The sequence below is a fragment of the Furipterus horrens genome, unplaced genomic scaffold, assembly GCF_987537825.1.
Source record: "Furipterus horrens unplaced genomic scaffold, mFurHor1.1.pri manual_scaffold_4, whole genome shotgun sequence".
Classification (NCBI taxonomy): domain Eukaryota; kingdom Metazoa; phylum Chordata; class Mammalia; order Chiroptera; family Furipteridae; genus Furipterus; species Furipterus horrens.
In genome coordinates, this window is record NW_028327174.1 from 40,619,139 (window position 1) to 40,763,317 (window position 144,179).

Below are 144,179 nucleotides of genomic sequence, written 5' to 3' on the forward strand. Positions count from 1 at the left end.
CAGTGGAGCCATAGACTCTAAGAAAGGTGAGCTCCCTCAGGACAGGGTTGCTTTTATCTTGTTCATCACGTCCTTAGTGCCAAGCACTGTGTCTGACACAGGGCAGGCGGAGGTATCTGTTGAATGAGTGAAGAATGGTGTTGAAAGGATTTAGGAGTGCTCAAAGATGGCAGAGCCTTAACATAATCCGAGGGAAAGTGGGTAAGCATTTTGGGGAGACACTGGCTTTCTTTTGTTGTTGATACTGAGATAACAACTGTCACACTATACCATTAAATACTCCTTAGGAGAGTCCCTGAGCAGATGAAGCTCTCAGGAATTCCAGGTGGGCAGGTTTGTAGGGTTCACATATGAACGGACATTGTTACACAGAAAGACTTAAGGAAGGAATCAAAATGATAGGGAGGTTTTACATTCCTCCTTTAGCATGAAAGGCAGAGGCCTTCAGGTCATTTCTGTACTCTTTTCCATGGTCAGCCAAATTTTTTTTTTTTTTTTTTTTTGCCTTTCTCAAAATTCCCCATCTGTTGCATAATTTAGAAGGCCCACTCAGAGCTTGCCTTGTTGTTAAGCAGAACCCACTAAAGGGTGATGTTTTCTATTTAAGGCGGAGCTTGGAAGTCACCAACTGATTTTCAAACAAGAGTGAAAGGCAAATCCTGGTTTCATTCCTTGCCTCAGCCCTTAAACAGCAGCCTGGTGATAACTGAGGTGGGATCATTTGCATTGGTAATATTTCTTTAGAAGGCAAAATTTAGCCTTTTATATTTTGTTGTTACTACATTTAAGAAAGAATGTCTCACATCCACATAAACTAATAAAACTGGAAATCCCATGTTACAGAACTTTTGTCACTATAAGAGGTCTCTGATGAAAAATGTCCCTGCAAGTGTAAGAGACTCTGAACAGTATGCAATTTTGATAACCTATTATTTTAAGAGCAGTATCTGTTTTCAGTGATGTTTTACTGGCACTTTTTCTAATATGTTGCATAATGATTTAGAGCATGTTTATGTCATCATATTTAAATCTTATGAGAGGCAAAGGGACTTGACGTTTATAATCTCATTTAATCAGTCTGTGGATATGGGCTTTCCCTGGGAAGGGGGATGACCTTGGGTTTATGGCTGTTTTCAGCTAAAGGCAAGTCCCAGAGAAGGACTCAGCTGAGATGATGGTTGTCAACACTTCCAGAAGCTGGGGCTGTGTGCTTCAACCTGGGGTAGGGGATCTGGGGGGTGCACCATGGCCTCGATTAGATATGGGGGTGGGGCAAGTGTGTGTGACTGCTCAGAGCTCTTGGCCTCTTCTCTTTTTAATTATATCGGTTCATCTTTAATTTTTAAATTAGTTTCAAACTTTTAAATCATGACATATACCATACTAGAGAGCTCATGAACTATGTATAACAAACACACCATTTCCAAAATCTTAGAAGCCCCCAGAAAAATCTCCCTAATTGTATCCTTCTGTCCAGAGGTACCTGCTGACCTGTTTTGGTGTTTATCATTTGCTGACTATTCTTTATAGTATTTTTTAAAATAAGGACAGCAGTCAGATTGGGTTAGGGGACACAATTCAGCCTATAAGATTTTTTTCCCCTTACAGACACCTTTCTTACAAGTGTTCCTCAGCACTTCTCCACGTGCATTACATGGTGTCTGCAACATCCATTCACTGGTATAGCACTGTTCTCAACATGGCAAGCAAGTTATACTTGTACAAACATCTTTTGTACACATGTTCTTAAACACTTCTCTACATGCATTGTTATAGCTTGTTAAAGCCACATAAACACCTATTCCCAATCACTATGTTTTTTATTTTAGTTTTGTTTTTGAACTTGATTTAAATGGAATCACTCCACTTTATATTGTCTTTATATAATTGTTTCTGCTCAATAAGATATAATTTAAGTTTCCTTTCATGGATGCTTGTAGCTGTATAGCTCATTTTCTTTACTATTATTCCATTGTATGATGATTTATTATGAAATGCCCCTGATTTGTTTTATATGGTGTTTTGCAGTTGATTGGACCTTTGGTGTTAACTTGTACATGAGAATCTGTATTTAAAAAGAGGTTTTATATTTAACTAGAGTCTTAATCTCTAATTGTTGAATTCCAGGTACTGTGACAAAGCAGATATAAATATCTTATTCAAGTAGGAAAATTTTTTAATACAAATGTTTTCCTTATACCCCTTAATCAGGCTCCACTGACCCACAAAAAGATCATTAGTTTTTGTCAGATCATAATTAATGCTTTAGAAATTAACATTTTATAATTGTTTGTTAAACTATGATTCTAGAGCTGAAAGACTAAGTGCAGGAATACTATCTTTAAAAAAAAAATGAGGTCAAAAGGATAAGAAAGAATCAATGAATAACTATGATATACAGAAACAAATCCTGTGAATAACCCTGACCATCATTTCTGAGTTTCACTGCTGCGATTGCCAGACATGAGGTTTCAGACCAGAACACACCTTTTCAAAATAATCTGTTGAACTTCAGTCCACAACTCTAACCATGAAGTATTTGGCTTCTTGCTTGGGCTTTTATGTTGTACTTATGCTGTGAATAGTCTTACAAAAAATATTAATTTGCAAAGCATAGCATTGTAGGAAATGGACTTTCTCTAATGGTTTTCCTGATGCAGAAGAAATTCCTACAAGAAACCTCAGCTTTTAGTATAATTTCCACAGAACAAATCAACGGCTTTAACTACCTGCTTACCAAAATTTAACTAAAACTCTGGAAAGCAAAAGCCCCAGTAGGGGTTTGTTCAAAAATGATTTTAAGACATCTAAAACTGCTAAGCATTCTTGATCCAGGGAAATTTCTTTGAAGCAGGATATAAATTGAAGACCTGGAAGTGTCTTTCATGTCCCATGAACTCAACTCTGTTAAGCTCTCTTGCTCCCCAAGAGATTACAAGCAAAAAGATTTTTCTTTTTCTTTTCAAAGGAATACTGTTTTCTAATTTTTAATTATTTCAGACTTTTTGTATTAGGGCCCAAAGTCAGCAATATCCACATAATGTTTTTTTAAATGACGACTGATGAGATAATAGAGCAAAGCATTAAAACATTACTTACTTCGTGTATGTGCGCTTGCAGAATTCAATGATCTCTAATCAGGCAGCAAAGAGATTAACTGCAACCTTGCTTGGTGTGTGTGACTGTGTGTGTGCATATGGAGACTAGGTAGCAAGAAAAAGCCTATGCTTCAAAGTTCTATTCCTCTAAGAAGTGTACTCTGTGAGAAAGAGCAGAGAAAGGGTAGAATCAAACGGAACCCAGAACACCTGTCCAGCTCTGGAATCTGATGGTAACTGGATTGAGAGAGCATTTTGGGCCTAGATTTCACATCAAATGGGCTCAGCCATTGTGAGATGGTAACTCTGCTTTCCTTAGCTGCACCAGTGATTTTATAACCCCACAGACTGAGCAACTACTACAGAAATGATGACAAAAATCAAAACAATAATATTAATACTTCCAAGAACACCTCGAGGTAAGTTTTAAAATTATTATCATTTGCCTATATTTGTTATTTAATACATTTAAGAGAATTTAACATTTTGAACTTGTGATTTTAATTTGAAATGTTTAATACTAGTCTTGTGATTTTTATGAGAAAGGTATTTGATTTATTTAGTTTGTAAATAACATTTAAATGTTTAAAGGAATCAGACATTTAAAATCTCTCTGCTCAGGTTTCTCAGCACTTTTTGCCTTCTAGCCCTTAGGATACAACAGGTGGGAATATACAACAGGTGAGACTGGGTACTGAGTGCCCAAACACAAGACCCATGAAGCAAAAATTCCACAAATCCTTAGAGGGCTATTTATTATGACTTGGTAATGTTTCTGGGACACCACAATAGGCAGGGTGCCTCTTTGTCGAACAGAGCCCTGTGGATATTTTATGTTAGGCAACTGTAGGAGGTTTTTCAGTAGACCTTTAACAAACGTCTGTGACCTAAGTTAGCAGTCTTTTCATCGTATAGAAACGATTTCCTCTTGACATTTGTGAGCAAATACATTGCAGAAAACAGGCTTTGCTGGTCACATAGTTTTATGGATTGTATTTCAGATACTACTTTTTTTTCTCCCCCCTAGGCAATATGGCTCATAGTATGATTCTCAGAGGAAACCTGATACCATTAGATCAAGCCTGCATCTTCCAGTTCCTTGTTGGGATTGTATTTATTTTTCAACTGAGTAGAATTAATTTCACAACATGGCTGAAGATTGCTTTGTAAAGAGCTTTAGCAAAAGGATAAAGGTATATAAAGTCTAAAATTAACTACTGAATTCACTTCTCCTTCTCTGTATTCTTATTAACAATTTAATGTTGTAGTTGGCATTTCAATCTAGGACAGAGGATTAGAATTTTTTTCTTTTAATTTGATTTTGCTCTAGATAAGGGTGTCAAAAAGTAACAATCAGACTTGTTTAATTTTGAGTTAAAAAAATAATAATAGTTTAAACCCCATAAAATTTTATTTTTCTCATGTGTGCAATGTCTGAAGGTAAGTGGTCCAGAGCCAGTGTGATGAGGCCCTCTCAGGTCACTGCCCTGCCACACAACATTGTGGCCTTTATTTTTGTGGTCCAGGTAGGTAGCATCAGCATTCTAGGTAGATCAATAACAAGGACAAAAAGGGGGCAAAATGCACTTGCCCACCTGTATCTTAAGGAAAGTTTTGAGAAGATATTGGATTATACTTCACATACATCTCACTGGTCCACATGTAATTATATGCCATCACTCAGCTGCAAGTAAGACAGAGAAATGTAGTCTTTATTCTGGACACATGTCCTGTTAAAATTTCTACTGTGTTGGAAAAAGGTAAGAAAGGGTATAGTTGGGGTGATGCGTAGCCCACACCATGACCAACTTTCATACAAACATAAAATATTTACAGGTTCAGAATATTCTTTAAAAAATTTTTTTTTCAGAAAGAAACTTATCTTTACAGTATAGCTGACTTGACACAGTATTTACCCTTACTTTTAGTTTTTTTTTTTATTTTTAAATCCTCACCTGAGGATGTTTTTTATTGATTTATTTTTAGAGAGGAAGGGGATTGGTTGCCTCTTGCACACGGCCGGACTGGGGGTGGAACCTGCAACCTAGGTATGTGCCCTGACCCAGAATCAAACCCACACAACCTTTTGGTGTATGTGACAATGCTCCAACCAACAGAGCTATCCAGCCATGGCTTTACCCTTACTTTATAAATAGAATTACATATTTAGTACTGCCACCTGTGTTAAAAAGGTACCTCTAAGCCCAGCACAGGTAGGTACCAAATAGAGATCATTTTGTAGCTCCCACCAGGAAGTCTGAAGCCAGGTCCAAATGGCAGTTGACCGTGGCCTGCATCAGAGCCCTTCTCAAGAGGCTCCATAACCAACACACCCGGTGGCCAGCTTCAGATCACACCAGAGCACCACACAACCAGTTTCACAAATGAATTTCCCATAGGGCAGAGTTAGATAGCGCCAGAGCCCTGCTAAAGCAACTCCCATTCTGTGGGGTCAGTCCCCGCACAACGGCATGTCTGCTGTAGTCATGACCAGTCCTCGAAGCTAGTCAGCCTGAGGGTCAATCCTACCCACTGATGTGCCAACAGCAATTAAGGCTCAATAGAACAGGAGGGCACACACAACCCACATAAAGGACACTCTTGGAGCACCTGGCTCTGGTGAACAGGGAAACGGTGCTACTGGGCCTTATGACACCTAATACATAAAGTCACTTCGCCACAGAAGATATAAAAGATCTACCTAATACATAGAAACAAACACAGGAATCAACCAAAATGAGGAGACAAAGAAACATGTCTCAAATGAAATAACAGGACAAAGTGTCAGAAAAAGAACTTAATGAAATGGAGACAAGCTGATATAGAGTTCAAAACACTGTTTGTAAGAATGCTGAATGAACTTAGGGGAAGAATAGATAAACTCAGTGAAAATCTCAATAAAGATATAGAAACCATAAAACAGAATCAGTCACAACTGAAGAATACAATAACTGAAATGAAAAATGCATTAGAGAGAATCAATAGCACATTAGATGAAGTGGAGGAACATATCAGCAATCTGGAAGTAAAGGTAGTAGAAAACACTCAGACAGGCAGCAAAAAGACAAAAAGCATTGAAGATAATTTAAAGAACCTCTGGGACAACATCGAGTGTACCACGTTTGCATCATAGGGGTACCAGAAGGAGAAGAGGAACAAGAGATTTAAAAACTATTTAAAGAAATAATGACTGCAAACTTCCCTAAACAGACAAAGAAATAGATATACAAATCCAGGATGTGCAGAGAATACCAAATAAAATTGAATTAGTAATTAAAAAACTCCCAACAAACAAATGCCCTGGATCAGATGGCTTCAGTGTTAAATTTTACCAAATATTCAAAAAAATTAATACCTGTCTTTCTCAAACTAGTCTAAAAAACTGAAGAGGAGAGAGGCTCTTAAACTCATTTTATAAAGCCAGCATTACACTGACACCAGAACCAGACAAAGACACTACAAAAAAAAAAAAAAAAAAAAAAATTATAGGACATATTCCTGATGAACACAGATACAAAAATTCTCAACAGAATAGTAGCAAACCAAATTCAGCAATACATGAAAAAGATCATACACCATGGTCATTTAGGATTTACTCCCAGGATGCAAATCTTGTTTAATACCTATAAATCAACTGACATGACACAACACATAAACACAATGAAGATGAAAATTGTGAGATCATATTGATAGGTGCAGAACAAGCATGTGACAAAATTCAACACCCATTCATGATAACAACTTTCAGAAAAGTGGGAAGAGAGGGAACCTAGCTTAATATGATAAAGACCATATAGGATAAACCCATAGCTAACATCATACACAATGGTGAAAAGCTGAAATTTCTTTTCTTAAGATCCCCAACAGACAAGGATGCCTACTTTCACCACTTTTATTCAACATAGTATTAGAAATCCTAGCCTCAGCAATCAGACAAGAAAAAAAAAATTAGAAGGTATCTAAATTGAAAAGAAAGAAGTAAAACTGTCATTATTTGCAGATAACATCATACTGTATAGAGATAACCCTAAAGAATCCACAAAGAAACTATTAGAATAAATGAATTCATTAAAGTAGCAGGATATATTCAGAAATTGGTTGCATTTTTATAAACCAATTATGAGCTATCAGAGAAATTAAGAAAACAAACCCATTTACAATTGCATCAAAAAGAATAAAATACCTAGGGATAAATTTAAACAAGGAAGTAGAAGACCTGCACTGGGAAATCTATTAAGACATTAAAGAAAAAAATTGAAAATGATACAAATAAATTAAAGGCTATACCACGCTCAAGGAATTGACATTGTTAAAAATGTCCATATTACCCCCCAAAATCTACTTATTCAAATCAGTTCCTAACAAATACCGATGGTGTTTTTCACAGAATTAGAACCAACAATCCAAAAATGTATATGAAACCACAAAAGAACCTAAATAGCCAAAGCAATCTTGAGAAAGAAGAACAAAGTTGGAGGAATCATGCATAAAAACAGACACATAGGTCAATGGAACAGAACAGCGAGCCCAGAAATAAACCCACACCTGTATGGTCAATTAGTATATGACAGAGGAGGCAACGGGATAAAAACAGTTAAGTTTCTTAGATAAAGGGAGAGCTGGATAAATACATGCAAGTGAATGAAACTGGTCACTTTCTTACACCACATACAAGAATAAATTTAAAGTGGATTAGACTTAAATGTAAGACCTGAAACCGTAAATGTCCTAGATGAAAACATAGGCAGTAAACTCTTTGACATTGTTCTTAGTAAAATTGTTTTGGATCTGTCTCCTCAGGCAAGGGAAACAACAACAAATAAAAAATGGTACCACATCAAACTGAAGTTTTTGCACAACAAAGGAAACAATGAACAAAATGAAAAGACAACCTACTGAATGGGAGAAGATATTAGCCAGTGATACATCCAGTAAGGGGTTAATATACAAAATATATAAGGAACTCATAATACAACTTAACACAATGTTCCCCCCAAACAATCCAATTAAAAAATGGGTAGAGGACCTGAACAGATATTTCTCCAAAATGGGTATACAAATGGCCAACAGACATATGAAAAGATGCTCACTAACACTAATCATTATGTAAATGCAAATCAGAAGCACAATGAGATATTACCTCACACCTTTCAGAATGGCTGTCATCAATAAATCAACAAGTGTTGGTGAGTGTGTGGAGAAAGGGGAGCCCTTGTGTACTGTTAGTGGGAATGTAAGTTGGTGTGGTCACTATGGAAAAGAGTAAGGAAGTTCCTAAAAAAATTAAAACTAGAACTACTGTATGACACAGCAATCCCACATCTGGGTATTTATCTGAAGAAACCCAAAACACTTAATTTGAAAAGACATACACCCTGTGTTCATTGCAGTATTATTTATAGTAGCCAAGATATGAAAGCAGCCCAAGTGTCCACCAGTAGACAAATGGATAAAGAAGTAGTACATATATACAATAGTGTTAGTAATAAAAAAAAGAATGAAATCTTGCCATTTGTGACAACATGGATGGACCTAGAATTTTCTAAGTAAATTAAGTCAGAGAAAGACAAATACTATATGGTTCACTTACACGTGGAATCTGAAAAACAACATAAATGAACAAACAAAACAGAAACAAACATAGATACAGAGAACAAACTGATGGTTGCCAGATCAGAGAGAGTTGGAGGAAGCGCTGAAAAAGGTGGACGGATTAAGAAGGACAGACTGGCAGTTACAAAATAGTCACGGGGATGTACAGTATAGCACAGGGAACATGATCATTGATAATGTAACAATCGTGCATAGTGTCACAGAGGCCCTAGACTTATGGAGGTGATCCCTTCTTAAATTATATGTGTAATCACTATGCTGTACACCTGAAACTAATATAATATTGTATGTCAACTGCAATCTAAAATTAAAAAAAATTTTTTTTAAAGAAAAAGGGCACCTTTTACTAACCCTTAAAACTATGAGGCCAATGATTCCTGAATAAAAAAAAAGTCAGACTCCAAACTCAAGTTCTCTGTACTCAGCTACATTAATGTGTCATTGAGGAAAGTGAAGGTTTTTCCCACCATCTCAGGTTCAGGTCAACTTTCTTTCAAGACGATGTGGTCAATGAAGGTCTAACCTGGATTCCATCATTTGTAGTAAGAGTGAAAAATGGTAGATATCAAGGAAAGGAGAGAATGGGAAAGGGGCATAGGAGCTTCTGTAAGGGTTTTCTTTCACCCTTGTTATTCAGTTAAATTCCAGTTTTGCCATCTTCTTTTTTATTATTCTCCTTGAAATCATGAGTATTGGTTTAACTGCAGTTCCTTGCTCTCCTGTCGTTACGCTATAGGCCAGAGGAAATCCGTTTGCTAAAAAATGAATTCTTTCTTTGAGTGCCCCTGCATAGGGCAGTTAAGGCTGGTTGACTCTCTGCAGCCCCTTTTCCTTGGTCAATAAAAGCCTGGCTTTAAGTGTTCACCATCAATGAGCCTCAGGGGAGGCAGGCCCAGTCTTGAGTGAAATGTGACTGGTTTTAAGAAACACTAGTTTCATTTTTCTCACCAGAAATGGATTTTAAGAATGGACATGTGATGTAATTCCAGGCAATCTGAAATGAGAGATGTCTGATGGAGGCTTCTGGGAAAAAGTTCTTTACTTAGTTAAAAACAGAGGCAAGAAAGGAATGTTCCTCTCTGGCCTGTGGAGATGGCTCTGTGAAGATGGAATGTTTGGAGCTGCTGCTACCATTTTGTCATTGTGAAAAAAATCAACCAGGACACAAAAGGTTAACAGGTTGAGGATGGCAGAGCAGAAACACTGAAGGAATCTGGGTTCTAGACAACTTTACTGAGTTGATGCAATACCCTAGCCCGTGCCTGGACCTGTTTTTCCAGATGCAAGAAGACCTTTAGGTCTTTGTTACAGTAAAAACATTTATTATTGCTTAAGCCATTTTGAGTTGAACTTTTTTGATATTCAAATGAAAATAAAGCATGCTAAGTGATAAACTAAAGTAGGAGAAATAAAACATGAGATGACATACTACTATGTTCACACATAATCCTTTCAAAAAGCTACTTCTGCAATACCACAAAAATAATTATTTCTATTTTTTTTTAAATTAAGAACTTAAAAAATATCCAATTAGGGCAAGGGGTAAAAGAAACAAATCATTGAGAAAATTTTTTAAATCAATTTTCTAAATATTAGAATTTTCATGTACTCTTAAGTTATCAATTCTGACAACTCCTGGCTAAAAATGAAGATACCTTCTTAATGATTCTGTGCCGTTCACTCTAACCATTTCTCATTTCAAGAGAGAGACATACTCCAAATTCTTAGGCATCTAGAGCTCCTTAACCAGAGTTAATGACTTTTCATTTCCCAGGTGAAGCAAAGCAAACTGTAAATTGTGACTCTCCATCAAAACGAAGCCAGTTTCACTAAGATCCATGAGCAACTTCTCATAAAAGTGCCTCTCACTGGTCTTCAGCTCCAGCAGTAAGTTTTCTATACAGGTATGTTGAAAGATATAATTAAAAATGGAAGCTCCTCCACTCTTTTTTTTTTTTTTAAACAAACACCTAATAGATTAGTTGTTACTGGGAAGAACATCCTATTATAGTTGTAAGAAAATCTGCAACAGTTGGGACTTGTTTTGCATTCCTTGCCAGATGTGTTGTGGGTTAGCAGCAAACAGGTGAAAATCAGGCTTCTTAGAGATTTAACTGCTTCTTCATGTGAGATTTATGAGGTCTGATCAACCAGTTGTAGGGATGTCTGTTGCTGCCTCAACCTCTGAGCTCATGACTACCTTTGAGTCATTGTCCTGTCTGCACATTAGCAGTCCTCCAGGCGGGAATGAAACACAACGTTTAGGAACTGCCTAGTCCTCAATCTATTGAAGTCACTGATTTTCCTATAAGGCTGATCACGACTAACTCCAGCTGTAGCAAGATGAACTGGACTAGACTGTGAACCAGATACATAATTTTGTGCTCTTGTTTATGGCTCTAATCACTGCTGGGTCAAAGTGATTACTACAGAAGCACAGCTTCTTCAAGAGTCCTCTAAGGAAAAAGGGTTTATTGAGTCTTAACAAAAGGTTTGTGACATGCAGCATACTTCTCTCTCCCTTTCTGGAGATTTCACAATGCTCACCATGTATCAGGGACCCTGAGAAGTCTTATAATCAAGATCTTTTCAGTCTTTGTGTAACTTAGCCCTTCTCAAATTTCAAATTTAAGTATGGGATATTTCTTTTCACATAAGGACTTGTATTCTGAGGAAGAGACATTCAAAATCACTTCCCTGGGCCATATTTGATTTCCTCATTTCTGCCTGGCTTTCTAAGGGATGAGTCGTGTGTGTGTGTGTGTGTGTGTGTGTGTGTGTGTGTGTGTCTGTGCGTGCGCGCACGTGCGTAAAATGGGTTAATGAGGGGAAGGTTGGGGCATTTAACTAAATCAAATAAAAAGAGAAATTAAAAAAAAAAGGATGGACAGCCCTGGCTGGCGTGGCTCAGTGGACTAAGCGCCAGCCTGCAAACCAAAGGGTCGCTGGTTTGATTCCCAGTTAGGGCACATGCCTGGGATTGGGCCAGGTCCCCAGGTTGGGGTGCGCCACAGGCAACCACACAGTGATGTTTCTCTCCCTCTCTTCCTTCCTTCCCCTCTCTCTAAAAATAAATATATAAAATCTTAAAGAAAAAAAAAAATAAAAAAAGAAGAGGGATTAAAAAATAAAAGACTCCCTCCCACCCAAACCAGAGAACTTCACAAAATTTAGTTCACATTTATTGAGGACATACTGTCAGGTACTGTTTTAAGTGATTTATAATTATGAAAACATTTAATCCTCAAAACAACCCAATGAGGTAACTACTGCTTACATTCATATGTAAGATAAAGCAAGCTGAGGATCAGAGAGGGTAAGAAAGTCACCCCAGCTAGTAAGTGGAGAAATCACAAACTGAACTAGGATGGCTGGCTCAAGAATCAGTCCTCTTCAACATTTTCAGACTGCCCTTTGAACTCTCCAGAGGGAGACAAGCCAAAGAGAGCCCTCATTTCCCCAGCATGGAGACATGAGTCTGTCATTCTTGGTTCCCATAGAACCCTCAGTCACCCCCACCCCCCTTGATATAGCCACTATGCAGTTTCTAGCTATGTGACTTTGGAATGTGACTTAACCTCCATCTGTTTCAGGTCATTTTATGTATAAAATCTTTATTAAAAAGAAAAAATATATACACACTTTCTGAGGCTGCTCTGTCATGCTCCTTATGTCCACTATTGTTGAGCCAGTCTCACAAGTCTCGACCTGTTGACCCTGGTGTGTCCACTACTGTTGGCATAACACTGTCTACCTTTAAAGAGAGGCAACATAGCACCGTCCTCCAGGCTAAATATTGCCTAATTCTTTAACTGTGTCTCCCAAACTATGGCTTTCAGAATGCTTTCCTTTCTGCTCATATTTTAAACAGCTCTTACGCCAATGTGTGGCACTTTGAGCTCTCTTCCTGGAATACATCATAAAAAGAGAGAGCATTTCTTTTTCTTATAGTCCTTAAAAAGTTGAAGTTAACTTCATAAGAGATGAAATGGTCAGTGCCAGTAGAAACTAAAATGTTAAACCTACGACAGAATTTTCTTTTGAAGTTTGTTTCCTTTTTTATCTATTTCCCTTCCCACAACGAACACGTTAATGCAACAGTTACTGAGTCTTAAGATGGGCCAGCTCCAGGGTCGTGTTGGGTGTTAGTTGAATGAATGATTGCATATTTTTCTTCTTTGTCACTTAAGTAAGAACTGAGTCTTCTGGTTCAAGAAGATTCTTTAAGGAGGACTGGACCAGATGACCTCTAAATTCCCTCTTAATCCTTAGATTCTGTGACTCAAGGTTTCTGCAATTTTGCTCAAGGTACTGAAAATAAACCGAAGTTCTCCTCATTCCAAAGCAGTAAGTTCATTACACATGTTATTTAAAGGAAATTTCATTTATAACTATAGTGTATATAAATTATAAATATAAACATATATTTCCCATTTCCCTTTTCTTCTCAGGGATTGTTTCTTCAGAGGGTGATTACATTGGGTTTAAAGTGGTTTATCTACTCATGCTATTTATTTTCCAATGTGACATGTTAATTCCCTCTATTTTGTCAGATAATCCTTTAGTTATTTCCATTGGGTATAAACAAATGCTTCCAGCTATAGAAATTCAGGGCAGCAATATTCCAGAATTCCTGATAAGGCAGCAGCCCTTTGGAACTTTTAGCACAAACTTATGCAAAGGTCCAGCTCAGCTTGTCAGCTCCTTTGATGACACGGCCATGGTCTGGGATACACAGGAAATAGAAGAGAAGAGCTTTGTGTGCAGATCTGTGTTCAAAACTGATAATCAAATCACACAAGGACCTCCCTCAGATATGTTCACAGATAGCAAAGTAGTGAGGTTTTTGTAAACAGAGTGACAAAAAACAAAACAGGAAAGCAAACATAGTCTATCTTATGTGGTCATAGACTCACTCTATTTACTAAAGTCTAACAACAGTTAACTCATTTGTATGTCTTTCTGTTATTAAATGTTTTAGTCACTAGTTAGTTCCATTTTCTTACGGAAGTGTTTCTTGGTAAAGAATTTAGGACTTTAATTAGGGAAGAAATAGAAGCAGTTAGAAAGCATTCAGTACTAGCAATTATAGTTCATAAGGTCAAATCCTCAAATGTCATGTCCATCGTACCATATATACGAAGATAGACAAATCAGATACACAGATACCAATGAAGGCATTATTTTTGCCTCATTTTGTGTTGAACTTTATTGAAGGTTCCACTAGTTCCTTGAAAAATACAGAAACTTCTTAAGCATATATCAGTTATCTGGAGCAATAAAGGTACTTCAATGCTTATCATCAAAACTCTGGAAAATGAGAATTTCTCTCTCCAGTATTTAAAAAGTTGGTATCTAAATAAGTTCAGTTTAAACTAGGTTAGTAACTTCAGTCTTCTTCACTGGGCTATTAAAATTGAAAAAGCAATTCAAGTTCTAAATGTATAATAATAAAAAGACTTATGTTCAAATTGAAAATGGAAATGTATTTCTTATTACACTTTTCTGGCCAACAGAAGGGGAAGAATTTTTTCTTTCTTGTTGTGCTTTCTTATAACAAACACTGTCAATTTTTTTTTAAGCAAAATATAACAGAACTGTAGTTGAGAAGGCCAACATTAGTACTTCTCATATCTTCAGGGTGGCCTAGACACACTTCTCCCCAAAATTACTTCTTCATTTTTCTTCCCTAGAGTTTTGACTTAATGGCTTGAGGAAGATCACATGAGACTTACTGGCTCTGTGCTATTTTTTAAATGTGAGGCAAAGCTGGGCTGGTTGATAACATAACTCATTAAAATTAGTTGTGTTTTCAGAGCCCAGGGATGGCCCAGCAGTTTGTACCTAAATATAGTCCATTCTTTCACCAGCCCATTGCAGTGGCTGAAAATGTCCAGGAAACAGATTATATTAAATGCCACTGTTCAGAAGAGATTTGCATTTAAATGCTGTTGTTATAGGTAAAGTATTTCCTTGAGCAAAAATCTCATTTACTCAGTGTTTAGAGGAAATACTAAATTTCATAGCCGTGGTTACCCTTCTCTGTGGAAAAGATTTTAAACCTGCTACAACTACTACCTTTCAATTCTTTTTCTTACAGTCAAGCATGCTCTGTGATCTAAACATAAGTTCATTTAAAATTAGAGAAAAATTTCAAGAGGATAAAAACAAGCACAAAGTATAAAAACAAACAGTTTTGCCATTAAATTGTCTCCCGGATAACTTGGGAAATATTTCTCATTTCCATTCTGTTTCAACACTGCAGAACCATATACGCAGGGCTCAACAGTGAAGCAGTGTGCATATGAGTGACAAAACATGGGAACCAGAAAATACAAATATAAATGATACTTTCAAAATCCTGGTACTATTACAATAGCTTCTGTCCATATGTATTCTGTTAATGTCCATTCCACATGAAGTCACATTTTGATTCCAGGAGGCCATGCACTGCAAGCCCTGATCACAAAGACCACTATGTATAGGCAGCAAACAGCTTGTTGCCAGTATCTTCTGGTGGCAAACTTCTGAAAATCTTCTGGAAGACTAATAAAATCATATTCTGGTTATTTGTTTTCTGGATTCCGGGGACATGGAAATAGAAAAGGATAAAAACAAGGCATTCTGTCCTTGAGGTTTCTTGAATGGGGAAGTAGAAAAATAGGTGTTTTCCTCTGGGGTTTTTTCGTGGCTGAGAGCGGTGAGGTCGGTATTTGGAGAACACTTTTTCACTTTCCTCAGTCTTTAATGGAGTGGTAGGCTTTGGCAGTCCGGCTGTTGACAAAATCTGTCTTCTTAAACTGAGCCTTCGGAATAAGCAAACAAAAATGTGAACGGTAACCACATTTTCATAAAAATGCAGTTGTTAGTGATTTCTCACCGGGGTGAGGGAAGCAGGCCACTAGGACCTGGCTCTGTCAACTATGACACACGCCTTTTGGGCACTCTTACCTTTTTGTACGTGTTATGAAGCTCCGTGTGCGTCCATAGAGAATATAAGAGAACGGAGGCCGCTTTACTTGCTTTGTTGGAGGCATAGCTGAAAGGAGAAAGGGGCAACCTGAGATCAGTGAGACTGTGCATCGGGCTTCTGGGGTGGCCTCTGGTCGTTCTGTAAATCTTCTTGAATTGCTGTTGCTCAGTAACCATCCACTAAGTCAGGCTACTCACAATGATAGGAGAATAAAATGGTAAGATTCGGAAGCCAGGGACCACTTTTAAGAATTATTTTAAAAAAGAAAAAATCTTTTAGTTCTGGTTGGTGTGGCTCAATTGGTTAGAGCATCATCCTATAACCAAAAGGTTGTGAATCTGGTCCCTGGTCTGGGCACGTGCGATCCTTGTTCCAAGTGTGTTTGGGAGGCAACCAATCAATGTTTCTCTCCCTTTCTTTATCTCTATCTCTAAAAGCAACAAAATAAATGTCCTTGAGCAAGGAGAAAAAATTCTTTTAAAACCACTAACAGTGCTAACAAATAAATAATTTATAGAGCAAATTCTTGATATTTATAAGGAATATATCCTTAGACATGTTACAAATCCTTGAATTTATTTACAGAATACAACTTATATTTGTATATTTATATCGTCATTTATAGAATATAAATATATTTGTATGTTTATAATGTGTATTTTTATATATTTTATATTCTACATATGTACAATTCAAATGCAGGAAAGAATGATCGAAAAATATACATCCCTCTCTTAGACTGAGTGACTCTATAAAGATTGGAGTAATTTTTTCAAGTTAATAAAATTCTTTTTGGAGCATTTGTTAAATTATTATAGTTTCAAAATGTCGTTGCTTTTGTATATAGCAAATGTAAAATATGTTCCAGTTCTAAATCCAAGTCACCACTACATAAGACATTGTATTTCGTTTTTGATATTCTGCTTTTAAATTTGTCCTAAATTTCCTGTTTCTGGCTGAGGAAAAAAATGCTTTCTTTGATCTCTTTCTCTTCTATCACCTAAACTACCATGTGACTGAATTTTTTCTTTTAACAAAGAAACATATCTTTTATTTTCCCTATCACAGGAGGTCGTAAACATGCAACCAAGCCCCGAGAACGCAAAGCTATATAAAGAAGCGCATGCTGCCTGGGTCATTCCTCAGCTGAAAGCCTTCCTCTTCCCTACCACCCCGGCAGACGGGGTGAGACAAATCAGTGCCTGACAGATTGATTACCTCATGGACTTCTCAGAGTAGCTTGCTTAGAACTGAGATACTAACTAATCCATAAAAGCTATGGTTCTCTAATATTGAAAACTGGAAAAAGTTTTTAAACAGCAAGTGAAAAGGAACAGAATATACTGCCCCCAATATGCTTCTCTGGCATAAAGATTATTTTGCTTTTATATACTTATTTTTTAAAAACATTTTAAAGAGGGGGGAAGAGAGAGAGAAAGAGTGGGAGAGACACAATGATGTGAGAGAGAAACAGCAATTGGTTGCTTCCCGTATGCACCCTGCCCGGGGACTGCACCCGCAGCCCAGCCATGTGCTCTAACTGGGAATCAAACTGGTGACCTTTCGCTTTGTGGGATGACACCCAACTGAGTCACACTGGTCAGGGCTGGCATAAGGATTATTTTAGGCTAATTACTTTTAAAAAAGCACAAAGGAAAAGCTCTGAAAACTGAACAGAAGTTACCCGTTTGTAAGAGATATTTACATTTATAAGAGAAATATCTTAGTAAGTGAAAGATGACTAAATCTCTAGAAACTTTTATCAATGGAGAAGGCAAAGACTTAAATCTGCATAGGCCTTGTTTACTGTGCTTTTCTTGGTAAACTGGCCTGCCCCTATGCCCAACATCTTTTGTGTTGGGTCATTTCTAAGAGTTACTGGGTCTCTCCTGGGTATACAGGTCTACATGTTATCAAACTTCTGTTTTTCTCCTGTTAACCCATCTTTTTAATTGCAGGATTGTCTCAGCTAAGTACCTAGAAGGGTAGAAAAAAAAATATTTTTCCTCCCCTTCACAAAGGTGTTATATTTTTAAAGTTTGTTTATAAGTTGGTTGTTGGTACTTGGGAACTCATGTATTCAGAGATAAAATGCTATAAATGATCATTGGTCCCCAGACTAGCCCAAATGACAGGATTTCAACTTAGAATGAAACCAGAGGATATGAAATAGAGAATGCCATGTATGCCCCCTCAGCAGAACAAAACCTAAGAACTGAGAGCCCAATTCCCTGTAAATTTCTGATTAAAGAAGACTGAGACTCCCCGGCAGCTTGCTACAGCATGGGTTGCCAGAACTGCCATTCCTCTGCTATTCCCACATGAACTCAAAATCTGGTCATTTGAGCTTGCCTCAGTTACCTCTTCATTTAGGCTGACACCCATAAATTACAGGTCCGCTCTACAACACTCTAGCAAGGAAGAAGCACCAGACACAGCCAACAGAAGTTCCTTGTTGATTTTTTTTCTTTTTTAGACCAGGCATGTAAAGACTGGCTTACAAATGGACACTCAGGGTAACAAAGAAGTAGCATCCATATGTTGCTAAGCTATAAGAAGTTTCCAAAAGTGATGGTGTATTTCAATATGCTTGTTATGTCTGAATACTCAAATATTAAAATCATATAGTGTCTATGACGATTTGCTTTGAAGTTTAGATGACTACTCTGAATAGTCATTTCTGCCTTGCAGCAATGATTGTTTCAACAAAGACTTAGCGACTGCTATCTGCCAGGCTCTGAGGACAGGTAAGTAGTCCCTGCGTTTGGTCAACTGACCTTCTAACCAGTGCTTCATTTACTTACGTGACTCTGAATGTGGTCTTCCCATGAGCTTTGCCTGTGGGGGGCTGTACAGCACAAGGGGTTTTCACTGGGTGGGGCTATTGTGGAGGACAGGTGTGATCATTTCAGGATACCACAGATCCCTACACTCACGCTTCTGTGGCCAAACACATGTTTGTCCATTAGAAGTGAAGTCCCTTTGCTTTGCAACTCATTAGAACTGGGCTATAACAAATTTTGTTTTCTTTTCTGGTTATTTACAACAGTAATTTGTATTTAACATGTCAAACAATTCAGAATTGTATAAAGAGAAAGAGATAATCTTCATGCCCCATTCAGATCCCATCACTCTAAATTAGGTAATACTAATAATTTGGTTACACAAGGTTTTTCATCCTCTCCCTCCCTTTTTAAATGGGGAAAATTCAAAGACCGAAACTGGGATGTGGAATGATGTATATGCATTAGGCTTTCTGTTCTCCAACGTGAACAAGCGGTGGAAAGAGACGGGAGAACTGAGAAAGCAAGAATTTATTATGCTGCCTCTCACTTCTTGTGTTACCACTACTTCTTAGCCGCCTGGCGTGACACTGGCTCTACAGATGTCAGTGAGGAAAGGGTGTTCCCCTTCCATGGGACTCCCACTCTGCCTACTCTGCTGTTCTTAAATCACAGCTGTAGTTCTGAGAAACAAATTAATTCATTAGGTCAATGAAATGCTGGAGGTATGAAGTATGACTCTCTCTGAATATTGCCCATGGTCCTCAATGACTGACTGAATGCTCACAACTAGATTTACATATGGGAGTGGGGGTGGGGAAGGGAGAGACAGCTGATGGGCAGATGCTAAAGGACTTACCTATCGCCTGCGCTGATGGTCATAATTTTGGGCAGGCCCCCAGTATTTAGAAGATCCCGGGCATTCTGGTAACTATTCTGGATTATGTTGTTCAATGTGTAACAGGCAGACGCTGTGGTTTCAATGAGAAGATCAGTATTTGGGACCGTGTCGGGAATTATGGAAACCAAATCAGGTAGAGTTTCTTTGGCTACAAAATGAAAGAAGAAAAAAAGAAAACACCTGATTTAAAAGATTATTTCTTAAACCCAAGATCCAATATTTTTAAAAACTGGTTAACAAGCATATGGAAAGATGTTAACCTCTCTAATACTTGAGTTTTAATAGGATTTTAAAAAGGATATTTTGTGCTCAATACACAGAAAATCTTTTCAGAAAACAATGTTATACAAATGTCAAGAATTTAAAAATTTTTCACATTCTTTGATTCAGAAATTCTACTTCTGGGAATTCATCTAAAGACATCACTTTAAAAATGGAAAAAGCTTTATACAGAAATCTTCATTACAGTATTACATATAAATAAAAAATTATAATAAGCCTGAATATCACAATATAATTAACTAAAATACATCTGTAAAGAATTTTATGCATCACAAAATATACACATGATGTGTGTAAATCACAAGAAAATATTAGTATCAATATTCTACATGAAAAACTCATATACTTATCTATATAAAAATATATAATATAACATTAGGAAAGAAAATACACATAAGCAACTATAGAAGAAACACATTAAAGTACTAATAGTTGTTTTCTTTAACAGTATTGATGGTGACCTAAAACATATGTAAAAAGAATTATCTGGACTGCCCAAAGTTTCTTTAATGCACAAATAATATTATTTTTAAAAGACAAGATTATTTTAAATTCACTTTTTCACTAGATATGTAAGTTCTTGGTAATAGAGTTTTAGTTTGGCCTCTTTTGTAGTAATAGGAGAGCTTTTAACAGTTGATGATTTCATCATAACTTGCCCTATGACATCTTTTTGGGGCAGTATGAGTTTGTACTTGATTTTTTGCAATAATTCTTTTCATGTGTGTTTTCTTCTTTTTCTCTAACTACTTTGAACTCTCCTTAAAAGATATGGAGCATGTTTCTCTTGCTTTTGCTGCTCCTCACAGCAATTTAATACAGTGATGTATTTATCACAGTAGTACAACAAATACTTCTGCTTAACTTTGTTGTTTTCTCATCTGAGTTTATGTGACACCATGAACTGTACTTCTCTCTCTCTGATACTGGATTGTAATTAGTTATGTGTCTATCTGAATTCCAAATGTGGCTACAGGTCCCTTGAAGACAATTAGCATATTCATCTCTGGATTTCCAGCGCTGACCACTGTGCCTGTGACAGTGAGGTACTCAATAAAAGGAACTGAACAATATGTCATCCTTTGCTATACCTGGATCTGACTGCCAGGAAAGACATACCTTCTGCTCAAAGGCTGGAACACTTTATTTGTTTATGTTTACACTGTTTAAGCATCACAGCATAGTGTGAAGAGCTTAGACCCCAACCTCTGAAGCCACATGTCTTTAGTTTCAGTCTTGTCTCTGCCATTTAATGGTTGTGTGGTCTAGGCAAGCTACTTAACCTCTCTGGGCATGGTTTTTGCTAATTTGTAAAATGGGGCAATAATACTATCTAGTTTACAGGGTTGTTCTGAGGCAATGAATGAGTTAATATGTGTTACTCTATCATCGCACCCTGTGCATAGTAAGCTCTCAATAGAGATGACTTATTATCAGAAGGCTTCCTCTTTTTAATAAGTTAAACCACAGAATTAAAGGTCTTAAGAACATGAATTTTCCTTCCAGTGAATTGAGGCTGAAAACATAAATGTAAGAGCAACAAGCACAACAGAAAATGCCCAGTCGATCTCTCTGCAGGTGCAGTCATGGCTGCTGAGGTCCAGGCTGCCCACGCTGAGAACAACTTCCGATGAGAGACCTGCACCTTTCCTGCCTCACCCCAATCAGCAAGACATCCACTGCTGATCAGTTTCAAGGTTGACACATAGGGTGATGTCTGAGGAGGAGTGAGAATTAGAGAAGACAGTCTTTAACATTGTGTATCGTTTGCCTTTCTTAGAAGAGTAGTATAACTGTTCATCAACAGAGCTTAACACTACAGTATAGGAAGAGTCTCAGTACTTCTCTCTCTCTCTGCATACACACACACACACACACACACACACACACACACACACACACACACACACACACACTGGGCCTCCCAAATACATTCACTCACTTTGGGACAATTAAAATGGAATGTTTAATAGTGAATTATAAAATCAAATTCCTCATCATGATATTGGAATGTTATAGCTCAATGCCAGATTGTTCAGGGAGATTATACTGAATGGCTAAAAAATGCCTTAAAAAGACAAGACAGTAGCTGGATGTTGGAGAACATCTAACAATGAATAAATGTGAACTGAGATTCTAGAGATGTATCCAAATACTTCCTGTTGCTTGCACATACTGTCCATTATATTATCGGATCCTGGGGAAAACAGTCAGGTAACGATTACTCATGTCCCTGTTTGGAGCAGTTAAATGATTAGCCAAGGTGACCTGGGTGGCAAATGAACACACTATGGGATGCAGGGCCATGTCTTCTGCAGATCTATTCCTCTGTCACCATACTAAGTTGCCTATCTTCACATTTTAAAGAAACTATAATTTTTAAGCTTATTTTTGTAAATCTAAGTAAAATGCAATGACTATTCTGGGTCAGCATGTGGAGGGTTTTACCTGGCCTGAAAGTCTCTCCTGCATTTCAAACTGACTTTCATTTTTATTCCTGGATAGTAATACTCTGAAGCAAGATGGGTCCTTTTATTCAAATTACATATTTGACATAAAGCCAATTAAAAATTTTAAACCTGTATTTATTTTGCTGAAGCCTCTTCTCTCTCTTGTCCTTCAAATGAGGGAGATTTATCAGTAAAATCATCTTACATAAACTGTGGGGCTACAGCTTTATCTCCCCAACAGTTAGGGACTGAACCTGAGACTGGGCAGCATTTCTTCCCTGAAGGCACATGCATAGTGTGTGGAGTGCAGTTATTTTCATCCGCAAGGTTTTAAAGGTGGAGTCAACATTTTATGTGGAAAAAGAAAAAAAAGTCAAAGGATAATACATCTGACTGAAGTGGAGCACAAAAGTCCACAGAAGACAATGAGGAGAACACTTTCATAACTCTGAGAGTGCCGAGGGCAAGGTTCCCTTCTGTTAGATCCACTGAAAAATTTCCAGGCTCTCTTTATATTTATAATGGGCATGAAATCACCTGTGCAGTGTTGTGCTGCTGGCTGTCTTTGGAAATGACATTATTAAAACATAACCACAGACTTCAATATCTTTGATGCTGTGTGTGTGTGTGTGTGAATTTCAGAATAATGCAATCCATTAAAAAATAAACAAAAAACAAGCAAAAAATTGTTTATAATTTCAGTGAAGTGACTAATTTATGGAACATTGGGAAGCACAATTAATTTTAACATTATCTTCCTATTCTCGTTTTACAGATTTTGACTTGATTCACAGTTATCAGATATTTCTAGGTACAAAGCAAATGAATAAAAATGGTTATGTAAGAGTGTAACAGAGTTATCATCTCTGTCAATAATATAGACTCTCAAAAAAAGGAGCAAATATGTTTCATTATATTTATGCTAAAACCATCTGTGCTGAGTCTGCATATTCAGTGACTTTTTTTTTTCATGATTATCTACCCATCTATATGTTTCTAGTCCAACAATGGCCATGTTTTTCAGGTGACCACCATGTGTTATTTTTTAACGTTTCAGAAGAGTGGTGCTTAAGTAGACCACACAAAGAACATTCTGAAAGACAGCTACATGGATTATTAAAAAGACTTCTCTGGATGGTACACTGAGGGTTGAAATATATCAAATGTATTACTTATCTTGTTAATTATTAGTATGGTCTAACATTTACCTTCTGCAGTCATAAAATAAACAAACAAAAAATGCTGGATATAAAGAAAAATCCTATTTGAGACCCAGTGGGAAAGCTTACCCTTGATGCCTGGGTGCACAAAAGTCAGGACTAGTTATCATATTCTGCTTTTTATTCACATTTTTAGTCCACCATCGTAAAAAGAATGTGTTAAGGACAATGTTTTATTGCATTTGTATTCTCAGTATAGTCACATTACATCTAGACTTACTGACTCACCGATTTCATTGCGCAGGGGGAGATTCCGAGACAAATTCCTCAGCAGGGAGACTGCAGTCTTTTTCACATTTGGATCACCAACATGCAGCATCTTCCGGGTGTGCTGAAGGCCGTTTTCCTTCTGGACCACTGCCTGTGCTACCGACATCGGCATCTGTTTTGTAAACACATTCTATAAATACTATTGCATTTACTTCATGCTCAGAGTGAGTTTCTGTAGATTACTAGAGACTGAGCAAGATTTTTAAAAACTATAGAGCTGTGATGAAATCAGTCTAAATATATTGTTTTAAAATTCTAATTAGTTTTTTCAATTGAATCACTGGACAAAAACAGTTTATGCAGTATTTCTGAATACAACATTGGACTTGGTTAGCTCCTATATTTTTTTGCATCTGTTTATAAATAAAATGGGCCTGTCTTTTCTTTCTTTTCTATTGATCAGTCTGCCCTTTCTTCACATTTCCACTTTATCACCATGACAAGAATATGATAAAGACAATGTTTTAGAATCAAAGTTGTAGACTCAAAGTTACACTATATTTATTGGCTGTTAGCTTATTCATCTTTTGTTTCTTCTTGTTCAAATTTTGGTATTTTACATATTTTACTAAACTTATTCATTTCTAAAAAGCCAGTTTATTCCAAAAGAGACACTGGGCTTTTAAATAAGGAAATGTATTGCTAGTTATATTATCTGTAATTCCATGCTCTGTGTCAAAGGCTGCATGTCCACTAGAGGCAAATCTTATTTGGAATTAGGCTCGTCACCTACTTTCAGGGTGTCTGAGTTTCGACTAGACTCTTCCCAGCACCAACAAACCTCCAACAATACCGAGGCCTTAGCTTTGTGTCAGTAACTTTATAGATTTCTATTTGATGCATATTTGAGGTCATGATGCCGGAAATATAAACACTGCTTACTGCCTACAGATTGCTGTCCTTCTAACATCCTCCACTGTACCTCTTAGAATAGGGGCTCTTAATATAGGTTTCAATACAGGTTTCAGGGAGGGGACAGGAGGTCCTTAAAACTACTTTTGTGGCTCTGGCTGGTGTGGCTCAGTGGATTGAGCACTGGCCTGCGAACACAAAGGTCACTGGTTCGATCCCCAGTCAGGGCACATTCCTGGATTGCAGGCCAGGTCCCCAAATGGGTGCTTCTCTCCCTCTCTTTCTCCCTCCCTGAAAATAAATAAATGAAACCTTAAAAATATAACAAAACTACTTTTGTGTTTATAATAAACTTTCTCAGGAAAAGGGTTCATAACTTTTATTAGATACTCAAAGTCCCCTCGACTTGAAAAAGTTTAATAACCACTATTTTAGAATGTTTGTTTTATTGTAAACAAGTTATATTTTGTCTTTTACTAATTTGCAAAACATTCCATTAGACTATTTGCTCTCCTCTGAGAAGAATTCCTCCCCTGGAGCCATCTAGAGAGGCAGCTATTTACTCTTTACAACCCCTGTATCTTGGGCACAAGGTAGGTTCAGCATTCCTCTCTCTTCCCAATGGCTCATCTAGATGCTTATGTCTTCCCTTATATGCAAAACTGCTCTTCTGCTTCACTGCCATCCAGGTATTATCACCCCCATAGCATTTTCTTTGTTATCTGAAGACCTACTGGTCCTTTCCCAAAATCTACTGGGGGCTTCAGAGCCTGGCTCAGAGCCTTCTCCACCTCCTATCCATTGTAGATGACCACCTCAATTACCTCACAGTTCCTAGACTTCCTGAATGTCATTGACCTTCATCTCCTCTATACATAAGCCATTCATTTTCATGGTCACACAGCATCTGTATTCACCCAGACATAGCTTGACTTTGAAAACATAAACTCCACTGTTCGACTCTGAACACAACTTACTGTTCTCCAGCTCTCTCCCCCTCACTCCTTCCATATTCTTCCTCAGGCTCATCAAAAACTCCTGCCCCTTAAGCTCAGCCTTTACTCCCCACACCTCACGTTATCAATTCTCTCCTGCCTTAAAGTTCTTTCTTATCTAGATTAGGGTACATGAACAGGCAAACACTATCTTTCCAAAGCCCTTTAATCTTTTATCATTCTACCTTTTTTCCCACCCACACACTAAAACTGCAAAACTGATTTTATACTTGGTCACAAATTATTGTTTAATAGTACATTTGCAGATTGCTACTTTTGCAAATGTATGGTCTCCAATCTCCACTAGGAATCAAATATTGCTAGTCAACTAGGTGTTTCTTAGATACCAGCGGGGATTCCTAAGCCTTACACTGGAAGGATCCGTCTAAAATTTAATCTTATTATATTCCACCTCAAGTTTAAACCCTGCAATGACTCCCAATGGCCTTCAGAATGATGCTGAAATGCCTTAGTATGGCATATACAGTCCTTCATAGCTTGGCATCTTCTTTCCTCTCTTTCCTTACCATTACTTCCTAATTCTTTAGGTTACAACTATACTAGCCTGCATATCTCTTCTATTAGAACAAAAACTTCTTGAAAGGAGGAAATGTAACTTATCCATCTTTTTGTTTCCTCAGTTCCTTTATAAGTGTTTATTGAAATGAACTATATGTTGCTATCAAGTTTTCCTGAAGATTTACTATCATCTCAGAGAACTGAGACAGATTAAAAAGTCACAGATAATTATCTCCTAAAATTTTTGTTTTCTTTTAAAACATAAGATGCTTTTAAAATTAAAATCTTGCTTTATATGTATAATATACTATACCATTTAATGACATATAATAAAGAGCTTTGATGTTAGTATAGAAAAATAATCATTGGAAACACACAAGTCTAGATAAACTCTGGATCCTCAAATGATGTTTGTTCAATTAGGGAAAAGCATAGCCTAGTCTTACTAATTCTGATTCACTGAGGGAAAAGGGCAGTCTGAAGTGGGAAGTCTTCAGAATCTGTTCAGTAAGGAAAATAAACAATCAGATATACCAAATAGAGATTCTGTATTTCAGCTTTAGAGTATGTGAGAATGACTGTCACCTAGTTGGTCAACCATTTGCAAATGGCACTTCTAGTTCATATTGTCCTGATTACTAACAAGGTTGAACACTTTTCAAATGATTATCAGCCAGTTCTGTATTATTTTTTGTAAAGTTCCTGCTACGTCTCTTGTCCATTTTCCTACTGTGTTGTCTATCCTTTTACTGTTAACTTGATGAGTTTAATATTTTCTTGATACCAGCGTTAACTTACGTGTGTTACAAAAAATCTTTTTCTACTCTGTGGTTTGCCTTTTTACTGTCTTAAAAATATCTTTTGATAGCATAATGGCATAAGTTATTAATTTTAATTTAGTCAATTTATAAAATATTTTATGGTTAGTGCTTTTTCGTATCCATTTATAAGAAATATTTCCCTGTTCTAGGTCACGAAGATATTTTCCCATGTAAGCATTTAGAAGCTTTATTGTTTTGTCTTTCACCTTTAAATGCTGTTGGAACTGATTTCTGGGTAAGGTATGATATGGTAGGGAATACGTTTTGTTTTTTTCAATAGATATCAAATGAAGTGGTTTTAACGTATTTTAGATATTTGAAAAACTGTTTATTTCAATGACCTTTACAATGAGATGTTTAATCCATATATTTATTTTATTGAATTGTAACTGACATATAACATTGTATTAGTTTTAGCGTGCAATGTAATGATTTGATATATGTACATATTATGAAATGATTACCACAATAAGTTTAGTTAACATCCATTACCACACATAGTTAAGTTTTTTTTTCTTCTTGTGATGAGAACTTCTAAGATCTACTCTCTTAGCAACTTGCATGTATACAATATAGAATTGTTAACTATAGTCATCATGCTATACATTAGATCCCCAGGACTTAAATTTATCTTATAACTAAAAGCTTGTACCTTAATTGTTAAATTTATATTGTATTTTAAATTTATACTGTAATTTATACTGTACTTATAAATTTATACTTTATACTTAGTTTGCTAAATGGGTAAATTTTATGGATCCTTCTCCTTTTCTTACTTATTATTGGAATGACCATTATATCTGAACTAATAATATTTATGTATTTATGTACTTATTTATTATTGTTGTTTATTCTATTACAGTTGTCCGAATTCTTCCCCCTTTGCCTCCCTCTGCCCAGCTCACCCCCCACTCCCACAGTCATTCCCCACCCTGTTGTCCATGTCCCTGGGTCATTCATACATGTTCTTTGACTAGACCCTTCCCTTCTTTCCACCATTCCCCCACCTCCCACCTCTCTAGCAGCTGTCAGTTTTCAGCTAATAAAGTTTATATTAATGTGGTTTTACTGATGAGAAATTATGTCACGATTTTATACTCAAATTCTATTATCTATTTTTTAGGAGGCAATTCATTTCAGTTTAGGATCTTTGCCATTTGAGGCACATGGCCATTAATTGTTCAGCACTATCTCAGTTATGAAACACAAGGTTTATGAGTTGGGTATTTACAGACTGGATATTTTCTGGAACTATGTGAATAGCCTGCTTTTCATGTTTTTCTATTCAATGATTCCTTTTAGAAATCACAAAACCAAGTATTTTTTTAAATCACACCATCTAATCATAACAAAATTAGGAAAAGTAATAATTAGAAAAGATATTTATAGAAGTCAAATTTTTAATAAAAAGCATCTCAGCTTGCAAGAACAAAATGTCCTTATAACACTGTTTCATGTTGCTAATGATTTCTCCTATAAATCTCCAGGCAAATTCAATCCTACAACCTTGAGTATGGATTAATACCAGTTTAGTGCAGGCCTCCTTTCAGGGGACTGGACTGTTCTAAGGTTAGGGATGATTTTAAATGCATTGACACATTGTACATAACTGCAATGGTAGTTATAAAGATATCTCTGTGGCTTGGCTTCCATGAGAGATCTTGGAATGTGAGAGGCTAAAATCCAAGTTTAAAGGGTTTGCTGAGTAAGCCATACTCAGAGCATAATAGGCTTAAACACACACACACACACACACACACACACACACACAGACAATTTAATTTCTGACATTTTCTTGTAAGTTGGCCGGTACTTAATTAAGAGGGCTTCTGTGGTTTAAGAAGGTGACAGAAATGCTTTTGGAAAACTTAGCATGGGAAAATGAGAAGGTAAGATGACAAATGAATGTCCCTGTGTCTTTCAGGTTTCTTTGGTAGTTTCCCATTTCTGTTTCTGCAAAAGAACATTTTGCAGAAAATCAAACATTAAAAGTTTGTTCGTATTCTTAACCACAGTGAAAGATAAATGTTGAGTTTAGTACTTCACAATATTATCCAAAACAGAGCATGCTTCCATGTAAACACATTAAAGAATGAATATGCTTTCTCGAATAATGAATAAAACATATTTTTTGTTATCTACAAGAGTGCTTTTTCTCTATGAGGATGGATACTTGGACACTGGCCATACAATTAACTCTTTTGGGAGAATATAATCATTTTATGATCAAGGCAAAGAATATAAGTTTAGTTCAAATAGTTAAATATTTATAGATCCCCTATGTGTAGCAAGATGCAAAATACACGGGGAAGGGAATAAGCTTTTACTGTTTTTTACATTTTGACTATGCTAATATAAAGTAAGTGAGAAGCAGCTCTTGATTGTGTAGTTGAAGTTCTTGGACCCAAAAGCACAGATGGCCCTTCCAACTCTATTCTGCAGTGGACATCTGTTGTGTTTGCCTGCCCAGAATTCATTATTCCTTTTGGTAATAACACTCCTTTACCATTTCAGTCCACTTCAGTGGTACACGTGGCAGTGACCCTCTCCTGATCAAACTCATGCCTCTGAAATTCACGTGTGGGCACATTCCACAGACCTGACCAATCAGGACATCACAGGCTCCTGGCCACAGGGACTGGTTCAGATATGGGTAAGGAAGACTAATTAGGTGCTCTAATTCGTAATAGAGAAACTGGTGAAAAGTAATTCCCTTCCTATGGGAGCACTGGGCTGGATAAAATGTAAGCCTGAAATCATTAGTGGCTCTTGTTGCTACAACATGAAGAGACCCATGAAGGATGAAGCCAACAGAGGAAAACAGAGCCCAGAGAGTGTCATGATTACAATTGCTGGGGCACCTACATCCCACCATGACAGAAGGAGGAACCACCCTGGACTTTTCAGTCATAGAAGTCAGAAACTATTTTCTTTTCTTTTTTAACCTAAGCCAGTTTAAATAGGATTCTGAGAGAGCTCTGACTCGTATCAGTATCTATGAGTCTTTCACTTGCAGTGACTTGGCTTGGCAGATGATGAGGCTGAAAGTTCTGAAATCCTGCAACTCTCTCGTAGTTCCTGAGAACTCTCTTAAGTGAGAAAACTTTTGTTCTTACCTCACTGTCTCCATCTCTAAACCTAATGGAGGTACAGTTATAATGTCATTACTTTAAAAAGTAGAAAAACAGGCATGATACTCACTGGCCCATTTCCTGCTGTGAGATTCTGGAGAGCTCCCAGAGATGCTTCCTGGGTGTAGCTTCGGACACTTTTGGCGATCAATGATAAATACATCCGTATTACGATGGAGTGCCACAGCCACTCCACACCCTTGGGGTTGCTCTTTTCCTCTAGCATAGGCATGTCCTGGTATTGCTAATCACACATGACAAAAGCTAGAATTAGTGCCTCCCAGTGATTTCTACAACTCCATACCCAAACCAAGAGACCAGAAATAGTCTATAGAGACTAATAATTTGTATAATAAGAAACAGAAATGAAAAAGCAAATACGTATGATCTCCAATAACATAACTTTTAGCCATGGACGATGATTTCTCCCTAGCAACATCCCACACCCTCCACTTTTACATTTCACAGTGAGAAAGAACTCAGAGATTAGAGCACAGGCTGCCCTAGAATAGTTTTCAGGCTGCTGTTAAAGTAAAAGCTAAATTAGGCACACTCTGAAGATAAGAAAAACAGGCATCTTCCCTCAGAGTCCAGTGAAGTGGTCCAGGATCACATCAGGATTCTAAATTTACCAAGTTCTCCAAGTTCACGAACACCATGACACTCTGAGGAGTAGGAGAGGCCACATTCTTTCAGTTTTCATGAAATGCCAGTATGGTCAGCCTTCCTTCCTATGGGTTTTGCTTTTAGGATGTCCAAAGTTTGTTTTTAGGATGTCCAAATCTGAGTATCAGGGCTGTTTTTCATGTTAAAACAATTCAGATACCATTGGCTATGGTGCATTAAGCCTACTTCCTAATCTATAGGGAGTAAAGCAGTATGATTTAATGGCTAACTATGCAAATCCAGAGCTGGATTGTCTGGAATTAAATCAATCCCATCCTCTCTATTAATTTGCTGAATTATTCTGGGAAAAATGATTAACCTTTCTGTAGCTCTGTTTCCTTTTCAGTAAATGAAGGTATTAAGAGTACACACCTTCTAGCATTGATGTAAGAATTAAAATAACTCAAAATAATACCTGACATACAGGGTGAGCAAAAGCAGGCTTACAGTTGTTCATATGGATAAGAATATAACAATTAATAAATGAAAATACAAGAATAAACCCCATGTTTCATATACTCACAACTGTAGATCTACTTTTGCCCAGCCCTGTATACTAAGTACTCAGAAATATACACACATAAACACTTTTTCTTTCAAAGCCCTCTCAAGATACCTCTTTCACTTTCCTGCTTCGATTGCCAAAACACCCAATACTTTTGTTGTTGTCAGTCTGGATATTCCGGTTTTGCATATAGACACTCTGGGAGTATTTCTCTGGGAGCTCTGCCTCCAGCTGATAGGAGAGGTTATGGAGAATGCACACACAGTTCTCTGTGGCCTGATAAAACAAGACAGGAATATTGATCATATATATACACATTCCCTTTGCAAGTGTGGTATCACAGGACTTAGTAGGCTTTCAATCTTACAAAGTTTACTGGGTGCTTGGGCTGCATGCAGCCTGGGAGAGTGGAATGAGCATGGCTAGAAAGGCTAAGGCTAGATCATGAATGGTTGTGAGCACAAAGCTAAGGAGCAGAGGCTGAATTTCTTAAAACACTGAAGAGCCTTTCTAGTTTCCTTTTTTAGAGTCTGTTCAGAATGATTCTATATTTTAAGTATATAACTTAGCAGTCATGTGGAGTTGGGAAACTGGAAGAGAGATTTGTAGGAACCAGTCAGGAGTTGATTGCAATAATCGGCATGCAAGTTGCACAAATCAGGACCGCAGAGGTAGCATTAGAGAGGAGTAGATAAACCAAAGGGCATTTCAGAGGTAGAACGGACATGATTTGTGGCTCAGTAGATGTGGATGTGAGGGAAGATGTCCAAGATTATTCAGATTTCTATTTTTATTTGGTGTATGGTGGTAATTATTAACAAATATTATAAGAGAAGAAGCAAGTTTGGGGATGAAGCAAGAAATGAATTTAATAAAGTTCATTGCTGAACATGTAGCATTTGGGCTCCTTTCAAATATCTGCATAGAGTTGTTAAACAAATACTTGGAAATTTAGGTCTGGAAAGTAGACAAATGGGGCTTAATTAAAGGTTTTATTATTTCTAAGCATATATGGGAAATCTTAAGCTCAGTAAATGAGTTAATAAACAAAGCTAAACCGAAACAGCTACTTCAAGAACACTCTGAAGAGTCATAGTAAGATAAAATAATTCACTATGTAAACCATTTAACTATTGCATCACCTTGTCATCTGGCTGGTAATCTGCAATGGTTCCTCGGACATAATGGACCAGGGAGTCAATGAGTCCATCACAGCTTCTCATCACTTTCCTCCCATCAGGGCCAGCTGAGCTCATGTTTCTATTAGGCAAAATAAACAAAAACAAACAAACAAACATAGGACTTAGGCCATGCAACCAACAGGCCTTTGTTTCAAAGCTTTACTTGATGCTTCTTCCAAGGGTTTGGAAAACTGGCAAATTTATCAAGGTGTGACAGACTTGTCCTGGGGTCCATATCAATTGCTCAATGGTCATTAAATTTTGACACATCTTCTAAATATATTCATATAATGTGCCACCATTAATAAAAAGTCTTCTATCTCATTCCAAGCACCCAGGTCATAGCATTATTTACTTAATCTTCTCCCCATTTTGCGAGGGCATACATATGAGGTGAAGGTTTTGCAATAAACAGAAAAATGACACAACACACACTGTGTACTAGATAGCCAAGTCCCAACTTGTTCTGTGACTTAATTGTAATGTACAAAAGTTATTTACATTCATCGGGCCTCAGTTTCCTCATTTATAAAGATAAGGTGTTGGACTATATTATTTGGGTGTTTTGTAGGTTTCAGTATAAACTGTTATTGACAAATATTAAACTAGATGCTCTAAAATATGATGATTCTATACTTAAAATGGCAGAGGTGTCAAGAAAAATGTAGGATTTCATAGTGTGTTAGACCTAAGTCAAAAACATGACCTATAAATATCTTTGTACTTAGTCTATTTCTAATTTTGCTAACCTATAACACCTTTCTATAAACAGTAACTAAATCTACAATGGAGGTTGTTTCCTTATAGAGAATGGAAGTTTACTGAATAAAGTAATGCATTTGGAAATCATGCTTCAGATTCAGATCACACTTATAGTCAGGTATTATTATTACCATGTTCCTTTGGATTAAGTTTCTTTTTGTTAGCATCAGCCATTTAAAAATATCTCCCCCTGAAATGTTAACATCTTTGTCAACAAGAATGGCAAACAAACAAACAAAAATCAAACACACAAAAACAATGGCTTTTGCTAACTTCAATTGCTAAAAACTATTCCTATAATATTTATCAGACTCGTTCCTCTTACTGGTAGGTAGAATGTGCAAAGCTCATTAAAGACATGTTTATAATGTCTCAGTGTCATTCTAAACATCAAATGAACTATAATTATGCTAACTCTTGAGGTCTTATTTTTTTCATTTAAAAAATAATATATCACACTAAGTGATTTCAAAAAGACTCTCTGCTCCACCCATATACTACTTTCAATATATACTGCCAAAGAACAAATGTGCCCAGCATTACAGCAAGAACAAGGGAAAAGAACACAGCACACTGTATTCTGCTCCCACTCATGTCTATAGGTAGAAACTGACAATACTTGACTGTTTTTAACCCACAAGTACACAATTTCATGATTCAACCTAATAGTTGAAAAGATAAGATTAATGCACCTAAAACTAAGGATATTCTAATAATTTAAATGTTGTTGAATTGATACAACCAATTTTTTATTTTAACAAAATCCCTTCTGTGACTTTGGTTCTTTTTTGACACTTCTATTAAAGATTAACTTCCTTATTTAATTTTTACTGTACCTGAAAAACTTTGACACTTTGTACATTAAAAAACAAGATAATGAATGGGTTCATAAACTGTTAATAAAACCATTTTTAGTATAGTTCTTTTTCTCAGGAAGTGATCATATGAACCAAGATCCTCTATCTACTCTCTGACTCCATCTCCTTATTTTACACATGGAAAAACTGAGGTCCAAAGACTCTAAGTTATTTGTCCAGGTGACAGCAAGTTAGTGGTAAAGTCAGGACAGGAGAGCTGCTCCTTATTCTGTGCCTTGGGCGGCCCCAGAGTGGAGCGAAATTCAGCTAACATTCACTCAGTGTGCCATTCGTTTAGCAAATGCTGTATGTCCCCAATTGCAAGACAATGTTATCATGTTTTCAAGCTTCCCTTTGACCTTTTCAACCTCTGGCTTGGAAAAATGACAGTGGTTTAAGATTGCTCTGACAAATCAAAGGTTGGTCTTTCTCACTAGCTAAACCCTCTACATTCCTTCCAGGAGGGCGACTTAGCTTTGTTTAACTTCAGGGTGTTTATTTTGGGTGAGAATGGTGATTCAGTTTGGCAGTAATGACAGTTCACATGCGCTGTGTCTGGTAGTTTGGTATTATCCAGACTCTGCTTGCTTGAAATGGGACTTATCAGGGGTTTCTGGCAGTTGATACCTTTGCTGACAGAAAGCACATGAAGCCCCACTGCTCCAGTATTTGCTCCTGCATATCAAAGATAGCTGATATCTCAACCACCCAGAAATATGAATGATAAGGGTGTATCTATCACCTTATAGTACCACATCCATTAATAGGAAAGTCACTAGTCAGAAAGGAATTTGTTATTGTAGCATCCAATAGTTATTAGAAAATAATATATGCATCTTAAACTATTTTTTCAACAGCTAATACTTCAGTTTGTGGGAATCAGAGAATTAACATGGCTAATCTCAGGCAGAATTGATCCTTTTACAATATATCTCCTGAATCCTGATAAATATTTACATATAGCTGTTTCCTATGTATAGTCCAATAGAAGTTTAATATGGAAAAATGTCTCAAAACTATAAACAAAATATATCAAAACTATCATCTTGTTGAAATGTAAAAGAGAATAAGCATACACAGTAGTTACTTAATAAATATTATTAGAGTTACCAATGAATATACCAGGAATGTTTAATTTAGTGTCTGTTGTTTTAATTAGATTAAACGATGAGTTTATTTTTGGCTGGTATAAGCCTACAGAAGTCTGAGTAAATATGTGGGTACCATTTAGGAAACTAAAACTGTATACTATTGCATACTAAGGTTTAAATTTAAAAACCAGGTCCACCCACTGCCACCCCCCACCCCCGTCTCAGGAGGGGGAAGTGGAGAAGATAAAACGACTCTTCACATAAAGGCAGAATTATTTTGGAGCTCTTCACCTCCACTGGGACCGAATGAGAGGACACCAGCTGTAACTGTAACTTGTGTTTGATATTAAAGAGAACTTTTCTGGTAATATGACTTGTAAGGGGTGGGAAAAATAGACCCCGAACAAAACATCATGTACTTAGGAGGATTTAGGTGTTTTATCTGAAAGCAAATCAGCGATTCATCACTCTTCCCAGGACCTCTAATCTTCTCAATTCTCGAGTGACACAATGAAAAGGAGAAAAAATAAATAAATAAATAAATAAAATAAAAAATCACATACTCTGGACCTTACTAGAATTAAAAGAAAGAATGGTATGTGTGTTGAGATTAAGGACAGTGTGACTAAACCTTAAATTCATATGGCACACCAAAGAATGGACAATGTCGAATGATAAAAGTAGCTGCCATTTAAGTGTGTACTAGACATTATCATAGGTATTTTACAAATACCATGACATGTAATTTTCACAAAATTCCTGATATTAAGGTTTGTTAAAATTTTATTCAGGATCCTGACCTGTGACTCTTGTTTAAAATCAGCATTATCTGCTTCAAACAGGATTTTTACTGGTGCTTCCATAAAAGGGCTGTGGGAGCGTGGCTGCAGGCAGGTGTGCTGTCAATTAGCCAGTTTGCCAGCACTGCAAGTCCAAACTCAGTGGATGGCCAACTGGCCTGGGGAAACAATGTGCTGATATGAAATGTTTAAAGTAGAAGGATATAATTATTTCTGGGACATGAAAATAGCAGACAATAATAGGGTTGGAGTGAATCTTTTCAAGACACTTTCCCAACGAAATAAGTAAGAAAGAGATTTTTTTTTTTTTAATGGGACCATTTTTACTGGTAATAGGTACAGTTTCTTAGTAATGCACAACACTTGTATGTGTGCATAGTATGCAAGACCTGCTACCTAGGGGGCCAGTCTTCAAGTTCTAACCAGGACACTGAGATCATGATCACCTCAATAGTTTTTTTAAAATTGTGGGTGCATCTTCCTGTTCACCAATGATTATAGGCTTCCTAATATCTTGTATTGTAAACTGTGCAGTAGTACCAATTAAGTACTTGGTCAGAGTCCATTCTAAGACCCCATAGGCACTTGACAGACACTGGCTGATAAGGAGGCATCCTTCTTCCTCTTGTTATTTGAGATTTAGGTCTGGGCTTTTGTTTAACTCTCAGATGATACATCTCAGACAGTTGGGTCTTGTCTGTGATTAACCCAGAGAAAGCAGCAGTGGTTGCACAGAACAAAAGAGGAGCCTCATTTGAACTGGCAGAGCAATAAAAGTCTTTGCCCAAAGAAGGGCTCGTCTGTTACTCTGAAGTCAACATCAGATCCTGAAGGTATCCGCAAACATCAGCCAAAGTCAATTGTTATATCTACAAACAGAAGCAACACTGGGAGATAGAACAAAGCTCTACAACCTACACGTTTTGTTCCTTCCAGGACAAGGAACATTAACTGAACAACGATATGTCAGCATCTATTACACATCAAGAAACCAGAATGTGGAGGAGAAAATTTATCCTTCAAATCCTTTAGTTTTGCTTTCCTGCATTTTTGGGTCTTCCAAAAGTATTCTGAGTAGTCGATATAGCCAGTAATCATTTGGTTGGCAGGCAACAATCATTTCCCCTAGATTTAGCAGGCTGTTCAGGATAGAATGCCAAATTCCACTTAAAATCAATTACAAACAGCAAATGAATTTCTAAAATACGCCCAGAAGCCACTGGAACTTGAGTAGTCATTCCTGACACCTGAAGCAGATGTCTAGTTACTAGACTAGAATTTAAAAAGATGCTCAAGACCTACAGTAGAAAAGTATGATGCTTTGATGGCCTGGACCTCCAAGACAGGGACAGATTCTAACCACAGGATAGCAAGAAAGTCATCAGTGCCTTTATCTGAATATATCAAATCACTCACTTTTTATAATGATAAGTTAAAAATTTTTAATAGTTCTATGATGATAGTCTTCAGGGTCTTTTTATTTTTTTTTTAAAGACTTTTAGTGTCATAAGATATAGTTAATAAAATACTATCTTAAATTGTAAGCTATATGCATATTTTCTTTTACACATGAAAAAGCTTTTAAAAAATCTCTGACAAAGACATTCTTGGGAGTTTCTCTTTCTGTTCAAGACAACTCATAAAATTACTAATGAATTAAGATAAGCAAATACTGTCTTCTTGATATAATAAAAATATTCTTCTGTCTCATTTGCTGATTCTTCTTCTTCCATTGTTCATGTATTTTCTTTAATAATTATCCCTGGTCTAGGCCAAAACTAGGTAGTTAATATTTATGGACTGATAGATAACAATAAAGACTTTCTCTGGCAAAAGGAAACGTCATGTATTTTCTACTAAGGCCACGAATAGGATAGTGGAAAATTTAGTCAAAAGAGTGAGGATCTTTGCAAGGGGGGTGGTTGTAGTTGTGCTGCTTGACGATTCCAGTGAGACACATAGTCTTAGAAACAGTGGGTTCAGGGGGACCAGAGAGAGGCTACCACGTAAGCATGGCCATAGTTGTTTCAATTATTTGATTTGTTTTATTTTTTATGATTTTATTTATTTTAGAGAGAGGGGAAGGTAAGGAGAAAGAGAGGGAGAAACATCTATTGGTTGCCTCCTGCACATGCCCCAACCAGGGACCAGGCCCGAAACCCTGGCATGTGCCCTGACCTGGAATCGAACTGGTGACCTTCGGCTTTGTAGGACAACACTCAACCACCTGAGACACGCCAGCCAGGGCTGATTATTTGATTTGTTTGCTTCACTAATTTAATTATTGTTGAGATATTTCAAAATAATGACCTAAAATCCTTGAGACTTGGCTTATACAAAAATCATTTTAAAAATCAAGATATTCTTTACCCATTTAAATACTACTTACACCTTTTAAATTTACAAAATAATCTAATTCATTAAACAATGTTTGCTTATATATCTAAAGTACCCAACTTATAAAATGAGATTATGACTCACAGTGTAACATTACTAGAAACATTGCAATTCCATTATTTATGTTTATATATCAAATTTAGGAGTTTAAATAACCATGTAACTGAGGTTGAAGTTGATGATTCAACTGTCTTTATATGTATACTTCTATCAGGTTTATACTGTCTCAGCTTAGTTTTATGTTACATTATTTTCCAGAAGTAAGTAACTACAATTAAATTATTTTAGAAAGTAAATTCTAGATTTTAGGTCTATATTGTTAAAGAAAGAAAAATAGTTCTTTGATATCAGATGAATTAGACCTTCATTTAATTTTCTTCTTAATTAGCTAAATAATAATTTGGGATTATGCACAGGGCTAAACCAAATAAATCCTTTTCTGTCACAAGTATTCAGAATAACAGGTGAATGAGCAAAGGTAAATAGAATAAAAATGGATAACTAAGAAAATGCAGGTTCAGTAAAGTTCTGAAGTTTGCTATCCAGATAAGCATAAAAAAGTGAAATTCAGTATAACAACAACATTTGTGTGTGCTGGAGCAAAGAGAAGTAATTGAATACATTAAAATTTTACATGGAGAAATTCCTTTAACCTCAAGGCTAATTAGGAACAAGATCAATAGGTATAGCTTTTCATTACCCACTCCAGCTACATTTATAGTGATGGATGATAATGAAAATTTCTTTTAAGACAATTAAAATTTTTAGTCTATATAACTATGTCACACATTTATCAAAAGACATTTACTACACCAGGACACATGTGGGGAAAAGTGAAGGTTAAGTCAGTTGTAGGAAAAACGTTTTACCAATCACATTTCCTCTTTAACTGGCATATATAGGCATATAATACAATTAAGAAAAATGAATATGTTTTATAATGTACTATAGTAATGTTTTATCATTTTGTCCTATCACCCTAAACATAATGGTAAATTCTGGGGTGGTTCTTACAATGCAGAAATAGTTGTTAGACTGTGGTGACAAGATTAAGGCAGCAATTTAATAATTCTTTCTCAATATGACTTATTCAAAAATGAAAGGGCTGATTACTAACTGAATGATGAGCTAAAGATTGAGAGAAACATTCATATACCTACTCATTCTCTAACAGCTCTGTAAATATGACTCTAGTCAACATTTTTCCCCCAACCCCCCGGCAACTTGAGTTAAGCAACTCAGTGCTTCCGTAACTCCTTCCATACTTCTTTTATGTTATCAAATGTAATGTGATTATCTCTTCAGGTGTCTGTCTCTCCCACCAACCCTAGAGTTCCTTCAGGGCAAAGATAGATTCCATTCCCCTTTGAAATTTTAAACACTTAAAAAGTGCTTTGGATATAACAGGCACTCAAGAAATAATGAGAGGCTGGGATAAGAGCAAGAGGAAAAACAGACCAAGTAGTAAAATCCCAAGAAGGCTGGACTAGTTGCCTTTCTCAGATCTCTGTAAGTGTGGAAGAATCACTGGCACTTGATTTCTTCAACTGAAGAATGAGACTATTCTCATAGGCTGCCTAGATGTATTTGTGTTTGGCCTGTTTTTCAGAACCTTGAATCTCTCTGTTCTTTGGGGTAAGCATTTTTCCCCCTTGTCTAGTCTGAAAGCCCCCACTATTCCCCATGGTCTTACACCTGTCCACTTAAGTGCCTGCCTGGCCCCTGGAGGTACATTAATTTCTGACCTCTGAATTGTTTCCACTTCCCTTTTTCTTTTTATAATCCTCACCAGAAGATATAGTTATTGATTTTTAGAGAGAGAAAGAGGGAGAGAGGGGGAGTACTGGGTAGGGGGAGAGACAGACAGACAGACAGACAGAGAAACATCCATGTGAGAAACATGGATTGGCTGTCTCCAGTACACACCCTGACCTAAGTATGTGCCCTCACCAAGGATGGAACCCACAACCTTTGGGTGCATGGGACAATGCTCCAACCAACTGAGCTGCCTGGCCAGGGTGTTTCTACCTCTTCTGTAAGAGAATAAAGACTCAGGGAAGACAGGGAAAGAAGGAAGGACAGAAAGGGGAAGAAAGAAGGCATGAGAATGGTACAAATGTTTGGTAGAAATTTTGGACATACCCCAACGGTTATTACCGTTGGTTTTATTTATGTCACATCCAAAGGTTTTCCAGGTGTGACAATCAGTGAGATAGAACACATGGATCTGACAGCCATGTCACACCAATTCCCAAGCAGTTACCCATAAGAAACAGAAAAGCAGGAGCTCACAATGAGAGTGTGTAGGAGAGGTGTATATTCAAATGAAGCAGCTGATGCTTTTTTGGTAATTTACAATTCTATGATTGTCACATAAGTCCTTTGAAATTTGAAATATCTGGAAGAGTATCCTACTGACTGCAAAAAAATATCAAATTATTTTAACTGTTACACTTCTTGCCCCAAGTAAATAAAATTTTTTTTTAAAAAATGAGGTATTTTAGGCTTTCTCTACCCAGAAAAGAAAAAGAGGAAAATGCTGAAGATTTATAATATCTTCCAAGAAAACAGAGAAATTGTTTCTTCTCTGAAAAAGGATTTGTATGGAGAAATGTGCCTATATCCTTAATAATCCACATTTTGCTGTTAAAGTAATCAACTAATGGAAATCCAGTGCCCATAGTTTGCTGGAAAATATTTAACAACCAGCTTTCTGGGGAACAGGGGAGCAGGGAGATCTCTGATTTGCAGTGTTTGCCAATTTCTGTGGTATAATTACTGTACCATGGCTGATTTCAAGCTTCCAACATGATGACACGCATGTAGAATTATGAAGAGATTTTACGTTCTCAATATACCTTCTCTGTTGATATAATTATTCTTCTTCGCCCTGAACTTATCCTATTCCTATTCCACCCACACTAGCTAATATTGCTTACAGAAGACTATAACATGAACTCCTAAACATGAACTTCAGGGCCCCCACAGTCTGGCCTCAGCCTACGTTTCCAACTTCTGTTTACTTTCTTTATATTTGCTTACTCTATGCCAGAAACTTTGCTAGGAGTTAGGAATTAAAGATTTTGAAAATGCATATGCTTGCCTGCATCTGTCAAGAGTGAGCCCAACATGCAGAAGAAGAGCAAGCAGAGATACGATTAAAAAAAAAAAAAAAAAATCCCAACTTGGCATTAGTGAGTTTGAGTTGAGCATCTGTCATTTTCAATTGAAATAATCCTGGCCTGTCACATTAAGAACTCTACGGTACGTGGTAAGGCAATGGGAGCTAGAGAAATTTTAAAATGCAAAATGCTTTTAAATGAATCAAAAATTTTAAAAGCTCAAAAGTGTATTCAGAAAGCAGTTCCAGTGGACTGTACAGAAGATGAATTCAAGGGAGGACATTTAGGCACCTCTTACGCTGTTCAAGAATTCAGTCCTTCGTCCTTACAGAATTTGTGACTACTGAAATAGTCCACCAAGGCCCAGCTCACCTGGCGCCTCTTTCTCCAGTGTCTTCTGATCTCACTCAGATGGCATGAATGGCCCTTTGTTCTGCATTCCTGCAGCATTGCTCTTGGACTCTGATACCAGCAGTGCATTTGAATCACCTGGGGACTTGTTAAAAGTGAATTGCTGGGCCCCACCCTGAGAGCTTCTGATTCAGTAGCTCTGGGGTAGGACCCACGAATTCCAAGTTCCAGGTGATGCAGATGCTACTGCTCTGGGGGCCCCCTCTTTGAGAACCGCTGTTCTAACACATTTCACTGCACCGGTATTCTAGATGTTGTCTCACAGAATCCCCTGCTAGATTAAATGTTCCTGAAGGATTTTCTAATTTATCTTTGTGACTCTTTCAGAAGCTTACACAATGTATTACACAAAAGTGGTATCTGATATGCATTACCGTGTGACGACTAACTATGGAGATACGAGAAACATCTTACCATGATAAGTTCCCTCAGTTAACACCCAGGTCCCCTCAAGCAAAAAAGAAAAAAAAAAAAAAAAGAACTGAGTAGAGAAAAGATCAAAAGGCAGAATACTTGACTTCTTTGGGGCTGCCTAATTTTGATTATATATTCTACTTGAGTACTTTTAGTCCTTGGACATAAAGGACAATGATTATTTTCAAATATGAGAAAGCTTGATACACATGATCCCAGAGAAGTTAAGACTATCATTTTTTCTTTTTCCTGCATGTCCTGTATCTTCTTGGTTTAGTTGGCATTTGACAGCCCACAGGGGAAAAAATATTTAAAGCATTTTTCATCTAAACAATTCAAAATGCTGATCAAACTAACTTCTTTGTAGCTGTTCTTATAGCAAGATATTCTGTCACGTTAGGCAATGTTGCTTTATGGCTATTTAAATCCACCTAGGAATAAATTTAAATGAAGAAGCGAAAGCTATAAGACATTGAATAAGACACATAAAAATCAGCTGTGGATTGGAACAACTAACATTGTTAAGAAGTTCACACTACCTAAAGCAACCTATAGGTTCAATGAAATCCATATCAAAATTCCAATGTATCAGTTGGTTGGGCACCATCCTGCAAAGGAGAAGGTCGCCAGTTCAATTCCCAGGCAGGGCACATGCCTAGGTTGCGGGTTTGACCCTGGTCAGGGTGCTAGGAGAGGCAACCAATCAATGTTTCTCTCTCTCATTGATGTTTCTCTCCCTCTCGTTCTCCTTAACCTCTCTAAAAAGAAATAAAACCTTTCTAAAAATTCCAATCGTATTTTTCACAGAAATAAAAGAAAAAATTCTATAATTTGTATGGAACCACAAAAAACTCCAAATAGTCAAAGCAGTCTTAAGAAAGAAGAACAAAACTAGAGGTATCACGTTTCCTGCTTTCAAACCATGTAATAAAGCTATATTAATTAAAATAGTATGATATTAAAAAACAGTATGGGTATTGGCATAAAAAGACACACAGATCAATGGAATAGAATAGAGAGCCTAGAAGTAAAGGCACCCATATATGTTCAATTACTTTACAACAAGGAGTCAAGAATATATAATGGGGAAAGGAAAGCCTCTTCAATAGCTGGTGTTGGGAAAAGTTGACAGCCACATGCAAAAGAACAAAACTGACCAACATTTTACACCATACACAAAAATGAATCCATAGTGAATTAAAGACTTGAAACCATAAAACTCCTAGAAGAAAATACAGGCAGTAAGCTCTCTGACATTGGTCTTGGAGATAATTTTTTTGGTTTTGACATCAAAATAAAAGACAACTACAAAAATAAACAAAGGAAACTACATCAAATTAAAAAGCTTCTGCACAGCAAAGGAAACAATCAACAAAATGAAAAAGCAACTTACTCAATGGAAGAAAAATTTGTAAGTCATATATCTGATAAAGGGTTAATCTAGAAAATATATTAGAAACTCATACAACTCAATAGCAAAAAACAATCCAATTAAAAAAGGGACAGAAAATCTCAATAGGCATTTTCCCAAAGACATACAGATGGCTAACATGTACATGAAAAGATGCTCAACATCATTAATCAGGGAAATGAAAATCAAAACCACAATGAGATATCACCTCACAGCTGTCAGAATGGCTTCATCAAAATGTGAACAGACAAGTGTTGGGAGGATGTGGAGAAAAAGGAACCCTTGTGATCTGCTGGTGGAAATGTAAGTTGGTGCAGCCACTACAGAAAACAGCATGGAGGTTCCTCAGAAAATTAAAATTAGAACTACCATATGACACAGCAATTCCATTTCTGGGTATTTATCTGAAGAAAATGAAAACACTTACTCAAAAAGAAAATATGAACCCCATGTTCACTGCAGCATTATTCACAATAGCCAAGATATAGAAATGATCTAAGTGTCCATTGATGGATAAATGGATAAAGAAAATGTGGTACATACACATATGCTGGAATATTATTCAGCCATAAAAAAAAAAAAAAAAAAAAAGAAAGAAAATTCTGTCTTTTGTGACAATATGGATGAAACTTGAGGGCACTATGCTAAGTGAAATAAGTCAAGCAGAGGAAGGTAAATATCATATGATCTCACTTACATGTGGAATCTAAAAAAACAAACAAATAAACAAAACTGAAATCACAGATACAGAAAACAGACTGGTGATCATCAAAGGTGAGAGGGGGGTGGGGGGATGGGGACTGTTGGCAAAGTTGTTGAAGAGAGTTAAAAGGTGCAAATACAAACTTCCAGTTATAAAAGAAATAAGTCCTGGGGATGTTAAGGTACAGTATGGCAACTATAATTATAACTGTAGTGTATATTCTAAAGTTATTGAGAGAGTAAATCTTAAAAGTTCTCATCACAAGAAAAAGAATTCTATAACTGATGGATGCTAACCAGAGTTATTGTGGTCATTTTACAATATATACAATAAGGAATCATTATGTTACATACTTGAAACTAGTATGTCAATTATACCTCAATTAAAAAAATAAAAACACTGGGTTCAAAACAAATTTTAAGCACATCATTAAATTGATTTTTGTAAATTAAAGACAGCATGAAGCCTGCCTTAAACCCTGTGAGATGGGGAAGGGCAGTCTGCACGGTCTTCTAGGTGTTCAGATCAGATATCTGTTTTCTCTACTGAAATTGACATCCTCTCTCTCATGAGCTATTATGGTAGCTTCTAAAACCAAACATGTCTGGAAATTATACCTTTCTCATTGTCTCTACATTGTAGTTCTAGTAGTTATAATGATCTTCACAATTTATAGCATCTCAAGGTAATGAGGTGCAGTTTTAGACAGACATGAGGCAGTATTTAAGCAGGGGGGTGGGGTTGCAGCATGGAATTACCTTAGGCATCCTGTGACATTGTAGAATATATCATAATCGAGCACACCATTCGCTTTGGGGTAGTCTCCTTCTGGCCACCCCGAAAAGGGGATGATGATATTTTCAGTCAGGATAAGCAAGGCTTCTGTTATCATGAGATTCTTGAGTTTGTCACTAGAGGACAAATTCCACAGCAAACCTAGAATTAAAACAGTGCAGGGCTGGGTCAAAAGGACTGCTGAAAAGGGCTATGGCTAATTATTCAAAAAAGGGTGGGGTGGGGAGACAGACCCTTTTCCAATTGAAAAAACTTGCTTATAGCTAATTAGATGGCATTGGAAGCTGATCCATAAGAACAATTAAAAAATTGACAAGGGGGAGGGGAAGCGAGCTTACCATATAATACTATGCAGGTTTAAATTCATCAGGAATGTCAGTGAAAGCCAGAAATCCTTAAACATTTATTGCTGTTTCCCTTAAGCTCCTGACATAAAGCTGAGCTCACTGAGATAGTCAAGTCTGAGATGACCAGCAAGGAGGCTTGAAATGACCCTATTGTAGCTAAGACTCAACGTTTTTAAAGGGTGCTATTTTCTTCCCTTTAGACACAAAAGAATATCTCCCTCTGCCTCCTGCTCCCCACTACCTGCAACTTCCACCAACATTTGCCTCCTAATAATCGCAGAAAGGGCTTGCAGAAAGCCTCCAACTATGCTTCTGCCTGTCAACAGGCCTGTCACCAATTACTATTTATTGACTCCTGCCTAATGATAAACTTTTTATGTCCTCTTAGAATTTATGCTGGCTACCTCATGTGTTTCTTATAGCCTGGCGGTGAAGGAGAGACAAAGTATTTTATCTATCTGCTAACTTGTATGGCCAAAGCATTCGTCTAAAACTGGAACCACATTTATTCATTTAACTTTTCATTTCCTTTTGAACTCTGGCCCCCGCCTGCAACTCAGAAAAAAATTAAGATAATAGGATATTGTACTTCCCAGGGCATTTGTGAGACAGTCTGAAGCTGGGTACTGAGAAAGAATACAAAATGGTACAAAAATTTAAGATTTGTTATTCTTACCATTTTTTTGCTCAAATACTTCTGATTCAGTGGAAGGACTACACACCTATTACTTGCTATTTTCCAGCGACTCTGAGTAGTATAGTTGCCTCGCCAGCTTTCATACCTCAGTGAGTTTCTCTAACTCACTAGCACCCAGGAAAGGAGAGTGAAAACAGAAAGAAGGGATCTTCATGTTCTTCCTGTTCACTCTCCTGCCGCCCAGTCAATAACTCCTACTGGTTCAAATTTACTGCTTTCTCTGTATGACGGAAAGAGGAAGCACAGGTATACAGGACAGTCTACTTAATGAGAAAAAGCAAATAAGGCAATCATGGCTGAATTATGCGGTGTTACCATCTGCCCCGACTTTAATGACTCAAATAATAGTCTGTACAGTCAAACCTTGGTAATTATTCAACCATACTTGTATTTGGCTCATCAATTAGACCACTCTAGGCCTAATGCAGTCTTTTGTGTTTAAACGATTTACTTTGGCTGTGTACAAGTAACAAATTTCTAAAACAATAAGCAAATTTCCTCTGCAGCCTCACACTTAGCTTCCATTAGACACAGAGACACTGGGTCTTATGTCTTGTAAGGACTAGAATTCTGGCTAAGGAGGAAGTCTTTTCCTGATCAAACTAGCGTTTTGGGTTAGTCATCAGCAGCGGCCCTCAGCCACAGGGTTAGCAACACAATGACTTCATTCCTCCCACTTCATCTTAAGAGGCTCTGGGAGTGGGAGAGACAGAATAAAACTCCTAAGGTGGTTTAAAACAATTAAAGGCAGGTCTGAGTTGAGTTTTGGTTACTAAGATACAAAAGAAAGTTAAAGAGAAAAGAGAGAAAAGGGGATAAAAAGCTTCCTGTTCTACGTGAGCAAACAAGAGTCTGCCGGTGATGGAAGGAGACTTGACTTGGGGTGGTGAACACACTATCCAGCTGGTGTCTTGTAGAATTGTACACCTGAAACCTGTATAATTTTATTAATAAATGTTATCCCAATAAATTAAAAATAAAAAGAGCTTCTGCCTGCCACAGGCTTAAAAGTGTGAAGCATAATGACACTTCCTTTTTTACAGAGGACCACAGAGGGCACTCAAAGGAAAAGTACACCATACAATAAAAACCAGAGATTAATTTGAACAAAGGGAGTGGAATTTTCCTTCAGCAATCAATGTTCTTTATAGCTTGACATGCAATTATTATTTCTACATTATTTCTATGGTTTGCAGTGTTTTAGTATACATAATTTTTGAATATTTAATGTAGAATGTTATATAGAAATGTCATGCCTGCCAAATTTCTGTATGGCACAAGCTAGGAATGTTCAGTAGAGATTTGAGATTATCGTCGGCAGCCGTCCGTCTCGAGAGAGGATGGTGTAGCTTCTTAAGAGTCTATCTGCACCGCCGAGAATGGCTGTGCAGTCCGACTCGGGAGTGACACGGTATCTGTCTCCTCCCGTGTTGAATCGACATCTTGCGATGACGCTGGAGTGTCCTCTCCAGTGAAGCTGAAGCTACAGAGCCTGGGCAGGGTGATATGGAGGGTCTGCTGTTGCCCATGCAGCAGACCCCCCCTCTCTTCGCAGCTGAAGGGTCCAAGGGAAAGACGAGTCAATACAGCTTGGCTTCAGGTGCGCCGCAGGAGTTGCCGGTGTTGACTACAACGTCAAACCGCCTTAGGGACTCCGGCTCCGGATTTTCTGTCGGGGTTTACTCCCTTAGCCTTTCCCCTGAAGAGGTATGCCGCAAGGCAGCGGAGGTTTTTTGGAGTCAGAGTTTTCCTTCTCTGATGTGCCCTGACTGGAAGATCGAACCAGCGACACTTAGCTCGCAGGCCGATGCTCAATCCACTGAGCCTTTGAGATTATACACACTTATATATACACTCCCTCATATATATATATATATATATATATATATATATATATATATATATATACACACAAAATCAATAAATGACCAATTACAAAGGGGGAAAATATGTATGGTAATATAAGACACAGAGTTAATACTCTCAATATACAGAATTCTTATAAATTATTAAAAATTCAATGACTAGTAGAAAAATTAACCCAAAGCTAAAAGATATTGAGTCTAATATACTTAGGAATGCATGTTCTCCAGTAACTAAAGAAATGCAAATTTAACAACTAGATATCATTTTCTGAGACCATAGGAGGCAACACCAGAACCAATGAGCGGAAATTTTCAGGAAGGAGATTTTGGCTCACTGAAAGTATAAACTCCTAAAAGAGCAATGAAGAAAACAGAAAGATCTACTTGTAAGATCCAGCTCTATCACTGGAGCTGATAAAAATGAGCTCATCTTTTACCAAAATATTGACAAGAGGGTTTTATTCCGAAACCAGAATTTTAGACTAGACTAGCAGTTTCCAAATAAAATTAGCTCAGCGGCAAATGAGAATCACATATTCCTGGGCTACATCCCAAATTGACTGAGTCAGAACTTCAGGATGAATTCCTCATGAATTCCCAACCCAGCAAGGTAGCTGAGATGGATAGAGGGCTGTCCTGATATACCAAGGTTGAGGGTTTGATTCCCAGTCAGGGCACATACAAGAACCAACCAATGAATGCATGAATAAGTGGAACAACAGATCAATGTCTCTCTCTCTTTCTCTCTCTCTCTCTCTCTGTCTCTCTCTCTCTCTCTCTCTCTCTCTCTCTTTCTCTTCCCCCTGTTACTATCTCGAAAAACACAGCAATTAAAAAAAAAAGATTTCTATTTCTGGTATTGCAAAAGTACTGGACTACATGGCCCTGAATAGATGTCCCTTTCAATGATATGATTCTAGAATCCCTGATAAAATATTTAGAGTTTAGGTTTTCATTGATCTCACTTTTAACTTCTGGTCAATTTATTCACAGTACTTAAATTTCAATTATTATAGTTCTTTGTTACTGCTGGTCTGCCTATAATTTTCTATCACTAAGCTCTCATTCTAGTCAAAAAGAGAGGGAACTGAATTCTAGCAAGAGATACACTTTGAATATTTAGTAGTAATGTTAATTGCATTATCCAGAAATTTATTGCCAATTGTGCTATTTGCAAAAAATAGCTAACTAGTAAAGGGACCCTATAAATATTAAAACCAATGTTTTGTTAATATTGCCCTCTAGGATTGGAAGTATAGTTATTTAACTAAGCCTGCATGACACTTAGGTAGCAAAATGTGCAAATTTTATGATTAAATGAATCCTTATCTTTAGTGCAGGAGAAGGGGCAGTGGGAGAAGGAGAACTTGGTTTTTTAACCTTGTTCTCCAAAGTAATCACAAAGCATGAGGATTTTTTCAAAAACAATCTCCTTTACATGGGTAAACTACTCTTCCTTTCACCTAAATTTTATAAAATTTACCTGGAATATCACATATCACAAAGGCCATTTATTCCAAATTATAAATAAACCCCAAGCACCTTGTTGCACCTTACAAATGCAGAAAAAATAATATACAATTATTTAAAGAAGGTGCATAATAAATATTTTATAGCAAAATGCTTTTCATATTTTATGAAAATACAGCAATCCAATTAAATATTTCCATAAAATATGCAAAGGTTAATATGAATTTGCAACAAATTTCACTGACAGTCATCCCCTGAGTCTTCCTTGTGCAACACACGGAAGAGGGACAAGAATCCCTGCTTCCTTCTTATCACCGGTCTGTTTCAATCCAAGGCAGACCCTGCACACTACAGCCAGTGCTCATTACATTCAGTGACCTTGAAGCCGAATCTCTGAGACTAGTATGTACTGTTCTCATTTCAAAGCACACTGCCACACTCACTGGTAAGGGAGCAGGAACAATCTCATGGGGGAGAAATCTTTGATTCTGAAGTCTTTTCATTGAAAGTGGGAAGGGCTTTTCTCCTAGGCTGGTACCAAAAACCAGAAAATGGGCTGGAAAGGTCAGTGAGTTACATTCTCTACAATAAACAAAGCTCTGCTGTTAAACTTAGGCTTATATACATATATGGTTCTTTTATTAACTTGGTCAGAAAAATAAAGGTCTTATCTGAAAACACATCTGATTCTCTTGAGTAATCTAAATATTTCCAGGTCACAATTATCATTTTTTTATACTTGGTCAGACAACCACAGTTGTTGAGAAACTTATATGAGCACACAGTTGTTACTGCAGTAAACATGCAGTTACTGCATGAAATAAGTGGCAACCTAATATCAAAGGATGGAAAGGTAGTTCAGAGAAGCCTCTTCCTTCAAAAGTGGGGGGCAGGGGGTGAAAGTAAATAATAGGGAGATGGCATTTGAAAATACTTCAGAGAAGTGATATTTGAGACAGCTGTTGAAGGATGAGCAGGTTCTCTAGGTGTGGAAGATGATGCCAGTCCAAGACAATAGTGGCAAAGATAGTGAGACCGAAAGGAAACATGGAACAGACCAGGAGATCCTTTAGGACTTCAGAACTTGGGATGGAAGGGTAAGAGAGGAGACCCTACTGCCACACTTTATCTTATAGGTAATGGGGAGCAGAATGAGACAATACTTTCCTTTTAGAAAAAAGTCACTAGCAGAGTGGTGGTTGGATGGGGAATGTGTGGTACTGAATCACACAGGTTAGTGTGAGGCTATGGTAAGAGCAGACCTGAGAGAGGAAGAAGGCTTGAACCCAGGCAGTACGAAGGAGGGAGGAAGGGTCAGAGAGGAGTGAGGGAGAATTCTCTTATCCAAGATTCTCAAAGACAAGCCCCTTCCCAAATATAAGTAAAAATGAGATCCCCTGGCTCCAAGCTGTAGGTGGGAGCCACTTTGAGAGAGCAAAAAATATCCAGATAAAACTGGTGCAAATCTGGGCTTTGCTCTTTACTAGCTGTGTAGCCTTGGACAACTTACTTATTCCCCCTGAGCCTCACATTGACCATATGTAAATCATCAATAATGCCTGATAGAGCTGTCTGGAGGAACAGAGATGAAAAATGAAAAGCCTGAGCTTAGTGGCTGGCACACAATAGAGGCTCCATAAAAAGATGTTTATGAAATAGCCAAGAAGAGATTCATATATACCTAAACAAAGATATAAATATTTCTATTTAAGTCAACAATTTACTTTTAAGGCCAGGAAAGCACTTACTTCACTTTTCTATTAATAGAGTTAAAGGAAGTTAGTTATAAGGATTTGTATCCAACATTCAAGTATTAACCCAATTCAATGAACATGTAATGAACAACTTCTGGTAGGAATGTTTGGTTTGTACTAGAAATCCTGGGGCTTGCACAATCAACCTTTATATATCAGCTATAAAGATGACTGAATGGTTTCTATGGCATCACTACCACACGCTGTTCTTTGACCTAAGTTCCCTGTTGCCTATACAAAAGAAGAGGAAGCCTGGTTCAATGGATTACTTCCTTGATACACACCAAAGCATCTTCCCAAGCTTTCCAGCAACCACGGTACCCTAATCTCAATCACTTTTCCAAGCTTCTTCTAAATCGCTGGTTCTCAACCTGTGGGTCGCGACCCCTTTGGGGGTTGAACGACCCTTTCACAGGGGTCTCCTAAGACCATCGGAAAACACATATATAATTAAATATTGTTTTTGTGATTAATCACTATGCTTTATGTTCAATTTGTAACAATGAAAATACATCCTGCATATCAGATATTTACATTACGATTCATAACAGTAGCAAAATTACAGTTATGAAGTAGCAACGGAAATAATTTTATGGTTGGGGGTCACCACAACATGAGGAACTGTATTAAAGGGTCATGGCATAAGGAAGGTTGAGAACCACTGTTCTAAATGATCAGCAGCTTCTTTCTGCTGCTTGGCTTTGCAAGTAGTGATGTTCACTTTCTTGGGAATAACTTTTATTCTCCTTTAAAAACACCACTCCAAAGCCTATCCTTCTGTTAAGGTCCACAATGAAACATATCTCCTTAATGAAGTCTTTTTTGAGCGTAAAACAGGATAATCTGATTCTCTTTTGTGATTCACTAACTATATTTAAATGAAGAAAATGTTATGTTCTAAATAAAAAGTTTTTTTAAAAAATGCCAACCATTACGTAATCTTTCATGGTTTAGTAGCTGGAAAATAAAATTCACTACCTCTCTGGACTGTGACTTTCACTGCCTGGGCTTGTAGGCTGCTCTGTAAATGCTGGCTGAATGAATGAGTGATATCCCTCTTTATTTCTGTAGATATTTTAATATCATTCATATATATGAAACGAACTATCCCATGGGACATAACAGCATGCTGACAGAAGGCTAGCATGGTAAAAACTTCAGATAGCTTTATAAAATTAAAATATACTAAGATTGAAAAAAAATGACATATTTTAAGATAAAAATGGGTAGAAAGGATATAAAATTTTTATAGAAAAACAACTGTTGTATAATAAAGTGAGGCTGACATAGCACAATATATTCCCATTAAAACCGTATTTATGAAGTACTTCCTTTTAAAATAAGAACACCATCAACTAGAACCATTAAAAACGTTTATATATTAAAAGGGTTAACTTCATTGGTTCTTAGTTTCCTCATCTATAAAATTGAGATTTAATACCCAATAATACTTAAAAATACCTCAAAACCTAAGGCTTTTGTTATAATTAAATTGTAAAATGTAGGTGTATCACCAGGGATACTGAAGCTAGTTAGTGTCCTCAAGGCAATACTACCTGATGACTGCACTCAGTAATGCTTCTTGCGCCTGTGGTGTGTGCAGGGAGCGTGGGCGGAGCTAATGGTGATGGCAAGGAGGGCGAGCCCACCATCAACGAACCAACCATTTCCACCCCCTACCATACTCACTACTCATTTACATGAAACTAGGTCTCCCCCTCCATGCTTCAAGGATTACTAAAACCGTTGCTTGAATTCTATCTAATTAGTTCACATTTTTAATCCATTGTGCAGAAAGGAGATATTTGCTCAAATCAGTATTTGAACAGAAATATAAAGTACAGAACTGAAAAACATACCCAGCCACTCTTTTCTTTTTCTTTATTTGGGGTGGTGGGCTAGGGTGTTGGTATTTTGAGGGGTTCAGGTGGTAGAAGAACTAGAAAATACATCTTCTGGTATTTTCAACTAATCTGATTAAACTGATCCTCTACATTGGGATACTATTAGACTTCTCAACTTACCTTCCTTGTGCAGATTTAGCAAATAGAGTGTTGAGTAAATAATAAAAAGAATTGGGTGTGGTTCTGGTCGAGTTTCTTCATAATGTTTTGGACATCTTGGACAATATTGAAATCCAACACATTCTCACACTTACAAAGTTCACTGTTAGTGAATTTATGCATAATTTTCCATGCAGTGAGTCTTATCAAGGAGCTATTTTAAAGACATGTAGCCCAAGGAGCATAGGGTTTCTAATTAAAAATATTAAGCAAATATTAAGGCAAAATATTTCCCCTTCAAAAGAAAAGGAATTCAAACTTGACTTGAATCTGGGGTCTTAGCCAGCAGGTGACAGTGTCCCCTGAAAGTCATCTGTCAAAAAACAATGAGCCCATCAATCATTTGTTCCAGGAAACTTAAAAAAAGAGAGAAGACATAACAATCTGGCTAGGGTGCACCGTGTATGCCCTTTAATATTCAATAAGCACTACCTGTTATTTGCTTTTTAGTCTCCAAGTCTCTGGTTTGCTTCAGCACCTGCAGCAGCCGAGGGACCCCGTTGAGTTCAGCTACCTCCAACTTGTTGTCATTGTCTTCAAACACCAAGTTTCTCAAGGCCCCGCACACGGCTCTCTGAACATCTTCATTCTGAACTTTTAGGAGCTGCAGAAGCTTGGGAATGCCATGAAACTGATTGACCTGGGAAAGAAGTGTATGTATACTTCATATATTTATTAATTTTTACATGGCATTAAAACCATTCAATGAAATATGAATGAACAGATAAAGTTGATTATAACTCCCATCAATCAACAACAATATTAGACTCATGGTGTAAAACATATTCCTGCTATAAAGTATCTCTCATCCAGGAGCTTACAATAAATTAGGGAACTTAAAACAAAAACCTATGAATACTTGTAGGTCAAAGTTAAGTGACAAAAGGTGGATAAGTGATGGCTAAGTGGATATTAAGAGTTAAGTGATAAAAGCCTTGAGCATAATAAAGATGAAGAGAACTGGGAATTTAGGAGCAAGGCAAGTTTTATGGAAGAACACCACATTACATGAGTTTTCTAGGGCAGAAATTTAGTCAATATAAATAGAAATCACCTTCATCAATGGTACCAGTAAGAATTCACTTACCATAATAGCTGTAGTAGCAATGCAAACTAACCCTAAATGTAAACTATTTTTCTGATCAATTCCTTTGAGTATTTAAAGTGATTTATATAAATTATTCAATCATTTTAAGTAAATAACATAACTTTACACTTTTTAATGTGCTATTTAAAAATATTTCTTCTATATAAGTATGCAAGAGACAGCAATGTTGTCTATCAGAAAAAGGAGAACTAGAAATAAGAAGAACGATAGATGGTTTGGATTCCAAAAACTATGGCTGTTTGAGAAAAGGCCAAGTAATAGCAATCTGAGCAAGGTGACTTTGTGTTCTAGGCTGCAAATATTACCTAAAGAAATCAAGAGGTGAACACAGAGTTGCTGCAGAAAAACGTTAAGTTGTAGAATGAGAGCTTTCTTTCTCATAGGCTTCCATTAGCATCTGATATAAAATATTTTAAGTTGCTCAGAACTCTTAGTCAAGATCGCAATAATTTTCACCATCTTACTGCAGAAATTTTTAGGAAATAAGTTGTGAATGAGTATGAGCTTCCCTTTCAGATGAAATTCCTCACCTATAAATGATGCCCTAATCATACAGCCGCTCACACTCAGGGAGAGCTGCACACCTGGCTCAGGGGCACATTTTCATATTTTCTATGTATCATCAAAGCCTAGCCTCCCTTTCATATAGATGAGTGGTATTTAAGACACAGTCTTCCAATCTTACATCTCCTCTTGTTAGGATTAAGTAAAGGTTGTAAATTTATCTAAATAATAAAAATAATAATCACAATAGTTATAAAACAAACATAACAACTCCTCCTCCCACTTCTATCATCAGGAAGTGTCAGTATAGTGTTAAGAGTTTTATGTCTATTATCTAATCAATAGCTTGCTAGAACCTTAAGAGGAAAATACTCTTTTGTTCCCTTAAGGCTTCACTGGTGGTAATGAGGAGTAATACTCCCACTTATTGGCTCCCTTCCGAGGAGACATTTGCAGAACAGGAGACCATTGGAAGATGGACCACAGAAATTTTGATGGGTGATGTCTAGAGCTATTCTAATATATCTGAATAACAATGTTAATAATAAAAGATTTCTTTTCATAGTTATCGATTAAATCTGGTCCAAGAGACCATCTATTTGATCACTTCGTCTAGTCCCATTATTAATTTCCTTAAAAGCAGAAAGGCACAATTTATTTTAAAACAGCCTGGAACTCACATGTTTTCCTATTTCCATCAAATCCTATTTTATAGGTAGGTTTTAAGATGGTTAAATTTCTCCCATAAATGTCATAAATACCAGTTAAACTAAATCTTCACAGTAGCAGCATAATCATCAGATGCAAAAATAAAATCCCATTTGTCCTGAAGGTACTTTGGCAGCTTTAGAAATATTTTATTACTTAATTTATAATTTATAAGTTGCCTTCTTCAAAATATGATGTGAAGTGGCTTCCTGACCACATTGCATTTCCAGCTGTGATGACAGACAGCATTAGTGAGAAGTGGTACCTGGAAGTCTCTACTGCCCCGCCCAGGGAGCGCAGACGGCAAGCTTCTGTTTGACAGCCTCCTGACCCATTCCCGAAACCTGCCACCTCTATCCCCTTGGCTTTCAGCACTTGCAGACACACCACTCAGATAGATGCTGAAATTCGACTACAGCTCTACTTTACCATAGAGTTTGACTCCCTAGTGTCTGGCACCCACCCCACATTTAAAAATAGTTTAGTTACCTTTATCCTTTTTATCAAGCAAATGGATATATATCATATTAAACGCATAAAGCTGATGACATTCTCCTCATTGTATAGAACTAGAAGGGCACTGGCAATGAATCCTGTACACATTAGGACTAATGCCACATGTGCTGTTCTTGCCCTTTAAATTGAGGGCAGCAGCTGGAACCAGAGAAGTTACATCTGTTTCCTGGTTAGACTAAATCCTCCGGGGATTTGTCCTCCCTCTGGGTAAAGGAAAAAAGAAACAGACCAAGGGGAATGTCTCAGAACTTCAAAGGAGCTTTCATTTGAGATGGTTTCTAAATATATGAAAGGGCAAAATCACATATTAGAATTTTAACTTTCTCTTTCACTTTATTCTGATCCTCTTCCCTGCCAGCTCTGAAATACTTAAACAATTAGGATTTCTGGCGCAAATCCACAGAGGCAAGAGACCGCCCCTGTGGGGCCAGGGCTCCCGGTGCCCTGGTGCCCTTGCTCTCACTTCCTTTGCTGTAGGCAAGGCTGGGCTCTTCTGCCTCTATTCGGGCAGAGCCCTACTCATCCTGCAGGAGCCAGCTAAAATGTCACCTCCTCCGGGAAATGTCACTCCCCTTGTCTCCTGTCCCTCTCTTTAAAATTAATCACTCCCTATACATTGGTATAACCTTCAGGAAAGCAATTTGGCAATTCAGGCCAAAAAGGAAAAATATTCTGTTCTAGAAATCTTCATTAGGAAGCAATCTGAAATGCAGACACAGACTAGTAACACACAATAACAGTAACTACATTATTTACAACAGTGAAAAATAAGAAATCATCCATGTCTAACAACTGGGAAGACTGGTTAATGATTAACTGTCACATATCCACATGTTCAGGTAGCTGTGAGAGAGGCAGAACAATGTCTGAATTGACAGATATTTTATTAGTCATAGAGTTCCTCATCTGTCAAAGGGGGACTGTGTTAAGATTAGCAGTTGTGTGCTAGGCATGCGGTAGTTACTCAACCCATGGTAGCTACTACTGTCACCACTAATGCACCGCCATTAAAATGCCTACAAACTATTAATGTTATGAGAAAATGCTTATGATATAATGGTATTGAAAAAAATCCGAGTAAAATACCTGCATTCCTACTCATAAACACAGACATAAAGAAGGGAATGAGATGAGGGGGTTTAGGAGAAATGGTGGGGTATAAATTATGAATGGAGAATGCTATTTTGTGTATTTTTAAACAGCAGACATATTTGTGCATACTTTTAAAAATCAACACAAAAATTCCCCACAAACAAAGCCACATATTCAAGTGATTACAGCCATGTACACACAGGGTTTGGCAAAAGTAGGCTTACAGTTCTAAGTACATGAAACACAGTTCATTCTTATACTATTATTTATTTTTATACTGTATAATTTCCATACAAACATCTTTAAACGTACTTTTGTCCCACCCTGCACATGCATTAAAAAATCAGAGCACAAAAGCCCTGGCTGTTGTGGCTCAGTGGCTTGAGCATTGGCCTGCGAGCCAAGTGTCGCTGGTTCGATTCCCAGTCAGGGCACATGACTAGGTTGCACGTCAGGTCCCCAGTTGGGGGCGTGAGTGAGAGGCAACCACACAGTGGGAAAAAAAAAAAAAAAAAAAATCAGAGCACAAAATCAAAATGATAAGAAGGGTGGGACCATGGGTATGTTTTTTTCCTTTTCTCTTTCTTAATTACTCAAACTTCTTATGAATTTGTCTTAGTTTTATGTGGGGGCAGACAGGCATGGGGAGATGTGGGAAGCAGAGGGGCTTGGTTTAAAAGACTCTTGACCGCTGTGCGTGCGGAGCCACCCCCCACTGGGCCCTTAGCCGGCAGGTTGTCTCCCAGGCCTGCTCTGAATCCCACCTTCTGGGGGATTTTGAAGCTAGAATAGAAATACAAAGTGGCTTTTAAGGAAAAGGGAACCTGCTCTGTTTTTCTCTGTAAAGTCTCAAATTCTTGTCAGTAAAATGTGAAGAACAGGACGATTAAGTAAGAGGAAGTGCTTTTGACCTTGTGTAAAATACCTGGATATTTCAACCCTGTATTGATCTGCACTTCCCTTTCACTCCCTACCATTTGGGGAAGTGCTGCATATTTTCCTTAAGTACTTCCGCATGTGGAAAGTGAATAAAAACCCTGGCTAATAAAGAAACAAGGGTGATTTTCCACTAGAGAAAACCTACTCCCTTCCTTCCTCAGAGGGAATGAATAGTTTCTTCATCCACTCCGAGGGACCCAGAGTCTCTCTCAGTTTTATAATAAAATTTTACAAAAACAGTGATGGCAGTCATGGCTTCTGTGATGAGATCTGAAGAAGGCATAAAAATGAAACCAGTTTAAGAAGGGTCTTGCGGATTAAATGAAGGAATTTGTTCTTTATCCCACAGGCATGCAGGGCAGTATTGGCAGGTCTCCTGGGTACTGTGAGGAGAAGGGATTAGGAATGGACAAGAACAGAGGAGGGAGACTAATTAGGAGGCAGCTGGAGTAACAGAGACGATGGTGACAGGGATGAGCTGGACGCCTGGGTGAACTACCAATCACTTACAGAGGAAATAATCTTCTCTGAGTTATTATTCCAGAGCCGGCGCTACACCATTATCTGATTACATTCTCACAGCAACTCTTTTTTTTTTTAAAATTTTTTATTTTTCACATGACATTATACCTTCATCTTTTTTTTTTAATTTTATTTTTATTGTTTTCCTGTTACAATTGTCCCATTTTTTCCCTCATTGCTACCCCTTCCCACCCCTTCTCCCACAGTCCAGCCTGACCCCGCTGTCCATGTTCATGGGTTATTTATATTAGTTACTTTGCTAAACCCTTCCTCTACTTAACCCCTTCCCTCCCTCCCTCTTTCCCCCTAATAACTGTTACTCTGTTTCTTGTTCAATTTTGTTCATTTGTGTTGTTCATCTCACAGTAACTCTTTGTGGTAGGACTATTACTTCCATTCTTTCAGTAGGAAAGCTGAGGCTCGGAGAGGCAAAATACCTTGCTCAAGGTCACCCAGGTAATTGGGGTGCTGGCATTCAAATCCATTCCTGAGTGACTTTGAGCATTAATGCTCAAACCACCACACAGTGCCCTACCTCCCAACCCAGCAGGAAGAACAAGTTTAGAAGGCAGGCTGGATAATGGAGATGAAAAGCAAAAGATAATGTGTTCATTTTTTGGTAAGTTGATGTTGAGTGTAGTGGGAAGTCCAGGAAATATATGGACATGTGGTTTGGAGCCCAGGGCAGAGACATGGGCTGGAGACGCTGTGAGTCATCCGCATCTACACTACGCATCAATGGAAGCCACAGAAGTGGATGAGGCAGGTCAAAAGATGGTGTTAAATAAGACAAGTCCCAGCAAGGCATGTAACAAATATTTAAGGGACAGATCAAGCATAAATTCAGGAAACCTGAAGAACCAGGAGACTCTGGACCAACAAAAGAGTTTCAAAAAGGAGAGCAGAATTGATGGTGTTAAATGCTGAGATTCCTAAAAATATAAAATAAGAACTTAAAAGTGGCCACTGGTTTTAAAAGTTATACTTAAAATTTTAATCTTTATGTCGAAATAGTAATTGTCTTTTTTACATAATTTAAAAACTATAGCATCATGCTTAATATTAGCAGGATTTTGTTAATGTTCTTGGGTTATAACATCACAATTCTTAGATTTTCTACAAAGCATGTTTTTAGTTTTCGATAAAGTTTTCATGTTTCATTATTCTCAAGACTAATCTTTATTCTAGCTTGATCACAGAATAAGAGTCAAAAAGGCAAGCACAGCTTTAAATCTATAGTTAAGCAATAACATTCGTAATCAAATTAGTAATTTAAGAGGTAGTGGAAATCTAGCCCAACTTGGGTGACAAAAGAAAATCCAAGTAATTCCATTATTATAAAATGAAAGTAATAATGCCCAGTATTTAAAGGCTGGGGATAAAAAAAGATTTAAACATTTATCTGAGTTAGCAATAAGAAGGACTAATTTTTAGTTCAATTCTCCTGCAAACTACCACCACCAACTTTCCGGCCACCCCGGAAGAAGATTCTCCAGCCTCACTCAAGCCTTTGGACAACAGCAGCCCTAGCCAAAATCCTGATTGCAATCTCATGAGTGAACTAGAGCTAGAAGTGCTTTTGTATGGCTCAAATTACCTGATCTGTAGGATTAACCACATTTTCCTCTGTAAAATCTACCGATTCCCTGAGTACTATCAAAGTTGGTAAGTTACTCTATGTTGGGTTTTGTACTCCTCTTTATACTAGTTGAGTTACATGTTTAACAAGAATAACCTAGGTTTCTTTCCCAATGTAGTTATGTCAACTCTAATTATTGTAATAATGCAATTTATTTACCTATTCTGAAAACGAATGAAATACAAGTATGAAAAGAATTCTGTCTCTCTGAAAACTAATCTGAAAGTTTTGGAAAGACTAGATATAGGTGAAGTACTTAAAAAATATAAAAATGTAAAAATCTAGAAGGATTTTTATGCACGTAAATTAGTGCCATGAAGGTTTTATTTCACTTTAAAGAAACTAAAAATGGTAGATAACGAAGACCAAAGTTTATGTAAGAAAGATCTTTATAAACTCTGTGTCAGTGTGCGTAGTTTTAAAAAATATTTTCTCTGTAACTGTTTGATTAACTGATAACTATTAGTCTTGATTTTAAAATATAGGAAAATTTCTACTACAAAGAGATGCTTTTATTTTGCCCGTCAGGTTAACACAAAAAAATAGTATCTTGTGGTATTTGCAATGTTGGTTAAGAGTGTAAATTTGTACAATTTGGGGGAGGAATTATTAGGAAGTTATTTATCAAAATTAAAAATGACTCAATAGAAAAAAGGGCTGAATTTACCTACTGCCTGAAACAATTTTAAAAACCAGAAGAAGCACACAATGGTTCATAACTGGCTATGGGGCAACAATGGAAAGTGATCCCCAAGAGATGGAAAACCAGCAAGGGGCCTTGCTGCTGCCTCAGGTCATTGCCTGGGGAGAGTTCCCAGGCTAAGGTGCTGCTGCGAGGGAGATAAGTGGAATTCAACAAGCAGAGCTGAGGAGACAGAGAGCGGAGTCCAAGAACAAAGAGGCAAGTGTTTGCAGGGAAGGCTACCAGAGACAGGCTGCACAGAAAGACAGCTCCTTAGATCCACCGAGGGTCCCACTCCAGTATTCAGTGTAATATTAATCAGTGCACGTGTGTGAGAAAACTGCCTGAGGCCAGGGAAATAACCACTTAAAAAGATTTAAGGAAACAACAGCTAGTCATGCTCACACTGGCCCATGAACCCTGCTTATCCTCAGCGAGAAGACCTGATTCATAGTGCATTAGGTAGAGTTCTCAGAAGTATCTTGCCTTAAGAACAAATGCTGCTCTGGTCCCACTGGACAAATCTCCAAAGGATCAAACTGTTTTCAAGTAACTTAACTGCATCCTATAACAAAGCTCAAGAAATACAGAAAAATAAAAATATCCAGCATCGAAGAAGATAAAATTCGTAATACCTGGCATTCAATAAAAAATTTCCAGGCATGCAAAGGAGAAGAAAAATGTGATTCATAAAGAGAAGAAAGACCAATCAATTAAAACCCACCAAGAATGAACACAGATATTAGAATTAGCAGACAAGGTCATTGAAAGCAGCTATTTTAAGTCTTCCGTGTGTTCAGAAATCTTGGGGAAAGATGCAACATGTTAGGCAGGGACATAGAAGACAGGAAAAAAGACTCGAAGTTAACTTCTAGTGATGAAAACTATAATTTATGAAATACAAAAATACACCGATGTGATTAATGACATGTTAAACATTGCAGAAGAATAGTGGATTTAAAGCACAGCAATTGAAATTATCCAAAAGGAAGCACAGAAAAAAAACAAATTTGGAAAAGAAAAGTGAGCATGGAAGAGCTGTGGGACAACTTTAAACAGCTTAATGTGTATGTAAGTTGAGTTCCCAAAGACGAGGCAAAAAACATTTGAAGAACTAACGGTTGAAACATTTCCAACCAAAATTTCAAATGTGATGAAAAGCAGAAATCCACAAATTTAAGCTCAGTGAACTCCCAAGCACAAGAAACCTAAGGAAAACCAGACCAAGGCAGATTGTGACCAAATAGCTCAACACCAGTGAGAAACAGAAAATTTTAAAAGCAAGTTGGGTGGGCGGGGTGGGTGGAGACAGAGACACATTATGTACAGAGGCAGAATAAGGATAAGAGGAGACTTCTTGTCTGAAAAAATTAAAATCAAACTCTTTAGAAAACAGAAGAGGAGAGGATATTTCCTAATTTATTCTGTTAGTCTAGTATCATCACCCTCAATCCAAAATTAGACAAAAATATTACAAGAAAATAAAATTACAGATTAATATCCTTTATAAATATAGCTGGAAACAAATGTCCTTCAGGTGGTGACAGGATAAACAAGCTGTGGTATATCCACCTATACAATGGAATCTTACTTGGAAAAAAAAAAAAAAGAGGAATGGACTACTTATACATACAACATAGTTGAAACTCAAATATGTATGCTAAGTGTAAGAAGACAGACTCAAGGGCTATGTATTATATGATTCCATTTATTTGACATTTTGGGATGAGTAAAACTTAGAGACAGGCCAAAGGTCATATCAGGGGGTGGAGACGGGGGTAGGATCTGACTACAAAGGGACGTAAAGGACTTTTGGGGGGTGATGGAACAGTTTTTTATCTTAATTATGGTGGTGGTTATGTGACTGTCTAAAATGACAGAAATGTACAGTATAAAGGACATATACTGTAAGTAACTTATACTGTCTCCTTGAAAAACGATAGTGCTTTTTTGAGTTTGGTATTAAAGCAGAATGAAAAAAAAGAATTCCTCAGAACCTAGCAAAATCCAAGGGGAAAATTTGTTTATAACATATCCTGATAGAATTGATTTTTCCAATCTCTGCTTTAAAGAAATGGACTTAGAAATATTTGATTTCAGCTTAGTGACATGGCTGGATCATTTTTTTTTTTTTTAACTGAAATGCATTTTATTTTTAGACAACCTACATGATAGGTTTTTTTCTTAGAAAAAAATGCCTCCATTCCAAATAAATCAAGGTCAAAATAAATGAAGAACACAAGATAACATCAGTCTCGTTTGTTTTGGTGTATGAATGAAAAGCAGCAGCCAGCCCTGGCCGGGTGGCTCAGTTGGTTGGAGCACTGTCCCGTGCACCAAAAGGATGCAGGTTCGATCCCGAACAGGGCACACACCTAGGCTACGGTTCAATCCCGCAGTTGGGGGGAGCACGGGAGGCAACCATTGGAGTCTCTCTTACACATCAATGTGTGTATCTCTCTCTAAAACTAATAAACATATCCTCAAGTGAGAATTAAAAAAAAAAGAAGGAGCAGCCAGTTTTGATGGCAGGTGATAGATCCCAATTGCCAAACTTGTTAACATTTTTCCATTTCTAAACCCTCCTTAAAGAGGAGCACACATGGGGTCGCACCATTCTTACGGTAGTCCAGCAGAACAAGCATGCCACCTGGATGCATGTTTTCACCACTAAAGAACTGGTAGACTTTGAAATTAGCAAACATGTGCTTGATTTGTTCTAAAGCCCCTATCTTAAAAGGCTTTACTCTTTCTGGTCTCTGTTGTCCGAGTTTTCCTTTGATTGGCTTCATGTAATCTTTGATGTACCTCCTGTAGACTTCTTTTGTGAAGCTGGTTTATAATAAATCATGGTTTATGACAATACAGTAGTCCCTCGCTATATCGCAGCCTCACTGTATCGCGGGATTTTTAAAAATATTATATTTAATTATTTATTGCGGATTTTTTGCTATATCGCAGGATTTTGCGGTACTGTACAGTAAATACGAAAATAAATGTAAGGTTCCTACTTCGCGGATTTTCACATATCGCGGGGAGGGGGGGAGGTCTGGAACGTAATACCCACGATAAGTGAGGGAATTCTGTATCAACACCAGCAACTACTGTGCTTTTGGGTACCCACTCCTTGGGGCCTTCAGCAGAAACATTTCTACCAATAAGGGAGTCATCATAGTATCCTCAGCCTCACTGGTCATCCTCCCCTCCACCTCCAGGCACAGCCCATCTGCATCTCCAGGATCTCGTAGATACCAGAGAACTCATCATGGCTAATGAGGTCCCGGTAGATGACCATGATGGTGGCTGGAAGGAGAGGAACCCGGAGTTGCAGAGGTGCTGCCTCAGAGGTGGTGGGAGAAGGGAAGGGAGCAGGCAGAAAAGCATGGCTTTATCTTTCTAACTAGTGCAACTGTATGATAATAAAGCCATTTGTCAGTAAGAAAAAAAATAACAACCTACAAATATTCCCTAGATTAAATATCTCCAAAATATAAACAAACCCATAGGGAGTACAAGTTTTATAGTGAAAGAAAGACTGAATGCTTCAAAGATCAACACATCCACTCTCACTTCACTTTAACAATGTGCTGGTGGTTCTAGCCAGTTCAAAAAGAAAAAAATAAATATAAGTCATTCAGATTGTAAAGGAAGAAACAAAATTGTCTTTATTCACAGATGGCATAATCTTCTATGTAGAAAATACAAATAAAGTGAATTTAGTAGTATGGCAAAATACAAGATCAACTGTACTGATTAAACTATTTCTATACACTAGCATTGAATAATCAAAAATTGAAATAAAGGACTTCTGAGCAAGAAGGTGGCATAGGCAGACATGGCTTCCCTCTTCACACAACCACATCAAAATTACAACTAAAATACAGAACTACTATCACACAGAACCATCAGAAATCGAGTTGAATAGAAGACTGACACTACGGAATTAAAGACACCACATCCATAGAGATGGGTAGGAGGGGTACAGACACGAATGCACTGGTCTCTCACCCACATGCAGTGGGTAAACATTTGGGAGGGATATCTCAGGAGCAGAGAGTCCCAGCCCCACATCAGGTCCCTCAGCCAGGGCTCTAGTGCCAGGAAGATAAGTCCCCACAACTTCTGGCTGCAAAAACCAGTGGGAGTCAGTGAAAGAAACTGCTAGATCTCCAAGCAGATACTCTTCAAGAATGCACACAGGGACTCACCTCCTCAGACCCCCCCACTTTGAGCTCCAACAATAGGGTAGCACAACTGCCGTACTGGTAGAAACTGAAGTGCCTGGCATCTAGGCAAGCAGAAGCCATTGTTCATTTTCTAACCCCCCCCCCCCCCCCACAGATCTAAAGAGCCAGCAAGCTGGTGCCATATCTGAGACTCCATCATCCTGGGGACACTGTTTGACCCGCCTTAAAAATCCCCAGACTCCGCACCACCCAACTTACTGGCCCACCCAAGCTACTTTTCCATATGAATGGGTGGTCTTGGCACAACTTCCTAAACCCCCTCAAACAAGCAACAGCTGGCATCAGTAAGCCCCAGGCCTGGTACTAGCAGCAGCCAGCCTAGATTCACAGCTTGACTTTGCCTTGGGTCTCCGAGCCCAGTACAAGTAGCAGCCATCTCAGATTGCATTATAGCTCAGGCAGGGTGGCCTTGGGTAACACACAGGTGGGGCCTGACCTGTGGGAAACCTCAAGGGCAGCGCACCCAGAGGACAGCTACAGACCACACTGGAACATCACCACACCACCCCTGCACAGCTGATCCTCTACGGAGGGCAGAGGTTGGTGGTAAGTGGTCACAGAGAATTCTTATAGTTGACTGGCCTGGGTAAATCCCTCCTGTTGATCTGCCAACAGCAACCAAAGCTCAACTACAAGAGGAGGGTGTACTCAGCCCACATGAAGGGCACACCTTGAGTACCCAGCTTGGGCAATAGCGGAGGCTGTGCCACTGGACTATATACAGGACACCTACTACATTAGACCACACTACCAAGACACAGAGTCAAAGCAGCTCTACCTAATACACAGAAACAAAACAGGGAGGCTGCAAAAACGAGAAGACAAAGAAACATGACCCAAATGAAAGACCAGATCAAAACTTCAGAAAAAGAGCTAAATGAAATGGAGACAAGCAATCCACCAGATGCAGGGTTCAAAATACTGGTTGTAAGGATGCTCGGGGAACTTACTGAGGACCTCAGCAGCATAAAAAAGATCCAGTCAAAAATAAAGGATATACTAATTGAAATAAAAAGCAATTTACAGGGAAACCACAGTAGAGTGGATGAAGCTGAGATCTGTCAATGATTTGGAATATAAGGAAGCAAAAAACAATCAATGAGAACAAGAAGAAAAAAGAATTAAAATATATTAGGACAGTAAAAGCAGCCTCTGGGACAACTTCAAGACGTCCAACATTCACAGCATAGAGTTGCCAGAAGAGAAGAGAAAGAGCAAAAAATTGGAAATCTATTTGAAAAAATAATGAAAAAAAACCTTCCCTGATTTGGTGTAGGAAATAGATATGCAAGTCCAGGAAGCACAGAGAGTCCCAAACAAGATGGATGCAAAGAGGCCCACTCCAAGATACATCATATTTAAAATGCCAAAGCTTAAAGATAAAGAGAGAATCTTAAAAGCAGCAAGAGAAAAGTATTTAGTTACATACAAGGGAGTTCCCAAAAGACTGTCAGCTGATTTCTCAAAAAGAAACTTTGTAGGCTAGAAGGCAATGGCAAGAAATATTCAAAGTCATAAAAAGCAGGGACCCACAGCCAATATTGCTCTACCCAGTAAAGCTATCATTTAGAATTGAAGGGCAGATAAAGAGCTTCCTAGACCAGAAAAACTAAAGGAGTTTTTCATCACTGAACCATTATTATATGAAATGTTAAAGGGACTTATTTAAGAAAAAGAAGATCAAGACTATAAACAATAAAATGGCAAAAACACCTATCTATCAACAATTGAATCTAAAAAGCAAACTAAGCAAACAAGAAGAACAGAGAGAGTATCATGGATATGGAGAACATTTTGATGGCTGCCAGATGGGAGGGGGATATGGGGTAACGGGTAAAGAGGTGAGGGGATTAAGAAGTTAAAATAAGTAGTTACAGAATAGCCATAGAGATATAAAGTACAGTATGGGAAATGGAGTACCTGAAGAACTTATACACATGACCATGGACCTGAACAGTGATGGGGGAATTGTCTGAGGGAGTCGGGGGTGCTGGGTGGAAGGGGGTAAAGGGGGAATAGTCAGGACAACTGTAATAGCATAATCAGTAAAATATAATTTAAACAGTTGAAATAAAAATAAAAACCTGGTCATTTGTAAAAGTATCTAAAAATATGAGATATTTAAGGATAAATCTGACAAAAGACATTGAAGACCTCTAGCGTAAAAACTACAAAACAATGCTGAGAGAAATTATAGAGACCTAAATAAATAGTGAAATATACCTTGTTCAAGATCAGAGGACTCAATATTATTTAGATGTCAGTTCTCCACATATTAATCTACAGATTCATTGTAATCTCAAAAAATATCTGAGTTTTATAAATATAGAAATTGACAAGCTGATTCAAAAATTTATATGTACTGCAAAATACCTAAATAACTCAGAGAAAAGAGCCAAAAGGACTACCACCTACTTTCAAGACTTAATATAAAATTAGAGTAATCAAGACTGTGGTTTTGCATAAATATAGACAAACAAATTGATGGAATAGAATATATAGTCCAAAAATAGATTCACACACTGATCAATTCCTTTTCAACAAAGGCACAAAAACAATTCAGTACCAAAAGGAAAGTTTTTCAACAAATGGTGCCTGAAAAATTGCATACACACACACACACACACACACACACTTTTTTAAAAATCGAATTTAGAGAGAGAAAGAAATTCTAGAAAATTCGATATTATCTTCAGTAACAGAAAACAGATCATTGGCTGCCTAGGGTTTGAAAGTGGGTTGGGGAGGGGTGAGATTTAAGGATTACAGAGGGGCACAGGGAAACTGTGGAAGTAATGGATACACTCATTATCTTGATTGCGATGTTCTTTTCACAGTGCCAAAACTTGTCAAAACTTTGTCACATGGTGCTTAAATATGGGTATTTAAAAAAATGAACAAAAAAGAAATACTGGTACATTTATGCTACATAAACATATGTAACAGTTTAAAAAAAATAAAGGAGGGCAAATATATATTGAAGATTTCCAAGATATTAAATGAAAGCAAAGTATAGAGTACTCTAAACAATCTGTTACCATTTGTGATTTTGTTTCAAACAAAAAGGGACACTCAACCAATCCATGAAATAATTGTTCCTACATACATGAAGTATCTCTGGAAATATACCTAAAAATTGATGAGAGACACAGAGAGATAGGGAGAGAGAGGAAGAGAAGGAGGAAGGGAGGAGAGAGAATGGGAGAGTGAGACAGAGAAAGAGGAAAATGGGGGATAAGCTGGGGTTTGGATTAGGAGAGACACCTCACTTATCACTGCATACCTTTTTGAACTATGAGCCCTCCCTGCCACAGATGTATCACTTTTTACAACAAACATATAATAAGATGACCTAGTGAGCCTATTTTAGGGCTCTATCCATTAGGAACACTTGTGGAAGTGCCCAAAGATACATGTACAAAGTTAGTCATTGAGCCGTTGTTATAATATGCATAGTTATAATGAAATTATTTAATGAAAACAAAAATCAGAAAACTTTATTATATTTAATATAATACAATACACACTCACTTCACCTCCTGGCCCTCTCTCAGGAAAATCTGAAAGTACACAGAATGTTGACAATTGCCTCTGGGGATGGTTTTAAAGGAGAAGGCTGGGGAGACAGACAAAGAAGGGGGAGGTTTGTGTAGTGACTTTAAGTTTCTGAGTTGAAGGAATTTTTTTTCCCCCAGAATGTATGTATTTTCTCTTAAATTAAAAATTCTCGCCCTGACTGGTTGGTTGGGCATCAGCATGTAATTGACATAATAACTCAATGAAGATGTTTAAAAATGTAAGTAAATTATTGGGTTCGGTTTAAAGCATTGCCATAATAGACAGGGGAGTCTAGTTTTGCAATGGATTTAAAATGATACTCACCCTTTTCCGTGCTTCAGATTTCTGGAAGCACTCATGCTGTATGAAGGTGGCTGCCACTGAAATCCTGGCCAGTGGTGTGTGGTCTGCATCAAGCATACTCACTGCCCGCTCCAGAGTCATCTCCATGTCTGCATTCCTAGACAAACAGTCACAGATTCAGCAAAATTCCAAACCTGCTCTCTCCTACCTACCAACCTGATTCTCCAGAGAAACTCAGCTAATATTGGAAAGCGCCTGGAACTTCAGTGTCTTGGGTCTTCTTCAGCCAAAAGAAAAATCAGTACATGAGATCAGAAGGTATACAAAGCTCGTAGTAGAAATACTCCAGTTCTGGTCAGACTAGCCTCAGAAAACATGACTGAATTGAGCAGAATCATAATATATGAGGTCTGTCCGGAAAAGGTGGAGCCATTGTTGATATAATGAGAACGGTTTGCATGACAGTGATGTAACATAGCAGCCTAGGAGAGTGGGCTGGAATGCATGTGAACAATGACAACTTCACTGTACTAGTCGGGGGTGTGGTAGACGCCGTTGAGTGAGCATGTGTACTGCATGGCTGTCACATTCAAAATGACTGAGTGAGGAGAGCAATGGATCTGCATCAAATTTTGTATTAAGCTTGAACATTCCTCCGCGGAAATTATTGGGATGATTCAGAAGGCTGCAGCTATGGGCAACCGGTGATTGGCAGCTTGATCACAACAATGTGCCCCCTCATGCATCATGTCTGGTGCAGAGTGTTTGGCGAAACATCAAATCACGCAGGTGACTCAGCCCTGCTATACCCCAGATTTGGGACCCTGAAACTTTTGGCTTTTCCCAAACTAAACCACCTTTGAAAGGGAAGAGATTTCAGACTGTTGATGAGATTCAGGTAAATACGATGGGGCAGTTGATGGTGCTTGGGAGAACTGTGTGAGGTCCCAAGGTGCCTACTTTGAAGGCATCATTGTCCTGTGTACAGTGTTTCTTATATCTTGTCTCTTCTTCACTAAATTTCACTAAATGTCTCTATTCTTCATATTACATGGCTAGATACCTTCCGGACAGACCTCGTATACCAAAGAAACTGAACTCCATTTAAGATAAATATATGTAGTGTGATAATTACATCTTAAAAAGTGACTTTAAAGGTGCAATAAGACTTCTGGAGAAATTTAAAAGAAATCTGGTCACAGAAATTGAAAATTATTGCTATGCTGGTAATGTCAGACTGTAGAGGAAACACTTTTCCTCAAAAATCATTATATTTTTCTCAAAGATGCTCAGAATGTGTTATTTCACCTGAAAATGAGTTTTATAGAAAGTATTCTAAGTGTTTTTATTTAATGAAAGTAACAGTACATAAAGAATAAAAGTCAGGAACTGAGCTTGTTTTGTTAAAATAAGTCATGTTGGTGTGACAAAATCCATTAGGAAAGGCAATGATTAAATGCAATTATAAATATGCTTTTTCTTAAAAAAAAAACAACAACTTCATACACATTCCGTTACCGTTTGCTTTGCTATTATAAAGACACTGAGTTTATGTCTAGCTAGTGGCATCTGTTTGTCCTTCACTAATTGCAAGTATTTATAGTGGTGATGAAATCTGATGCCGTTTGACACAGAGCGGATATTTATAGAGGACAATTAAAATTGTTACTTATAAAACAAAAAAATGATAACCCCAAATGCGTTATAGAACTGCATTGTTTCTCCCCTTTGATTTCTGCCTGGAGGGTGACTGGATTAAACAGTCTATGTCACTGTGGTTTGGCTTCCTTAAGCATTGCCTCACAGAAACTACTCAGGATGCTAACATCTTAGAATTGTGGCTAAAGACATGCCTTAAAGGTAACCTACCACCCTGCTTTGGCTTCAAAGAGGGTTAGCCTGATTCATTCCAGGTAATAAACTCCAAAGACATTGTGGGAGCCTTAAAGGTAACCTAGCACCCCTCTTCAGCTTCAAAGAGGGTTAACCTGATTCATTCCAGGTAATAAACTCCAAAGACATTGTGGGAGGGTGCTTTCCAGCATCTGCTAGCAAGCACAGGGAGTAAATTCTCTCCCATATCAGGCTAACCCACAATACATGCACATGTATTCTAATGTGAGTGCGTGTTGTAGTGGTGTGCTTGTGGGTGGGTGGATGTGGCCCAGGTGAGGAGAGAAATGAGCCTCATGACTAAAAAATAATACTCACTGCTTCTGAAACACATGTTCAAATATAGAAGTGCTACCTCATGAGTGTAAGAGTATTAAAGATGAGGCAGAAAAAACAGTTCTGGCATCCACACTGAGAATTATATAATGATCTCATTTTTAAATGCTGTGCCTCAGGAGTCAATTTAATTGGTAAAAAAATGCAGGCTATTACCATTAAAATTAGAATTTGGGTCGTTTAAAAAAATATAAACACTTTTAAAAGATGGAAATAAGTTACATGCAAAGACTCCAATGCCTTTACAGAGAAATCAAAATTCTCCCAATCTCAATTTCAATGGCAGTTTTCAATCTTTAGCATCTAGCAGTATAGGTGCTTTTATTGATGAAAGATCACTCATAGCATATAAATATCCTTCTGTTTAACGCAGCTTAAAAAAACAAAAACAAAAACTATTTCGCCATTAATCCACTTCATTGGTCATATAATTTCCCAAAATAATTCCAATACTCAAATTCTTTTTCCTGAACATGATTCACAAAGAAGCTCAGCATTCACTCCCAATCAACCCAATGCCATTTTACTTTATTATTAAAAACAGTTCCCCTACTGAACAGACTTCCCCAATGGTAGGTTTGCTACACCTGACAGGGCACCAATTTTCTGTCTTGTTAGTGGCTGTGATGCCCAGCTCTAAAACATGGCATATGTGCTGATTCCACTCTGGCCCCAAATCCTGCCATCCTCCATCCCTCCCCCCCCCTCCCCCCGATCGACCCCTCCATCTGCCAATCCTTCTTTAAATCCTGCATGTCTCTTCACAAACCACTCTCTAGATTTTTCTAGAAAGTCCCCTTCTACTTAATTCTTATCTATTCTTCAATACTCAATTCTATCCTCCCTTTTGTGGAATCATTCTTGTACCCCATCCCCAGCTAGAGCTATTACTTTCCTTCTCTGTTCTCCTGTAGCACTCCTTCCCTGCATCCCCTTCTTTTTCTCTTCTTTTCCGCCTTCTTTCCTTCTTTCCCTCCTTCCTTCTTCCCCTCCCACTCGTTCATCAAGTACTTCCTGAAGCTTGCAGGCATGTGGCTTGGAAATTGGATTGTGGGAAAGGGGGAATCAGGAAGAGCAGTTGTTACTGGAGCCCATTATCCCCTGAGCATGCTCTCCAGAACTGAGTCTTTTCAACATATGATTAGTTAATATGTGAAAATGAGTCAATGTAAATGAAAATGTAAGGGGAGGAAGTGTAAAATATTCTTTGTCAGAATATGAGCTAATATTCAGCAATAAATAACAACCAGTATTTTTGTGTGTGTGCAATCCCTCAGCAATCAGTGTTCCTGCCAATTAACAACACAGCCTGCCCTCACGCCTGTTCCCAGATACTTCAGGAGGGCTGCAACTCCCAAGTCCAACAAACACTGAGTGATGAATGGAAATCTGCATGTCATCACAGATGCTGAGGAAATGCAAATTCCCCTGTCTCAGAAAGATTTTAGGTATCATGTGGGGAGTATAAGGGGACTAAATGGTAACAGCAAAAATACAATAAAGATTACATTTTTAAACAGCGTGAAAAAGCATGGCTTTCGAAAGATGATTTTGGAGTAGATATGTGTTTCTAGAGACAGTATTGAGGGCACTACAAGAGTCTTAGTGGAGGCAATGAAGCCTTGAACTGGACTGTTAAAAATGAAAATAGTTGAAAGAGACTTTAAAGAAGTTGGTAAAGAAGAGGATGTGGAGAAAAGTTAATATGACATCTTTTATGCTCTGTATCACAAACTTGCCTGGTGACTCGCCTAGAGATCTGTCCCTCTCCTTCGTCTCCTTGGCACACTGCTCTTCTGTTTTCTGACTTCCTATAGACACTAGTATGTACCACACAGCCTAGCACTTGATGATGTTATCTTATTTTCCTTTTTACTGGTCTTCTCTAGACCTTCATATATCCCACTTGATTTTTCTCTTACATTTCTTACTGCAGTGCTGGATACCCGGGAGGAACCAATATTCATTTGCTGAACTGCCAGTCCCCCATCAGTACAGAAATCATACTGTCAGAAAAACTGATCTAGACACTTTTACTTGGTGATTTCTTGAACCTCCTTCATCAGTCTGGTTTAGAACAAGTATTGACTGTCTCTCTTTCACTCCCATGTCTTGGTTTTCAGCTGCATTATTAACTGTCCGACCAGCCATTCTTCTTTTGGAAAGAAAGATCCATTGTTTAATACTTTATGCCATTATGCAGGTTTATAGTTTTATCTGGCTACTTTGTAAGAATTTCCAAAAATGTGAAAGAACAGTTCTTTATCGGTGGGACTTTCATTAAACATAAAAATGTAGATTCTAAAAATAGGGGCTGGGTAGATTTGAATGTGAGATAAAGTGAAGGAGAGCGGTCCCAGGGGCAGGACTCTCAGGGGACAGTATGAGAAACTGAGATGAAAGATACCAAAGCAAGGAAGAGAGCCAAGCACAGACACCACCTTGGTCACTTATTTTCCTCATTACAGAAAATACCTCTGACTTTCCTTTTCATAGAGTGGGATTTTTAAAGAGAGTTCATTTCTATGATTTCTGGTCTCTAGAATAACAACGTTAGGAATCATTAAGAATACATATCTTGCCCTTTATTTTAAATTTCTTTTTTTTAATGATATTGTTTTCTTAAACTTTATTTTTATTGTTTTCCTATTACAGTTGTCCCAGTTTTTAAAGGAACTAGTATAAATAACTTATTTCTTGACCCTAACCGTTCCTTCTATTCTTTGAAATATAATTATTCCAATAAAATTTATCTTGTTTGTTTAAACAATAACCTGAAGTAGTGTGGTTAATACTTCTTCTAAAATTTGAGTAACAAAAGAACCTTGATGGTAAGAAGGAAAAAGTTTATATTTGGTTTCTTCCTTTTTTAATTTCTTCATTCTCTCACCAAACATTTATATGGACCTACCTCAGTTTCAGAGTGCTGAGAATATACAGATGATAAGACACTCACAAAAAGCTCAAAGTCTAGAGGAAGAGAAGGTAAGTAAATGAATAACCACAATATATTATTCTGGTAGAGAAAGGCACACAATGCAGCTAACTGGGACACCTAAACTAGATTGAGAGGGGAATGGTCAGGGAAAAGGTGGTATCTGAGCCAAGTCAGGCAAAACCCGAGCTATTGGGGGAAAAAGAGATGACAGACGACCGACAGATAAATGGATGGATGGATGGTGGCAGGGAGGGAGGAAGAAAGAAAATATGTGAATGATTAACTTCTAGTAAGGGAAATAAAAGAGGTTCCAAGTGGTTTGAGTGTTTATGTGAGGGGATGGTGGTGATGAAGTGAGAATATTAAGATTAGAAAGATGACACTGGGTAAGTAAGGGGAAAACACAGGCATTATGTGCCATGCTAAAAAGTAGGAAAACTTGGTAGGACTATGGATCTAAAATGGAGAGAGAAATAATCAGATCTGGGAGGCCCATTCCAACAGTCCTGGAGAATAGTTGAGTGAGCAGGAATGAACAGAGATAGCCAGATGTATGCAATGAAGATGGAAAAAAGTAAAAATTTAAGATCATTAGGGAGATAAATATATGACTTGATGTTACATAATTGGGGAGGGAGACGCTAAGAATGACTTCCAAGTTTAGTATAAGGAAGTGGTCAGGAGTAGAAGGTTGGGAGGAGCTGATAAATTTAGTTTTGGATATAGTGACTTTGGGATGTCCAGGAGTTTACTGGAAATACAAGGTGGAGCAAAAGTCGGTTTACAATTGTGCGTATGGAAAATAATAACCATAATTAATCATTAATAATGCAAGAATTACCTCTGTTTCGTGTGTACTGACAATCATAAACCTACTTTTGCCACACCTTGTATACACAAATCTAGAGTACAAAATAGAGGGCAGATCTGAAGATAAAACTTCGGGAATCATCACAGGATATAAGTGCAGTACGCTGGGCCTCCCTGGAAGAGCACCAGAACTTGAAAGAGTAGGAGTACCAAAGAAGCCTTCTTTGAGCATGCAGAAAAGTCTTCCCAGAGAAGACTGTGAAGAAATGTCTGGAGAGCTGAGTGGAAAGACAGGAGACGTTGGTGCCCTGAAAACCAAGGGAATAGAGAATTTCACAGAGAGTGGTGTTAAATGCTGCCCAGAGGTTGGGTACTGTAAGGATTGAATATGTGTGTGCGCTTCGGATGTGCTAATAAGGCAGATGTTGGTATATTAGGGGGAGAATAATTCCATTAAATGATGGGGACTAACAGCATATTGCAGTGGGCAGGTAAGAGACTAGGAATCGGCAGGATGGTTTAAGGAGCAAGGGGGCGTGAAGGAAGAGAAGAAGGCCAATTGTGGGAGGATGTGGCATGATAACTTTGTTACTATTAAAATCCTTTTGTTAGAATTGTGCCTGGCACAAACCTTAGAAGATAGTAGGCATTTAATAGTTTTTGAATTAACCATTTAAAAGCCTGGATCAACATTTCCCTTCCATAATTACCTCACAGTTTTCTTCTTTTGTAAGTGTGTCCATATTGACAAAAGACCCGCTTTCTACAAGAAATGTTTGAAGTTTCAGGCACGATTTTGCTTTATAAACAATATTTCCTGCTTCAAGTTTAGACTAGCCCTAACATCTTTTATCAGCAATACCTGCATAAGTCCATGAGTCTACTGTACAATCTCATCACTTAAAAGTGACAATTAAAGGTAACTTCCATTAAGCAACATTCGAATTCTAACAAAAAGTCACACATTTAATGTTCTACCATAATGATACATCATGATTTCAGAACTTAGTGACTTAATCATCTAGCCATTTCTCAATCTTTCTCCTTGTAACTTTCTCCTCAGTTTATAACTTGTGCTCCAGCATTAAACTTGAATAAGGGTTAAGTTCCAAAGACTCAATTAGTCAAGCCATAGAGTGAGTAAGAGAGGCAAAAGGAATGACTTTGAATATTTAATTTTTTAAATTATTTGGTATTGCCAAAAAAAAATACCAAGTCACTGGCACTAGAATCAAAAAGTACAAATATCGGGTATAAAAGGAGGGGAAGTGACATCTTAAAATGAGCTGCCTCTGCTTAGCATTTGAGGTTCACTCAGCATCAGGAATGTCTTTTTGCTTTTCTCCTTTCTTTATTTCAAGAAAATGAATGCAATTATCCACTTCTTGGTTTACTTTGGAGTCAGCCCCCATTCAGCCAAGAGGTAGTCATCCTTCAGCCAGCCTCTAATTTGGAACAATAGCTGGACTAACTGTCCCATTTCCCTGCAAAGCTGCCATATGAGCAGGTAGCCTGGTCTCTGTCCCTGAGGTAAAGTGGAGGCTAGTCTGTCTGTTAGGCTGCTGCCTGAAAAGTCATTATTTTAATCACTAATCTCTGGAACCCGTTCTCTGCAGCTGCAGAAGCGCCAGCTCGCACAGTGAGAGCTGTGGGAACAGAATGTGCTGGCACCCACCGCACTGCAGACTGAGAAGGGGGCTCACCTGAGCTGGTAGTCGCTGAAAGTGGTTCTCTCGGTGAGCACGTTCCCACTTCCTCCTGCCGCCACCTGGCCGACGGTCATGTGTGTCCTTCTGCCACCTGCGTCCACAGAGACACTAGGCCCGGCCTCCCGCACCGTGCGGGTGCTGTGGAAGGAGCCCTGATGCCAGGAGGACCGCGCACCCCTGCTCTGCATGACGGGCTGCAGGGGCACGAGCGGCCTGCCCTGCCCAAGGGCAGCCCCTGAAGTCAGGTAGTTCTCCTTCTCCAAGAGGTTGCTCATGCTGTGACTGGTCCCAGGCCTGGGGTGCGTGAGCACCACGGGGTTGAGAGGGGCACCGTCAAAAGCACTGTCGTTCACAGACCCGTACTGGAACTGTCGGTGGTACGTGTCATAGTAGCGCTGTCTGCTCACAGGCCGGGAGGTGACACCCACGATTTCTGAGCGAGCGTATCTCGGGGGCAGGAGGAGGGTGGATCTCCTGCTCTCCTGGTGCCGCAGCGTGTTGCCGGCCTGGGTCCTCTGGCTGTACTGGTGATCGCTGTGTGAGTAGTGAGCCCTCTCAGGGCTGCTGTCCGGAGAAATCTCCAGTCTCCTCAAGGGCTGCCTCAAGAATCTTTCTTCCACGGACCTGTGCGAACTGTAGTGCGCAGTTCCTTTTCCCCAGTGTCCTTCGTAAGCGGTGGTGACGCCTGACTGCGCAAGAGAGAAATAACGTTTAAATGAGGTATAAATCAGTTTTTATCTTTCGTGAGGACTAATTATTTCTGGACTGTTAACACAAGGTGTCCGTTTCTCTGAATCTCATGGAGAAGTTGAGCCCTTTCTGGGTAAAATCTGTTTTTAAACAAGACTTGGTTAATAAGGTTGGTGAGTTATTTGCACTAGGATTTGAAGCTGTTTCAAGTCCCCACTTTTCTATGGAGTCCACACAAAATCGATCTTTTTATAATTTGTTTAGGAAGCAGTAATATTTGAGAAAGGTAACATTAAAAAATAATCTGTGGGAGTTGAAAAACGTTTTCATGGTTATCTGCTAACTAGTGTTACATTCTTTGGTATCCTACCTTTAGCATGTCATAGGTTTTGGTAACAGGGGCCCGTCCACCAGCAAAATCATTTTCAACCAAGTGTAGGTTGTAGACATACTCAGGAACACTGCTGGTTCGGTGAAGATTTCCTGCAATCAAGCATATATATTAAAATAATGTAAGTGGGCTAGTCAGTAGTTAAACATTGTATAACTATAGTATATTTTAAATTTAAGTATTCAGGCCTATAACAAGTATTAGATTTATATCAATTTCATAAGTACTGGTTTACCATCAACCTTGGGTGCACAAATGATCAAGGGTTATCACATTCTCTACAAGCTTTTCAAACTAAAAGTTGAATTAAAAGTAAAATATGTAATTACTTTTTTTTAGGGAAAGGGAAGGGGAGAGGAAATTTGCACAAAAATCCCGAAATGTTTTTGTTACATTGAGAAATTTGGGAATCACTTATTGGCTCAGGTGGGTCTGTACTAAAAAGTTCTGCTTATTAAGTCAGAGAAGAACTCTATGCCCAGGGCAGGACCACAGAAGCTACCAGATAATGCTGTCGGTGTAGGCAGTAAACATAAGGGTGATTCAACACTCCTAGACAAGATAGCTTGTATAAACAATAAGGTGGCTCAGTGTGGTCAGAGAAAACATTGGTCCCACTTGAAAAAGACCAAGCCTAGGGTGGAGGTGTTTGGCCATGTGACCTGCCAGAGAGGAAATCAACCTCTGCCCTACAAATGAGTGCATGTTTGCAATCAGCGTGGTTGGCTTGTTTTTAGTAGGGAAGTCTGACAGCCAGCCCACTCTCCCGCAAACACTGAGTAGGACACAGCCTCCCTGCTCAGCTCTGGCGGAGCCACAGGGACTCTCATTGACGTTGTAAGGGCTGTGGGGACAGAAAGTGCTGGCACCAACTGCACTGCCGTATCTCTTAAGGCACTCCTCTGAGGAGCCGGTGGTAGAAGACAGTGCTGTGACCCTCTTCTACCCCTTGATTCTTCTCCCAGCTTTTTATTTGTTCTTCTTTCATAATCTCCCACTGCCTTACCACACACACACACACACACACACACACAGAAGCCGGTCAAAATGATCAAAGATCTTTAAAACTTGGGAAGTTTCTAGATTCCTAATTTTAGCCAAAATTTTTCTGTCATGCAGCATTCTTTTAAACATCAGAGGAAAAACTACTCAACTTTTCTAGGCTTCAGAGACTTGTGAAAGACACTGAGAATAAAATGACGCAGGCAGTCTCTTTCTAGCATCATTGGAACACAGCAACATACTTTTCCAATAAACTGTTATAAAGTCAAAGTTTCAGAGACCAACAATAGATTCACAAGTTGTTCTTAGGGAGACAGGGGATGGGAGAGTGCTGTGGTTAGAGCACTAAGAAGAATGGCTCCATCCCAAAATGTGTACATGTGTCTTGTTTCCTGGAGCTAAACAACCTGGCTGGTAAACACGTTTTGGGCCTCAAACGGTCCTGGGGGAGGCAGCAGGCAGCTTGTAAATGTCACTCTAAAGACCAGGGAAGTGGAGGTAAGCCAGGCCTCTCCTGTTTCTAGGGGCCTGATTTCTCCACAAGGGAAGGTAAAAGGTCAGGTAGCCCCTTCATTTTTAACTTCAATGAAAATGCCTTAAACCAGGACAATGAAAGAGGGAAGGGAATATTCTCTAAGACACCAGAGCTAAGGTTGTGAGTGGCCTTGGGGCTCAACACTAAAGCCAACGTCAGGCTCCTGCCATGCTGCCCGCAGTCCCCAGTTCTGCCTTCACAGCTCCTTCCATCCCCCACCCCGACCCTAACCCAGGCTATCAGGGAGGCAGGGCTGCAGGGTCTTGCGGGGTGTGGTGGGTGGGTGTGGGAAAGGAAGCTAGCAGCACAGGTCTGGGGAACCTCCTGGCTCTCCTTCTGAAGGGTCCGGGGACCAGGGAGCCCTCAGCACCGGAGTGGGGGATTCAGGGGAGTGCTTAAACTGTGCCCCCCCCCCCGCCCCCTGCAATCAAACAGAAGCCTTTTCTACAGAGCTGATGGCAAGGCAGAAAATGATTGGTCATTTGACATGTAAGAAACCAAATTTATTACCTTTAGAAAAAGTAATGCAGGGGTATTCATGTTCAGGATTTTAGCTTGTATGAAAACTAAATATATAAAAGTCAGGGGTGATCTAGAATGGGGAAATACGAATGGCACAGATGGATGGTTGCTAGAACTATTAATTCCTCTTACTTGATAATAAAATGGCAGATGAGGAAAGGGTGCAACTTTAGGAATCCAACAAAATTTCTTCAATGGGCACCGTTAGCCCATCACCACCACAGTGTTCTAGCAATAGACAGATATTCAGAAACAGTCACTGGGGGGCTACTTGTATCTTTAAGATGAGATTTCTGCAAGGATTTTAAAAATGTGCAAGAATCTTTGCACAGGACCCAGGGAAACAGGGTAGCCTATCAAAATAGCTAATGATTGAGTTTTATAATCAGGCATGTTGAAGTAAAACATTTTACTTACATTGTTGCTTTTTGTAGGGCTTTTTTAAAAAAGTATATTTTATTGATTATGCTATTCCGGTTGCTGCAATTTTCTCCCCTTAGCCATTCTACGCCCAGTACCTCCTTTCCCTCCAGCAATCCCACTTAGTTCATGTCCATGGGTCATGCATGTAAGTTCTTTGGTTTCTTCATTTCCTGTATTATTCTAAACATCCCCCTGTCTATTTTGTTCCTACTGACTGTGCTTCTTAATCCCTGCACCATTTGCCCATTCTTTCCCTTCCCACTCCCAGCTGATAACCCTCCAAATGATTCCCATACCTATGATTCTGTGTCTGTTCTGGTTGTTTGCTTAGTTTTTTTTTTTTTTGTAGATTCAGTTGTTAATAGTTGTGAATTTGTTGCCTTTTTTAATGTTTGTGTTTTGATCTTCTTTTTCTTAAATAAGTCCATTTAACATTTCATATAATAAGGGCTTGGTAATGATGAACTAACCTTGTCTGGGAAGCACTTTATCTGCCCTTCCATTCTAAATGATAGCTTTGCTGGATAGAGTAATCTATTTTGTAGGTCCTTCCTTATTATCACTTTGAATACTTTTTGTCACTCCCTTCTTGCCTGCAAAGTTTCTTTTGAGAAACTTGTTGCCAGTCTTATGGGAACTTCTTTGCTTTTCTCTTGCTGCTTTTAAGATTCTCTCTTTATCTTTAACCTTTGACATTTTAAATATGATGTGTCTTGGAGTGTGCCTCTTTGCATCCATCTTGTTTGGGACTCTGTGCTTCTTGGACTTGTATGTCTCTTTCCTTTACCAGATTAGGGAAGTTTTCTTTCATTATTTTTTCAAATACATTTCCAATTTCTTGCCTTTTCTCTTCTCCTTCTGGCATCCCTATGATTCGAATGTTGGAATGTTTGGAGATGTCCCAGAGGTTCTTAAGCCTATTGTTGTTTTTTTGAATTCTTGTTTCTTCTTTTTGTTCTGGCTGTACTTTTTGTTCTTTCTTACATTCCAAATTGTTGGTTTGAATCCCGGCTTCATGTTGGTTTCCTGTAGATTATTCTTTATTTCACTTTGTGTAACCTTCACTTCTTCCTTTATTTTTATTTATTTATTTTTTTGCTGTACTCAAGGAGTTCGCTGAATATCCTGATAACCAGTGTTTTGAATTCTGCATCTGATAGGTTGGCTATCTCTGTTTTGCTTAGTTCTTTTTCTGGGGTTTTGTTCTATTCTTTCATTTGGGGCATATTTCTTCGTCACCTCAATTTGGCAGCCTCCCTCTGTTTCTTTCTGTGTATTAGGTAAAGCTGCTTTTACTCCCTGTCTTAGTAGCATGGCCTATGTACCAAAAGCACCTGTAATTGTGTGGGACGGAGCTTTATGTAAATGCCAGGGTGGGACAACCCATTTTACTTCTTTGTGGCTGTGTGGTGAGGGCTTAGAGAGGGGACGATGCTGCTGCCTGGCTTCTGGTAGTTTGCCAAGCACTTGCCCTGTTTTCAGTTACTTCACCCCCTACCCATGGTGACTGGCGCCCTTCCAGCTGCTGCCCTCATGGTTAATCCTGGAGTGGGTAGGTTTGTATACGTTCTAAGACTATGCTTGTGCCCAAGTTATCCCTCCCATCCATTCCACTGCCTTTCCCTGACAAGCTGTCTCTCTGCCCATCTCTGCGACCCTGCCCCTCCCACCCATCTGGATGAATGTGGCTTCTTTAAATTCTTGGTTGTCGGATTCCCATACAATTTTGAGATCTGGTTGTAGTTCTTTCTATGGTTACAGGAGGAGACAAAGCATGTCTACCCATGCCTCCATCTTGATTGTAAGTCTGTAGGGCTTTTTAAAGCAACTTAGATGAACTCCTTACATTTCAATATTACTTTTCTTTCAGGAGCTCAAATTATTTTATGTTTCTTTTCAATATTCTGTGATGTGGAGCCAGCTGTTATCATTTCACTTTATAAATAGGAAAACAAATTACTTGCTTTAAATTGCAAAGAGAGTCAATATCAGGTTTGAACTCTGGGTTCCTCCTCTCCACTGGTCTCTGCTGTTTAAGTACACTGTGTCTTTTCTGAAATTGCCAGTATTAAAGCCTTGAAGGCATTATCATTATAGTTTTTTATAGGAGGACCAAAACTAGTCATTCTCTTTCCTCTAGAACATTTGCCTGGGCAACTCAGAATATTCTGTACATATTAATTCTTTATTTGCTGACATAAGTCCTTATGAGGAAGCCTCTCCTTTAGTTTTCAGATGAATGAACAGAGATCAGTTTACTGGTTCCCAAAAATAACTACAACATGGTTGGTAACCAGGAATAAAATAAGACTGGATCTTTAAACCACGAACTCTTCCTTTGCCAGACAAGTTGTGACACCTGATAATCAACCTGCAGGTTGGCACAGTAGATGGTTTCTCTGGTTAACAGGTCAAACTCAAGCAAAAATAATGCTGATTAAATTGCCTAGGAAATCATGAGTTTGAGATCAGTATAGTGGATTAAAGGTGAATTAGTAGTTGTGTTCTAAGATTTTAAAGAAATTTTGAACAGGGTGGAATTTTTTCATACAAGATAAATATTAATCAGGATGAACACTGATCTCTTTAAGGCATGTCATTATTTTCTGCTCAATCATAGAATAAAATATACTATAATAATGACTACTAATATATAAAATAATTCAGCCATGAATTATGCTTCTTCAAAAATAGAAACAAGAGCACAAACAAAGCATATTATACATATAGGCATATCCTGCTTTAAATAAATCCCACATGAAAATCCACATTTTCTAACATGGAAAATGAGGGTGTGGCTATATTTCAAAGAATTTGTTTACTTCACAAAAGGAGGTAGGTGTCTTCCATAAACCAAAGAAATCTGTGGATATTGTCTGGAGCCTCCACTCTAGTGCTTTCATGTGTCTGGACAAATCACTTAGGTGCCTCAGTTTCCCTTAATTCCAGCTGCCAAGAGAGTTGCTGAGAGAGAGGTTTACCTGAGAAAGCATACATTCAAATGCTTTTAAAATTGTAACGCAACACGCAAAAATGAGATAACGGGTTTTAAAACAGAAATTGGATCACAAAAATTTGTTCTTCACACTTTTTCTTGAATTAGTCTGTTTTAGAAGGAGGAATAAACTAGTGTGCAAGTTTTAATTTACATTGTGTTGTACCTCAGAGTTTTATTTCTGGTAAATTTACCAGTGGTATTGAATTTGACTTTTTCTGGTTATTTTTGATTTGACTCAAAAAATCACATTACCATGATTTTTATTTTTTATTTTTTTGGTCATTCAGTTCACCTGTACCATGTATTATGTCTTTTTGGTGTTTCTGAAAGGTAGTGATGATTTATAGGGAATATTTAAATTAAAAAAGAAAAATCCTCACCTGAGGACATGCTTATTGAATTTAGAGAGAGGGAAGTGGAGGGAAAGAGAGGAAAAGAAATATCGATGAGGGACATTTTATGGAGCCCGTTTTAAGAGAAAAGAAGGAAGAAGCTACAGAACAACTTGAAACTCCACCCGTCTCAAATAGGAAGCAATTGTAGGGGTGGGGCTGGAGAGAGGCGGGGCTGGAGAGAGGTGGGGATGGAGAGAGGTGGGGCTGGAGGATGAGGGTAAGGGGGTTGGTTTTGATGGAAAGAATTCCAAATTGTTCAGAAGATGGTAAAGGTGTCGTAGATCTCATAGGCTAATGTAATTTTCTCTCTTTCCTGGTCTGAATGTTAATCTGAAAAATATACTATCCCTAGGCAGATGTTAGGAAAATATCTTGATTTCTGGTTACCTTGCAAGTGTTGCCAAAATAATGGATTATTTGAGGGTTAAAAAATAAGTTGATTTCCATAATCAGTTGTTTCTTTGTGGGTTTTGTGAGCAGCTTTATTATCAAATTGGTTAAATCTAATATATTTATGAAGTGAACTCGACAAGCCTCTATTCTGACACCATTACCCATATCTGGGCACATTTTAAAAATCAACTACAGCTTCCCTTATGGTAAGCAGATGATAGAGAATTGCTAAAAAGAAACCCAAACAAAATCTTTATAAAACTTGCTTATAGTAGAAAAGAGAACAGCATTCACAGTCAGCAAAGCATCTTTTCTTTCAAGCTTCTAGCACTCTCTGAGCATGGTTACAAAAGTGATTGGGTTTACACTTAGCTCTAGAAGGAGACTGTGCAGAGGAAGGAGGTACAAGAAAACAGGTATTGTTAAATGTATGCGCAGACTCTTTTTGCCACATCTCCTGAGAGGATGGAGACCATTCTCAGCAATCAGACTGTCAGACATTCCAGGAAATGTCGACATCACTCTGAAGGGACACCTGGTTATTGTGAAGGGGCCCAGAGGCACTCTGCAGAGGGACTTCAATCGCAGAACGTATACATACATCAGTCTCCATGGAAAGGAAAAGAGGCTCGGGGTTGACAAATAACGGGGAAATAGAAAGGAACTGGCTGCCACTCGCACTCTCTGTTGTCCTGTACAGAACATGATCAAGGGTGTGACGTCCCGCTACTGTTACAAGATGAGGTCTGGATATTAACCCCTTATCAGATGTATTGGCGAATATGTTCTCCCATTTTGTGGGTTGTCTTTTTATTTTGTTGATGATTTCCTTTGCTGTGCAAAAACTTTTTGTTTGATGTGGTCCCATTTGCTTATTTTTTCTTTTGTTTCCCTTGCCTGGGGAGATATAGCTGATAAAAAATTCCTATGAGCAATATCCGAAATTTTACTGCCTATTTTTTCTTCTAGGATTTTTATGGTTTCAGGTCTAACATTTAAGTCCTTGTCCCATTTTGAATTTATTCTAAGAAGGTGGTCTAGTTTCATTTTTCTGCACATATCTGTCCAATTTTCCCAGCACCATTTATTGAATAAATTATCTTTAACTTATTGTATGTGCTTGCTTCCTCTGTTAAATATTAATTGGCTATAAAGGTTTGGATTAATTTCTATTCTTTTCAAAACGTATAAAGAACTTACAAGACTCAACACCAAAAATCCAAACAATCCAATTTAAAAATGGGCAAGGGACCTGAATACAGTTCTCCAAAGAGGACATACAGATGGCCAATAGATATATGAAAAGATGCTCAATGTCACTAATCATCAAAGAAATGCAAATTAAAACCACAATGAGATACCATCTCATACCTGTCAGAATGGCCCTCATCAATAAATCAACAAATAAGAGCTGAGAGGATGTGGAGAAAGGGGAACCTTTTTGCCCTGTTGGTGGGAATGCAGACTGGTGCAGCCACTGTGGAAAGCAGTATGGACATACCTCCAAAACTTAAAAGTGGATCTGCCTTTTGACTCAGTGATCCCACTTCTGGGAATATATCTGAAGGAACCCAAAACACTAATTTGAAAGAGCAGAAGCATCCTTATGTTCATTGCAGCATTATTTACAATAGTTAAGATATCCATCAATAGATGAGTGGATAAAACAACTATAGGACATCTACACAATGGAAATCTACTCAGCTGTAAAGAAGAAGAAAATTTTACCCTTTGCGACAATATGGATGAACCTGGAGAACATTACACTAAGTGAAATAAGCCAGTCAGAGAAACCAAATACCATATGATTTCACTCATATGTGGAATTTAATGAACAAACTGAACTAACAAGCAAAACAGAGAGAGACTCATAGATGGAGAGCAGATGACAGCTAGTGGAGGGGAGGTCAGGGGTGGAGGGATTGAGCAAAAAGGAAAAAGGACTCATGGACATGGACAACAGTGTGGTGATTGCTGTCAGGAGAGGGTTATAAGGGGACTAAATGGTAATGGAAAAAAATACAATAAAGATAAAATTAGAAAAAGAAAGATGATGTCTGCGTACTCTTACTTCCCCATCAATGTTGTTATTCAGGAGACTGGCTCTCTTGTTGACACCTGCAATTTCTTGGGTGAAAAATATATCTGCAGGGTTCAGATGTATCTCAAGCCCAGAAAGATGAGTTAATACTTTAAGGAACTGACACTGAACTTTTATCAAATTCAGCTGCTTTGATTCAACAAGCCACAGCAATTAAAAAAGAAGGATATCAGAAATTTTTGGATGGTATCTGTTTCTGAAAAAGACTAATAGTTCAGTAGGCTGATGAATAAAATCTAAGTTGTCTAGCTATAGAAACGTCAAGATGTATGGTGATTACTCAGACTTATCTGTGACATTTTAAAGATGCAATAAAAGCCGTGTACTATTGATTTTGGGGGGGAAAAGATACATACACTCATATGCAAACCAGGTGGCATTCACCACTGATGTTGATTTAAATGCTACAGTTAATTGTGCTGACAAACAGTTGCCTTCGCACTGTGAATTCACAATGGTCTTTTTTGGTAGAAAGAGAACTTGGAAGTCTAAAAGCTGTCACCTCTGGTATTGGTCTTTCTACAGCAACCTCTAGGTAACAACAGCTCTCTTTCTCTGCATACCTGAAGAAAATTTCACGTCTTCCATTAGAGTAAAATTAGGGACCTGCTATTAGAGTTGAGACATGGCATCTTGAAAGTTAGAAGAACTCTGTACAGCAATTTACACTTTTGTGACTTCTTAAAGTCATTTATTAGCAAAAGTAGTAAAATAAAACACGAAATATGTAAGGACCCATCAAGAGCCATACATCAGGATGCATTTTTGTTTGTGTGGGCATGTAGCATAGGATTCTTTCCCCTGACTTACATTAGAAAACAAACTTCTTTTATCTTCTTCTATTTTTACTTTCTAAAAAAAAACCTGACCAGGTATTTATGGGAAACACAATTTCACATCTTGCATATAACTCAGGTAAGTACTTGCTCAGGCTGGGAAATGAGTAAATTTGTTGGTTTCAAACCAACAAATGTGAATAAATGTTTTAAAGCACATCCAAGTCTAATAATGTCTAGCATAATTAAAAAATTAACAAAATGAGTGCAGTAGTGACTATTGTGTAATTATTATTACAGTTAACACAGCTCACATAATAGAGCCTAAGAAACAATTCAGTCTACTGGGTGTATAGCTGGATAGTACTAGTTATGAACTCTTACAAAGTTGGCTATGCCAGGAGTTAGCTTTGGTGGCACAGAAGTGTGCAGAGTTGCTTTCCAACAAAGTTGAATATGCCAGGGACAGACTAGCTCTCTTGGAAGAATGAGCAATATGTTCACTGTGTGACTAGTAAATGGATATACCAACCAGCTGCTGGAAGTCTTTATTTTTCAAGGGTTCCCCAAGCAGTTTAGGGTTATCCTCTGATACATACATTTATAGCATTTTGGGGGCAACCTTCAAATTACTGCTCTAGGAAACCCCAAATATACATATTTAAAAGGCCTTTTCATAGTGCTGCAGTCTATAGAATGTATTTTGTTTGAGTAGCCAGAATATGTGATTATAGAATTTGTGACTATAAACTGGTAACTTAGCATACTGGTGAAGTACTAAATTGCTACATCCTGGAATTTTCTAAATCTCTTAATTCCTGTAATTTGTCTCCTTCCATTGGCATTCTGGCCAATTTGCTTGCTGAGATATCCCATAATGATAACTTTAGAATGGCAATGACAGCCCTGACTGGTTTCGCTTGGTGGCCTGGGCATCGTCCTGCAAACCAAAGGGTCACCGGTTCGATTACCAGTCAGGGCACATCCCTAGTTTGCAGGCCAGGTCCCCAGCTGGCGGCGTACAACAGGCAACTGATTGATATTTCGCTCCTTCTCTCTCCTTCCCTCTCTTCCCCTCTCTCTAAAAATAAATACATAAAATCTTTGAAAAAAAAAAAGGAGTTGCAATGACAAATATCACACTATACTCTCACAATGATGCAACAAACAGTTAAAAAGATGAATTTATGGAACTCACAGATTTTTTATTTTTATTTTTTTTGCTTTAAAAAACTCACTACAGGTTTTTGTAATGGGTCTTAAGTCTTAAGTCATAAAATTTCTCAGCCTCTCAACTGCCAGAGCTAACCTCTTCCCTCCCAAATGATTCATAACTGCTATCCCTTCTCCTCTAAATCCACCAAGTCTGCCAAATGTTGTTTCAGAAAACCTTGCATTTTTCATATTCCTCCCCTGCTGGAACATCTTCTGTGACTCACAATGATCAAATCTTCAACTTGTATTTAAGATTTCCCTCTACAATACAATGCGGGGGAGGGGGAAGGGAAGGCTGCCATCAAAGACACAACTGAATGAGTTTTGAGGGGCTTGCAAGAGTTAACCAGGCCAAGAGAAGGGAAAGAACAGTGCAGCAGGGGTAGGAGTAAGAATACCAAACAAGATAAATCACACATGTTTGGGGCCGTGGGGGAAGTGGTGATAGGATGACGTTTGAGAAGTTGCAGGCATTAGATCATGAAGACCTTGGAACGGCATGTTGAATGAGGATTTCACTCTATAGATAACAGCAAGAAAATAAATGGAAGGAAAATAAATCAGAAGATGATTCGATGAGATTTTAGAAAATTTACTCTAGTAGTTATGGGGAGAATGGATTGGAATGAGGCCAGAATAAAAGAGGAAGAGGTTGTCTTATCTTGCAAGTAAATTTTTACCTCCTTGACATGAAGACTCATGTCCTTTACACTCACTTTTAGTACAGTCCTGCATCAGCACTTGACAAGGTAATTGTTGATTAGTCATAGTTCCCTGTACATTCAAAATATGCTAGTTAACACAAATTCAGTTTGCACTTAATCCTTCAGGCTGACATCTATCCTGTGGATTGCCACAGTGGAGCCAAGATGTGAGGACTGTAGTTGCTTGTGTGTTTTTGTCTTGGAGTGGATGGAAGGTAGGTACTGTTTCTCCATCATTCTGGGACTATGGAGGAAGAAAAATTTCTTTCCCCCAAATATGGGCTTTCTTTCTGAGTGATTAGAAAAGCTGACTATGCTCATTTTGGCAAGGTTAGTTTTATATCTGGATAACATACATTTACTGTCATTCTCTTCTCTGTATGGCTTGTGTATTTATCTGTAATATATTGGTGGCCTATAGTAAGTTTGTTATCTGTCAAGGAAAGTTCCCATTTTTCTCCTTCAAAGAACAAAGGTAATAAAGCTACAATATTCTGATGTGACCTTCTCAACCCCACCCCATGGATGCATTACTGAGATTTAAGATTTAGTGGGAATAATTTATTAAGTTTCTAATGAGCAACATTTTCTTCTGAAAATAAAAGAATTACTGAAATGTGGTTGTAATCCTTTGGCCAATTACAATAACATTGTTAAGCCTAAAGCTGATTATTCCAAGAGTATAAATATGTGAATTCTTTGAGTGGTAATGGCGATTGTGTTTTCTTTTTTGTAAATATGCATTTTTCTCTAAGGCTACATATTGGGTTCCCCAGCTCATCTTTAAGCACTTAAGAACGTAACAACTGCTTTTATGTTCAATACCCAATCACCATTAACTACATTACACAACAACACACAATAGATTTAACATTTCTATTGTAAAAGGACCTGAAATTCTGTTATTATTCTTACCCTAATAAGGCAGGGGAGTGAGATGGCTCATTCTAATACAAAGATTAAGTTTTTTCCTTTGTCTATCCCACCTCACAACACTGCCTGTAACTCTTTACTTCCCCAGGAGAAGTACGGTATTCATGTCTTCACACATTTGTGTACATGCACAAAATAGCTTGAAAAACATTTATCTCAGAATTGTATAATTTAAAATTCCTGAATGTCATCTGAGATGGAAAAAAATGATATTATTATAGGCCATATCAATCAAGTCTGATTTTTAGATGTTAGAGGTTTTAGCAACATATTTGTTATTATATTTCATTACTATCATTGATAGGTTGCCAATATATGTGTGTTCTCTCAGAAAATAAAAAAAATAAAGGTTTAATAATTTTTATTGATCAGACCAGGAATTCAATTGGAGTGCAAAATCAATGTTAACTAGTAGAGGATAAAATAATATCAATAGATATAGCCTGATTTTAAAACATGGGAAAACTATTTAAAGCTGATATCCAAAACGACACTTTAGGAGAATGAGCCAATGTGAACAACAAATACCTAGAATATCTAATTCAAGTGAGCTACCCTGTGTTCCCATGATTGGAACCACTAGCACAGGACATAGATAACATTAAAGAAGCCTTTTTAAAAGCTTAAGTGAACAGTCTTCTACTCTTTAGGGTAATTTCCTGTATCTTAACTGTGACACATTGAGCCAAGAACTTCACCAATTGTTTCATTGATTTTCCTCCTTACTAGGTCCTGCCTGACTCTCAAGACCTTACCCCTAAAAGATGTTCTAACCATGTCTAGGGATGGAGAGCTCATTTTTATCATCACCATTGTGTTAACATTCTATTTCCTTTAAGTAATTATAATCAAAACAACTTCTAAGAAAGACACTTATTTTTTGTACTCACTGCAAGTGATTTGCTAGTCACTGGATGAGAAAGGGCCCATGGGCTATATTAGGCAGACATTGAGGTACATTAAATCAGGTGGCAATAGTGACACTTGCATTCAGAGCAGCATAGCCATGTCTCTACCATTGAACTCTTTTATTTTTTTTCCCTCCTCTCTCCTGCTATCTCTTACTTTCTGAATGGCTAGTCACCTTGCTTCCAGAATTGCTTCATTCCTGGAAGTCCTTTCTGGCAATCAAAAAATTCATACCGGATGTGAGCAATGTCTAACCTCCACCCCCATCCCACCACCTCTGTAACACTTATTAATCACCTTTTTTGCTACCTAAGCCAGTTGTCAGTCCTTTCTCCAGAGTTCCCTCTGAGCACAGATATTCAAAAGATATTGGTTAGAGAAACCATCTAAGTAAATGGCACACCTCAATGTTTTATGTTAGATTTCCAAAGAAGTTGAAAATTTTATTAAGATATCGTTCATTATGTTTTATAAGTATTACATACGACAATCTAAAACATGACTTTCCTCCTCTCACACAGGCACCCAGGGGGAACACTGTCATAGGTAAAGTGTTAGTACTTTCAAAGTAGGTGTAATAACGAGGGTACGGACATTTTAAAATTTCCCTTTGCTAATATTTGCAATTCTTAACTGTTTTTTCTGTGACTTTTATAAAAGGATTTTTAAAATTCCCTTACAATACAGACTCATTTCACAATGCTGCTATACACCTCTGTCCCTCTGCCTCCACCCCCAGGAGTTAGAGCTAACTTTAAAACCATTCAGCACAGTTTAAAATAACAACGAAAGTTAGAGTGATTTACAATGGAAACCACCCACCTATATTAAGCCACTAGAGAGAAACTGATGGGTTAAAGATCCTTGTAGGGTATTATCAACAGCTCAGCTCCATATATCTCCTGTTTCCAGCAGATTATCTGCTGCCTCCATCGTTAAGGTATGTCAACAATTCAGAAGTCTCCAGAGCCCTGAAGCTAACACCAGTTAACACCAGGGTCATTTCTTCCCAGAATTTCTCCTGTTGATACAGGATTCTTTCCAGACAAGCATTGTTTCAACAATTGCTCATCTGTTTCAACTTCAGAGACATGATAGTAATAAGGAAATAATAAATGCAATACTCAAAATCATCAAGAGCCCCAGACCTTTTCAAAGAACTTTAATTAAACAACATACTTGAACCACCTCTGGTAATTGTTCCATGGCACGTTAATGTTAAATTCCTTTCAAGCCGATTTCTTTTTTGAGTCTCAGAAAGCTCAGGCTTTAAAGTAAGTAGGTGTTGTTTGCTGCTTTATCTCTCTGCCTGACTTGCACTTCTGTGCAGGCTGCTGAGTGTATTTCAGCTTTCTGGGAAGCTCCTGTTGCAATCAAAATATTTCAAACACTTTGTTCCTTGGTTTGAAGAGCCACTCAACCAGCTGCCCTTAGCATTACAGCAGAAGCACATTGACAGTGCCCTTTGCTCTACCGTATCAATTCTGTGAACTAGGAAATATTCCTGCTATTCCTGCCTACACAGCACTTCCCTCCAGCCACCCCACTAAGTCCAATCCTACTGAATTTTTGGGATCTAAAATCCCAATCTCTCCAGGAAGCTTTTCAAAATTCCCTTCAGTGAGTGGTTTAATTCATCTTTCTAAACTCCAAAATGTATTCATTAGCTGGTCTTTTTAGGGTCATTTACCGTGTTTTATTTGATAATACATTTTTTAGAGGGAGGTTTTGCTTTAAAGCAAGCAGAGTCTATGTTTAGTTCAGCACCTGCGGTGTCCTGCATGAAGTACAGACTCATTTGATAGTTCTTGAATTCATGAAGAAACATGAATTCACATGTTGAAGAGAGGACAGATCATGTATGGGTTTGGGACTAAGATCCAATAAATGTTGAGGACCGACACATTCTACATATGTGAAATGACTCCTCATGTCTATCTCATATAATTGTTCTAAGGATATAATCAAATGCACACATTTTCTTCACAAGGGTTAGGCACATAGCAGATGCTCAACAATGCTCCTTTTCCTTCTAATCATTCCCCCCATTTATTGAATAGTTGGTGTCTAGTTGCTCCTTCTGGCTAGCCATTCTCAGAGGGTATGAATGAAGGTCTGATGTGCATCTGTGTCCCCCAAGCAGAAGTTAGTTTGGTTCCAGCGCAGCACTGGACCTGCACAGACTAAAGGGGTGCAGTGACTCCATTGGTCAGAAATTGACCTCAGTCGTCTTGCACTGGTTAGTAAGGCTCCTAAATATAAATTTAGGTTTGTTTTTTTCTTCCCCATTCACTGTATCAATCCTGTGCTATCTAGACCTCCCACTCTCTCAGAACCACCTCAATCGTATTTAAGGAAAAATGGGAGGAGGCTTAGTGTCTAATAAAAATTCTACTTTGTGTTAATAACCAAACAGCTTAACAATATAACTGAGGAGTGGTTTAAAAATTCAGGCTTGCAAGTTTAAATATCAGTTCTGCTACCTGTGGGAACTCGAGTGTTAGCTAACTGCTTATTGTCCTCACCTGTAAAATGGAGATTAAAGAACGTATCTAACAAGGTTTTGTTTGGGGAGGGGTGTGCATAAATAATATAATGAACACAAACTACCTAGTCCAATTCTTGGCACACAGTTATATTAACAATAGTCATTAAACATCTGTTTACCTTTCAAGTATATAAATATTGACTGCCTGATCCTTTAGGATTCTTTTACACAAGTTGAAAACAATACATCCTCTCAGGGTCTGCTGTTTTAAATGTCTAAGCTGGTCTGCAAGTGTTTTTCTTTTTCCTGGTGTTTTCTCCACTGGCCATTGCCCTATTCCTTCCCAGAGAAACGGTTCAACATTGCAGGAAACAAACTGATATCCCAACTTAATTTACTGTTCAATTTCTTTCCTCTTCTCTTTTCTATAATAAGCCTATAATACTTTTATAATGAAAAAAATTAATTAATTAACTAATAAAGGAGAGACATGTGGTTCTGATTATCTGGCTTTTAGTAGGGGAGAAAATATTTCATATTTTCTAATTTTTACAACTATAATAGTTTGCCAACTACTTTACCTTCCATCAGTTAACACCTCCACTATCAATTACTGATACAGTGTTTTACTTTTTAAAAAACCCCTTTCACCTCTTGGAGGCGTAAGGGGTGCGGGTAAGGGTGCTGGCCGGGCGAGGCCGAAGTCCCCTTCCTCCTCCCCCTCTTCCTCCGCGAGGGGCGGGTGTGTGTGTGTGTGATAGTTCCCTGGCTCGAAGCCTCCTTCCCAGGTTTTTCACTTCCTAGATCAACCATTCCCTCCTTACACTGGATGGAGCGCTCCGACGTACCTGAGCGAGGCACCGCAATCCCAATGTACAGTTTGTAGGAGCTCCAGTACTTTCAGGTTTTCTTTTGCAAAATACTTAAAAATCTAATAAAAGCTAGGGCGCTTTCTCCTCGAAAATGATCATACCGAATATCTGCATAATATTGCAAAGTGTTTACAGACTCCCGGAGCGTCTAGATTAAGACCCGTGTATGGGGGCATGGGGGGGGGGGGCGGGGTGGGGAGCATTAGGTTAAGGAAGGATTGAAAATCTTGGACTGAATTCTTTCGCATAGATATGTATGTGCATTTAATATATGGAAAAACTGAGGAGGAGGTTTATTTTAGAAAAGAGTGCTTTCTCCAAGTAAGCCGGTCTGAGTCGGGAGGCGCGGCTGCTTCTACAAAGGGTCCGGGAGCAACAGGTGGGCAGGACACCAGTCCCGCACCCTCAAGGAGCAGCGAGTCGAAGCAACGGGGAACTGAGAGGTGAGGGAGTGGGTAGGAAGGTGGAAGAGGGGGCGGCGGGGGTCCACTCACCATTGCCCACGAAGCTGCGGCCCTTCCGGGCCAGGGTCTGCTGCACCTGTTCCTGGATCCGCAGGCTCTTGGCCGCCTGGCCGCTGCGGCCGCTGCTCCCCGCCAGCTTCAGCTTGGCTTCGGAGGGCAGAGCCAGGCTGGAGCTGTCCAGCTGCCCCAGGATCTGCTGGCCCAGGACCGTCCGGATGTAGCCGCATTCAGCGGGGGTGCCGGGAGCCGCCATGGGACCGAAGGAAGCGACCGAGCCGCTCGCCTGCCGCGAGACCTGCGGCTGAAGCTGCGGCGGAGCCCAGGGCACTGGTGCGAGCCCCGCCCCCCCTCCCCGGCCCGCCTCCATCCCCGCCCCCAGCGCCGGTGGGAGGCCCGCGCCGAGGGGAGCAAGACCAAGGGGGCCGTGGAGTCCAGCCTCCCCGGGGCAGGGGGCGCGGCTCCCGGCAGGCAGGCGCACTCAGCCCGGGAGCAGGGGCGGAGCCGGCCGCCAGCGCGGTACCTGGCGAGTCGGGCCCGCCCCCGGGGAGGTGGGGGAGGGCGCGGGCCGCCGGGGGTCGCGCACACTTTTGGATCACCTAGGATACTGTAGGCCAGGGCCGCGCCCAAGTTTATTTGCCTCGCTTGGCCTCGGCCCGGACTTCTAAGGATAAGATATCCGTTGGATTGCGTAGAGAACGCCCTCCGGGCAGGTGCGCCCTAAAGAGTCATGTGTGTTACTGGGCTGAGATTTGCCTCTGGGATCCCTTAGTGAGTAAGCATATCTGGTTAGTCAGGCTGTGTCAGACTGTTAGAAACATTTCGTGGTTTTCCTAGACCTGAGGGTGAGAAAGGGCTATTGGTCAAGCAGAAAAGGCACTAGAAGGGAAATGTGCCAAGATGACATGTGTGAAATAAAAGATTTTTTATAATACGGTAGTTTTTTTTTTCTTAGTACAACTTCAGGGACTATGTACTTCTTGCACAGATGCAGCCTCAGAAACATATGTTCTTCCTCACTGAAGATCTGTTTCCTCTTCTGAATACACATTGTACCCGGTACACTCTCTGCTCACCAATTCCTCTTATGAACACACCCACACAGACAAACTCCAATAAGAGGCGCCAGGGAAGAGCACACTTTTAATAGGCGATACTTTCTAATTGCCCTGCTAATGTTGATTAAGTCCTCTTTATGACAAGCTTTGTAAGGGGGCCCATGGAAGGAGCCTCTGACTTTCAATTGCATTTTCCACAACTTATATTTATCATGCTATTAATCATGTTTCACATGTAATTGACTACTGAGAACTTGAGAGCTAAGCTCAAAGGTCCTTGACCTTAAAGTTTACAACCTAAGCCATTCATCCTGATTTTCCTCTTTGGATTTGAGAGGCAGAAAGAAAAATATCTATTCCTAGTATTAAGTAAGATAATTTTCCTTTGATTGCTTGGGTTTGTATGTTCACTACTTCAAATCACTATTACTATAAAACTACACTTATTCAAGTGTAGAGTGGCTGGAGAACACAACTTCCTCCTTCCCCATTTTCCTATTCATGCCTTTTACTCTTTACAGATACCCTTAATGCACAGGTACATAGCTTCCAGGGCATAAGAGGAAATCAAGGGGCTCCAATCCTAAACAAGGAGATGGTAATAGCTCTGCCACCCTTTCTCAGCCAGCCACACCTCTAAGTCCTTGTGAAATGTAGTGCTTAAGTGAAGTCCTGTGGATTGTAGATCTTGAAAGCAATTCCTCCCATCCCAGCAGGATCAGTCTTGAGGTAGATTATATCTTGTGACTGGCTCATTTTTGTGGCCAGATGGAAACATCCAACCCTGATGGTAAGGTTCTGTTGAAAAGAGAGAGGTGAACAGAAGGGGAAGTGATGGTAAGAGACTTCCCACAACAAGCTCCGGTTCCTATCCTCTTCTTCCTCTCCCTCTCCTTACGCATGGCCTCTTTTGGCAGCTCTGAGAGTGCTGTTTTGAAAGATGATTTCAGTACCTGCCACCACAGAGCCATCTAGCACAACTTTTGTGTCTGGAGAGCCACAACTTACAAGGTCTGCTCTGCCTTTGTCTAGGTCCCTCAAGATGGGAATGGAGAGGCATTTTTCTTTTTCATTTATTTATTTGATTGAGCGAAACCTCATTTACCTCAAGTTGATTTTTTTTTTTTCTTTTTAAGTATGATGTTGTAACTGACTATCCTATTCGGTAGGTACCAGTATTGAATGTGTAGAAATCTTGATTTTGAGTAGTTGGGTAATTTGACATGAGGAAGATGGTCAAAAGCACATTTGGGAGTGAGGCAGGTAAGGGTTAAATATTAGCTTGCCCTTTATAAGTAGTGCCGCTTTAAGCAAGTTTCTTTACATTTTCAAGACTCAATGCTTTTACCTGTAAAATGGGAGCAATAAAAATACCTACCATGAAGTGCTGCTGTAAGGATTAAATGGTAAGTGGTTATAAGAAATCCTGAATAAATAATTGCTTGATGATCTTTAACGAACATCCCCCACCCCAAGACCCAATTTTGGACTTTCTCACCTTCTTCAGGTCTCTGCTCATGTCAGCTTATCATTTGAATGAGATACTTCTATACACAAACACATAGCACCTGCTGTTATTACACATGTTTTATGCATGCTTATTTAATTGTTGTTTTCTTACTGCAGCATAAGCTCCATGAAAGCAGGGATTTCATTTTGTTCACTGTTTTTCTCTAGGTCCTACAGTAGTGCACATAGTAGACAATACGTGTATGTTGAATGAATGATGCATAAGCACACTGAATGTATTACATGGTATATAAGGAGTGCTCAACAACTGTTAGTAATGATTATTTAGGTTTTCATACACTTTTGGTAACTTATTTTTTAAAGATTTTCTTTGTTTATCTTTAGAGAGAGGGGAAGGGAGAGAAAGATTGATGTGCCAGAGAAACATTGATTGGTTGCCTCTTGCACACCCCCAACTGAGGACCTAGCCCACAATCCAGGCATGTGCCCAGATGGGAATCAAACCAGGACCTTTTGGTTTGTGGGAGGATGCCCAAACCACTGAGCCAAACCAGTCAGGGCTGGTAACTTATTTTTTAAAAAGTCAGATAGATATCATTATGTACATTATGTATTATAGGCATTCAATTAATTAGTTATGTAATACCTCTATAAATAAAAAACAAACAACACTGATATAATTTTAAAATACTTTCAGAATTGAATGATTCAGAAAAATAATCCCTTTGAAAATAAGATAAACATATAAACTAATTAAAAGGCTCCCTTTGGAGATGAGAATCCTGTTGTAATAGCAATAGTTAATTACAGGGTGAGGAATTATGCAGACTGGCATTGTGCCCTCAAATGTAGTCTAGATGTGCTTCTATTTCAACAAAATGCAGGCCCTGTCATGTTCCCTGGGAAAGCTGCCTTGGCAACTTCCTAAATTGTGAGCAAGCCCTGGGATAACTGCAAAAGGTAGCTTCTAGCCAACAAATTGAAGCATGGAAATAAAATGCTATGAATATGTCTGTGGTGTTTGGCTTTTCTATAATCTGCTACTTCTTAATATTAAGTCCTAGTTTTAAAAATTTTTATTTCTTTTTTTTCCATTTACCAACAGAATTTGATAAAAGAAAAAGGTAGAACCACAGTAATGTAGAAGTGGAATGTAAAGAACAGATAACTGAACTATGAGGCTACAGTTTCTGCTGGGGACTTAAAATAATGATTCAGAAATTCTTGAGTTTTATACTTGCATTCTAATTTGACTTACACACTATAGCTTTAAAGCACTAACCTTTAATTGCTTTCAAATCTAGAGTTAGAGCTTTATCAGAGTAATTTTATTCTCTAACCATATATAAATTTTTATATGGGAAATTTCAATACGTGAAAAATTCAGGTAGTTACTAAATGACTAAATACAGTATACATTTTAGAGCAGACATAGTATTTTAATGGGTAACATAAAGAACATGAATGGCATAAAACTCTTTGATTCATATATTTAAAAAATAAACTCTAATACATTTTCACAACTGTCTTCTCTCGTGAAATATTATCCTGTTACTATTTGTAGGCTATTATTATCTTTTGCTTTTAAAAATTATTTCCTAAATCAGTATAAGAGACCTGACAGATAGAAAATTTAAAATAAACCTCAGGTTTGTTGTTTCCTTTCTTAGCACATGGATGTGTTGCCAAGGCAATGGTTAGCAGTTTTATCATTAGCTACACATAATGAAAGCGGTTTGGGACCTGAAAAGGAAGCTCTGAACGCCACTCTCCAATGCAGACTTTCTTAAAAAAAAAAGAAAGATTTTATGTATTTATTTTTTAGAGAGAGGAAGAGTAATATCGATGTATGAGAGAAACATCAATTGTTTGGCTCTCGTGAGCCCCACAACCAGGGACCTGGCCCGAAACCCAGGAGTGTGCCCTGACCTGGAATCGAACCAGTGAACTTTCGGTTTGAGGAAAATGCCCAACCCACTGAGCATGCCAGTCAGGGCTCCAATGGGGACTTTCAAAAGCAGTAAGGGTTAAAGTGTTTCTCTTTAATGCAGATGTTCATTTCGTCTGCTATTTTGGATATTTTGTGAGTGCATAGATCTGAAAATTATTCTTTTTAAAAGACCTCAAATATATTGTGGGAGGTAGAAACCAGGTGGACAAGCGCTAGGGCTGGCAATGTGCAATTTGTTCATAGTTACCAAAGCTTTCAAGACAGTTCCTTTTATCATGGCTCATGGCATGTATGAGCTCAGTTTATCAGTTAAAATGATCCACCTTCTGGGTGGATGACCACAGCTGCTACATTAATGGTTGTCAGGTCTCTCATCTTATGGCCAGAGTGGCTGAAGGGAGGGAACAACTTAGTTGATTTCTACCGCATATTCTTGCCTTCATTAGAGACCATGGTCCTCACTTCGTTGTCTCCGCCGTGAATCTAGCAATGAAAATAACTAGCAGATGCTTAATAAATAATGAGTGTAACCTTTCACCTATAGCCATTTTGATTAATTAGTTTGCCTCTGTGTGGGCCTAGGTGCAGCTGAACAAAAGGATCCTGAAGGAGGTGGCCTGAAGGAGGTGGCCTGGCCTGAAACAAAACATCGAAGTGACTTTAGTCCCCAGGGGAGCACATGTTTAGTGATTTTTAACCTTATGAAAGTAGCATAGAAATCCAGTAGAGCTGATTTTTTCAAATAAATTTGTAGAGGATCATCTCAGAGCCATGATTTAAACTACTAAAATTATATACTTTGGAAGTTATTTGAATATAAGGTATTGATATATATATGTGTATATTTCTTCATAAATAAATTATCAGTATTTTAAAATTTGTCTAATTTTTTTCATATACACTACTATTTCCTTGAAATTTCCAAAACAGAGTATTACATTTCATATAGAAAAATAATACTGATAATCTGACCTGGATTTTAAAAGCTCCACCGACCCCCCTTGTTTCCTTCACAAACATCATCAGAATGCTAGGGTGATATAAATGTGTGCTTGAAGCCAGAGCTGAGTTTGATTTGTTCCTTTACTGTGTGACCTTGGGCAAGTTATTTAAATTCACAGCACTTCAAGTTCTTTATAAAGTGGTGCCGTTAATAGTGTTGGCAGCACAGGGTTGTTAAGAAGATTCATTTAGATACTAAATATAAAACAGATCTCTAGTACATACTTAGTATTTCAGTTATCTATAATTGCAAAAAAATCTATCCCGACATCTAAGGGATTAAAACAAGAATGATTTCCTTCTCAAGAATGATTTTGTGACTGACTCCACAAAACTTCTATGATTCTGGCCTGGGTTCACCCATGCGGCTGAGGTCAGCTGGTAGCTTGTCTGGGACTGGATGTTCTGAGACAGCTATTTGCACCAGTCTGGGGCCTCAACTGGTATGGCTGGGACAGCTGGGGTGGTTGAGCCTATCTTTCCAGGGGGCCTTTCATACTGCAGTAGGCTAGTTTGGGCTTCTTTACAGGGCGGTCTTCAGCAGCATTCTAAGAGAGCAAGAGCAAAAGCAATAAGCCTTTTTAGGCCCAGGCTCTGGCGCTTGCTTAATGTCATTTCCACATATATTCTATTGGCTAAGGCAAGTCACAAGACTAGCCCAGATTCAAGGGCTGGAGAAAGAGATGCCACAAAGTTTTCTTTCAAGGGATATGCAAGCAGGGACAGGAGGAAATATTGTGGACACCTTTGCAAACCATCTAACACCTTTGCTGCTCAATAAGCGGTAGTTGCTATTATTATCATCATAATCATTACTATATTATTTAAAATTGACATATCTCTAAGAGGTTGGCAGGATTGTTATTATTAACTTTTGATGGCTGGAAGAACAAAGTCAAAGGAAAGCAATATTCATTTACCCAAGATTAGTGGATACAAATAGCTCTCTGCTATCAGTGGAGTGTAAACTCTATTCTGAGGAACCTTGTGTGTCTTTACCAGTTGAGTGCGGTTAATCCAGACATATTTCACTGGATGTGAAGGACTCATTATAAGTCCTCTACTGGTTTAAAATTGAATGCAGTTCCCATTTGTTCACCAGCTCAGCAAGGTCACTGATGCTTGAACAATCATCATCTTGGATTTTATTTGGAGTATACTCATTAATATTTCAAAATTAATAAAAGTGCAAAACTGAACCTCAAAAGTGATGAATGGTATAAATTAATTTTATTGTAGCTTTCCTACTTATAATACAAAGGGAAAAATACATGTTATCTTCATAATAGTAAGAAGGAAAGTAAACTATTCACTGGAAATATAGTTACTAAGTCCAATAGAGCAGCAATTGCCAAGAGTGGTGTGAATGAGAAAGGATAGACAATTGGCACTCCAATCCTATTATTTTATTTTTATTTTTATTTATTTTTTTAAGATGATTCAGTTTATTGATTATAATATTACATTTGTGCCAATTTCCCTTCCCTCTGCTCCCCTCCACCCGGTGGCCCCCCTCCCTCCAGTTGTCCCCCCCTTTTAGATCATGTCCATTAGTTGTGCATACAGTTCTTCTCAACCTCTCTCTGTCTATTCCATTCCCTCCTACCATGATCCTTAATTCCTATATCATCTCCCTCCCTCTCCCCATTCCCCCTCCCTGTTGACCTCCCCCCAATATGTTCCCCGTACCTATAGTTCTTTTTCCACTCTCGTTGCCTGTTTAGTTTGCCTTTGTTTCAATTCCCTAGCTTCTGTTGTTTCTTGTGATGCAGTTTTCATTTTAGATTTCATTGTCTTGATCCTCCTTTTTCTAAACCAGTCCCTTTAACATCTCATGTAACAGTGGTTTGGATCTAATAAACTCTTTCAGTTTTATTTTGTCCTGGAAACACTTTCTCTGTCCTTCTATTCTGAATGACAATTTCGCTGGATAGAGTATTCGTGGTTGTAGGTTTTGGATTTTCATTACTTTGAATATTTCTTGCCAGTCCCTTCTTGCCTGCAGGGTCTCCCTTGAGAAGTCAGCTGATAGTCTAATTGGGACCCCTTTGTACATGATTCTTTTCTTCTCTCTTGCTGCTTTTAAGATTCTCTCTTTATCTTTAATTTTTGACATTTTGATTATAATGTGTCTTGGAGTGGTTCTCCCTGGGTCCAGTTTTTTTGGAACTCTCTGTGCTTCCTGGACCTGTAAGTCTATTTCCTTCCCCAAGTCTGGGAAGTTCTCCTTTATTATATTTTCACTTAATTTTTCAAGTTCTAGTTCATCTTCCTCGCTCTCTGGCAAACCAATGATTCTTATGTTGGGCCTTTTATAGCTGTCCCAGAGGTTTCTGATCCTCTCATCGTTGCTTCCCATTTCCTCTCCCTGCATTGGTTGACTGCTTGTTCCTTCTCCATATTCCAGTTTGTTGAAATGAACTCTGGATTTTTTTTCCTCACCATCTGTCTCGTATGTGGTTTTGTTCCTTTCGTTATGAGTGTTTTTCGCTTCTTTCTCATCTTTTTCCAGATCTTTTGTGAATTCTGTAAGTCACCTGATAACAATGGCCCAGAACTGAGCATCTGACAGGTTTCTTATCTGTTCATCTGTCAGGTTCTCCATCTGTTGCCTAGTGAGCTGTGCCACCGGGATTTCTATAGTTGTCTGCCTCATTTTGACAGATGCGTTTTGTTTTCTTGGGCCGGCTGTAGGGGGCAGTGCCTGTGTACTCGTAATGACCCAGCGACCGGCGCCGTTTGGCAGCCTTTCTTGCTGTGCCGTGGTGCTTTGTCGTCACAATCCAGCGACCGGTGCCTGTCCGCGACCTATTTCGCAGCCCTGTGGCGCTTTCTTTGGGGGCGGGGGTCCAAGATGGATTCACACAGTTATTCCGCTAGGAGACCAGGATCCGTCCTCCCGCCCCCCTGGGCCTCACTGTTCAAGGCGATGTGGTGGCTGCTTTCCCCAGCGTTGGGGTCGCGAGCTGCCGGGGGTTCGACTGCAGCTGGGGTTGTTCTCCCCGCCGCTGTCCCAGGTGCGACCGCAAACAGCACCGCCCCCTTTCGTTCCCCTTACCTGCCCAAAGGGCGCCGCTGGTTTATAACTTCATATGTTGGGCTTCCGTGTAGTTTTATTTTCTGGAATTTCTAGTTATCCTTTGTTTTGAAGTAGTTGTATTCCTCTCTAGTTGTAGAGGGAGACCTAGCGTGTCCGTCTAAGCCTCCATCTTGGCCGGAAGTCCAATCCTATTATTTTATGTTGTTATTCCATGATAGTCTCAGTTTGTTCAGGCTGCTATACAAACTACCATTAACTGGGTGGCTAAATAACAATAACTGTTTATTTCTTATGTTCTGGAAGTTGGGAAGTCCAAGATCAAGACACTAGCATATTCAGTATCTGGTGAGAACCCATTTCCTGGATCACAGAAGGCATCTTTTCGCTGTGTCCTTACATGGCAGATGGGGAAGGAATCTTTCAGGGGTCTCTTTTATAAAGCACTACTCCCATTCACAAGGGTACTGCTCCCCAACCCAACCCCTGACCTAAGCACCTCCTAAAGGCCTCACCTCCTAATACCATCACAGTGGGCATCAGGTTTCAACATACGAATTCTGGGGACACAAACATTCAGACCACAGCAACTATGTTTTGTACTTTTTTATTAGATCTGCAACATAAACCCCAACTTAAAAATTGTCCAGGTAGGTTGGGTGTGTTTGGGGAGGGGTTCTTTTTTATTCCTTGATGAAATACACCTGTGCATTACTTTCCTCTTCCTGGAAGATGCCTTCCTGCATTTTCAAGGGTTTGACTTTTTCCTGTCATTTAGATTTGTTTAAATGTCTTCTCCTCAGAAAGAATTTTTCCTGCCCAACTAGTCTTAAGCAGCTACCCTGTCACTCTCCACAAAGCACTTACCATGGCCTGATAGTTTTCTTCTAAACAGTTGTATATATCTTTATATGTATTATTTCCCTACTAGAATGTAAGACCCATGCAAGCAGAAACTTTGTCTTGTTCACCAGTTCTTCTGCAGTTCTTAGAATCCATACATATAACTAGCTCACAGGACTTGTTAAATAAATGCCTAATAGAAATTCACTTTAATTTTAGTTCTTCTCTCCTTTTTAGTGGAGTTTCAATGTGGAGACAGATCTTTTAGTATAAATTTTTTTATATAGTTTATAATGAAAGATGGGATTCTGAAGCTTATTTATTTTATTTTATTATTATTTTGAAACTTAACGGGCTGAGCAACAATGTGTTAAATGAAGGTAAGATTAAACAATTGCTTGTTTTCACAATTTGTTGTAGATCTTGGAACCTGAAACTCAGAGCTTACTTATGATTTCTGGCAAATCTCCCAGAGCCACCCCCAAAATCCTCTAAAGGGAAAGGTCTTTGGGGAATCCTTGGATTTTTACGGCTTTAAAGATAGGTCTAGACAGGATACATAATTCTGCATCCCCAAACCCATTTGTATTATCTTTATAGCCCAAGTTTTTTCAAGCTCCTCAATATGATTATTGCATTGAACTAGAACCTGTTTGGGTCTGCTCTTTCTAAGCTTAAAACCTTACATCTCAGATAACAAGAAACATTTTGAAGAAATATTCTGACCATAGAACCAAATCCTAGTGATTTCTCTTTGAAAAGAAGAAAAGGTAAGAAAAAAAGCCCTCTGAAGTTGTGACTGTGGCAACAGCTTCTAAAAAAAAGAAAAGGTTCAGAATAATGTGCTGGGTATTTTGATTGATCCTGCTCATCTTTCAGTGTTCTAGATTTCAGCAGAAATATTGAGCTTTGGAGCCATGAATCACAAGGCCTATTGACTTAATAAATCAAATTTCAAAGATGTTATCAGGAAAGTATTTAAGTGAAGAAGTGACCTTAGTAACAGTCGACTGCATAACCGATCAAGACAATGTTAGTTATCCTGGCCTTCTAAGATCTTCCCCATCAGCCTCATCCTGGCAAGCTGACTTTATTTCACAGTATGGAACTCTCCAGCACAAACATTCTGAAGCAGCCAGGCTAAAATTCTTATCGCCCTTAAATGGCTGGTGCTAATTTCCTCTTATTTTCAATGGCTGCCTAGTTTATTTCTACCCATCTTTTAAGGTTTATTTTATGCTTCTTTTCCTCATGGTTTTCTCCTTGCCCTACCCCCAGTCCTTTTAGAATCATTTGATTTTGCTGCTGAAAATTAAATGAGATGACAGTTGTTAGGAGCTTAACCTAGTGTACTGAATAAAGTTGTCCACTTTATGTTTGATTGCATATATAATATACTTAAAATAAAAATTAGGGGATACAAAATGAATAATGATGCATGTTATATAAAGAAATATAGCATTATTATTAAGAGCTTAGCCTCTGGAATTAGATGAACCTGAATTATTTTCCCTATTCTGCCATTTAATGATTATTTAAACTTGGTCACTTTAGACTTCCCTAAGCCTTAGTTCTGCCTTAAAGATAGGGGTAATAAATACTACCACATTTAATGGGGTTGACATCGCAAGTGAAATAACAGATATGAACATTTTTCATAGATCAGAAAGTGCTACATGAATGTTAAATGTTATCTTGAATATTTTAGAATTTTTAGATATGTGTAATCAAAGTAAGAGATTGTTTTAAAACCAGTAATATACAAGATGGAAGCTAGGAATCTGGTATGTAAAAGAATAAGGTACATTCCTGTCCTGGAGGCCTTTCCATTGTACATTATAGATAGGGACATAAAACAAAAATATGTAAAAGTTAAATAAGTATAGCATGTCAAAAGCTATTCAAAGTAACAATAAAGGAGGTGGTATGGGGTGATGTGTCAAATAAATTGGAAAGAGCAACAGTATTTCTGAAGTCCTAGGGGTAGTGGAATGCTTTCCTGTTGATGTAATCAGGAGGATATTTGTAGAGAATGTGGTTGGGTATTAATTGAGCTGGATCTTCAGTGTGGGTAGGATATGATTGGGGGAAAGTGGGTAGAGGGTATAAGAAGGTGAACAGCAGAAGTGTGAAGGTAGAAAGGTGTGATAGTTGGAAGACTGATAAACTAGTCTGACTACAGTAATTCCAGCTTATATTCTCAGACCCAGGTAGACATTAGAATCAAACAAGAAACTAAAAATGATACAGATTTCTGGGCTCCATGGCAGGCCAATTAAACCAGGATCTCAGTGGTGGTGTCTGGAATCTGTAGCTTAAAAATGCTTTCAGTGTGATTCTGATGAACAACCCAGTTTAGGAACTACAGGTAAAAAGGCCTAATGGGCCATAATGCAAGAAGTTTAGTTGAGGTCCAAACTCCAAGGCCTTGAATGTTAAGAGTAGGTTTTGTACTCCATGCAAAAAGTATGTCTCAAACTTTAGCGATGTATGAGTCATTTTTAAAGGCAAAAATGTCTATGGGGACCCTATGAGAAAACTGCAATTTGTCAGTGGAGAGTCATAGAAAGTTCTGGAGGAGTGACAGTGCTTTCAGATATGAATTGAAGATACTCATCTACTTACTTGTAGTCTCTGGAATGGCCTTGAAGGGTAAAGAAAGTGGAGATGAGTTGATAAATGAAGATCCTGCAGAGGTGACGCAGGGTTATGGGAATAATAGTAAGAATTTGGGGCTCTAGAGTATGTATTTTCTTGGCCAGAGGAAGAAATAATAGCAGAAGCATTGGTTACATAAGAGGGATGTTTAGCACCATTTAAAAGACCCCTAAGAAATTTGGTTGTTTAGGAGGTTAAGATAGCTTCTTTCTTTTTCTCTTTCTGCTTTGGCTCTTAAGACAAGCAACTCTTGGGACACTTTTCCCCACTGATTGCTTGGGAATCCCAAATTTCTAGTCCTGTCTGTAGAAAGCTATTCCTGTACAACTTTTCTCTGGTCTGCTTCTAAGTTTAAAGCAGTAGTTTTTAAAGCATATTGTATAGACCACTTGGATTCCCTGAGATCCTTTCAGAGAGTTGTGCATAGTGAAACTATTTTCATAATAATTATACTGAAACTTTATCTGCCTTTTTCACTATGTTGGCATTTACTCAGATGGGTCGAAAACAGTGGTGGGTAAAACTGCTGGCCAGGCAGTGGTCCTGCACTGCGCTAGGTGTCACCTCAGTGAAAGAAAATCTGCTTTTACTGAGGAACATCCTTGATGGACTAGGAAAGATTATTAATTTTATTAAATCTTTATCTTTGATTATGTGCCTTTTAAAAATTCTGCATGACAAATTTAGAAACACTCACAAAGAACTTCTGCTGCACACAGAAATGTGAGGGTTGTTTTGAGGGAAAGCATTTGTGCAACTGTTTGAGTTGTGAGTGACACTAGTCCCCGTTTTTCATATCTTTTACTTGAAAGAACTTACAAAATATTATGCTGACTTGGGTAGTTGGCTGGTACTTAAAAAAATAATAAATGAAGTAAGCCTGTCCATACAATGACACCAACTACAAGTATTTGTTGCAAATAACAATGTTCAAGGTTCTAAGTAAAAATTAGAATTTTGGAAAGCATATATCTGTCCCCTTGAAAGCTTCCCATGCTTTTCTGATGAGATTGATGGGGATATTAACAAATATGACTTTTTGTTATTATATAACAAGATGTGTATGAACATTTGGAGGAGATACATAACTCAGTGAGCCAACATTTCTAATGTTACAATCATGCATGGATGAAAGAGCTATTTAAAGCGATGAACAGAGACTTCTAGCCAAGATGGAGGCGTAGATAGACATGCTTCGCCTCCTTCCACAATCATAAGAAGGATTACATGTACCTTGAAACAAAGAACAGCCAGAACTACCAGAAAACTTAACTGCATGGAAGTCTAAAAAACAAAGAAAGTAAGAAGCAATATTCATCTAGACAGGTAGAAGGGGCGGGGAAGAGGCGATGTGGTGGCTGTGGCTGTGGTAGTGGTGGCAGCAGCAGCAAGGCAGTGGCTGTGGCTGGCCATCGGAAAGAGCAGTCATACACTGTAAAATCTGGGAGGGACACCTGGGAAGTAATCCCAGTCCCAGGGCAGACCACACAGCACTGGGGAAAATAAAGCCATATTGCTTCTGGCTGTGAAAACTAGTGGGGGTTGGAACAGTGGAAGAAACTGCCAATGTCCCATGAGTTTGTTTAGAGGCTCCCCAGTCCTTGAATGTCCACAAACCCACCCACTCTGGAAACCATCACCAGGGCAACAGCTAGAGAGAAGTGGGTGAATTGATGGGAAAGGGGTGAGTGCTTAGCAAGCAGCATTATCCCCTCTTTGATCCCTCTCCCATGTATAGCATCACAAGGTGGAGAAATGGGTCACCCATCACTGATGAATATCTAAGGCTCCTCCACTTACAATGTAACATTGTGACAGCTCTACCTAAGACACACAGGAAACACAGGAGCCTGTCAAGTTGAGGAGACAGAGAAATGTGGCCAAAGGAGGGAGCAGATCAAGGTTCCAGTGGGACAACTAAGTAATGAGGAGAGAGCCAACCTAACAGATGAGGAGATAGCCAACCTAACAGACACAGAGCTCAAAACACTGGTGATAATGATGCTCACAGACTTGAAAGACAAGACTGAGTATGGTAAATGAATAAGGGAAGAAGTGAAGTCTATACTAAATGAAATGAAGGAAAATCCACACAAAACTAATAGTGAAGGGAAGAAAATTGAGGTTCAAATCAACGATTTGGAACCTAAGGAAGGAATAAAGAGTCAACCAGTACAGAAGGAAGAAATAAAATTGGAAAAAATGAGGAGAGACTTAGGAACCTCTGGGACAACTTTTAAAGTGTGAATATCTAAATCATAGTGGTGCCAGAAGGAGAAGAGAAAGAGCAAGAAATTGAAAACTTACTTGAAAAAATAATGAAGGAGAACTTTTCTAGTTTGGCAAAGGAAATAGACATATAAGTCCAGGAAGCACAAAGAGTCCCAAACAAGTTGGACCCAAAGAGAAACACACCAAGACACATCATAATTAAAATGCCAAAGGTTAAAGATAGAGAGAATCTTAAAAGCAGCAAGAGAAAAGAAGAGAGTTACCTACAAAGGAATTCCCATAAGACTGTCAGCTGATTTATCAAAAGAAACTTTGCAGGCAGGAAGAGACTGACAAGAAGTATTCAAAATGATGAAAAGCAAGGATCTATAACCAAGACTACTCTATCCAGCAAAGATATCACTTAGAATGGAAGGGCAGATAAAGTGCTCCCTAGACAAGGTAAAGCTAAAGGAGTTCATCATCACCAAGCCTTCATTATATGAAATGTTAAAAGGACACATTTAAGAAAAAGAAGATCAAAACTGAACGGAAAAATGACAACAAACTCATAACCATCAACGAATGAGTCTAAAAAACAAAACAAAACACAAAAACAAACTAAGCAAACAACTAGAACAGGAACAGACCCATAGATATGGAGATTATATGAAAGGTTGTCGGTAAGGAGGGGGAATGGGGAGAATGGGGGAAAAGGTGCATAATTGGTAGGTACAAAATAAAAAGGGGGATGTTAAGAATAGTATAGAAAATGGAGAAGCCAAAGAACTTCTGTGTATGACCCATGGACATGAACTAAAGGAGGAGGGGATTGATGAAGTGAAGGTAGGCACTTGGGCAGATGGGGGCAAAGGGGGAAAAAATTGGGACAACTTTAATAGCATAATCAATAAAATATACCTAAAAAAACAAAAACAAAGTGCTGAACAGACAAACAGATTTTAATGTAATCAAGTAAAATATCCATTCATATAGTTTCAGATCCCACAATACAACTAACCTTTAAGATTCTACTACTTGTTAAGTTTTCATGTAGTATTCAAGAAAATGCTCATAAATTCCTGAAAAGGCTGTTGAACTACATATCTGTGTATGGCTGGAGTTTCTTCCAATACTTCAATAAAACAGCTTGCCACAGCAGTTGAATGTACAAGCAGAAGTGAGAATCCAGTTATCTTACATTAGCTGCAAATACATAAAAATTTTACTCTTGTCACTAATTTTTTACCTTGGAAAATATAGTTCTCTTTCTGAGAAATATGTTATTTGTGTTAATATGTAATTGCTTCATTGTTTAAAAAATTATCAGTTTAAATTTCTAATAGAGTGAGTATTGGTAGACATGACCCACACAATTAACACTCTTTGGGGTCTTTAAAAGTGTTTGAGAGTTATAGAGACCAAAAAGTTTGAGAACTGCTGGTTTTATTGAAGTTGCTCTACCTGTTCCTATAGTTAAAAAAGAAAATCTCATTGGAGGCTGATGACAAGAGAAAAGATGTGCTACAAAAAGCATCACAGCTATTCCTGAAAATGTTAAATATAAAATTAGCATATGATCCAGCAACTTCACTCCTAGGTATATACCAAAAAGAATTAAAAACTGGTAATCAAACAAAGACATCTACACACATGTTCATGGCAATACTATTCAAATCAGTCAAAGTTGAAAATAAGCCAAATATTCAACAACAGATGAACAGATAAACAAGGCATAATATATACACATGATGGAATATTACTCAGCCATAAAGAGGAATGAAGCACTAATATATACTACAACATGGAGAAATCTTGAAATAAGCCTGACATAAAGGGTCATATATTGTATGGTTACACCCATGTATATGAAATATCCAGAATAGGAAAATTCATAGAAACAGGAAGCAGATTGGTGGTTGCCAGTAGCTGAAGGGAAAGGGAATAAGGAGTAACTGCTCAGAGGGCATGGGGTTTCCTTTTGAGTTGCAGGAAATGTTTTGAAGGTAGATCGAGGTGGTGGTTGTACAATATTGTGAATGTGATTTATGGCACTAAATTGTCTACGTTAAAATGGTTAATTTTACGTTAGGTGATTCTCACCTTAATTTAACAATATCAGAGCTGGGTGATCACTAGATATAGGACTTGGCACTCAACATGGATTCAGAATTTATTTTTCAATTTTACTCCAGCAAAATGAACCGTATCTGTTTTCTTTCTGTTGGCAGTGTTTTAAGTGTCTGATGTTAGTATAATCATTATTTTGGCTATTATCAGACTTAACTATGCAATTTTTTGCTTTGATTTTCTTCCCAGTTGTTGTGTCAAGAAGAAGGCAGAATTAGGCAGTATGCTAAAATTAAATCAGTATTTCTTACATAAATGTTTGGTTGGGTGAATCTGTTTTTGGTCATAAATCTCCTTTGAAATCTGAAAGCAAGGAAGAAACTTGAGATTATTGACATTTTCTACAGAAGAACTAAAGTGCACTGTGTTGTTGAAAAACAAACAAACAAACCAAGAAGACATCCTTAATTTGTCAGCCAAAAATGGGTCCACTCATTGGATTCTTTTTCCAAGGTATAGATTCTTTTGTCCCTTAGCAAAAGTTTGGGAAATGTTCTAGGTGTGTTTGATTTTGATAGAGAAGTTAGCTCACAGCTCTGGGTTTGCAATTAGCTTCTTTTCCATAGTTACCAGAAACAATATGACTCATCAAGAAGACTGCATGTTATATCTTTATGTAGGGCCCTTTATATTTAACTTGTAGTCTAATTTCCTTGAAGTCTGCACCCTAGACACTTCATAAATTGGTCAGTAGCAAAGAGATAATATTTTTAATAAGACAAAGCAGCATCTAAAGGAGAGAGCAAAAACCCGAAAAGGTATTTGTATTAGGATTTCTGACTTTAAGATTAGGGTGTGGGGAGCAGAGGAGGCAATATTCTGGCTTCAATTTCATTTGTGAAGCTACATTTATGGTACAGTTTATGTAGGGTTTTGTGATAGAATGCATGTACTTATATGAAATATCTTACATAGAATTAGGCATGTAATTGGCCAGTAAATGAAATTATTTAAAAATATATTTTATCTATAACATTGTATAAATTTAATAAGGGAGTTTGTTTTTATTATTAAAACATGCTGGAACTAAAATGTGCTTGTCATGAAAGAGAAGACCAAGCAACAAAGGGAAGTGGAATTAGTTTAGCTTTCCTTCAATTGAAAAATAGATTTGTAAGTAAAGCAACACACACACACACACACACACACACACACATGGTCTGTTAATATAAACAGAATGGTTTTTGTGACATTGATGTAACCTGGCAGCCAAGGAGAGTGGACTGGAATGCTCATGCATGAACAATGATGACTTCACTGTAGTAGTCAGTGGGGGCATAGATGTTTTGAGTGAGCATGTGTTCTGTGTGGCCATCATATTCAAAATGACTGAACAAGTAGAGCAATTAACCTGCATCAAATTTTGCATTAAGTTTGAACATTCCTCCACGGAAACTATTGAGATTATTCAGGAGGCTGCAGCTATGGACAACTGGTGATTGGCAGCTTCATCGTGACAATGCGCCCACTCGTGCTTCGCATCTTGTGCAGGGTTTTTGGCAAGACATCTAATCATCCAGGTGATTCAGGCAGCTCAGATTTTGTGCCCTATGACTTCTGCATTTTCCCAAAACTAAAATCACCTTTGAAAGGAAAGAGATTTCAGACTGTGGATGAGATTCAGGAAAATACAACAGGGCAGTTGATGGCGATTGCAAGAACTGTGTGAGGTCCCAAGCTGCCTAGTTTGAATGGAACTGAGGAGTCATTGTCCTGTGTACAATGTTTCTGGTATCTTGTGTCTTCTTCAATAAATGTCTCTATTTTTCATATTACTTGGCTGGACACTTTCTGGAAAGACCATATATATATATGGTCTTGCAGAGCAAGAAAAAGAAACATGGTGGAATAACTCAATTTAAAACAGAAACAATCATTACCTTTTTTAAAATGTCCATGAGAAAATATTAAAAATCTATTTGTCTAATTTTTCTTTTCTGGTGACTTAAGAAGAAGCCAATGTCTCTTCTCTAAAGCTGGAGGCAAGCTACAGCAGTGACACCAAGTGGTTGTTATAGGGTATTTTCCTTTTTGGGAGGACTTTGATATTTAAATAAGTTAACACAGGGTGCTGTTTCCCCCCTCCCCATCAGTTAGAGGATATATTCTTTAGTTCCTGCAAGCCTCACTTGCCAGTAATGCTAAAAAAAAAAAGAAAAGAAAAGAAAAAAGAAAAAAAAAAAAGGCCCTGACATGCTATCCTTTGAATACTATCCAATGTAAATACCTTTGTTCAGTTGTTTCTAGAATGAGGTGGTTTCAGTGAAGTGAAAGAAAGCCTAAAGTAAACTCTACATGCAGAAACGATGATGATGTTGATGAAACTGTCAGCGGTTTTAAAACAATATGACTCATAATTGAGAGAGCACTATGAATTTGACTAAAGTGAGAATACTTAGGCCTCATGCCTAGAAAATTCATTGAGTTTATGATGAAGGCAAAGCTCCTTTCATAACCATCCGTGGGGAGCTAAAACTTAGGTATCTTAAATAAATAAATAAATAAATAAATAACAACACTGAACAAACCCCAGATTTTATAGGAGAGAAATTAAGAGGTGGCTCTCAGGATGTTTACCCTATAAGAGCATTCATCAAAGATTTCCTTTAAACAGTGCTCTCACAGTATGTTTATAGTATGACTAAGTTTATACAAATTTGAAATACACAGTTTAAAGAAATACAATTGCTGAACAGAGTAAGGCACACCCAAACTAAAGAAAAGAAAGAAGAGAAAGAGGAGGAAGTTAGGTAATTAATTGGCACATAGATGTTTAGTTATTCTGAACTGTGGTGCTTCAAAACATTGGCAGAGGAAGAACTCTCAATTATTTAAAACAAAACAAAACAAAACACGGAGAAAATGGGATTTTCTAGATCCCAGGGACCATCTTTTTGTCTTAGATTTGGGTAGACCATGTGGCTGCAACTAGATTGTCATTGATTCCAGGCTGCCTATGCTGTGTGAGAACAGTGGAGCCAAGTCACTGAGTCATGGGAAGTGCTTTCTGCTTTGGCACTTGTGCTTCTCAGATGTCATTTTTCTTATTTTTTCAATATGTCTACCTTATGCTTCTAAAATATGAAAATAAAATGAAGCACGTTTCGTTTTAAAATTCTAGATTTAGCCACCTTTTAAGTGGAAGAAACAGTGGGTCCTCAGTTCAGCTCCTTGATGCTTACTCATTTTATGTCACAAGTGGAAGGCTGATACATTTAGAAAATTGGCAGGAGGAACATTTATATAAAAACTAAAAACAGCAGTCAGCTGATTTGATAGGTCATGGACTTGCTGCTGAAGACAATTTAATGACCAGGAACAATAAACAGGGAGAGAACTTCTATGAGTTATCATCTGTTTTTGAGCAAAACGTCCTAAAGTTTGCAAATGACTAAGTGATGAGGCATCTCCCTGCATGTCACATTCATATGAGAATAACAGGGAGGGATTAATGGGTTGTTTTCTTTAGCTTCTGAGTAATAAATCATTCTAAGGTGAGAAAGAATGCTTTGCGTTGGCTTAAACTGCAAGTGTCCCTGGATTGGAAAACTGGAAACTTTATAAATCCCTATGAAATTATCTGAAGGCCCCAAATAAGAGGATGGAATTTTCACTTTTATTTTACCCAATCAGATGTTAAAACATCTTGAAAATAACGGTGTCTATTTGGACACAGACATAGCATAAACATTTATATTGTAGCCAATAATAATTGTCCTTTTGTCAAGTTATTCTATATATATTCTGCCCCCCCCCCTTGAGTATGTAATACTAAGTAAGCATGAGATAAAAGCCAGAAGAGTAGACTGGGACCAGAACATGGGTGACATATTTTCTTCAGCAGTAAATGGATGTTGTTAAGAAAACAAAAGAGATGATTGTGTCTGTGGTTTGAAAAGACATAACTGGTAATGGTACATAAGATATATTTGTGGAGTATGAGACCAAAGGTAGGGAAACTAGGAGATACCATGGTTGGAGAAGTGAAAATGATAAAATTAATGGGCTTGGCTTGTGTGAACCTCTTTCTCCCTCATTTAAAAAGAGTGAATGCAAAAAAAAAGTTAGTCAAATAGGTGCTGGTCATTGTTGAGGAAAGGAAATAGTTAAAAAGTTGACAGTAAAGTCTCAGTTCTTAATAGGTGAGTGTTAAGGCAATTCATTCTGTTCTTTCCAACAGTGACATTGCTGCCAGTGCTGTTGCTAGCTTATGGATCCTCTGTGTGAATGAGAACATTTTTAGATAAGATAGTTTACTATGACCAATGTAAAAGTTTTATAATAAATACATAGGTATGATATGTTTGATGGAAATAGTGCCCTTTGCACGTGGTGTGTTGGGCAATGCCCACCCTACACAACCATATGCAGTGGTCTTAAGTGTTCCTTGCTCAAAGGAAATCACACCTTTTTATTTAAATCGAGGGAAAGAAGAAAATGTGGTCAAGAGTGCAAAATGCTGCAGAGGTAAAGAAAAACCAGAAAAGACTAACAAATACTATGTTTAATAATTAAAATGGTCATTGGTGATTTTGAGAAAGGAATTTCATAAAATTATAAGTCTTTTGGGCTGAAAACCCTACAGAGATCTTTCAACTCTCCCTTTCCTTCCATTCTGAAATATGGAAAAAGAATTTGAGGAACTTGCCCAATATCTAGGAGCACTATCTAATACTCTACATTTCTTTTGGTCTCAGACTTGTGCCTTGTATTCTTCTTTCTTTATTACTGTTTTCAATTAAGAAATGTTTTGAGCTAATATGCTTCCCTAACCACTTCAACTGAGGTAATGGAAAGCTTAATTCTGATAAGCCAAACTGACCCTGGGGAATGGAGGAGAAGAACATTACTGACAACATAGGATGTACCAAGGTCATCTCTATTTTTTAAGAGGAAAACTCAGAATTTCTTCCGGTATCTCTTTCATTCAGAGGAAGGTGCTCTGTGAATCTCATCACTAGAATAAGTTTCCATATTTCAGGGTAGATTAGCAGGAGAAAAAGAGGTTGGTTTTAGACTAGGTAACTTCCAAAAGCATTTCCTTTTCTATTCTTGTCTAGCAAAATGATGAGGGCAAAAGCTCAATTGCCCAGGGTTGAGCATTCACTAAGAGGTGAAGATTGGAGGCAGGGTACGGACTGTTTATGAAATAAATTTGGCAGAAAATAACAAGAGGTTGTTAGGAGAGGAAGATAATGACATTAAGGGAAAAAATAGGAAGTGGTAAAAATACAGTGTTTATTGGATATTTCCATTCTGATTCAGTCCCTGTGCTGGGTGTGCTCTTCACTCATTTCTTTATTTGTTATTCTCTTCTGTCAGACTCCCTTTGAAAATTCACTTTCCCTTGGGCGTCTTTTCTAGAAATAAGCATCACATTGTGTACTATTGTATCCTATACATGACTTTTTAAAGTTACGTGTAATTATTATATACCTTTGCATGTTATCTGCTTCTGTTGAATTTTTAAAAATTCAGTAATTTAAAGATCAGATTTCCTGTATCCAACCCTAATACCTCACTACACACACAGACACACACATACAAAGGCACTAAAGTATTGTTCTTATTTTTTGCCATCCTCTTCAAATCACCTTTAAGCCTTTATCCACTTGAAATGTTTCTGAGCATCAGTGAGATGAAGTGCTAGATGCAAAGTGAAGCAGATACGACCCTGGCTGACATCCTGCTGGTTTTTGTTCCTGGAAAGTTGGGTGTCTTTGTGGCCCATACAGCCATGTATTTACCCAACAGTCATTGCCTCTCTTCCTTCATGCTAACTGAACCTCCTGATTGTTGAGATTTTGGACAGGCAGCAATGGGCCCTGCCCTTGTGCAAGAGGAGAACTATACATGATTAAGTCAGTCACATTAATTTACTCTTTGCCAGGGGAAGAGGGTAGGCTTGGTTCTAGTTATGGCAATGGAATACAAGGGAAGTCTCCTGAGAGTATGTGGCAAACACTGATAACAGAGAGAACACTTGGTGGGACAGTTTATCTGATCCCTCTCCCTTTTTTCTAAGTGCACCAGTGGGAGGAAGTGCTGACTGGAACTACAGTAGCCATCTTGTGATCTTGCTGTAAAAGCCAAGAGAGTCTAAGAGACTCTAACCTGGAACACTGACAACTTTGACCTGATAAATTGCTTGGAACCACTTACCACTAGACTTTTTGTTAACCGTAAGTTTTATCTTGTGGTTTAAGCCTCCATTAATCAGGTTTTTTTCTTCTTTCTGTTTTGATTTCTTGTATCTGAAAGTATCCTAATAGAATCCCTGATCAAAGGCCTGTCCATGAGGGTAGGGTAGCTAGAAGGGAGACAGGCAAGTTCCAAAGTTGAGTTAATTCAGGGAGGTTGTATATTAAGGAATGTTTGAAATAGTGCAGCTAGAGAAGGAATAATTATTGGGGGCTAAGAGTAAAGAGATATGGAGAATATCCCCAAAGTCTAACTGATGTCTTGTATGCTGGATCACAATAAATACTGATTAAATGTTGGCTAAAGGACAATACTGATGGTCAAATTTAACATATGTGATAAGGGTGAGGGAAGTCAGAGGCCAGGAGGATAATGAGTGGGATAAAAATGCACTTTAAGAAGTAGGTCAGGAATGACAGAAGATATTTGCAAATGATACCTCTGATAAGGGGCTAATGTAGAAAATATATAAAGAAATCATATAGCTCAATAAAAACAACCCCCCCCCCCAATAATCTAATTTAAAAATTGGTTGAGGACCTGAAAGGGCACATTTCTCAAGAAGACATACAAATGGCCAACAGACATGAAAAGATGCTCAACTTTAGTAGCTGTAATAGATATGCAAAACAGAACCACAGTGAGATGCCTGTTAGAATGACTATTTTCAGTAAAACAAGAAATAAGTGGTGGCAAGGATGTGGAGAAAAGGGAACCCTCGCACACTACTGGTGGGAAGGTAAACTGGTGCAGCCACTATGGAAAACAGCATGGAGAGTCCTCAAAAAATTAGGACTAGAGCTACCATATAACCCAGGAATCCCCCTTCTGGGTATTTAGACCAAATTTTGAAAACACTTATTTGTAAAGACATATGTACCCCTATGCTCACTGCAGCATTATTCATAATAGCCAAGATGTGAAAACAACTGAAGTATCCTTTGACTGATGATTGAATAAGGAAGATGTGGTATGTATATACAATGGAATGCTACTCAACCACAAAAAAATGAAATATTGCCATTTGTGACAACATGGATGGATCTTGAGAGTATCATGCTAAGTGATATAAGTCAGATGGAAAAGAACAAGAACAAAATGATTTCATTCATATGTGGGATATAAAACAGAAAGTAACAAACAAACTCATAGACACACACAATGGTATGGTGATTAGCAGAGGGGAAGTGGGTGGAGGGAAGGTGAAGAGGGTAAGGGGTCAAATATCTGGTGATGGAAGGAGATGAGATTTTGGCTGATGAGCACATAATGATATATATCTCTATAACTATATCTATGTCTATATCTATATATCTATATCTATCTATCTATCTCACATTTTGTTTATCCATTCACCTACTGATTAACACTTGAATGTCTTTCATCTTTTGGTTTTTGTGAATAATACTCCTATTGATATGGATGTACAAATATCTTACCAAGACTCTGCTTTCAATTCTTTTATATTTATACCCAGGATTAGAATTGTTTGATACTATAGTTATTCTATTTGTAATTTTTTTGAAGACTTGCCATCCTGTTTTCTATAGTGGCTGTAACATTTTACATCTTCACCAACAATGTACCAGGGTTCCAATTTCTCTACATTCTTGCCAACATCTGTCATTTTCTATTTTATTTTTTTACAGTAGTCATCCCAGTGGGTGTGAGGTAGAATCTCATTGTAGTTTTGATTTGCATTCCCTAATGATTAGTGATGTTGAGTATCTTTTCATGTGTTTTGCTGATGACTTGTAAATCTTCTTTTGAAAAATGTCTATTCAAATCCTTTGCCATTTTTAATTTTTTTTGTTTATTTGTTGAGTTGTCTCTTGTCCTTTTAAAAAATGGCTAGTGTTAGTGGTTAAATTCTGTTGAGAGCATTGGCATAGACCACTTGTAAAGCTAGCCCAGTGCCAGTATCATGCCACATGTCACTAGGCTCCTTAGTGATAACCTAGAATAACTGAGTATAGCAGATGAAGCAATCTAAACTCTGTTTCCTTATGCTAAGTGAAATAAGCCAGTCAGTGAAGAACAAATACCATATGATCTCACTTATATGTGGAATCCAATGAACAAAATAAACTGATGAACAAAATAGTAGAGGAGGAAAAAGTTTTCCTTGACCCTCCCAGGGTCCCTGCCCAGGTCTAAAAGAGTAAACCGACAGAGACAAATTAACAGAAGAAAATCATGCAATGTGAGCCAGGACCACCTAGCAAGCCATTTCCAATTTCCTGACCTGAGGAAATTGTGTGGGATAATAGGTGTTGATTGTTATTTTAAGGTAAGGAGAGTGTAAATGAAAGCCCAGGGTGTCCTGAAGAGACTGGTGGTAGAAGCCTGCTGGCCTTTCAGAAGGTTGCCAGTGAGCGCTTAAAGGAAACTGAGGAAAATGTTTTTGAAAACTGGGTGCAGGGGACCCTTGATTTGTGGCAGAAAGTTTAGCAACACTGTCATCTGAGGTAATGTAGAAAGCATAAAATATATCTAATGAACTGGGTCATCTAGTTAAGAAGATGTCCAGGCTAAGTGTTGAAGGTGCTTCCTTATAGAAAAATGAGAGAGAGAGAAGAGCGAAGAAATATGACCTGTTGTGATCCATGGATCTTGGGTGGGGGACTGGGCTAAAAGACATAAGCCTGGTCCTCCTGGGAGGTTAGGGGGAAAGAGAAGCAGGAGGACTTCGCATCTAACATGTGTTTCTTTGTCTAGGAATGGAGAGCCAGGTCGTAGTAAGTCCATCATCATTTGGTAAATAGAGTCTGAGATTCAGCTCTCTGTATAAACTTTGGGACTATCAAGGCAGAGCTCTATAAAAAGAAAATGTGTGTGTGTGTGTGTATGTGTGTGTGTGTGAGCATTTGTTGAATAAAGGTCATTTATCAGTGATCAAATTCAAGTTTGTGGTTCTTCAGGTTTTTATACAAGTTTTGGGGTTTATATAATTTTGAAAAGAGAAGTATGATTCTATTCTTGCCCACTGCCCCTTACCTACATTGACAAAATTGATTTTTCTGGATGTCGCAGAGCTTTGTTTATGAACAACCTAATTCTTGCTGTATTTATGATGTTGCATTTTATTGAGTTCTTTGTGTTTTGGAAACTATCTACAGTTGTAGAATGAACTGTGTCCTGGAAACTTCCTGTATGCATTGGCTATTTATAGTGGCTGAGTTCAGGGGATCTTTAGCTCCTGACCTTTTACTCCCCAGCAGGTACTTTCTGGTTATGTATACAGGATGGAGACGTTAAAAATAATCTCTTTCTCACCTGCTAATATAGCTGAGGTACTGAAATCATCTGATAGTTTATAATTGCCCTCACTTATTTTAACAGGGGCTCCAATTTATTTAATGTGATCTTGGGACCTCTGATTATCAGCAACATCAGGGTCTTAGTTTCTTTCTCTGTGCAGGCTACTGCTTCTGATACTGAAGTTTTTTTGAGCTTTCTCTCCCATTAGAGTCCATACTCTAAGCCTAAGGTATGTTTATCACACATTCACACAGGGAATTAAAAAAAGAACAACTATCCTAGACTAGATTGTTATACCTGGCTGATAAGCTTCCCAATAAAAAGCTGAAACAAATGGGTCATGGACCCCATTGTGACAATTAAGCCAGTGAGGTTCCTGCCAGGTCAAACCTGCCTATGAGCTCTGTCTCTGTAACTGCCTTTTGTAGGCGAGCTGTTGAAAATTGTTCACACCAACCAAGGTTAATACATGAAAATAATTCCTGAATAAAAAATTAAGTGAGCAGAAGATTAATGTGGACCTTGATTTTTATTCAGGCCCTTGGTGTCTTGGAAATCAATGTGGAAATTATGCAAGAAGAAATTATTCCCCAGCAGGTACTTTGTGAAAAGGTTGTGCTGTATCAAATGGCATAGGTAACAGATACTGCACAAATTTAGGATGCTATGGAGGGTTGGATCTCACTGGGAAATGGAAATGACTGGATGACAAAATGATAAGTGGTTGTATTAAGCATTTTAAGTACTTCATTTTTACCAACTGCAGTATGCTAGATATTCATGTCTCTTCAACTGCTATTGGTTGCCATTATTTTCTGGTAATTATTCACATAGAAGATAAGTATGTTTTCCATTAATCTTCCATTCTGATAAATAAAAGCATGGATGAGCAACAAATCCAAATGGAAAAAGTAATATAAATAAATTAAGTAGCAAAACCATATCTTCCAAATTTGTAGTTACCATGTCTGTACTACTTAACCTAGAATTTTGAGAAAGTAGTGTAGTCTCATGGTTCCTACTGCTAACATTAAGGTTTGAATATGTATGTTATGGAAACACAAATATACTCTTAAATATAGGTTTATTGTGGCCTGAACTATATCCTCCAAATTCACATACTGAAGTCCTAATCCCAGTTACCTCAGAATGTGGTTATATTTGAAGACATCTGTCTGCAAAGCAAGGAGAGAAGTGACAGAAACAACCCTGCCAACACCTTGATCTTGAACTTCTGGCCTCCAAAATTGTGTGGAAATAAATTTCTATTGTTCAAACCAGACAGTTTTTAGTACTTATTTATGGTAGCCTGCCATACTAATACAAGGTCTCAAATGGCTGCTTTGATAGGGAATGGGAGAGTCTAGGAAAACTGATGTTTATTATCTCTGGAGAGGTATATCTTTTCTTTTTGGGGGGGTTTGGCATAAGGGAGAGTAGTTGACAGCAGACTTTTCAAATTTTAGTCAACAATGTCATGATCTATGATCTGTTATTCCCCTTATTCTGAAAATGCTTGGCGGTAAACAAGATAAAAAAGGTCAACATATCATTATAACCATAAACAAAAGAATTACAAAGCAATATTATATGATAATTCCATTAACATGTAAATTCAAATTTCTGCTAGTGCCTATATCTAGATGCTGGAAAATGTCCCCAAATTAGCACAAAGGGTTAATATTAAGGAAGAAGATCTTATCTGTTGAATAAAGTCAAACAGTACTTCTGAAATTAAACTTGTTTTGAAAAGAAAACGCTTGGATTTTACTTACTTTTAGTTTGTCTTTAGGGAATTTAAAGCACTAACTTTTATTTTTATTTTTTAAATATTGCTTTGAAAAATGTCTGAGATATTACTGCTTATGTTTTTTTTGTTTTTTGTTTTTTTTTTTAATTCTTAGAGAGATGGGAAGGGAGGAGAGAAAGAGAGAAACATCAATTGATTGCCTCTCGCATGTGCCCCTGCTGGGACTGGGCTGCAACCTGGGCATATGTCCTGACCCAGAATCAAACCAGTGACTTTTCGCTTTGCCCTGTGTTGCCCAATCAACCAAGCTGCACTGGTCAGGGCTAAAGAACTAACTTTTAAAATGGCTTATTAAAAGGAGAAATTTCTGGTAAGACCTGGAAGATTATTCCTGTGGTAGACTTGTTATAAAAGTTAGTTTAATATTTTACTTCTGGTTAATTTTTTTCATTTTTTAAAACTTCAGGGGCATTTACACACCTCTTTTGTGAATTGCCTTTTTATGTCCTGCACCCATTTTTTATTGTATTTTTTCCCCTTACCATTTATCCCCTATACCCTCTTCCACCTCCTCCCTCCTATCCCCCTTGCAATCACCACACTATTGTCATTGTCCATGAGTCCTTTTTGTTTTTTGCTCAAACTCTACACCTCCCAACCCCCCTTCTCGAGAGCTGTCACCTTGCTTTCTATCTATGGGTCTGTCTCTAGTTTGCTTGTTAGTTCAGTTTGTTCATTAGGTTCCACATATGAGTGAAATCATATGGTATTTGTCTTTCTCTGACTGACTTCTTTCACTTAGCATAGTGTTCTCCAGGCCCATTCATATTGTCACAAAAGATAAAATTTTCTTCTTTTTTATGGCCAAATAGTGTTCCATTGTGTCGATGTCCCATGGTTGTTTTATCCACTCATCTACCGATGGACACTTGGGCTGCTTCCAAGTCTTGGTTATTGTAAATAATGCTGCAACGAACATAGGGGTGCATATATTCTTTCAAATTAGTGTTTTAGTTTTTTTTTTTTTAATAAAATTTCAGAAGTGGAAATGCTGGGTCATAAGGCAGTTCCATTTTTAATTTTTTGAGGTAACTCCATACTACTTTCCACAGTGGCTGCACCAATTTGCCTGGCTAATATTTTTAATATGTGTTCTACATTGGAAAAAAAGTCTGGTGTTAAATCAAGCTTACATTGCTATCTTCTTTTAATTGAATAGTTATAATGGCCATTATAGGCACTATCACACAGTAGAGAATAAGACAGACAAGGCCCCCAATCTATAGCTTATATTCTAGTGGTGGTGTTGAAAATTAGATATATAATAATTAATCAATACATAAAGATGATCTGCCATGATTTCTATGCACAGAATCTCAGTGTAGGAGTCACCAGAAAAGAATGGCAGTTTTTAGAGAGTCCCAAAGAAGCTAGACCCAAGGAGGACCACACCAAGACACATCACAGTTGAAATACCAAAGTTTCAAGATAAAGACAGAATCTAAAAAGCAGCAAGAGAAAAGCAGAGAGTTAACCTACAAAGGGGTGCCTATAAGACTATCAGCTGACTTCTCAAAAGAAACTGTGCAGGCAAGAAGGGACTGGCAAGAAGTATTCAGTGTGATGAAAAGCAAGGACTTAAACCAAGATCACTCTATCCAGCAAAGCTATCATTTAGAATGGAAGGGCAGATGAAGTGCTTCCCAGACAAGGTAAAGCTAAAGGAGTTCATCATCACCAAGACATTATTATATGAAATGTCAATGGGACTTACTTAAGAAAAAGAAGATAAAAATTATGGACATTAAAATGACCACAAACTCACAACTATCAACAACATAATCTAAAAAATAAAAACAAAATCCAACTAAGCAAACCAGAATAGGAACAGAATCATAGGTATGGGGATCATTGGAGGGTTATCAGCTGGAAGGTGGAAGGGGGAGAAATGGGGGGAAATGGTGCAGGGACTAAAAAGCATAATTGGTTGGTACAAAATAGACAGAAGAAGTTAAGTATAATATAGGAAAGGGTGAAGCCAAAGAACTTATATGCATGACCCATGGACATGAACTAAGGGGTTGGGATTGCTGGAGGGAAGGGGGGTACTGGGCAGAGGGGAGCAAAGGGGAAAAATATGGGACTGCTGTAACAACATAATCAATAAAATATATTTTTAAAAAAGAATGGCATTTTTTAGACATAGACACTAGCAGAATTCTGAACTTATGATGGTTTTCAATGTGATATTAGGCAAATTATTTCCCTCTAACTCAAAATCTCTTTTGGGAACAATTTATTTTCATTCATTTTAATCTTAAAATGGACAATAATTTGGGCCTTTAATTCCTTAATTTGTAGCCTGGCAGTGGAGACCAGTTAGCACCTCTATTAAATGACAGTCAACAGACTACAGGGTACTTAAGTTTTCTATTAGATTTTATTTTATCTTTAATAATCACATCCGGAGATTTTCTTAAAAGAATGTCTCTGTCCAGTGGAAAGTGTTGGACAGCTAAGTGTTGAATAGTTAAAATTATGGCATGTATATATTTTTAGAACAAAAATTATATAATTCATTGCAGTTGTCTACATTTTCGCAAGGCAAGCATTCTTGAGCGCCTCATAAGATAATAGCAAAGATAATTATGACAGGAACTGAATTTACTGAGCAACTTGCCATGTGCCAGGCACTGTTTCGGAGCACTTCTGTATATCAGTTTGCTGAATCTTCACAACTACCATAGGAGGTAGGCATCATTCTGAGCCCTATTTTACAGACTGGTGAAGTGGGGCCCACGGAGGTTAAGTGACATTTTCATATATTAGAACATTTACGTAATGACATTTCTCATGTTATTTTCTCAAAATGGTTCATGGATTTTTTCCTGACTTTAAATTTTTTTTATTGATTTTTCTTTTTTTAGAGAAAGAGAGAGAAAAACAGCAATTTGTTTTTTCCATTTATTTATGCACTCATTGGTTGATTCTTGTATGTGCTCTGACCAGGGATTGAACTCACAACGTTGGCATATCTGGGTGATGCTCTAACCAACTAAGCTACTTGGCCAGGGCTGGTTGGCAGATTTATTTCAGGTTACCAACCATTCTGGTTTGCCTGGGACAGTTCTGGTTTTAGCACTGAAAACCCTCAGTCTCAGGTAAACCAAGACAGTTGGCAACTTGACTGCTTCCACTAATTATTTAAATCATGTGTCAATTAGACTATTTTGTCAGAACTTGTTTTTACAAACTACTGCTCCTTCATCTTTCGGGGATAAAGTCCCCAATTCAAGCTCTACTTCCCCTCTCTGAGGTATTGCTTTAAAATACTCTGAAGTTTGTTTTTAATCTGATATTTATTTCACTATTATATCTAACCTTATTCTTCACCTCTTTTCCAATTTATTTACAGTAACTGTTTATAACTAATGCTTACTTTGGCATAAAATGTTTAAGCAGGAACATCTCAGACACTACTCTGGGGCTCGGGGTGAGGAGATGAGCCAGGCAGGTGAGTCAGTGTTGGAGTAGAAATGGCCCCAAGGGCCGGAGTGGATAATGAGGACGGACGTGCTTGCTGTTTTTTCACAAGTCTGCTGACTACCACGGGCCCATTTCTGCTGCCTGAAGGAAACCTGACTAGGAATGTTTCTGAGATTTGAAACTGGAAATTCCAGATGGTGTCTTAAACATAGCAGGACTGTATTGAAGCTACAAGTTTAAACCTGAAATGTGGACCACACTGGCTTTTAGACAATGTATCAGTAATGAAGTGCTACGTTCAGTGCCAGCTCCTAAATTCTATTTTGTTCCCCTTCCTTGTGTTTTTTTAAACACCTGTAAGTTTCCTACAGGTCCCTGCCTGGGATAGCTTGGCACACAACCTCAGATTTTAAAAACTTATAGTGAATCCCTCTAACATCACCATTCTTCTATGGAACCTATGTCTGTGGTCTTATGAAATTTAGTACTTTTAGCCAGATTTCCTTTTTCCAGCTGCTTTAATTGCTGAGCTTCAAGCCATTGAGTAGATCAGAAAGGTGAATACAACTGCATAGGAAGCTGCCAGAGGAGTGCACGACCTACCGGTGTTTCATGATAACCTTTTCAATGTAATCAGATCAATGTTTTTTATTTGCTCTATAATAGAAATGTTATCATGTGGAACATAATCCTATGAGATGCTCCAAGAAAAAAGAGAGACCAATATTCAAACAAAGGTTGTGAAATCTGCATACTACTATACTTATCCTCAGTGAAAGTATAGGTGTAATTGCAAGTATTGCCATTGATTCAGTAACTTTTGAAGAAAAGTCTATAGCTACATATAATATACACATGAGTTATAAGTCAAATTCTTGATTCTGAAAACATTACAGGGTGAATAAAAGTACCCTGTAGCAGAAAATATATTGAAAATTCTTCTTCTTGGAGAGTGAGAATGTAAGTTAACATGTTAAATGACTTCCAAAGACTTACATTAGTAAAAGCTTATCTTTGTTTTATTCTGGGTTATCCAAAATTACTTGACCACCAATGTCTTTTTTAATATATCACTTACTCATATGACTCCAATGATCAGCCTCCAAGGAATGCTGCCTTATCACTTGGCTATTGTTTAGGAATGGTCCCCCAATATTCCATTCAGAGGTGTTCTAAGAACATTTTTTAGGAATATCTTGAATTTTTGTCAGATCAAACTTCCCACTAGATGGTAGTGTTACAACAGCAAAACCCTTCACAGTAATGGCCTACCAGCTGCTTTTCTTGCCTTCCTCATATGGTTTCAGTATTATGATTTTATATTACAAACTCCTTCCCACCCTGATATTTACAGATATTTTACCATACTTTCATCTAATATTATTTATTATTCATATTGACATTTGAATATTTAATCATTATAGAATTTATTTTTGCATAAAGCTAGATAATTTTTGGATGCCACTGACTTATCTGTCCTTTTCCCACTGATCTGAGGTGTCACATTTGTCATTATTTCAATATATGTGTATATATAACAAAATAAAATAATTTATCAGTATATGTAATAGTAAAACTACATAATTTTTATATGCTATACATAATAAAAATATAAAGTATATATTTTAACATATGGTCAATAAAATATATATCATCTGTTTCTATAATTTTATTGTATTTTATCATTTCATCTATTTATCTGACTTTTTATTGTGGAAAGGACAGAATATATTACCTTTTTCTTTGGAACAAATGAGTAACATTTAACAAATATTATCAATATTGAATATAGAGATGGTTAGCTAAGGGAACAATATGCTCAGTCCCAATAATATGTAAACTGCCATACATATGAGGAGCTAGTTTTTATTGCTATAAAAGTCTGAGGATTATGGGAAATGACCAAGGAATATGAGGTGACAAAATCCCTGCATGTAGGAGAGATGTGTACATTTTCCTCATCTACTCTTACAGAGACTCAGGTAAGTCTTGCCTGTATTTGAGAAACACAGCCATTGAGAATGATTCAATAAAACACATCATCTTCTTTCCCAGAGAAGGACAGTTGAAGGCAGGATCGGAATTATCCTAAGGAGCAAGATCACAGTTTTCTCCTCAAGTTTCTGAAATAGGGGGGGGAAAAAAAGAATGAATAATAGTAAACTTTGTGAGGTTATTATAAGGATTAAATAAAATATCAAGTTAGGACATTTGTGACCTGTGTTATTGAGGAGAAACTGTCAGAGGTCCTGTTTCTGTAGGTCTGAAGACTACAGATTAGAAACTATTTTACTGGGTCAAACAATTTTAGTATCAAGTTAAGAGTTTCATATACCCCTGGTTTTGCAATTCAAAAGCCACACCTGAGCCAAGGAAGAGGTCAAGCTTGAGGAGCTGCTTTTCAAGGACATTTTTAGGAACTGAGGTAGAATCACAGGTATGGGACATGAAATCAATCCTTTTGATTATTTTATTAGAAATCCAAAAATGGAACACTTAAGTAGCAAGAAAGTAAAAATCTTGTGTAGTAGACTGATTGCATTAATAATTTAATTATATTCTTGCTCTTTGTCACTGTAACTTTATAGGGCTGTCCTAGTCTGACTCTGGGCTGGGCCATGTTACTTGCTCTGTCCAAAGGGATGTTGTAGGATAACCAAATGCCCTGGTTTGCCTGGGTTTGAGGGGATTTTCTGTGAGATGTGGGATTGACCAGGCAAACCAGGACTAGGTGGTCACTCTAAGACTTGGCAAATGATCAAGCAGAGGCTGGAAAGGAGGCTTCACTTGCCTGGATGGCTTCATCTTGCTGGACAATGAGGACACTTGGCGAAAACTGTGTCCTTCCAGTCCTCCCAGCTGAGGAGTCCTATATTAGTTGATTCTTAGGGGACTATGCAACCATGCATGAGGTCAGCCAGATCAGCTGAAATCCATAAGCTCATGAACTAAACAAACATCTGTTTTATGCCACTGAGATCTGGTGGTGCTATGTAGCATTATTGTACAACAGATAAATGAGACACCTACTTACGTTTATTTGACATACGCATTATTTAGATTCATTGACACATTAGGAAATAAAGACCAGAACAGCCCTTCATCTGTAAAATTTGAACATTATAAGTTTTGGTATTTAAAATAGTTTTATAATTTAGATATCATTATTGTTAAATGCCCAGAGGATTGAATGGATGATTTTTCAAGATATAGCTGGAAGTTCGGGGGTGGGATTTAGCAGCACTCAGTGCACAGACATTTGTAATCATTTCCCAGGAAAGGCTGTGCCCTTTGTTTTCATGGCTGTTGGTGGTTCTGGGTGAATCTTCCCACAGTGTTCTAGATGAGGGGTCTTGGTCCTTCTGCTTCTCTACCTTCTTATCAGCTTCACTGCATTGTTTGAAGTTATGTTTCAATATTCTGGAAATTTGTCCATTTCAGCTGTTACTAGAGCATCTGTTTGGATGGTCCATTACCATTTATTTTCTGTATACATGCTTCTCATGAAAAAGAGAATTTTGTAGTTAGAAGGAGCTACATAAATAACCATCCTCTCAGTTTTATGATGAGTATACTAAGATTTGCAAAAGTTAAATTACTTCGTATCCAGAGAACTCAGCAAATAAATTGCAGAAGTAGAATTGGAACTTGTGAACACTGACTGTTAATGTGGACATGTTTTAATAACCTCTGGGACATTTCCTCAGGGACAGTAAAGCACACCTCCTCCTCCCCCCTCTCTGTACAGAGGACTCTAGCCTTGTCTTAGGGCCTCAGGAGAAAGGTTTGGTGCTGCCAGGCTGAGTGAAGTAAAACCTACTTGCACATGTAGGGTAGCTACAAAACAAACAAACAAACAAACAAACAAAAAAAGAATAAAATTATGTATTTCATTTTCCCTGGTGCAAAAAGGAATAATGCCCCTTCCTCACCACTTCTTTTCTTTCAGAGCGTTTCTTCAGAAAAGTTGGAATGTATGTAAACCCTTTTAAAACCTAAATAAGACCCGTGCCTGCATTACAACTCAGAAATGTTTTTCTCAAGGACCTGAGAGCCATCTTTTTGAAATGTAATCCTTAGGGAAAAGAGTGTCCCTCTCTCTCAGTTTTTGTGAGAGGGAAGGAGACAGCTTTCATGGGCACCTCACTCCAAAACTACATCCTGCCATAAGATATGAGAGGTTTGTTTTTCTTCCGGATAAAGACAATGATCTTGAAACAGAGGAGGGGAGGGATTCCCAGAGTCAGCACAGCCCATGGTTTGGGGTGGTGGGAGAAGGCGATAACACAGCTTTTAAGGTACTTTGTATATCTATGGCAAGCTGATAGCTAGATAATAGCTGTGCTACCCAGCATAAAAGGTATACTCAACTTTCAGGATTTAAAAAGAAGGGCGGCAGTCTTGAGAGAAGGGGAGATGTGGAGGAAGCATGATGGAAGTGGGTGCCACCATGCAGGAGGATGTTGTAGCAGCCCTGTGGGAAGCAGCAAATAGCTATGCAGTTTGTAGTCAGGAACCGGCCATGTGGCCTGGGCTAGTAAGAAAGCAGGCATGCTGCTGCTTTGATCGTGCCTGCTCTAGCTGACTCTGAAGCCACCAAGGACTCTGCCTTGGAGACCCAGTCTCTATCTGGACTCTTAGAACTTGGGACATAGAGAGAGAATACTTTCCTAGGACAGTGCCTTCCTGGACTTCACCGTGATCCAGTATAACATGGCACATGCTTTCCTGGATGGAGGCTGAAGACAACATAGCCCATATCCTGAAGGAGAGAGCTGACAGATAAGAAACGAGGAACTATTGGGCTTGGTTTTGGTTTATAGCCTTTTGGGGAGCAAGGGAAGTGCTGGATCTCATGGGAGAAAAGAGTTCTGAACAGTAGTGCTCCCAACCTCCCTCCAAGGTTGGAATATTGTAAATAAAGATCTGTTTTTCTCATTACTAATTATTGGGTCATGCCCCAAGGCACCACGTGAATGAGCCCCACTCTGCTCGGTAGCAATCTCATGTAGAGAGCCACCCTGATTACCAAGTGAATCTAGGAGGGACTATGTGTGACAAATGGTACTCTCAGGTCCTCTGATTTGAGGACTAGTTACCAGTTAGCTTGAGGACATGTATGCCATGCTGTATCTGAGTGAGATTTCTTTCTGTCTGCAATTCTGAGTGGATTGCCTGTGATAATGGTAACATTCTGGTTTCCTGCTTATTTGATACTAAAACTGTTTTCTTTAACCTTTGTGGAGAGGTTTTCTGAGTTGGCAGGAGATTTTGTTTTTAATTATATTTTTCCAACACATGATAAATTGGAGAGAGAGAGAGAGAGAGAGAGAGAGAGTGAGAGAGAGAGAGAGAGAGAGAGAGAGAGAGAGAGAGAGAGAGAGAGAGAGTAGGAGAACAAAATTGCCTGGACTAGGAGAAGAGAAGTTTTTAGATGGCTTTGAAGAAAGAAATAGTCTCAAAAGACAAACAAAGTGAGAGTGAGGATGGGGGAAGAGAAAGAGAATTTTCAACAACTTAGGCACTACATTCATTTTCCTTCATAGTGTTCAAGAACTAGAAATAAAGGACTTGGGTTAAAAATTGAAATTACTTTTGGCTACTTGTACCATAATTATCCACTACATTTGGTTAAAAACTGAAATTACTTTGGCTTTCTTGTTTTTTGGCCATAACATCACTCTGGGCCTAAACAAAACAAGCAACAGCTGTGTAGCAGGTACAAAGAAGTCTTATCTTTCTTTTGTTGCATTCAGGCAGCACACATGCCTCAATCTATTTAGCATATTCTGACTAGGTTTATTTTTCAAAAAACATTTGAACAATCATATTAATAGAAAAATGGGTAAAGGCAATAAAAAATTAAAAAATTTATATTGAGAATACATGTATAAAACTGTTAAAAAGCCCTAGAAATGAAGAGAGTGCAATTTAAGATAACAATGATTAACAAATTTTCACTAGGCAAAGACATAAAATAATTTCCAATATAGATAGCAGTTTGGGAAAGGGGAATTCTCAGAATTTAAATTGCTATTACTTTTTTAGCAATGTGTATGTTAAAATATGTATATATTTTTTGGTCCATAATTTTCTTTGGAATTGAACCCAATAGAAATAATCTGACAATATTCTCATAGCACTGCTTTTAACATCAAAAACTTGAAAACACTTTAATAGCCAAGAAATAGATATTATAAATATGGTATATCCATGAAAGAAATACTATTTAATCATTAATATGATTTTCCAATGTTCATAAACTTGGAAAAATAGTCTTAAAATCATGTCGAATCAAAAAAAAAAATAAAGCAAATTACATAATAGCATCTATATTATAATTCCATTTTATTTATTTATTTATTTATTCCATTTTATTTAAAAGCATTTTGAAGGACACATCAAAATGTCACACTAATTATTCTTATATTTATGTATTTTCCATGCTACTTTTTTTTTGGTAAAAGCTTTATTGGGGTGAAAGATATTTGCAAACAATAACCTTAAGATACAGGACTTCTGGCCAAGATGGAGGCTTAGACAGACATGCTGGGTCTCCCTTCAGAACTAAGAAGGAATATAACTACCTCAAAACTAGAGACAACCAGAAGTTCCAGAAAATTGAGCTGCATGGAAGTCCAACAAACAAAGATATAAAGAAGAAATACTCAACCAGACAGGTAGGAGGGGCGGAGCCGAGGCGGAAAGAACGTGGTGTGGTGGTGGTGGCAGTGGCAGGCCAGCAGAAAGTGCAGTCACACGTTTTAAAAAGTGGGGAGGGGTGTCTGGGAAGCATTCCCAGCTCCTCACCAGACTGCGCAGCTAATGGTCCCAGCGCCAGGGAAAATCAAGCCTCATTGCTTTTGACTGTGCAAACCAGTGGGGGTTAGGGTGGAGGAAGAAACTGCTGGTCTCTCTGCAGAGTCCACTTGTTTAAAGGACCCCCACAGTTCTAGAACATCCGCAGACCCACCCACATTGGGAACGACAGCCAGGGCAACAGCCAGAGAGGCGCCAGTCCCATACAAAAGTGGGAGAAGTGCCTGGAAAAGGGGAAAGTACTGAGAAAGCTGCATTGTTCCCTCTCTGACCCCTTCCCCACATACAGTGTCACAATGTGGTGAAATGGGTTGCCCTGTACTGACAAATACCTAAGGCTCCACCCCTTACAATGTAACAGGAGTGACAGCTCTACCTAAGACACAGAAGCAAACAAACACAGGAGCCTGTCAAGATGAGGAGACAGAGAAGTATGGCCCCAAAGAGGGAATGGATCAAGGTTCCAGTGGGAGAACTAAGAGATGAGAAGTTAGCCAGCCTAACTGATGGGGAGATAGCCAACCTAACAGACTCAGAATTCAAAACACTGGTGAAAAAGATGCTCATAGGCTTGACAGATATGCTTAAGTATGGCAAATGCATAAGATAAGAAGTGAAGGCTATGCTAAGTGAAATGAAGGAAAATCCACACAAAACCAATGGTGAAGGGAAGGAAACTGGGTTTCAAATCAATGATTTGGAACATAAGAAAGAAAGAAACAATTAACCAGTAAAGAATGAGGAAACAAGAATTGAAAAAAATGAGGAGAGGCTTAGGAACCTCTGGGATAAGTTTAAACATGCCAACATCCGAATCATGGGGGTGCCAGAAGGAGAAGAGGAAGAGCAGGAAATTGAAAGTCTATGTGAGAAAATAATGAAGGAAAATTTTGCAAATTTGGTGAAGGAATTTGACATACAAGTCCAGGAAGCACAGAGAGTCCCAAACAAGCTAGACCCAAAGAGGACCACACCAAGACACATCATCATTAAAATGGCCAAGGTTCAAGATAAAGAGAGAATCTTAAAAGCAGCAAGAGAAAAGCAGAAAAGCACCTACAAAGGGGTGCCTATAAGACTATCAGGAGATTTCTCAAAGAAAGTTTGCAGGCAAGAAGGGAATGGCAAGAAGTATTCAAGGTAATGAAAAGCAAGGACCTACAACCCAGATTACTCTATCCAGAAAAGCTATCATTTAGAATAGAAGGACAGATGAAGTGCTTCCCAGACAAGGTAAAACTAAAGGAGTTCATTATCACTAAGCCATTATTGTATGAAATGTTAAAGGGATTTATTTATGAAAAAGAAGATCAAAACTATGAACACTAAAATGACAACAAACTCACAACTATCAACAACTGAATCTAAAAAGTAAAAATCCGACTGAGCAAACCAGAACAGGAACAGAATCAAAGATATAGGGATCATTTGGAGGGTTATCAGCTGGAAGGGGAAGGGGGAGAAATGGGGAAATGGTGCAGGGATTAAGAAGCATAATTGGTTGGCACAAAATAGACAGGGGGAAGTTAAAAATAATATCGGAAAAGGTGAAGCCAAAAAACTTATATGCATGACCCATGGACATGAACTAAAGAGGGTGGGATTGCTGGGGGAAAGGGAGTACTGGGAAGAGGGGAGCAAAGGAGATAAAATTGGGACTACTGTAACAACACAATCAATAAAATATACTTAAAAATTAAAAAAATATACATAAGGAACTCATACAATTCAACAATAAAGTAATTTGATTAAAAATGAGCAGAGGACCTGAAGAGATAATTTTCCAAGGAAGACATACAGAAAGCCAATAGATATATGAAAAGACGCTCAACATCACTAGTTATAGGGAAATTTAAATCAAAACCATGAGATACCACTCACATCTATGAGAATGGTCTCATATCTATGATAATGAGAAGATATAGAGAGAAGGGAAACTTCCCATACTGCTGATGGGGATGCAAATTGGTGCCACAACTATGAAAAACAGTATGGAAGTTTCTCAAAAAATTAAAACTAGAACTACCATATGACTCAGCAATCCCTCTTCTGGATGTCTACCTGAAATATTTGAAAACACTTATTCATAAAGATATATGTACTCCTATGTTCATTGCAGCCTTATTTACAATAGCCAAGACATGTAAAACAACCCAAGTGTTCTTCAACAAATGATTGGATAAGGAAGATATGGCACATATATACAATGAGATGCTACTCAGTCATAGAAAAGATATTACCACTTTCGACAACATGAATAAATATTGAGAGGGTTATGCTAAGTGAAATAAGCGAGACAGGAAAGGACAAGAACCATATGACTTCATTCATATGTGGAATATAAAACAAAAAGCAACAAATGAACAAACAAAACAAACTAAAAAACAGATTCATAAATGCAGACAACAGAATGGTGGTTACCAGAGAAGAAGGTGGGTGGGGAGAGGAAGATGAGGATAAATGGGGTTAAGTACATGGTGACAGGAGACAAGACTTCAGATGGTGAGCACATGATAGAGTACACAGATGTTCTATAAAGTTATACACCTGAAATTTACATGATATTACTAACTAATGTTACCTGAATAAATTTAATTATAAAAATATTTATTAGGGTATAATTCACATACATGTGTCAATTTTATATATCTTTTGTTAGGTTTAATCAGAATTATTATGTAGCTGTTATTATTTACTATTATTAATGGCACCTTTTTAAAAATTATGTTTTCTAAACTTAAAATAGAAAATGCTGTTGTACATTTATAATAACTATTTCCATTCAAAACATTTAGCATTGTTTAAATAAAAGACTCATTAAATTAAAAAAAAACCCTGATTTGGGTACTTTCACCACTATTTAGCACTTAGGGAATATTAGGAAAATGTTCAATGCAAATGTAATAAATAAAAATGTAATAAATGTAATAAATAAAAAAATAAATGGATTAAATTATATTACTCTCTTCAGTCTCTGGTGCCTCCTCATACCTGTAAGACAACTTCTTCAGCTTTTAAACCCATCTACAATTTGATTCTAATTCTAGCATATTAATTTATTGATTGGATATTTGGCTGATTTTTTTCACAAACACATATATGCCAGGAACTTTCTTATTTTCTCTTCTAGTTTTACCTTCCATAATCTTTGTTGCAATTTAAATATGTTCTATTTATTGCTACCTCCTGACATGGAATTTCTCATAACTTGAAGTTCATTTATTCAACATTTACTATCCATTAAGTCACACTTATAGACCTTATGCTTTTCTTCAAATGTTATAACTCATCTTTCTTCCATTTCAAGTAATTCAGTTTTCTACTATTTACCATGAATAGATTACATATGCATTGTGAGATTTCAACTTCAGGATTAGGGCTGATGGAGAGGGAGCTCTGATGGTGATGCCTACCCCACTTGAGGATGGGGATATTCATTGGAACTTGATGTCTGTGTAGTAATTCTTTCCTATATTGTTGGTTTATGATCATGTTCCTTGATATGTGCTTTATGAAGAATATTGACAATCAAATTTAAGATGTGACAGAATGATGAATTCCCATTCTTTAGATCTAAATTTAGATTGTAATATTTTCAAATAAGTTTATAACTGTCATAAGTGCATTTCTCAGTGTATTCCTCTAGACTTGATTAAAATTTTATGGTTCATCCTTAAATTTTAAAATTAGTTGCATAGGAAAAAACCCATAAAAAGACCATTTGTGGCCCCCTTATTACCTCTTTTTCACTCATAGTTTTCTATAAGCATCCTTGGCTACACCTGTCTTCTAACAGTTTCCTTCCTGTCCTTGCTTGCTTGTTTAGTATCTTTAGTCTCTATTGCTACCCCCATTTTTCTTACTTATCAACATCTTGCTAAATCTTATAGATTTAACTCAACACCCCTGTATATAACTATACTTAAATCTGATCTAAATTCTAAATTGATCCTTTTCTATTTGTATTTCTACAAAGATTTTTTTCACATCATCTGTATATACATCACACACTTGTTTTGTCTCAGAATTATTTTTAATATTTAAAAAAATTTAATCTGACTAGAATTTAACTCCCTTAGGAGCAGGCTGCATGGGTGGTAGAGATTCTAAGTTCAGAACCTGGTTTGATTTGTGGCTCTGCTACTTTCCAGTTGTTCAATCTTGGGAAAGTTGCTTAATACCTTTAGTACACAATTTTCTTCTCTGTTAAAAGAGGTGAAGATACCTTCATCATATAAAAATTGTGAGGACTAAGTGAGATGCATGTAATGTGTTATGTACACAGTAAGTGCTCTAAATAGCTATTATCTTTTTCTTACTGGATAGAATAGGTTAGATTATACTGTGGTAACAAACAATCCAAGTCTCAGTCACATAACACAGTTTATTTCTCTCTTGGATTTAATGTCCAAGACGTGGGTCAACAGGGAGGCTCTGCCCAAAGGAGTGACGTAACCCAGGATAATGGAGACTCATTGGACATGTGCTTCTAGGATCATAGAAGCAGTGGAGAGAGAACATGGCCAATAAAGTTCTGCTTGGAAGTAGTACACTTTCCTTTTACTCACGTGCCATCGGCCAAAACAAGTTGCCTCTTACTTATAGCCAGTCACTCAGAAGCACAGGTGACAACCTGGAGTTTTGATTGGCACAGGAAGTGGTGTGAGGGCAGTCTGATGGGACTGAGCCCTTTACCTGTGGTATCTGACGTTATTTCTAGAAATGAATTAAATTGTAGGACACTCAACTGGTGTTGGTGAAATGCTTGTTGGGGGAAAATCCCCCACACATCTAGTATAAGAAGCGTTGCGAGTGTGGTAGTAGGGTGTGAATAAAGGAACACAGAAGAGGAAAACGGGGTTTTTCCCTGTTTAGGTGGAACATTGGAATTTTCTCAACTGAAGTAGGCTGTTTCATTGTAGCGCTGTAAAGCATTGTGACTGTATCACAGAAGCATTGCATTTTAATGTGGAGAAGGTCCTGATAGATTATCCAGTGCAGGGTCTTAGCCAGTCCCCTCCATGTTTCCCCAAAGTGGTTATTCAGCCTCTGCCTTAGCACCTCTGTTGATGAAATAGACTAAAAAGTTTGGCAAGCTTTTCTTACTGAAATAATTAAGTTTCAGTAGGGTCTTTTATGCAGGTCTGTGGTGTACAAATTTATAGTTCTCTGTTTTACTTGTAGAGTATTTTGAATTTTGTCTCTGCTCATAAATCTTGCTATGGTGCTAACACCTGATAGCACAAAGAACATTATTAGGAGAATAAAAAAGATTGATGCATCCTACTTCAACCTGTGGGTGAATTGTTGCTTAATGTGATTGCTCTGTTTTATGCCTGGGCTTTGTCCCACCTTGGTGAATACTGAGACATAATATTGAAATTTAGTCAGGAGAGCACCAGGTGGTACATAATGTCATCACCGAAGATGCTGTTACTATGGCACCCAGAACCCGATTCCAGCTGTAGGCTTTCACCATCTTTCTCTGTTTTCACAGAGGGACAGAAGCTGCTGCAAACCAGATTTTAATATTTTAAGCATAGCTAGGAGGGTTTGTTCTCTATCAGGATGGATGTTCTTTTCTATCTTCTTTTTTTGTCACTCCGTCTCACTGTGCATAATCCCAAGTTTCTTTTGGTGTTAATAGAGTCATTTCTAGGTAAAATATTTTGGAGTATTACCATTGGGATCTAACAGCTGAACCAGAGGAAGAGAATGAATCTTTGGGAAAACATATTAGTGAACAGAAAGTTGATAGCCTTCCTGTGTACTGGGGAGGTGAGCTGGTAGATTAAGTGATCTTTCTTGTTCATAAGGACTTTAAGATATATGGACTGTTTATTTAGTTCTCCAGACAGTGCAAGACAATCTTCTGCATTCTTCTCTTTAAGGAAAAGTTTGGACACAGCAAAGGCTTACGATGTTAAGATTTCTCTTAATTAACCCAAAATTTTTATTGTGGTAACAGTGATAAAGTATGATATTTTGGTATGATCTTTAAGAAAGAGGAAATGCAATTCTGAAACTCAGAATCATCATTTTCCAAAGTATGTTCTGAAGGATGTTACTGAATATTATGCAACAAATGATTTCATTGAGAAGTTCTGGGCTCAATCAAATCAAGCAGTTTGACTCACTGGAAGAATTCATAGGGTAAATTTCCAAGAATTGGAAAAGTATGCAGCATTTTCTATTTTTATTCCACCATGATTAAAAAACAAAAAACAAAACCAGAGTATGTTAATGGTTTCATGTACCCCTAAGCAACATTTGGGAAGACATGCCCTAAATTACCCTTTGAAAAAGGTTTTGACCACTCTACAGGCTGCATAGATAAAGCATTTTTTGCTCAATTAAGCAATGTGCACATCATCAGGTAAAGACAGGAATTGTAAAGATCAATGGGTTATACAGATCAGAATCTGCAAACATTCTAGAGCATAATCTTCTGTGATAGTTAACTGAAACAATGTACAGATCTAGCTGCCGGTGCCAAGAGATCAAGAGCTCAGCACCAACTTGAACCTCTCACCACATGAGTGCAAAGGAACAAGCTCCATTGGGAAGATGCCATCCCCTCATGAAGTGAAAAGTAGGCAGTGAATAGTTGTGTGGGCTCATGTAGGACATAATCTTGTCCTTAGCTTACTTATATTTTCATGGAAAGGGCAGTTTTACACAAATGAAAAGTGAAATAGCAATACAACTTGATGGTGAATTGATTGAAATGTGTTGTACAGACAAAAGTCTGTTAGAATTCAAAGAAGGGGAGAGATGGGTGGACTACTTGGAAAGCTTCCATAGTAGATAAACTTCAGGCTAGTTTTAAAGAATAGCCTAAAATATTGAGGTGTTGAGTTGGACTATGAACTTAGCATTTTTCTCTCCTTTCCAGAAAACTCCCTTTCCTTGATCATCTTAGTGATGGCTGGAGACACGATATGTAGAATTACAGAGTGTGCCTGCAATCCAGACATTTCTGTGCTGTCACTCCCATCTCTTAAAATCCAACAAAATGTTTCCTTTGTCTAAAAAATGGCATATACTCTTGTTCCTAAAAAGAATACGAAAGAGGAAGAAAAAGTAGTGAAGGAAGGGGAGAAAATTGGATATTTGGTTTAAAACAGCTTTCCTTTGCTGTTTCTTGAAAAGTAATTGATTGTAACAGGTTTCTCTATCTCAGCCACAGCTTAAGAAAACTTGATGCTATTACAAGTCATATGAATTTATTAAATCCTTTATTTATTTATGAGTGTTGATTGTGCAAAAAGTAGAAAAAATAAAAGAATAAAAAACTGAAACAGAAATTTAAAAATCACTAATAATTCCAAGCCCAGAGATAAATAGTATACAAATGGAAAAATTATATAATATATGAAGCATCTATATTCCATATATATGAAAAATAATATATATGAAAGATAATATATTGGGTCTGTAACTATTTGTAGTTATAAAAATGGGATTATAACCTTCATACTACTTTTAAACCTGATTTTTTTTCACACAGCCGTATTGGTCTACTTTAATATAGCTCTAGTTTTTTTAATTCATAATCTGTTGAACCAATCACCTATTGTCTGACTTTTACATTATTTTTTTCCATAGACTAGGCCAAATGCTTATTTTAAAATGAGTGATTGAACTATAACTGAGCTCTTCAAATTGAAATGACCCAAGATATGCGCTGGCTGGTGTGGCTCAGTGGATTGAGAGCTGGCCTACAAGCCAAAAGTTGCCTGTGGTTTCTCTCCCTCTCTCTCTCTCTCCCTCCACTCTCTCTAAAAATAAATAAGTAAAATGTCAAAAAAAACCACAAAACCATCCAAGATATAAAAAGCATCATTGTTAATATTTTAATTACTAACCAGTCTTAATGTTATGATACAGCCTACCCTCAATCAGGTAGTGCACTGTGATACTAAGAGTGTCTTAAATTATGATTTACTTATTTCTCAACTGTGTTTTATAGTAAGAAAAACAAAACAAAACCAAAGAACCTCAAATGTTAAATTAGGATAATTTTACACCTAGTTTTAAAGAAAATAATATTTCTTTATCTTTCATTTTTCCACATGGAGGGAGAAAACCCCTTGGAAGTCAGCAATTGTCACTCAGTCTTCTTGGGCACTTAAAATATTCTGATTGCACCTGTGTCTCAGGTACTGGTTTGTAGTCAGTCACATGCAGAGAACCTCTGGCTGTTTTTGTTATTTAAGTTCCACCGGTGCCAGAGGAAGAGAGAGTGTAATACACGAACAGTGGCTCTCAACTCTGCGTGCACATTAAAACAACTGGAAAACTTTACAAAATACTCTTATTCTGGCTCTTTTTGCCTTGGGAGATTCTAATTTAATTGGCCTGAAGTGGGGCCTAGACATCAGCATTTTAAAGACTTCCTAGGTGATTCTCTTGTAGAAAAGCCAAATATATGAGGTCTGTCCAGAAAAAGTCCAGCCATTCTGGATATAACAAGAATGGTTTGTGTGACATTGAGGTAACCTGGCAGCCAAGGAGAGTGGACTGGAATATGCATGTGTGAACAATAACAACTTCGTTGTACTTGTCAGTGGGGGCAGTAGATGCCACTGAGTGAGCATGTGTACTGTGTGGCTGTCGCATTCAAAATGACTGAGTGAGTAGAGTAATGAATCTGCATCAAATTTTGCATTAAGCTCAAACATTCCTCCATGGAAACTATTCAGATGATCCAGAAGGCTACATCTATGGGCAACTGGTGATTAATAGCTTTATCACGACAATGTACCTGCTCATGCATCATGTCTCTTGCGGAATTTTTGGTGAAACATCAAATCACTCACATGACTCAGCCCCCCTACAACCCAGATTTGGTGCCCTGTGACTTTTGGCTTTTCCGCTAACTAAAATCACCTTTGGAAGGAGAGAGATTTCAGACTGTTCGATGAGATTCAGGAAAATATGATGGGGCAGCTGATGGCAATTGTGAGAACTGTGTGAGGTTCCAAGGTGGCTACTTTGAAGGGGACTGAGGTGTCATTGTCCTACGTACAATGTTTCTTGTAGCTTGTATAATGTCACTATTTTTCATATTACATGGCTGGATACTTTCTGGACAGACCTTGTATATCTGTCTGATGGAAAAAATTTTATTCTTTCCTTGGGCCACTGTAAACCTATTCTTGTAAGATATATCATAAAGATTTCATCAGTACCTTTAAATTCAGTTTGTTCAAGGAAGTATGGATACAATAGAAATGACTTAATTTTTTTCTTAGAGGTAAGAAAGAGGCAATTTTAGGACAAGTAGAATGACATGATGTTTTACTTTACAAGTAACTAGTTAATCCATAGAATGTGCTGTTTAGAATGGCAATGCAGGCAGAAAAGAGAATAGGTCCTATAGGCTGTGGGCAAAATGGGATAGATTCTTTTTTTTTTTTAATTTTATTTTTTGGTTTTTCAATTACAGTTGTCCCATTTTTTCCTCATTGCTCCCCCCCACCCAGCCCACCCCTTCTCCCACAATCATATCCCTTCCCATTAGAAGGACATTGGAACTATTCAGAATGCCTGTTTAGCCTTTTGGTTTGAAATCATGAAAATAATCATGTTTTTCTTTTTCAAATGTCTTTCTGATTCATAGTCACTTACAATACTAAGATGAAAGAGCCACTAATTTATACTTGTATGGGACCTTATAATTTTATGGGGGTCTTATCATAGAGTTCTAGAGTTGGAAAGGGTCTTTAGAGTAATTGAACCAAAGCTCCTCTTATACTTTTGAATCTCTGCTATCACCTTCACAGCAAATGGTGTACATCTTTTGCTAAAACACTTCTAGTGACAAAGAAATCACTGGCCCCTCACTTGCATTTAAGTCTATACATGTCCAGTGGTTAGAAAATTCTTTTTTGTACTTTATAAAAATGTGGTATTCTATAAATTCCACACTTTTTATTCTGTGTGGCTATCTGAAGGAAAAATCCATTGGTAAAAGTAACTGTGCTAAGTAAGTCAAATAAAATAATTAGTAATTATTTTCTGTGTAGATGAGAAGTATAAAAACAAAAATTATGACACATTTTAAACACTACATTTTCTGATATTTTGCTGTCGTGTAAAATGAGGCATTCTAATATATAAAATAGTAAAATTAATAAGGGCATAATTCAGTTTAGTAAGTAATGCGAGCCTCTTAGGTACAGAAGTATGAAGATGAAGCGATGTAAAACAAATGACTTCAGGTAAGTGAATTTTTAGTTGCTTGAACAATTTTTAAGCTACAGCAAGCTCTCTCAATCAGAGAACACATGTTTATACTTTAATTGCTCCTGGTCAACATAGTTATCAATACCTTAGTCAAAGATACAAAAAGCAGGTTAATCAAATTTGTGGACAACATAAATCTGGGAATGGAGGCAAATGGCTATTGCAGTGCTGTGGGGCACTTACTGAAACCTGAGATTAAAAGAAAAATATGGGCTCTCTATACACTTGCCAAAATGTCCTCCCATATTGTGAACCAAATGGAAAAGGTAATAAAAACTCTACATAAAAAAGCAAGACTATATATATAAAGCCCCAATTGGCCAGTCTGTGTGCATGTCATCACTAGCTCTCATAAACCCACTAGTTTAGGGATGAGGTGGGTTGGGGGGCGTTCAGTGGCTACTCTGTCCTGGGAACTGCAGGCTACTTGAAAATGACTGCTTCCATTGCATAATAATGTGGGATCATAAGACAAACAAACAAGAATGGTCTTTATTTAAAATTTTGAAATTTTATATACCATAATGTTTCACATAAATGTTGGTTTTTAAAAAATGCATAAAATATCACTTGCTATCTTGAAGAGATATCTGTCCATCCCTGTTCACTGCAGCATTATTTTTAATAGTCAACATGTGGAACCAATCTAAATGCCTGTAATAGATGAATGGATAAAGAAAATGTGGTATATAATGGAGACCTGCCCAGAAGGTATTCAGCCACATAATAGGAAAAATAGAGACATTTATTGAAGAAGATACAAGATACAACAACCATTGTACATAAGACAATGATGACTCAGTCCCCTTCAAAATAGGCACCTTGGGACCTCACACAGTTCTCCTTTGTTGATTGAAGCCCTTACACATTCAATATTCTCAGGTGTTCTGCTTGTTGCAGGCCTTCCAGAATGTGAATCACCTTCAATATGTTTGTGACCATCTTTGTAACATTTTGCTACACTTTTATTTGTGCTGCAGTCATTGCATCACCCCTGAAAGCCTTCTGAACCATCCTAATAGTTTCCATGAGGGAATATTTGAGCTTCACATAACGTTTGATGCAGATTCGTTGCTCTATTCACTCAGTCATTTTTTTAAAAATATGTTTTATTGATTATACTGTTACAGTTGTCCCAATAACCCTTCCCTCTGCTCCCCTCAACCCGGTGGCCCCCCTCCCTCCAGTTGTCCACCCCTTTTAGTCCATGTCCATTGGTTGTGCATACAGTTCTTCTGAACATCTTCCTATCTACTCCACTCCCTCCTACTATGCTTCTTAATTCCTGTACCATCTCCCTTCCTTACCCCTTTTCCCCTCCCTGCTGACCTCCCTCCAATATGTTCCCCAAAGATATAGTTCTTTTTCCACTCTCGTTGCCTATTTAGTTTGCCTTTGTTTCAATTCCCTAGCTTCTCTTGTTGTTTCTTGTGATGCAGTTTTCATTTTAGATTTCATAGTTTTGATCCTCCTTTTTCTAAACCAGTCCCTTTAACATTTCATATAATAGTGGTTTGGGT

General features: G+C 37.9%; 1 protein-coding gene and 2 pseudogenes across 1 annotated transcript; 1 reads left to right on the top strand and 2 right to left on the bottom strand.

The window, feature by feature from the left end:
* Window positions 1-15,384: 15,384 nt before the first annotated feature.
* Window positions 15,385-94,844, bottom strand: PKP2 (plakophilin 2). The gene is made up of 13 exons (XM_090273006.1): window positions 94,565-94,844; window positions 77,784-77,896; window positions 76,718-77,412; window positions 69,059-69,194; window positions 53,652-53,859; window positions 44,987-45,164; window positions 32,222-32,339; window positions 31,191-31,355; window positions 29,979-30,152; window positions 23,549-23,702; window positions 19,327-19,516; window positions 15,663-15,750; window positions 15,385-15,517 (listed from the first exon to the last, which is right to left on the bottom strand). Exons 1-13 carry the CDS (start codon window positions 94,785-94,787, stop codon window positions 15,449-15,451), a joined length of 2,511 nt encoding a protein of 836 aa, XP_090129132.1. The 5' UTR covers window positions 94,788-94,844; the 3' UTR covers window positions 15,385-15,448.
* Window positions 63,488-64,224, bottom strand: LOC150011578 (translationally-controlled tumor protein-like; annotated as a pseudogene).
* On the top strand, window positions 84,520-86,373 carry LOC150011579 (large ribosomal subunit protein uL6 pseudogene; annotated as a pseudogene).
* Window positions 94,845-144,179: the final 49,335 nt, after the last annotated feature.

Coding starts and splice junctions, on each gene's coding strand:
- PKP2 (XM_090273006.1), bottom strand. CDS start 94,787: ATGGCGGCTCCCGGCACCCCCGCTGAATGCGGCTACATCCGGACGGTC. Junction 30,153..31,190: donor GAAGCAGGAAAGTGAAAGAG/GTATCTTGAGAG, acceptor ATGTGTGATTAG/CAATACCAGGACATGCCTAT. Junction 23,703..29,978: donor TCACAGCAGGAAATGGGCCA/GTGAGTATCATG, acceptor TTTACAAAACAG/ATGCCGATGTCGGTAGCACA.